The following is a 144,179-nucleotide window of genomic DNA, read 5'->3' on the forward strand; positions in this document are numbered from 1 at the left end:
TTTCCTGGGTTTCTCCCCTTTTCTGGGTTTGCCAGCCCAAAGTCCCTCCTCCCAGGGAGTGATTGTAGACTACTTACTTGCAGCTCACCTTGCTACTCACAGCTCCTGGGCTTTATACAGGCCTCTCCTGTTCCTGCCCATCTAAGCCCATTTTGAATTAGTGGCCTGCTCCCTGTCTCCTTCCTCAGGTGCAGCCTGGGCAGTTAATTGGCCCGCATAGCCACTTTAAGCCCTCTAGGCCTTGTGCGGGGTGGGCGCCCTATCCCATAGTATTATCTAGGTACTTAGAGCTCAGCAGGCATGCTTTGCCCGACAGGACTAGTGTTGGACTCTGCCTGGTTTTTATTCTCTTCCCCTCATGGGACATCATGCACCTTGTATTGCTGCATAAGGAAAAACAAATCAATAGATATAAGTAAGAGAAGGATGAGAAGTTGGCAAAGTCTCTAAAAACAAAACACTAATAATGCCACCTCGCTCCAGTGCAGCGTTTTTCTCCAGTTGATCCCAAAACGCTTTACAAAGGAGATCACTGTCATTGTCACCGTTATCTTGGTTTGGGATTCACAGGGAAAAAACGTAGCTGGCACAGACCACAGCCGTGGTGTAGGCATAGATCAGGAGTAGGCAACCTATGGCATGGGTGCCGAAGGCGGCATGTGAGCTGATTTTCAATGGCACTCACACTGCCCGGGTCCTGGCCACCAGTCCGGGGGGCTCTGCATTTTAATTTAATTTTAAATGAAGCTTCTTAAACATTTTAAAAACCTTATTTACTTTATATAACTAAACTATTGTATGTATTTTAGACTTATAGAGAGATACCTTCTAAAAACATTAAAATGTATTACCGGCACGCAAAACCTTAAATTAGAGTGACTAAATGAAGACTCGGCACAGCACTTCTGAAAGGTTGCCAACCCCTGGCATAGATAACGTGCAGAAAACTAGATTACGTACCATACACATACTTGTAACATGTGGTCACTGCACCATCTATCTGTAAGCATGTAGATCAGAGTCAGTGGAGCTTCATATGTATAGAGAGAAGGCTCCTGGTTAAAGACCAGGCTCAGGGTACTGGAGCAATTTTTATAGTGGGGGTGCTGAGAGCCCTTAAACCAAACTGTAAACCCTGTATATAATGGAAACCACTTCAAGCCAGCACCCCTAGTTCCAGCACTTATGACCAGGCTAGAAGATTTGCCCGCCTCTGCTGCTCCAGCCTGAGCTTATTATTGTCTTCTGCTTTCTATGTATAATCCTCACTTCTCTGACTCGCTGTGCAGTGTATGACTCATAACAACCAGTGGTGCTTTGAGTACACGCCAAGATTCTACTAGAGAAGATCCTGGCTTCTCAGAATCAGGGCATCACCTCCCATTTATACCAGTTAAGGATCTGACCCTATGTTTTTATTTCCACCTTTATGGTTTTTCTTTGCCTTTGTGTTGTCAGCCAGCCTGTTTAAAATCGGGCAGTGAAGCTGGCACAGTATGGAACCAAAAGAAATTAAATACAAATGTTTTTGTTTCCGTTCTTTCGTTCTCTGACATTCGCTCTTCTGTCTGCTTGTCTGTTCTGTCAATTTTTGCCTTCACCCCTTTCTTTCTCTTTTGTTTCTTTCTTGATTGGGGTGTGGGGCACGTACGGTCAGCAAAGTCGTGCTCGGCTTCAGCATTCTGCTGTCCCGTTAGCTCATTGCCTTCCCCTGGTATTGTGCTGTCGAGAGCTGGTTTCTCTCCCAGAGCTGCACAGTGGCATTGTCTCCCTGCCAATGCTTTCTCCATCAGGCCAGTCCTCATTATCAAGCCCAGCTGGGCTCAGCTGACCTTGTACTAGGTACCGTGGGGCTGCCAGTGGCTCCTGACTCAGGCATCCTGTTTAGGCATCAGCCTGGTTCACCCTCCTGGAGGGTGAAAGCGGTGGCCAAAGTCTGTAAAGCTCTGCACGTACAGGCTGCAGCGTGACAATATAACTGCATCTCCGTCTAAGAAAACTGTATGGCATAATACCCAGGATGTCACACTAATATCACGCGGCGTCCCAAAGCGTTTGAATGTGATCCAGATAAAATCATAGGCACCTGCAGCTGATGACTCAGCTTCAGTACAGGAAGCGAGTGAGGTTCCCAAGAAGTAAAAGGAAACTACACACTGGCTGTAGAAAAACAATTAAGCAAGCTGGGCATTAGTCAAAAAGAAAAATGACTTGGCACTTCTGGTCACCTCACAGTTCATTTCCAGGAAGCAACTCAAAGATTTTCACCTATTGCCTAAATTTTAAACTTTGAAACATGCCAAAGCACAGACAAAACAGCAGCTGCAATGGCACAAAGAGATGGGGGGATTGGGGGAGGGCGGGAGGGCTTATACCTTATTCTCATTATACTAACATTGAGCTTTGGCCTGCTTATTATTAAGAAGTGTGTCTACAAGGCCAGAACTTCAGCTGGTGCAAATCAGTGTCATTTTGTTGAAGGCAATGGGGCTACGCCAATTTACACAGGCTGACGAGCTGGGGCGATACAGTCTTTGATTGTGCTGCATGAGACTATGGAGCAGGTGGCTACCTTGTATAGACTGAAACACCCTCCCGCTGGCATGCAGGGGGAACCCCCCACAGTGAAATCTGTCTTCAAGTGTTAATACTTTTGTTAATAATGCTCTGGAGGTTCATGCAGGGGAAAGGAACATAAATGATGGAAAGTTCAGAAAGTTGAACAGCAGACCAATACCGCGAGCGTGTCTCAAGCTGCGTTGCTGGTTTAAAATTAGATGACTTAGAAAAAATGAGACACGGTAATGATCATGGATCTGGAATACAAATTACAACATGCAACCACCATTTATAGTGTTGACCTTGTATTACTTTAAAAAAAAAAAAACACACTGCAAAGGAGAGACATACCACCTACAACCTCATCCACCAGATGAACGACTGCAGCTATTTTTGGCATTCGTTATGGTCCAGGTGGCCCATCTGGCCTGATTCACTTCGCCAGTTTTCCTTTGCATCTGGGAATTTTGACCCTCCTGCTTTCCGACTAATTGTATCACATTATCTCCTTTTTGTTCGTGATTTCCCTCTCGGCAAAAGGTTGCAAAAATCTCATGCGCTGTGTTAGAAAGTCTCAATTAACCTCTAACCTTGCTTCAGTGCATGTGGCTTGGGTTACTTCTCACACCCAACCGTGGGCCCATTAACACGTTGTCGTAAAACAAAAACTGTTTTGACGGGCTGTAATTGCTGCTAAGTGACGCTGAACAATGGGGCTCTTGTATGACCCGCAGAGCCTGTTCTCAGCGCCCCAGTAGATGAGACTTTATTTGAGATAAATCTGAGCCCCCTGTTGTATCTCTTTAAGCACTTAAGCAACCCAGCTTCCTGGAGCTATGAGCTGATGAAGGGGGCGTCGTATTTTGAATTACATGCTGCAAATCTGACAACGCTGCACAAAGCCCGAGTGACAACTCCCAGGGAGAACCACAGAAAGTTTTTTTTTCTCCTCCACCGCAAATATAATTAGTTTATGTTAGCTGGAAAAGGCCAAAGGCTACCAAAGGGCAGGGCCCTTTTTGTTTTTAGGCAAGACAGTGGAATAATTGCTTGACGCTCAGATCTGCAGGTGCTTTATGAAGCTCATTTGGCCTTGGCAGCCTGCAGTGAAAGCTGATTTCCTCTGAAAACGCCGGATTCCATGTGACAGAATTGATTTGCTGCACCAGGAATGATTGTCCATTCATGCCATTCATAATTACAGTACCTGTTACAGTCAACACTTACCATAGGCACTTGTTCTTTTAACACGATTCGCTCACTTTTGGAAGGCGAATTTTTGGGTGGAGTGAATGTAGCAACTTGCTGCAAGTACTTCAAAAAGACCAGGGGTGCAATGGCCCTTTATATCTCCAGCATATCTCAGACATAGCAGACCCACACTCACAATCTTGTTTTACTTTCTTCCCAGAGCTTCCACCTAACGAAGTGAGGCTGCTTGGGAATGACATCACATTGATGGCCACTTCTTAACAGGAAACATTTCCACCAAGCACCACCATCTGGAGTCTCGGCTTCTGGGACCATTATAAAACAGTCACTAGCCAATCTGAACAGGGTTCTGGTACCATGTGCTGAGTATTCATGGGAGATCCATAGGTATTTCATTCACAGCTCAGCTCCTCAGTAATCTGTGGGTATTTCAAAATCAGCTATAACAGGTGCTATTATTCATACAGAGTCCTAGTATACACATAGCAGGGAAGGTCCCTGCACCAAAGGAGATGGTTCCATAGAATATTAGCTTAAGAGCTTTCTTTTTCCACCCCAAATGAAAGCTTTCTTGGGGATTTGAATCTTGGGGGCATCTGCATTTCCGGTTTCAAAGATATTGGCAAGACAAATGTCTAGATACTTTTTTATAACTCATGATTAGCCAAAGGCTGATCCTTTTACGTGGGATGCAGACCCCACCAGAGTCATCCATTCCTTCATCGCCTCCAAGTTTGAGCAAAGCAATGCTCCATGCAGGGGGCTAAACTTTCAAACTATTCAGGAACTACAGCTAGGGCAGAACAGTACAAGTGGTGCTCCCCTAGGGTGACCAGATGTCCCGATTTTTGAGTCTTTTTCTTATATAGGCTCCTATTACCCCCCACCTGCTGTCCTGATTTTTCACACTTGCTGTCTGGTCACTCTATGCTCCCCATGGGCAGCACATTATGTCTGTGCTCTGAACTACCTTCCAGTCCATTCTGCGTGTGATACAAGGTGTTAATTTTCATCTATAAACCAGTAAATGTTTTGGGTCTTGGCTAAGTGAGACATCACCTCTTTCCTCATGGGATGCCAGGGCAAATAGGATCATCTGGTAGTTTAGCGGAGAGCCAATCCCTGGGGTTATGCGGAAGGGGGCTTGCTGCTAGGGATTCTTAGTCCAGGACTATGGAATTCACTCCCTGCATTGGCTCGCCAGAACCTGGGTCTAAATGCATTTAATTGCCAGATGCACCAGTTTTCCCACGCATTTCCTGCAGAAGAGGACTGAATGGAGTTGGGTGATGGGGAGGCCATTAAGAAGTCTTTATGTAAACATTGTGGGTGAGATTCTCACAACTCAGGACATGGGAGGTGTGGTGGCTTTAAGCCGCTTTTCTTTCCTCCTGCTCCTGGGCTGCTCTGGAGACCCCAGCAGAGTTTAGTCAGCCCTGGGGGCTTATGTTACAGCAGCCTCCTGGGGCAACCCTATGGGTTGCAGTGCAGCCCAGATCCCCCACCGTGCTATTTGCTATGGCCTCGCCCCACTTGCCCCTTCCACCACTGGCACCATCCACCCTACACCACGGCTCTTCAAGGGTCCTTGGAAGGAAACCTTATGGCTGTCTTCCACAGTGCCTGCACTGGCGGAATCATCCCCCAGAGGACCCCTTTACACCACTCCAATTCTTTTAGGTATCATAAAGGGAGACAGCTGGGGGTGGGGGGAGGAGCTAAGGCTTTTGACTCCATAGGTCTGTGGTGGGATCAGGGAGATCTTCCAAGCTATGCAACGTGCACCCTCTGAGGATGCGGCACGCAACAGTACAAGATAAGCCCAATGAATACTTACTCCCATTGATGGACACTTCTTCACCAAGGCGTCCCATCAATATCAGTGGAACACCTCACACGGGTAGGTGGGCATCAGCCTGAGTAAATCAACGCATGAATAAATAAGACAATAACGGCGTGCAGAATATTATGGGGCTGTCATGGGGGTGAGATTTTCAAAAGTGCTCTGCCGTGGTTCAATTCTGCTCCTGTTGATGTCAAGAGGAACTTTACTACTGGCTTCTGTGGGAGCAGAGTTATGCCAATGCTGAAAGCTTTAGAAAATCCCTCCCATAATGTTTTGAAGCTAGAAATGCCAGTAATCACCATGTTCAGATATTACCATATAACACAATGAGCAAAATTCTTAACTTCTTTAAACAAGGCCAGAACACCACTGCCATTGTAGCTTCTGGCCACTTTGTGTACCTGCTCTATCACTCAACCACCCATTGTCATGCAGGGAAAGACCCACATTTTAGGATCCAAATATCCCTCAGATGCTTTTATAGTTTTCTTACTGTAAATTGATAAAGTTAAAAACAGTTTTGAGCATTAAACTTTCACAGCAGTCTTCGGACTTGCTTATCTATACTTGGAAACATCTACCAAGTGTAGCCAAGGCCTTAGAATGAACCATATGATGCCAAATGCCACGACCCTCTGACATTAAGTATCAATGCCAACATTCTCTGCTAGCGGGTGGCACCTGTTTTTAGGAATTTACACTTCACCAGAGGAAAATATTTAAGGGAAAGCCATCATTTCCATATCAGTAACACCTCCGGCCTACTGTATTTGTTATCACCTCCTTTGACCATTCATTTCTGAGGAATCTGAAATCTCTACATTGTACTGTCAGTGAGGGATAACGAGTTAATCACGTATATCTCCTACAGCCAGGTTCGTAACGGATATAAATTGGCATAGGTCCATTGACTTCAACAGAGCCATACCCTTCTATTCCAATTGAGGATCTGGCCCATCCAGCAGTGTGTCAATCGATAATGAAGTCCAAAAAATATATTGCCCTCAAAAAAAAATGTAAGATTGCACTTCATGGTGTATCTAGTTATACGTCTTGCATGAGATATAATCTCTATCTTGGATATTACTGAGCACAGTATCTACAAAGGTTTGGATGTTTTCAAACACTGTGGGTGTTCAGAGAGACTCTCAGTTGGTATTTCACTCCATGCTCTATTTTAACTACATGCTTTCCTTCCTAATCAACCTTATATAAGTAGTATAATAATCTAGGGTAACGGCCCCACTGCTATGATTTATAGGAGTTTTACTCTGAGATGCAGGGTGTCCTAGTGCAGGGGTTCTCAACTTTTTTCTCTCTGACCCCCCCCCACGCCCCCCTCCCCACACACACATGCGCTATAAAAACTCCACGGCCCAGCTGTGCCACAATAAGTGGTTTTCTGCATATAAAAGCCAGGGCCGGCGTTAGGGAGCAGCAAACAGGGCAGTTGCCTGGGGCCCCATGCCACAGAGCCCCTTGCGAAGCTACGTTGCTCAGTCTTCAGCTTCAGCCCCGGGTGGTGGGGCTCAGGGCCCCGGGCTTCAGCCCCAGGTGGTGGGGCTTCGGCTTTCTGCCCTGGGCCCCAGAGAGTCCAATGCTGACCCTGCTTGGCAGCCCCCCTGAAACCTGCTTGTGGCCTCCAGGGGGCCCCAGGTTGAAAACCATTGTCCTAGTGGATAAATCATTGGTCTGGGACCCAGGACGCCTTGGTTTTGTTCCCATCTCTGCCACTGACGTGCTGGGTGGTCTTGGGCAATTCACTACACCTCTCTATGCCTCCAATTCCCCTTCCATGCTTTGTCTGTCCATTCTATTTTGATTATAACAAGGGCTGACTCTTTCTGTGTGCATGTACAGTGCTTAGCACAATGGGGCCCTGATCTCAGTTGGGGCTGCCAGGTGCTACTGCAATATAAATAATAAAAGATAATACAGTGTTGTGGTCAGAAGGGTCACTCTTGTCATAAGATTCCAAAAAGAAATACCTTGTACTTCTAGGATTGCATCAGAACATTGGACTATGCTTTGCTAGCAGTTCTGTGAGTAGCACTGGACCAACAATCAATTATCACCGTATTCCCAATAACGTGTCAATGTTGATTTAGCAGCTTGAGGGGGGGGAAAAAAATCAGCATCTTGTGTCTGTTCCTGAACTGGGACACTCTACTCTTCCTCATGGTCAAAATTAATCCAATAGATTGAGAAGATATAGAACACTTACTGTTTAAGACTGCAGACACTGAGAGGTAGCTGTCATGGATTGTCCTTGTGTGTAGAAACTAAAACCTGTAGAAACTGCATAGGGAGGCTATAAGGATTTGAAAATATTAAATGCATTTTCCAATCTTTGTGGAACATTGTGCTACACCCATGGGATCGTGCTCCATGGGAACCGAGTGCATGGAAATCAATACAGTTCTACTGTCTTGGAGCAGGTGCGAGCTATAGGGAACATGCATCCAAGGTGCCGCATAGAGCTATCCTTCATGAAGACTGATGCACTGTACTGACACCAAACCACAGGTTGCCTGCAGGGTTTGAATCCCTCTACCCTCAGTACCATAGCACAGGCTTCGAACATTTGACCTAAAGGAGTAACTTCACTATCTATTAGCAGTATTAGGTTGTTATCTTCTATGTAGATTAGCTACTGGAAGGGGTGACAGACATTTTACAAGCATGTTATGCTGTCACACCAGGGTTTTGAGGGCACGGCAAGTAGGTGTATGAATTATACAGATCTACCAGTGATTGTCCCCACAAGAGGAGGACAGGATGCCTCAGCCATGGACATGAGACATAGGACCAGAAGTGACTTCCTGGGCCATTGAATTCAGTCTCCTGCTATCTCAGGCAATCCCAACATATAATCCCTTTCATAAATTTATTCAGTGCCATTTATTAGTTAGCTTGGTTGCAGGGCCAGCTCCAGGCACCAGCTTAGCAAGCAGATGCTTGGGGCGGCCATTCCAGAGAGGGGCAGCACATCCAGGTATTTGGTGGCAATTCAGCGGAGGTTCCCTCGCTCCCGCTTGGAGTGAAGAACCTCCTGCTGAATTGCTGCAGATCGCGATAGCGGCTTTTTTTTTTTTTTTTTTGGGCTGCTTGGGGCAGAAAAACCCCTGAAGCCGGTCCTGCATGGCCCACTTTTCCTATTGGAAGACTGTTTCAGAACCTCAGTAGCCTTCTGAAACTTCAATTGCCTTCAATGCTACCGAGACTTCAGTAGCATTCACCCAACAGCCCCCAACTGCCATGCCATGGCCTAGGAGGAAGGTTTCCAACTGACCTGTAGTCCTTAACAGATATCCCCATGCTCAGCCTGAGTTTGGGGCTTTAAGAACAAAGATCAGGGCCTTAGAAATAACCTGGCAACTGCATTTCTCCTGGTGATGATCAAATATTCAATGAAAGAAAATTTTAGTGTTAGCCAAATCTCTCTGTAAGTAGCACCTGACAGAGGCACAGCTTAAAAAAATAACACAAAGCATGACAATCCATGTGATCTACCTGTATGTCATAGTATATCAATGATCAGCATGGTACCTATCAGCAAATAAGCAAATGTGTTTTAACCCAGCACATCTTTAGCTGCAGGTATGTAGTGGAGGGCCTGAAAGCAATGCCACCTAATGTTCCTATGTTTCTCTCTGACTGGTGTGAATTGAAGATCTCAAATGATGACTAGGACTTGACTTTTCTTGTTGGCTGTTTGGTAAGAAATATCAGGTCTGATCTTCAGCTGATGTAAACAGGCATCGTTTAGTTGACTTCACCAGCTGAGGATCCAGCCAGCATTTCCTGTGCAGTCAGCATGGCTGTTTCATGATGTGAAATGGCCTCATTAAAACCCAAAACACACTACAAATCAATTGCCTCTATATTGTTGGGTCTCATATAACATTCATATAGTCATCAGTTACAAGCCAGAAGGGGCCCACTGCATAACATGGGCGATAGGACTTCTCTCAATATTTCAACGACGGTGGGATTCCAAGTAACAGAACTAGGATTCAGGCACTGCCCGTGTTATATGATGCTACAGTGATAAGAGTTATTAGAGGATGCTCCTCTAGGCATGCTGATGTGGCAGTTGTCTTGTGAGCCACCATTTTGAGGCATTCAGATGAGCCACAAAATGGTTGGCGTTCTTTTGGAGGAAGCCTGAAGAACTTCGGCTCCTGACAGCGGGCATTCAATGTTCGGGTTCAGCTTGTGTTTCCCAATGTTTGAACAACAAATGCAACCATATGACAGAGCTCCTGGTTCTTCTGAACAACCCATGATAACTGTTTTCTCCCCCTTTTTGTGTGCGAAGAACTCAGATGTCAGTCACAGATTGGCCTGGATCACAAACACGGACATAAAAAGACATCTGGAAGCAGATAGTATCACACTGTGAAAAGGAACAATAAATTAACCATGAGAGCCATATGATTTCCCTGGAGCAAAAAAACAACCCGCACACAAATGGACTTCCAGTCCAGAGGCACCACATATGGGAATCAGTACTGGAGGTAGGAGGACTTCTGTGATGCAAAGGATGTGGGGAGTTCAAGTTCATGAATTACTGTGGGAAGATGAAATAAAGATGCTTTAATTGAAAGGCAAATAATTTTCTCTTTCCCCCACAGCCATGGATTCTAAAGCTTGCTCGTGATAGTTCAGATAAATCTCTGCATGGCCTGTTGACCAGGTCAGCTCCACATCATTAGATAGGAATACCCACCCTTCAAGAATATTTACTAGTAACATACAGGAACATACAGGAAAAGATGCTGGAGGATTCACCAGCATGCTTCAACCTTCTAGGTGTTCCCAGACATTTGCCATACCTAATCAAATCATATGGAGTTAGGGGCCTGACTTTAGGCATCCATTTTTGAAGCTTTTGACTGATTTGTTCATCAAGTTTGTCCTGATGCTTAAAATAAGGTGAAAATTCCCTGAAGTACCTAGTCAATTTGGCAGTGCTGCTTTTGGGGTAGGAAAAATATATCTTCCTGACCACTGGAGGCAATTAATTCAGTGCCTGAAACATGAAATTCTCTACAATTTAGATTCAGAATTACAACTATATCATTGGTGAAATCATCCATCCCCTTTCTAAATCCAGTTTCAGCTTTTTGACTCCATGACCTCCTGCAGCAGTGAAACCAACAGGATAACTAATTCACTGTGTGAAGTAGTACAGTGGAGCCTCGTTAATATTCCCCTCGCTAATCCACACACCTCGTAATTCACACACCAAAACCAGTGGTCCTGTCCCACTTCTCAGCTAAGATTTAACAGATTGTTGCCGGGAGCTCTCATGTTACTAAGGCTTCATGGCTATTTCAAAACATGCTGCAGGACACTTACGAGCATAACACAAAGTCTGGACATCAAACACTAAAACTAAAAGTCCAGGAGCAAAAAAGTGTATTGTTAATGCATTAGTTTCTTGCTTGTTTTGCTGTTTGCTTGCTTATATGCTCATTCACTGAATTCACATTGGTTCTCCATTAATATGAATTAGCAAAATGTAACTTTTCAGGAGAGGGGAATATTTGATCTAAATGAGTTGGCTAATAATTTAATCAAGTGACACCTTGTTCTCATACTATGGGACAGGGTGGGAAAAGAAGAAGGGATCAGTTTCTAATGTATCCTTCAGGATTTGGAAACCCTTGGTGCATTTCCTGATAAGGGCTTGTCTTCATCATAAAGTTAACTTGAGTGTTGCCTCTAGTGTGAGTCCCATCCAATCCCTGTACTTGAGTGTAAAGGTGCTTTTAACTCACTTGGGCTGGCCCAAAAGGGGCTGGAACTCAACTGAATGCAACTCCAGAGCCGGTAGCCCTCCAATGCCCAGAAGGGACAAGTCAGTTCTCCCCCCGTTCACCTGCAAAGACGTCCTGGAGCAGGTAGCTCAGTTCACCACAGCACTAAGAACCAGGAGCTGCTCTGTGAATTCTTTCACAGCTAATTGTGGGGAAACTTAGCTGTCCTTCCGGGCCCTGGAGTGGCTGAGCCTGTGCCCTGACAGCAAAGTGACCAGCCCAAGTGACGGCAGCAGCAGCCACGCGCCAGCCTGTACCGCCAGCTGGGCCTGCTAGCCCGGCTTGGAAGCACCACCACGCTCGGGGGAGAAGGTTTTGTGTGGATGGGAGCATAGGTGCTGGAACTAGGGATGCTGCTGCACCCCCTGGCTTGAAGTGGATTCCATCATATACGGGCTTTACAGTTTGGTTCAATGACTCTCAGCACCTCCACTATACAAATTGTTCCAGCACCCCCGGATGGCAGAGGGTGGGGGGGTCTAGGCAACAGCTGAGTAACAGCCCAGGCTAGCTCTGCAAGACAGACAGACAGACACACACACACAGAGTAAGGCAGGCTGTGTCCCGGGAAAGTGGAGGTAGAGGGTCTCCTGCCGCAATCGCTTATGGTCTGTGGCATGCTCCATTGGCCAGTGCGAAAGAGGGGATGACCCTCCCTTTGCCATCACCTCTCCCTCTTCTGCCCTCTCTGCAGAGGCAGTAATAGCCTTTCACTGTCCTTTCAGTCAGTACCCACTGAAGCCAAGAGGAGCCTTTCCATTGACTTAAGTCAGGCCTCGTGCTCAGTGATTATGGTGAGCTGACCCTCGGTCAGAGGCACAGGAGAGTAAAGAACTCGCACCTTCTCTCCCTGTGTGGCTAAGCAGGGCTACACACAAATCTCTAGTAGCATCTTGGGGCTTCGTCCATAGCCCACTGATGTCAAGGGGAAGACGCCTGTTGAGCCCAATGGGCTTTGACTCAGGGTCTTTGCGCTGTATTTGTTGTCCCACACCACGCAGACATCCTCAAAGGATCCCACATTCTGGCTAGTTTTGCCAGCATCCTCATGCTGTGTTACCAACATCTGGTGAAACGAAAGCCTGGGCATTCCCAAGGGGTTTGCAACAAGGGCATCTGTAGTATTCGCTGCCCTAACTCGGCTTCAGGTTACAATTTCCTGGCCGCTTCATGTGTTTTTAAAGCAACACTTTTTAATGACATCACTGTATTGTACTCACTTCAGCAGTGGAATGTAGCCCTCATGCTGCCTGGTCCCCCCCCATGGATTCAAATCCATCTGGAGTATTTCACCACCAGTTTCTTCCATAACTTTCACTAACTGAAACAACTTAGTGCCAACAGAAAACTTCACCGACTTGTTCTCCACATCCTCTTTCAAATCATTAATAAAATATATTAAACTGCCACACCTGGGATTGACCCCAGAGCACATTCCGCTATTAGCCTTTCTCCACTGGGAGGAGCTGCCATGAACTGGGACTCTGTTTCCCAGTGCTCAACCAGTTTTCAATCCATGACAAGGCTTTCCACATGAACCAATTTTGTTTTCCTTAATGATCTTGTATGAGGGACCCTGTCGGAAGCAATTTGAGAACTGACGTGAGCTGTGTGCGTCTACTCATTCGCTAACTTTTCAGAGGACTCAAGGAGGTCAGTGAGTTACCTTTAGAGCAGCTATGTTGGTTTGACCCTGCAGGTTACACTACAGCTGGCTGGAAAATGATTGATTTTTTTTCCCTCCTGAATTCTTTTTTTTTTTTGGTGGTGGTGGTTCCTGGCAGCTGAAGTTTTTGGGGTTGTTTTTTGTTTTGTTTTTTGACAAAAACCCACATATTTTTGACAGAAACAGAAATTCATGCATGAACATTTCTTTGCCATTCCAAAGCCGTTTCCCTTTGGAAAAAAAAAAAGTCTAGATGGAAAACTTGAGACCAGCTCTGCTGATAGAGATCCTGGGGCTGTGCTATTCCAGTTTTATCTGGGCCCAAAGTCAGTTGCAAATGGAGTCGAGATGAAGGTCACCTGCCTGTGTTGCAATCGCCAAGATTTCACACAAACAGGTACCATCTTAGTCACTTCCCAGTCTTCTGGTAATTCACTGCTGCTCAGCTGGCCCAGAGGAGCCAGGAATTCCCCTGGTGCTGATGTAAAACCAGCACACCCAGCTCCTACACCAGCTGCTTTCCCAACCAGAGCTGAGGGCAAGAAGGAGGGAACGAGGAGGTGGAGCAGGAAGAAAGCACAGCTTCGCACTGGCAACTCTCAGCCGATGTCTTGTCCCATAGGGACTATCACCAGCTGCTGTAAGTTAAAACCAAACTGGGCTGGCACAGATCTCTTTGGGCCAGGGATTCTCTGTGATTATGTGTTTGTACAGGGCCTAGCATGAAGCCCTAATCCCAGTGAAGGTCTTTAGGTGCTACTGTCTTACATATTAAAATAATAGCCTGGGAGCTAACAAAGATCTTTGTTGTGTGGATTGCAAGGCAAGGACAAGGTTGGAGAGAATTAAGGCTACAGTGTGACACTCTGACACTCTTATTCATGTTGAGTAGCTCCTTCAATAGAACCAGTCATGGAGTAAGGTATTCATTGTGGGCAAAGGCATCGGAAATCTGGGTCTTAGCTTACTGGGTTAATCCTCCTCTCTAGAAAATTGCAAATTACTTTATCGGTTAGTTTAAATACTGCTTTTTTGGAAAATAATGGATACGCTGGAAAAGTTCAGAGACTCACAGTAGATTTATTATCAAACTAATACCAGCTTAATCATGACTATCACAAGCCTCCAATGTTTTCTGGATCTCTCCATCTGGTTTTCAATCCAGCTGAAAGCAAGAATGTTAATAGTTATACTCTGATTCCCTATTATAAAGGCTGAAGTTTACAAAAATATTGTTATTGGTGCAAAAAATAAATAAATAAAAATACACAACCCCCTTTTAACTAGGAATTTGGAAGTTCAAAAGCTTTTTTATTTTTTTAGCATTTATAAGGAAAGTCTCTCTCTCTTTATTCTAAGGAAATTAAGTTCGCACACCTACCTGGAACATTATTAGCTTGCATTTAATACAAGTTCATTTGGATTTGACACTTATTATATTTCTAAATTTGTCCTCCGGTAAATGTGTGTTTAATTATTTTTAAACAAATACAGTGGTTCAAGACTACTTGGACTGCCAGGGCAGAATGTTGAGCTTTATGTTCCCAAGAAATGTGCAGCCTTAACCTTGCCAAAAAATTTTTTTTTATGTTTAAATGGTCACAGCTTTAACAATGGGCGTCAAGAAGGATGTAGTTAAAGGAGAGTCTTTTACTTTACACGTAGTTAGCCAAACACACATGCCTTTGGTGGATGCTGGCGGAACTGTGTTGGTTATCTAGGATAATCTGTACGCATTAGCAAATGATGTCCCACTAGGTCAACGCAAAAATTAATTGTGGAATTCTTGTCAGATCCACATTGTTTCCTGGCACAGTTGAAATCCACTCAGACACCTTTCAAGGTCTTTCGCTGGTCTCACTGTCGTTAATTGCTCCAGTTCTGGATGTGATGATTCATTCCCAGATGTCTCAGACCTTTCAGCAGCTATGCTCTGCTAAAATCAATATGCACAGCCAGCGAACAGGACATTCTTGCAAACAGGATATTTTACTCATGGCCTCTCTTTTATGTGATTAATCCAAAGTAAGGAAGGGCTCCTGAATCACACTCTTGACACAGCAAACCCCCTGCACATGAGCCTGCTTCCCACACACACGAGACTGGTCATGAATGCAGCCTTTCTGTCGCCCCTTTCCAGGTGCAGTACTAGTCACACTTTGAGCTTGACAGCATAACATAACAGTTTGCATTTGCCAGCCTCCTTGGCGGAGTATTCTTTTCTCTTCTCATTTGCCTGTATCTCAGTGGCAGGGCCAGCCAAATTGAAAATGAGCGAAGCACAAAGAGAGACTGTAGTTTCCACAGTGACAGTCTCTGGGAAAATAGTGCACTCTGTGGGTTTTTTTTTTTTTAAATGGAGCCCTCAAAGGTCACTGGTACCACTTGCGACTGAATCCCCACCCTCAGATGAAAGGCCTAGCGCATCTGGTCCATTGGTTCCCAGCTTTCAGGAGAAATCACCATGAGCGGGGTGGCGTTTGTTTGCTTTACCTTGAAACCTCTTCGTCAACCTGCGCTCGGCATCTGCGTGCGATTGCATCCCATGGTATGGGAGCAACCCAAGTAACCAGCTTTAGAAGGCAGGTTTCATACACGTTGTTGTGAGGGCAGCAATGTTTTACATTAGAGGTTTGCAATTCCAACCTTGCTGGGCGGATGGGATTGTGAAACTGTAACTACATGTAGAGACTAGAACTTGGGCTCTATATACCACATCCACTGGGCTCCCAGCTAGGGGAACATTCACTCACTCACCTGCCATTAACCTAAGTAGCCACTGGATGTCTGCATTGCACCATTCCAATGCTCCTGAAAAAGCATTTCCCTGAGGGGGGTAGGGTGGGAAGGTCTCTTAAAGATGGCAATACAGAAAAGGGACCTGGGAGGAAATACTCCTGTGTTACATCTATGCTTAAGTAAGAAGCTACATCCAACGGTTGAGATGCTAGGCTGGGGGCCAGGAGCTCTTGGCCTTCTTCCCAGCTGCACCACTGACTTGCCGTGCAACCTTGGGAAAAATCATTTAATAGCTCCCCGCCTCAGTTTCCCCAACTGCAAATTAGAACTGATAACACTGCTTCCCCTGTAAGGAGAATTCATCAGTGTACGTGGAGCATTTTGAGAAGTTGAGATTGAAGGAGTTATGCAATGCGAACGCAAAGTATTATCCATTACTGCACGCCTTGTTTGAATGGGCCTTTCATTTCATATCCTCCGACACCAGGGGCTGCAATGCTACTCTAGTAGCCAATACAAATGAGCAACATTAGCAAGACTTGAGCTCCAGTTCTGTCCTCACTATGTTGGTTAAACTGGAAAGAACAGGGGGAAAAGGAGGAGGCAAGCCAAAGTGAGCATAATTGCAGTTATTTGTTAATTATTGTAGGATCATGGTAGCATCTAGAAGCCAGGACTCCATTGTGCTCAGCGCTGTACAAACACATAAGGAAAAGACAGTCTGTGTCCCCAAAGAGCTTAGGTATGTCTACACTGCAGTTAAAAACCCATGGCTCTACCATGCCAGCTTAATCGGCCTCACGGGGCTTGAGCTCAGGGGCTGTTTAATGGTGAGATAGACATCTGGGCTCAGGCTGGAGCGTGGGCTTCAGGACTCTGAAAAGTGGGAGGGTCCCAGAACTTGGGCTGCAGCCTGAGCCTGAACGTCCACCTCAATTAAACCGCCCGAGTCAGCTGGCACGGGCCAGCCGTGGGTTTTTAAACTGCAGCATAGAGAGTCCGAGCGTAAGGCTGTAGACAACCGACAGACACAACAACCGACTGGGAGGAGCACCCGGAGCAATGAAACGATAGTGGTCAGCATGAAGAACAGTGGTCACAGCCCTCCAGCTGCCTCACTGCAGTGTTGAGATTTTTGCAGCATCACAGCAGGAAGGAGTCCTGCCAGCAAGCGTGTGAACTCCAAAAAGGGACAGAGCTAGCAGCAACCTGAACTGTAGTTATCCTTTGGCTGGGGACCTGGGGAAAGTGACCTCAGTGGCTGGTGTTGGGAATATTCCCTAAGCCATCACGGAGGCTGGAGCAGGGACCAAGGGCCCGCTGTCCTAGGGGGAACATCCCCCCTCCCACTGCAGACTAGATTACTGGGGAACAGCCAAGGCATAGATACATGCCTCCTCCCGCACCTGTGCTGGAGGATACTGTGGCCATGCATAAGCTGGTGGCACTGGTTTGAAGCTTGTTGGTGAGAACCTCTGGGCCATTGTCTCAGTGGGAGCTTACAGCTGCTTTGAGGACCTATTATTAATTCTCCATGAGGTGAGGTTGCTCTCATCATGTGTCTATAGGTGGTGTGCAAGGACTCTCCCCAGTAAAATCCATCTATGTGCCCATCTCTACTCTGAAAGTCTCCTAGGCAAAAATATAATAAGCCAATGGACAAGGTCTAGGTTTCCTCCCCACTTCCCTTGAAGAACCAGAGGTTTGGGCTTTAATTTCCCTGGATTTTCTTCTACTCTCTCCCCTAGCATTTCTTTCCTTCACTCTTTCTCACTTCACCTACTTTTCCTGCTCTTCCTCCTGTGTTCCAACAACCCCTATGTCTGCCTTTAACAAGGCATGCATCCCTTTTGCTGCTCTCCCTCCCCTGTACATGCAGGCTGTAGAAGCAGCAAGCGCTTTCCTTTTGTGTGATATCTTCCCCAATCTTGGGTGTAGTGTTTGGAGACACAGGCGATAGGGAGAGAAGGAAAAGAGGCCAAGTAGAAGAGCAGATTATCAGCTGATAAAGTGGGGTCCCTCAGCATCCAGCTGGTGCAAGTAGGGAGAGAACAAGGGACACTGTGGGATAACGCGTATTGCACTAACATCCATTTTGGGAAACTCCACCAGGGTTTTGGCCGGGAAGTGATAGTTTTTTTTCTAGCTGGGTATTTTTCCTCTGCAGCATTTGCCTTATTTGTGGTGGTCTTCACCACCAGCCACGGGAAAGCTCATTTCCCCTCATGGCACTGTCCAACTTCTCCCAGCAGCAGCTTCTGGATTTAAAATTCCGCTGTGACCCAGAGCTCCAGAGACGAAGGGGTGAACAGAGGAAATGGCTATAAAGGCCCATACCTTTGGCTCCGCCCCATGAGCTCCTACCTGAATTTGTGCCTTTCTGAGTAAAAATATCTAGGTTAATCAGGTTGACGGAAACTATAGGACCTAATCTACAGCCCATGGAATCATAAGACTGGAAGGGACCTCGAGAAGCCCGTGGTAATCTTACCAATGACCTCTCTGGGCTTTGTCTCAGGCCCTTTGTCTGAATTCATCATGGAACAGCTGCTGTAGCCCTTTCTCCTCCTTTCTACACACGTAACCCAGCATCACACCCAGACAGGCCAAGACGGAGTCCTACTAAATAGAACGGATCTGGTCCTGTGACTGGCAAGATGTTTCAAGATGTAAGGCAGATCGGCTAAAGATTTCAGAAACTGCTTAAGGGCCTGAGTTAGGTGCTTAAATACCTTTACAAATCTGATCCTAAGTGACTGGGGTGGGGCTGGTTGAAAATAATTCCTTAGAAAATTAAGCCAAAATATGGTTTTCATCTAGAATATTTCAGCATTCAAATTCCAGCCTTCCTCCCAAAATCAAAATGTTCACAGACATCCCTCCCCCCACACGTACCATTTTTGACTAGTTCCACTTCAAAGCACCTAAGTGACTTCAGAACCTAAATACCATTGAAAGTCAAGAGGAATCATGTACCCAAATGACGGGCACTTTTAAAAATGGAACAGACTCCTAAGTCACTTAGGCACATTAGAAAATTTTACCCAAAGGCTTTTGGACAAATCTTTTTTCCTGAATCAATTCTCCAAAACAGAACTTGTCCTGCTACCGAGGAAAAAGTTTTCAGCTTTGTACAGTCATAATCCAGGATGATCTATTCCCCCTCCCCTTTGGCAATTTCAGATTCATGAAGCATTGTTCATTTCCAGTTAAGGAGGTAGTTTTCTGGGAAGGGGGTGGGGGGGGAATCAAATTTGGAAAAAAAAATGTTCAAACTTCTTCCTTCTTTTCTTGCAATTTGGACGTACGTGAAAATTATAACATAACTGGTGAGCTGTGATTGCTGTTTATTACACAACTCAATTATTTATGTTACCTTGTGCTCCCCATGCCTGTTTGTTGTGTCTCATCATCTCTGTAAAAGCTTTGCAGTCTTTTCTGTGTATCTGTGTACAGCTGGTAGCACAATGGGCCCCTGATCTCTGGGTCCTCTTGGCACGGCCACAATACAAATACATCATTGTTATGCTTACAGAATGCAAGGAAGCAAATTAAACGACTGTGGAAATGTGCAGTGCCAAAAAATGTAGCCACGTCTGGTACCTTGCTCCCTGGGACCGAAGCACTGAGGGAGGGAGTGTATTTAGCCCCTCAGGGGCAGGGAAGGCCTCATGTCACCCTAGTGACCAATACAGGATCAGTGTTGGTGAAATGGGCTCCAGTTTTCTTTGGTGTCAGCGGCTTCAGGAGGAAGCGTGCACAACCACGATCACTATCAAATGAATCCATGATCCTGGGGTGTATTCTTCTGACCTTCAAAGGCCCCAATTCAATACCTGACGTCAGTGGAAATACTCCTATGCTCAAAGCAGGGCCGGCTCTAGGTTTTTTGCCGCCTCAAGCAAAAACACCCTCCGAGAGCGCAAGTGCCACCCCTGGAATTGTGCCGCCCCAAGCAAGTGCTTGGTTTGCTGGTGCCTAGAGCCAATCCTGGCTCAAAGTTACATACATGCTTAAATACACCATAGTTCTTCTGATCCAAAGCCTACCAGAGTCAATGGAAAGACTCCCATTGATTTCGATGGGCTTTGGATCAAACCCTATTCAGAAGTTAACATCTATCTATTTTATCTAAAGGTTTTATATGGTCAGCCATCCCCATAATACCGGAGAGCTTTCCCCATTAAATCAATAGCAAAGTTCCTGGTGGCTTCTCACATTTTCCACACAACGATATCTGAGATTCCATAGTTATTTCCTTTTCCAAGTATAAGGAATGAATTCAGTGTCTGAGCCACCCCAGTGGCAAATGTTGACTTTTCCACAGTGAACATTCACATCTATTTTTTTAACCTTCTGTGAAATAACAGCAACTTTTGCTAGGAAAAATACCATCATGATGTCCTGCTCTTTGTATATGGAAAATCTGGTATCTCCAGATCCTACTATATGGGAACTGTTGGTTACTGAATGGTGAGTACTGTAATAGCATCATGGGATCATCTTATGATATAGCATATTAGAAATTATTAGGGATCAAATAACTGCAGCCAGCTAGAGTGGAAATGGTGTCTCTCTCTAACACTACCTACCATGATGTTTCACAGGAAATCTCATTATGGGTAAAGGGGGCAGTGCTGCCTAGCGGATAAAACACTGGACTGGGACCCAGACCACTTGGTTCTATTCCCAACTCTGCCATTAGCCCACTAGGTAACCTTGGGCAAGTCACTTCACCTCACTGTGCCTCAGTTTCCCCCATCTATAAAAGGGGGATAATAGTTCTGACCACCTTTCTAAAGCCATGTGTGGCTGTGCAAGATGAGGAATAGGGTATGAGGAGCCCTCCACACATTCTGCAGCTGTGTATGGACTGAGCACAGTTTCAGTTGCTGTGTTCCCATGAGTCCTAGGGATGCTTCAGGCCAGTGCCATTACGAATGCCAGGCTCCTCAGTGGGGCCATAATACTCACCAGCCAGCAGTGCTGGTGCTACGAGGTGGAATGTGTTGGTGGCACCCTGTGAAAGGTTAGCAGAGCACCTAGAGCAGGGGTGGGCAAACTTTTTGGCCCGATGGCCACAGCTGGGTATGGAAATTATATAGTGGGCCATGAATGTGCACAAAACTGGGGGTTGGTGTGGGGGGGGGAGGGCTCCGGCTGGGGGTGTGGGCTCTGGGGTGGGGCCAGAAATGAGGTGTTTGGGGTACAGGAGGGGGCTCTAGACTGGGGCAGGGGATGGGGCGCGGAGGGGCAGGGTTAGGGCTCTGGCTGGGGGTGTGGGCTCTGGGGTGGTCTGGGACTGAGAGGTTTGGAGGGAGGGAGGGGGATCAGGGCTGGGGCAGGGGCACAAGAGGGGGTCAGGGGTACAGGCTTTGGGCGGTGCTTACCTCAAGCAGTTCCCAGAAGCAGCGGCATGTCCCTTCTCCGGCTCCTACGTGGAGGTACAGCCAGGCAGCTCTGCACACTCCCCTGTCCGCAGGTGCCACCTTGCAGCTCCCACCTTGCAGCTCCCATTGGACACGGTTCCTGGCCAATGGGAACAGTGGGGGCAGCACTTGGGGCGGGGCACTGTGCGGAGCCCCCTGGCTGCCCCATGCATAGGAGCCAGAGGGGAACATGCCGCTGCTTCCAGGAGCTGCATACTTCCTGGCTGGAGTTTGAGGGCCAGATTAAAATGTCTGGAGGGCCATATGTGGCCCCTGGGCCGTAGTTTGCCCACCCCTGACCTAGAGGCACTGGGCCTGATTCATCACTGGGTTCATCCAGGGTTAACCCAGAGTAACTCATCAGTGGCATAAAACTGGAGTAAAGCGATGATGGATCGGGCCCATTTTGTACACCTGAAGCGCAACACCCCAGGAATTTCCATTCCAATGCACTTGTGCACGAGAGGCTGAGGACTTAAGCCACAACTAACCCTCTGGGCCAGGATGTGTTTAGTCAATGGGAAGGGGGGCGGGAGAGGAGATAAGAATTCCACTCACCCTTGCATCCTGGAGCAGTGGGCTGGGCAGAATCCTAGCTCTTGTGCTACAGTGAGTTTAGCACTGCTGCCACCTCTCTACTCTGATCCTCTTTGGCTCTAGCCAGTAGGTAAAGTACACTCTGCCCCTTGATCAAAGGTGGCCCAGCAGCATCAGGAGCTCTGTACGCTGCCACCCATCCATGGGCTTTGGCTTATGGCCACTCTCAAGCCCTTTAACGACAAGCACGGCGCAGTATATCACTGCACTGATAAAATTAGGCCCCAATCAGCAAATCATACGAGTACACGTGTAACTTTAAGCACGAGTAGGCCCATTTACTACACCAGGGGTAGGCAACCTATGACACGGGTGCCGAAGGCAGCACGCGAGCTGATTTTCAGTGGCACTCACGCTGCCCAGGTCCTGGCCACCAGTCCAGGGGGCTCGGCATTTTAATTTAATTTTAAATGAAGCTTCTTAAACATTTTAAAAAGCTTATTTACTTTACGTACAACAATAGTTTAGTTATATATTATAGACTTATAGAAAGAGACCTCCTAAAAACTTTAAAATGTATTACTGGCACGCGGAACCTTAAATTAGAGTGAATAAATGAAAACTTGGCACAGCACTTCTGAAAGGTTGCCGACCCCTGCACTACATTGACACTATTCGCATCCCTAAAGTTATACACATCCTTAAGGACTCTGTGGGGTCAGACCTTCCACAATGATTCTCTCAATGCCACAGGCTGAATTTTTAAAGTTTTTTCGCCTGGCTTCTATTGGAATTTCCATGCTACTATTCCTTTTTCCATTTGTAGCTCAGATCCATTGCTGGGACTACATTTGTGATGACTTGGTTTATAGCATGAACTTAGTCGTCTTTTTTTATTATTATTATTCATCGTAGCACCGGTTAGGCCTGGATTACTTGCCTTGTGCTGGGAAACTATGACCTTTTCCTTGAGTATTTTCCGTTTTGGAACACGGAATTTGGCAGACTGAGCTATATTTCTCAGTGCTGGCTCTGTGCCATTGACCTAAATTATTTCACGTTAAAATTGATGTCTGGTTGTTGAGGGACAATAATCATGCCATGAGCACAAATCTGAACCTGGTTCTAGATCCACGTATTGCAAATGGAACCCATCTTTACAATGGGCCAAATCAACCCGCCAAGTCTGAACACCAGCAAACTTTCTGGGTATTTGAAACCCAGAACTGGTTTTTGTGATGTGGATTCATCTCTAATTTTAGATTTAACATACTGAATACATACCCAAGTATCGATCCTCTTTTCTCTCTTCATCTGCGCCATACAAAGTGTTCTTCCCCATAGCCTATTGTTATATTACCAAGAGCCAGAAATAAAAATAATCCTAAAGGGAAGCATATTTGAGTGATTATCGATGCAGCACTAAAGTAGTGAAAAAATACCACCACCTAAAATATTTTTTACTAAATAAAAGCCAGCCTGTACCGTTGATCTTTGTACAAACCTCCCATTAACACTAAATGGAGGTTCTGCTCATGTATGGGGCAGATGAGGAATATGGAATCCTACATGTAGACCCTGGGCCATGGACTATCTGTAAATATGGAATTTGGCCCAGTCCACCAACTGTGTTTGACACCTCTGCATTAAACCATAAAGGGAATCGCTCTTCCCTACGCATGGTCTGCATAAAAGCTAAGCAGAACTGCAGCCTTCCTCATGGGATCATTTGGTGCCCCAAAGGGGCGGGGCTGTTGCTCCACATTCTCCCTACACACAAGCCAGCAAAGCAGGCTGGCCATGCAAGAGGAGAATGAGTTACACAAGAGCATAGCAGTAGACTTGCAGCCTCAATGTGCCAGGGACTTCAGCAGGTGTTCTGGAGCCTGCTGGTGTTCCCCATAACATAATGCCGTTCTGCACCTTGCCCCACTAAGAGGCTGCACTTAAGTAGCGCAATCAAGTCCCTTTTGATTAAGTCTATTACAGACTGATGCTAGGGGAACCATTTCAGAGCTAACTTCAGGCCCTGTCTCAGTCTGAACATTCTGTAAGGTTCACATTAAGGTTTGCATTTTATATATATGCACATTAGCCTGCTAAATCCAGGGTTGTGAGTTAAATCCTTGAGGGGGCCATTTAGGAATCTGGAGCAAAAAAAAAAAAATCTGTCTGGAGATTGGTCCTGCTTTGAGCAGGGGGTTGGACTAGATGACCTCCTGAAGTCCCTTCCAACCTTGATAGTCTATGATTGTCTTTCATGGATTGTCCATTTCAAGTTTCCATGAGTCTGCTGATGACTGACAAGGCTTATTCTCGAGAGCCACATACTCTGCCACATTGTAGACATGTATTTCTGAGCAGGGTGGGTGAACCTGTGATGTTGGTTTGAGCCATGGTGTGCTCTGTCACTCCCATTTTTCCATTACATGTAATCACATCTGGTTTTCAAAGTGCTCAGTTCCCCACCTCAAGCAGTTCTTCCATAGTTGTCGGTCCTGGACTACACAGTCTCGCAAGTTGACGTCAATGTTGCATTTCCTCAGATTAGCCTTAGGGACATCTCTGTAGCATTTTTTCAGCCCTCCTTTAGCACTTTTGCCTTGGCAGAGTTGAGAGTAGAAAACTTGTTTGGATGCCTGATTCCAGACTGACAAAACAACAAGACCTGCACAGCGAAGTTGCTGATAGATAATCAACGCATCAAATGCTTGTGATATTGACTTGCGAGAGGATACAGATGTTAGTGCATCTATCAGCCCATTTAATTAGAAGAATCTTATGCATACAGTGTTGATGATACTTCTCCAGAGTCTTAGGATATCTCCTATATGTTGTCCACCTTTCAGCCCCCAACAAATCACAACAGCTTTGTAAACCATAAGTTTGGTTTTAATTCTGATGTCGCTCGGCTAGCACAGTTGAGCTGGTACTGAATTTCTTCATCATTGTCAGCTGTCTGTGAGAGGTGGCTTCCAAGATATGGGAAAGTCAGCTCACCAACATGCAAAGGCAGAGGTTCAAAGAAGAACTCACAACAAGAAGAACAGGTGGTGGCTGGACAAGTCAAATGAGTTTCAACTCCTTGCTGAAACCCATGATATGCATGACTTTTTTAATGCTGTTAGAGCTATTTATGGCCCGTGCATGTGGGGGCCAACCTCCCTGAGATCAATGGATGGAGAGGAGTTGATCAAAGAAATGGAAGCTGTCATTGCACTCTGGAAGGACCGTTTTGAAGATCTCCTCCATCGGGACTCTGCTGTTGATGACAGGGTATTCAGCTTCATCCCACAACACCCGATCAGAGATGAACTTCAAATAGCTACAACCCTGGAAGAAGATGAAGAGCAACAAGGCATCTGGAGTTGATGGAATCCCTGCAGAAATCTCTAAGCAGTGGGGAGAAGAAATCACCTTACAGCTATACACTCTTATTTTGAAAATCTGAAACCATGAAAAAATTCCAGATTAATTTAGAGATGCTATGATTGTGATGATCTTTAAGAAGAGAGATAAATCCTACTGTGGAAATTATAGAGGAATCTCTCTGCTAGCCACTTCAAGCAAGGTCCTTCCAGATTTCTCCTGAACCATCGTCTTCTTCCTCTTTTCCAAAGACATTCCTCCTGAATCTCAGTGTGGATTTAGACAGTCTAGAGGCACAACTGACATGAGCTTAACTGCTTGCCAGGAAAAATGCAGCAAACACAGACCATTATATATGGCGTTCGTTGACCTGACAAAGCCTTTAACTCCATCAACAGGGAAGCACTGTGCAAAATCCTTCTGAAGTATGGATGTCCACTGAAATGTGATATATACAGATATAATCATAGGCTTCTACACTACTTGGTTTGAGATAGGACAGGAAGCAAAAGGGCAAGATCATGTAAGTGTGATTCTGATGGTGTTTCCAACCTGTTGACATTAGACAGAGGAGAAATGACGTGAGAATTCTCGCCCAACGCCCAGGCCAAAAAACGTTCATATAGTTTAGTAAGATTTCAATAAGGAGAGGTAGGAGATTTAAATGTCCCGTAAATTCATTTTGGGACTATATAACTCAAGGAATTGATAATGGCCTGCAAAGCTTTTTAGATCTAGGTCACTGGTTTGAATCAAACCCAACTGGTAGTGACAGAAAATCTTTGCTATCTGGCGGGTGTTCAGCAGCTCATGTGAAATGAGTTACTGGTGTCAGTCCAATTCTTAGTGGACAAGTGCAAGCATCACAAAAACAATTGTCATTTGCTCTCATTTGCACCATGATGGGCAGTCTGTAGAGAATATGAATGGGCTGGTAGGCTGAGAGTGAGGTGCTTTTTCCAGATCTAGGTTGATACACATTAACAAGGTGGTACGTGTAGGGAGTTTGCACTATCACTGCCTGTGCTAATCATTCTTGGTGCACAAAGGGTTTCTAATTTACCACCACTCACATGCATGGAATTCACCCCCATACAAATAAAGAACAATCTCAATCTCTGTTAAAAAACAAGGGTCATAACACCACAATTTTCATAAACTGCTAAGATTCTTACATATTGAATGCCGCAACAGAAACTAATGTGTAATTAATAATTACTTGGTTACTCACCCTCAGCTTACTCCAGCTGGTCTTATTTGATGGTTTCCTTATTTTTTTATTGTGGTTTGTTTTGTATTTTTGCTGGCCTTACTACTATAAAATTCATGTTTATTAATTTAATTACATTTCCACAAATGTCATGTCTGCAGAGGGCGCATGCCAGAAAACTATGAGAATATTATTTGTCCTGTTGTTGCCCCACATGCAGCATACAGTCGTTTTCTGAAGATCATTTAACCCAATCTCCCCGACGCCCCATCTTAAATGAAGACACATGCATGCACACACACTGGCAGTGCCAGCTTACTAAGAGATCATTTGGGAAAGAACACCTGAGTTAGGGAGATTTCTTTAAAAGCCAGATGTAATTCACCTATTTTAGCGAGATACTCCAAAATAAATAAATCTCTACCTCCATATAATGCTGTCCTTGGGAGCCAAAAAAATCTTACCGCGTTATAGGTGAAACCATGTTATACTGAACTTGCTTTGATCCACCGGAGTGCACAGCCCCCCGCCCCCCGGAGCACTGCTTTACCGCGTTATATCCAAATTCATGTTATATCAGGTGGCGTTATATCGAGGTAGCGGTGTAGTATCAAGAGTTTTAGAATGACTGTTTCCAAAGCAGATTACTCCTACATACTGTAGTAATCTGAAAGTCAGGGCTGTACAAATAAAATAGTAGGTAGTAAATGTATTCCCATTCCTGGATTTCTGTGGAACAAATCTGGAATTTTGCCTTGCTTTTTCAGTGCAATGTTTTTGCTATCTTCTATCACCTGTCACAGTAGCAAGCTACCAGAAATGAAAGCCTAAGTCGGTCATGTAGGGTAAATGTCATTATTCTTCATTAATTCGCTACAAATCAGTCTTGTTGTAAATCAGGGAATGTTCATTAATCAATCCATTTTAAAAAAATATTTTATTTGGCCAAGAGTGTCAGTTCATGCAAGCAACAAAAAAAATATTAAAACCATGTGCTACAAAGGGGTTCATGGCTACATGCTTACATCAACAAAGACTCATAACTGCACAAACAATTACCATAGATCATGTTAACTTTCATTAAATAAAACCATGATGAAAGCCAGTAGTAGTGTTCTTATAAAAACACACATGTTGCCTAATCTGTTTATGTATTCAGGAAAAAAAAATTGCCCTCAGACAGCGCAAACTTAGGTTTCAAAAGTGTACATCAGGGCAGAATTTCTCTCACCAGTTCCCACACTCAACTATATTAGAGGGCGTACTGTGTAAAGACACCTATTAGGAAGCATGAGATGGTTAGAGCCCTGCAAATCTGCAGATATCTGCTTTATACAGGTGTGTTGTGAGCAAGACACGAGAAGTCATTCTTCCGCTCTACTCTGCGCTGGTCAGGCCTCAGCTGGACTATTGTGTTCAATTCTGGGCACCGCATTTCAAGAAAGATGTGAACAAATTGGAGAGGGTCCGGAGAAGAGCAACAAGAATGATTAAAGGTCTAGAGAACATGACCTATGAAGGAAGGCTGAAAGAATTGGGTTTGTTTAGTTTGGAAAAGGGAAGACTGAGAGGGGACATGATACCAGTTTTCAGGTATCTAAAAGGGTGTCATAAGGAGGTGGGAGAAAACTTGTTCACCTTAGCCTCTAAAGATAGAGCAAGAAGCAATGGGCTTAAACTGCCGCAAGGGAGATTTAGATTGGACATTAGGAAAAAGTTCCTAACTGTCAGGGTGGTTAAACACTGGAATAAATTGCCTAGGGAGGTTGTGGAATCTCCATCTCTGGAGATATTTAAGAGTAGGTTAGATAAATATCTACCAGGGATGGTCTAGACAGTATTTGGTCCTGCCATGAGGACAGGGGACTGGACTCGATGACCTCTCGAGGTCCCTTCCAGTCCTAGAATCTATGACTCTTTGCTGCTTTTAGTTCTACAGAGCTGTTCACAGTAGCATCGAGGTGCTTGTCCTGAGGCACTACAGTTAATATTTTGCCTGTTAATGAGTTTGATGAGTTCAAACTCTTCTCTCTAATATACACTAACTCACACTTGTCTACAATCAATTTCATTTGCTGTCGCGTGGCCTGCTGCTTAGTTTTATTAGGTCCACCTGAAGTTGCTCAGAATTCTGTTGGCTAATTGTGATGGATGAGATAATGATATCCCATGTACTAACATACGTCTTCTTAAACCATACACTCCCACACACTCCCAACCGATTACCTAGTCATAAAATAATCCTCTTAAAGGACTGAAGTGTGAGCAAACCAGGGTGACCAAGTGCCTTGTTAAAACATGGTTCCCACTTGCCTGCCCCGTGCTTATGCTACTACAGTCCAATGGAAATGGATTGCTCAACTTCCAGAGCTTGAGATCTCTGAGCTAAAGGAAATTCATCATCATCATCATCATCATCTTCCCATTATGGCTTTGGCGTTTAGGGCAGCGACAAAGCTCTTCCACTCCTATCTGTTTCTGGCAAGTCTTTCAGTGGTTCCCCACCTGTGCCCCAGGTTTTTCAAATCGGCTTCCACAGCTTTTTGCCATGTTGTTTTCGGGCGGCCTCGTTTTCGCTTGCCTTCAGGTGTCCATCTTATTGCTACACTGGTGATGGAATCAGTTTCCATCTGAAGCCCATGGGCAACCCATTGCCAATGCCTCCTGGCAATGAGGGTGCTCAGAAGCTAATTTCATTGTGCAAAGGAAATGAGTTCTAGCACAAAAGATCCCTCATGGAGAACGATCCTTCTGATGTTTTGAAGGGCGACCCTGCTAGAGTGAACATAGCTGAAGACTCAGATTCTGTCACTGCATTGGGCTGCTACAGCAGCAGGGCCGGCTCCAGGGTTTTTGCCGCCCCAATCAGCAAAAAGAAGGAAAAAACAAACAAACAAAAAAGCCGCGATCATGATCTGCAGCTCTATCTCCGCCGCCTCAGTCTTCGGCAGCTGGTTCTTCACTCCGAGAGGGAGCGAGGGATCCACCGCCGAATTGCCGCCGAAGACCCGGACTTGCCGCCCCTCTCCGTTGGCCACCCCAAGCAGCTGCTTGCTGGGCTGGTGCCTGGAGCCAGCCCCGTACAGCAGAGTGCAAGAATTCAGAACAAAAATCTCTAGGCTAAAATGTCAGCCAAAGTTTAAGGGTCCGTGTTAAAGAAGTGGAGCAAGCACTTCCCTAGATTACAGCAAGCCACGCGAGAGCTGCCCAAAGCAGAATCTGGGACAGTCTTTTGTAGGCTGCTACACATTGATAATTACTTATATTACAGTAGTACCCACAGGTCCCAATTCACAGCAGGCTCCTTTTGCACAAACACATAGTAAAAAAAGATAGTCCTGAGCCTGAAGAGACGGCAATTGAAATAGGTAAGACTGACAAATGGGGGAAGAAAATTTCTTGCATGGAAAATGGAGACAAAGATTTAGTCCCTGACCCAGAGAAGCAGTTAAGCATATGCTTGACTTTGAGCATGTGAGTTCTTCCACTGAAGTAAATGGAGCTATGCACATGTTTGAAATAAGGCACATGCTTAAATGCTTTGCTGGATCCAGGCCTAAGTGACTTGTTCAAGGTCACCTGGGAACGCTGTGGCGGAGCTGAGAAGTGAAGCTACAATTCCTGAGAAGAGCTGAGCGAATCACTGATTTTTCAGTTCGGTGGCCAAAACAAACAAACAAAGATTTATGTTGGATTAAACAAAATGTTTCATTCATTCAATCTGAAGTTGTTTCCTCCCCGCCTCTCTATTTCATTTCTCTTTGCAAGAAAAAGTGTCAAAATAGTTTGAGATTTTGCAAATTATTTTTCATTTCTTTTAGCCAAAACTATTCAGCCCAAATTTGTGAATGGTTACAGTCAACCCCAAACTGACTTTTCTTGCAAATTCTTCACCCAGCTCTACTCCTGAGTCATAGTCCAAAGCCTTTAACACATAGCTATGCTCTCACAATTCCCATCATTACTGTGAAATGTTTCACAATTTTTTTACTTGAAAATTAATGTATAAAACAATGCCTCTTCATTTTGGGGAACCCAGATCTCCCCCCTAAACTCATATTCCACCCCAAAGATATCTACATGTAGAGTTTTCAAAAGCACTTAAATGATTTAGGAGTACAAGTCCCTTTGATTTTTCCAGTTGTCAACTTTTGAGATATTTATTGTTTTTCCTTAAAACTCCAGCTCCTGGAGTCATGTGATGGATATTTATTGTTTTTATTTAAAACCCCAGCTCCTGGAGCCACATGATGATGCGAGAATCTCAGCTTTAATTTAAAAAAAAATCTAGCCCTTATGGTTGTGGATTAAAGCTTGCAAATGGCTCACAAACCAGAAGGCAAATAAATGAGATTTTTTTTTTTTTAAAAGTGAGGGTTTTTTTAAGTCAATCTTATAATTTTGGAGGGGAGGGGAGGGGGGGAGGGCTGACTCATGCTCTGACCACGTGAGGTTGGCAATACTGTGAGATATCAGATCTCTCCTAATACTGGAATGCAGACAAAAATCCTTACTAAAGTACAAAGGATGTGTGTGTGTGTGCACTTGCAAACCTGTTTTATGTGAGTCTCTTGTCCTGAATGTTCCATACGCTAATGGTTATCAAATGGGTGGCTGTTTATTTTAACAGGGAAAGCCTACCCCGTGGAGCTGGTAGTTTTAAGTACTTTAAATAAACATTATCTATAAACCCTAAAATGGTGCATTTATTAGCGCTTTTATAAAGGGCTCGTTTACAGTCAGATTTGTGGAAAAAAATAAACAGAACGGATAATTTAAAACCTTGTCATCAGCGGAGTCAATCTTTGAGCTCAAGCATCTAATGCTTTTTTCCCCCCAAGTGCAACTCTTGGGGGCTGCTGCTTATAAATTTATTCTAGTCTGTCATGTGGTCAAATAAGCCAATAAATATTTCTGCAAGAGTTTCATCATTTATAAGAATCTATTCTTTAAAAAAATAAAATATTTAATTTGTGACATGCTCTGTAGTTTGTACAAAAATCCCTCCTGCTGTGCAGAAAGATGATCAGTTTAATGGTTGTTCAGGATTAAAAGCCCCTGATGTGTAGTGAAAACAAATGCCTGTCCTCTTACAGGCCTGTTGCACTTAGCACCCGTTTGCTGATGAGTTACATTGATTCTGTTAACGGTTCCATGAAATATGCCTTTGGAGCAGTGAAAAACACCCTGAAAGAGGACAACCACTGTGACCGCTACAGAACCTTGTATGTGTGAAAACAGCAAAGCTCCTCATCATTCTCCCTCGTTAGGCCTGGTCTAAACTGTGGGAAGGGGGCGAGGGAAATCAATCTAAGTTATGCAACTTCGGCTACATGAATAATGTAGCTGACGTCGACATACTTAGATGTACTTACCATGGTGTCTTCATTGTGATAAGTCGACGGCCGACGCTCTCCTGTCAACTCCGCCTGTGCCTCTCACCCTGGTGGAGTAACAGAGTCCACGGGAGAGCGCTCAGCGGTCAATTTATCGCATCTAGATTATATGCAATAAATCGACCCCCGCTGGATCAATCGCAGCCCATCAATCCAGTGGGTAATGTAAACAAGCTCTTAATGGAGGTTTCAGCTATGAACAAAGCAAGATGGAAGGATGAGAGTGTGAGTGCTGGATCTTGCAATGACTTCCCGTACTGATTTCTTTCTATTGCTCTGTTTTTCAATCTGCTTCTCTTCTCCTCTCTTTTTCCAAACTTTCAGATAGCTTCACTGCTTGCCATGGGACCCCCACACTTTATCACACACCAAGCACAGCAATATGGCAGTGAGTTGCTAGGTTCGAATATTTAGAGATGGTCAATATTTTTCAAACATTTTCCTTTTTCCAAAAATTTGCCAAAAAACCTTTCAAAATTTTCCATTTTTTTAAGAAACCCCCCAAATGATATCTGTATTTTTTGCTATTCCTCTTTTTAGAGGGGGAAATGGGGCAAGTTGATAGAGAAAACTAAAAATCAAAAAGTCAAAAATTTTCAAAATATCCTGAGCATATGCAGTGCCAAAATACCCTCTTTAGCGGCCTATGCTTCCTTGGCCACAGTGTTGCCTAGTATGTGATGTAATGTAGGTTTAAAAGTATGCATATACTATCACTCAGGCTTGTTTAAAATGGTCAACATTTATTTTGGATGGAAAAATGGATTTTCAACTCAACACATATTTGCAGAAAATAGCTGCTTTTCTTGAAAATGTTAGATTTTTGTGTGTCATGAAACCATTTTTTTTTGCTAGTTTTCAGTTGAAAAAATATTCAGTTGCTGAAAAACCAAAAAGTTTTGAGGATCCTGGGGATGTGTGTGTGTGTGTGTATGTGTGTGTTTGGTTTTGCAATGAAAATTTGAAATTTTCTACTGAAATTTTTGATGAAAAAACTTACTCTCATTTTTGCTGATTTGGGGGGGGGGGTGGGAGGGGATTTTTCCAACCATCTCTATCTGTCACCTTTACAATGTATGAGATGCACTATCTAAATTACAACAACTAACTATAAAACAAAGGTGTATTGCACATTATGGCTGCTAAATTTTAAGTAAAGGAGTGGGGGAGGAAACAATTTTTTCCATACATCTGTTGATAATTTGGGTAGCAGCAATATCCCAGTAGCGTCCCTTAGCCCCCAGTCTGTGGGATTAGTTATCCAGGAAACATTTTAAGGCATTCACACTTGCCTTAAAATGTTTCCTGGATAACTACACTAACTTAATGTTGAACATCTACAGGGGTATAGTGGAAAATTAAAGAGTTTCTCTATGCCTTTTTTATTAAAAACGTGGAATGTAAACATGTCTAATATACAAAATATTCAGCTCCGATGGTGATTACTCAAACCCTCTCTGGTAATTAGAGATGCTTTTTATTTGTGAAGAAAGTATATTTCTCATTTCTCACTTACTAAAATCCAATATTGGGAACTTCCATTTGAGCACATTGGGCCCACTCCTACACCCACCAAATACATGGCAAAACTCTAGTCAACCTAAATGGGACCTCGATCTGGTCCTCTATTTGTACAATACTAGAGTAGATCTTAGGAAGAAACTCAATGACATTTTTATTAATGCAATGCCTCGGAGATCTAGTCATAGACCAGGATCCCATTGTGCTGGGTGCTATACAAACATACAACAGAAAGACCGTCCCTGCCAACAAAGAGTTTACAGTCTAAGATCTGATTAAGGGCTTAACCCAATTCTCCTTTAAGTGAATGGCAAGGCTCCCATTGACTTCAATAAATGAGAATTTGACCAGACCCTCACAGATATATTTATATTATACACAAATATTTGACTGGTGTAGTTGTTTGACAAATATTATTCAGCCCTACAGAGCTAGCCTGAAATCTAGGTGGCACTTCTGGTTACAATAGATGACTTAATAAATGAACTTTGGCTTTCCTTGAAAATCTGAAAGTGATCAGGTGTTTTATAAATATCTAGGCTAGAGGTCAAAAAAAGTTTTTATTAATTAAGATATTTTAGTATATTTTAATGGCCAAAATTGTTCTGAGTTAAATCAATGTATATCTAGGTTAAATTATTTCAGTGGAGTTTATCAAGATAGATATCTGTCTAACTGAGCATTTGGCTCAAATCACCTATAGACTAATGGTTATTACTAATAATAATGCAATTAATTCGTTTATTATTTTACTTATACCACTCCCAAAAGCATGATAAGTACTTAACGGAACAAAGAGCGGACCTGGTCCCTGCCTTGGGGAGAAAGGAAGCAGGTTGGGGCTGGGGGAAGCGAAGAGAAGGGGGAACAAAGATTACACAGTTGAGGCCTGATCCAAAGACTCTTGTTGACTCCAGTTGGCCTTAGGACAGGCCCTTACTCGGGTTAGAGACTTACATCTTGATAATCAGAAAAGGGAAGTGGGTTTCTTGCTCCCTTTCTTATATGGGGCAGGAAGGGGCGGGGAATAGGGAATGCAGAAAGCAAGTAGGTGCATGAGAGCACGGATGGAAGGAGGGTATGAGAGATGAGATGATATTAATGATGGGAAGTGGATGGTTGGCAGAAGATGAGGAGAAGGCAGAAGCTAGGGGAGCAGTGCAGATTGTCTGGTCAGATTGTCTCAGCAGTAGGGATCTAGTGAGATGAAGCAAATGGCAGCAGAGCCTTTGGTAGCTAAGATCTGTGCTGACACTGGAATGGGACTCCTTCAAGGGAGAAGGGGACTTTGAAGATGCACTCTGCTGCTACTCCAGGTGATAGGAAGAACGATGGGAAGACACCAGGCCTAGTAGCCTGTAGAAACTCCCTGTTGGCCTTGAGAGAAGAAGGAGCACTAGCAAATCCCTGTCTCCTTCCCTGCCCTTGACTAGTTGTGCAGCCCCAGAATTGGAGCAGGGACTCTTCAAAAGGTCATCCCTTAGCCAGACACCGAGACTACAATTCAGCAGGTCATGTAAACTAGTCAATTGTGCTGCCGCTGGAGGTTCAGGAGTTAACATCTGAATTGAATGCACTCCGTCCAAATTTAAAGTAATCAGCCCTCAATCTGGGCGGCTGGCCTTTCTTCTGCCCTTAAAGTCACCTTCGGATAGACCTTCTCAGTATCCATCCTATAGAACTTTTATTTAAATATATCATCGAGGTTCGTTCACAAAAAGGAAAAAAAAATCTATTTAGAGCAAGTTTGGAAACAGGCTTACAAAGATCGGGGATGGAGTTGGTTGGAAAATAATTTTTTCCCTCCAGTATAAAATGTTGACAAGTGTTTCATCTTTGTCAATTTTTCTCTTTGCGAGTTTATGGTATAAGAATGAGAACCCACCATTTTAACAGTTCCCCCCCCCCCCCCCAAAAAAAATCCTCAGGTTTTCTGTCAGTCCAAAGAAACACCACTGCAATGAACAGAGTTATTCCAGATCCCCCCGCACGGGTAACTGAGATCAGAATCTTACCCCGTCTCACTTCAAGCTCACTTTGGGATAGTTCACTTCCCTCCTCCACCTTTCAGATACAGAATGAACACAGGAGAAATGAGACATGTAGCTTCTTCTGAATTGTCAAAATCTATTCTTTGGCAGGAACAACAAGAAAGGTCACACTAGAACACAGCTGCAGGTGTGCAGGCAGAATCCTCTACGGTGCTTTGTTTGAAGATGAATGAAAAAGTAGGCCCTTTTAACTCTGTCTAATGATCCAGGGGTTGCTTTCTCTCTCCTTGAGGGACTTTGGAAGGAGGGTGTTCAGCAGGACCAAATGTTTCCTATATGGCAGCAGCTGATTTCATGGCTCAGAAGCTTACATTACAGCCGATTAGACAATCTGTTCTTTCCTCATTTCGCTTTCATGTATCTTTGCATATCACAGTGTGTGGCAAAGGAAAGTAAAGAAGAATGAAACAATCAAAGCAAAAGTCCATCAGAGTTAGTATTAGTCCAAAATAGGGGTGAGATCTAATAAAATTGTAAAAATTATATGCAAGTTTTAACATATGCAAAGAGACTAATTAAAACAAAGCTGGTACTTTGTGTGTACTTGCTTTGTTTTAATTAGATACCATTTAAAAAAAAAGAATTGCACTTATATGTTTAATTTGATGTTTTACAGAAGCGTGTTTCTGACCAGAGCTGAATTCACACTGAATATTCAGATAGTTGGTTGATTTTTAGGAGAGACCGGAACCACTATGGGGCAACTGGAAAGAATACTGCCATGCTTGGTACAACAGAGTCCAATTCTCATCTCAGTAACAGCCATGCAAATATGGACTTACTCCATGTTGCTGTAATGCCATATACATTTGCTTTCCCCAGCTGCCCCTCAGCCTCCCCACTAAGGGCCAGATTTTTAAAACCACTCAGATCCCAACAGCTGGCCAGATTTTTAAAACGCACTCACCTCTCAGTTAGGCAGGAAGAAGTAGCAGCCAGATTTTCAAAAGCACTTAACACCCTGCAGCAAGCAGAATTCCCCTCCCCCGCTTCCTCACAATGAGTGAGGCCGAGCCCTTTGAAAATCAGGACCCAGCTGTGGGTGTTGAGTACTTGAAAATCTGCCCCAGGTGTAAAATTTTCAAAAGGACCATACCTGCCCAACTCTCATTGGGTGCCCATAAGTCACCTGGGCATCTTGAATGTTTTACCCTAGGAGCCTAACTTCAGGCTGCAACTTTTGAAAAGCTTGACCATAAGCCAAATCTGATACACGTAGTTCTCCAAACAGCACCACCTCAAACTTTTCAGTAAGCATGAATGGGCCAGATTCACCTGTGCTCTTATTCCGCTGGCTTCAGTGAGTTACTAGAGAAATGACTATGGTCAAATATACTTAGAAGTGGTTTTATAGATAATATGCACTATATTGCATATCTCCATAATATCCCTATGCTGGAATGCATCGTGGGTCTGGTAAAAGGCCTGAGAAACGAACAGCCCAGGAACCAGATTGTGATTTTGAGACTCAGGATCTAGCTCCCAGTTCTCCAAGGGGGCAGTAATCTGCATCAGTGCTATGCCGGCCACATATTCTGTGTATTTTAGGTCTTTATATGGACCCTGCTACCATAGTATCTGAGCACCACATCACCTTTAATGCACTTTACTCTCCTACCACCCTGTGAAGTAGGGATTATCATTCCCTTTTACAGAAGGGGAACTAAGACACAGAGAGACTGAGTGACATGCCCAAGGTCACACAGGAAATCTGTGGCAGAGCAGAGAATTGAAACCAGGTCTCAAGTCTCAGGCTAGTGCCCCACTCACTGGATTGTCCTGCCTCTTGTTTCCACCGGGCACACAAGCTAAATGTACCGGGTAACTCACTGGCCAGGGGATGCCAAGGACAATACCTGCTCCCGTGTGCGGGCAGAGTAGCAGCCGCCTCAGGAAACCTGCTCTCCACACTGCAATTGGAGCAGCCTTCTCAAGAGGGCACTTTACTGCCTTGCACAGGTGCATTAGGTGGCTCAGAGCTAAGCCCCTATCAGTGTCTCTACGCCGCATTGTAAACCCAGGTCTGTGGAAATCGAGCTTGTTGACTCCGTGTTTCCAAGCCTGTGCTTGAGCGTCCACATTATATTGTAAATCTGGCTTTACCATTGCTGCACTGATGTCCCACAGCTACCATGTCTGTATTGTACTATTCAGATGTTCTCACTCGGGTATGCAACTTGAGCTGCATCCACAAAGCCAGGGCTCGGATCAGAGTTACAGCGGGACTTGGGCTCTGACCCAGCCTGCCAGCTGGATCCTAGCACCCAGAGCTTGAGTGCAGACTGAGGTGTGGACAGAAAGGGAGCTTGAGCCTCAACCTGAGTCAGAGCCTGGGCTTAATTTACAGTGTAGACACACTCTAACAAACACATTTTGTTGATTTCTTGGAAAGATGCAGGTTCAGGTACTACTTGTGAACACCTGATTTGAACCTTTGCCCTCCCCCAAATCTGGCGCAAATTGCTGAGAAGTAATGGGAATTTCACAATATTTTTAATAAAGGATTGTTTACAAAGTTCCTGGATAACATTCCAATATTTTATTAGAGGCACTTTGAGCCATGATTCTAAACGGCTGCATTAAACGCAGAACAGATTAATACTGGCAGTGGATGAAGTTCCAGGCTTCGTTTTGATGAGCATTCAGAAGTTAGGTTTAGCCAAACTTATACAAACTTCTTCAGTGGTTTAAGCATTGGCCTGCTAAGCCCAGGGTTGTGAGTTCAATTCTTTGAGGGGGCCATTTAGGGATATGGAACAAAAAAAAAAATCTATTGGATGATTTAGTTGAGGATTGGTCCTGCTTTAAGCAGGGGGTTGGACTAGATGATCTCCTGAGATCCCTTCCAACCCTAATATTCTATGATTCTTTGGTCAGAAGAAAATGTATATTTAGGCACTTCCTCCCCAATTTCTATGGGAAGTTAGAATAGGTTTCATCCTTAATGGAGCCTGACATGCCCAATAGTTGCCACCAGGTGTCCTAACTGAGCTATTCAGTTCCCCTTGCCCCCGTCAGTGCCAGTGAGAGGTGTATACTCCCCTTCAGGAATCTTCAGCTCTGCCACTACGCTACCTTCCCTAGGAAGCTACAGGGGAGATTCAGTAATTTTCACAATAGCAACTCTGTGTAAGGAAGCTCCATGGTACTTCTCCTGAAGACACAAATTGTCACAGGAAGGCCCAGCTGCCCTTGGTAGTGTCAAAAGGTGTAAAGGATCGAGGTTCCTTAGCCTTGCCACTAGCAGCAAGAGCTGGCCTTGCAGATCCTTGGCAGCATTATCCTGGATAGCACTGTGTCCCAAGGGAACTCCAGATTAGAGATTCCCCAGAATACTACGTACCGTGCAATGTCACCATCAGGGGACACCCTGGTGGCAACAGCCATGAGCTGACATCTTGCCGCCAGCTGCCAAAGGAGAGGAGAAATTCCCAATCAGCTTGACCATGAGACTCAGGGAAGGTTGAAGGTTTGCTTCCTTTTGAGGAATGGACCCAATGGCCTGGGTCAGTTATTATTTAACAGAAGTAGTTTGCCTAGCCCTCAATTCACATCTGGCAATGACATCTCGTAGGGGCTGTAATGATGCTGGGTGATCTGGGTTTTCCCAAGACCCCGGAAGTGAGCTGCCATTCCATGGCTCGAGAGGGTTATATAATGATATGGCAAAAACGCTGAATCCTAAATTAAACTAAAACGGAGCCTAAGTAAAGAGAAGTGGTTAGTGGCTGGCTGTGAGACTCTGGTTTGCTGGCTCAGCTTAGCATAAGGGATATTAAAATGAGAAGCCAAATGTTTCCTTTCCTCCTGTGTTGGAGAGGGTGGCAGCCTTCTCACACACCGTCTCAGTCAGCTACTGGGCTCATTCAACAATGACCGTGATTAAGACTAAACATACACAGCTACTTGCACCAGAACTGCACAATAAATACCAGACAGGTCAGATGAGGGGTTTGGATAACGGTTTGTCCTTCTTTACGTCGGTGTTATTTTCCCAGCAAGATACGTTAAAGATGAGCTGAAAAGATATTCAGCTATCAAAAACCGATTTCAGGGATACCTAGGTCTGTGTTCTCTTTGGAGTAGTTGATATGCCTCAAATCTAAAATAGTACCAGAGCAATTCACTGCTAAAGCTAATTGTATAAAGAGGATCTTTTCTGCAGACATGCTTTAAATTAAAACTCCATGATGAAGAAGGTGGTCAGCACAACAGGTAATGAACCGAACTCCAGCAACACACGGCTTCCACCAGCTTCTTGGACTCTTGGCAATCCTGCTCTGAACCAGGGTATGACGAAGCGAAGCCTTCATAGCACTAGAGGGGAATCACCTCATGATTGAATGAACCTAAGTTCTAGAACTTGGTTTTCTGCAAGAACGTTGGCAGAAAACCATTATACAAGTCTCTGGAATTTGCTGAAGTGTGGGTAAAATATAAACCTAGACCCCTGTATTTTCTCAAGGAGAATCGACCTACTTGTGTCTGCACATCTGCAAATAGATGCAGGTTCGCCTTGGAATCACAGCTCCATCTTCATAATCCTGGTACCAATATTGTTAATGAAACAGCTTTCTATCATTTTAGGACTATAGCTAGCATTTAATCCTGCCAGGCTTGGAAACCGGTTGGAAATGCTTGTGTCACATTAAGGCTGGATTACTGAAATTCTGTGTCTTCGGCTTTATTAACTTTACAGAAGTGGCAGTTCACCCAGAATAACGCAGAAGCACTTGCAAAGCAGACTGTCTGGCTCATGTAAGAACAAGACAGACTTACCTATCCTGAAACCTACACATGGATTCCAGATATCAGCCAAAGCCAGTTTTGAAGCTGTCCTATCAAATGGAGAATAAAACCACATTATTTTTTCCTCTGGTGTGTATCCATCTGGAGCTTTAAATGAGATGGGCCGCAGACCTATATATCACACCCAAAGTACAAGTCATTGGGGTTTTCCTATACATGGACTATCCTGTCTCTCCCAAAGTGATATTTTTTCCCCACCTGACAACCAGTCCTTCCGCCACCACTGCTTTGGTTGAGGATGCTGCTCAGGGTTTGGCCTGACCTCTGCATCCTGCTGCTTTTCAGACAATGGGTCCAATTTCACTGGGGCCTTTGAAGCTGAGCCTGCCTCGTCTTTGCTTGATATCTCCCCAATGGGACCTCTCACCCATTTTCCCCTACCACCACCAGCTGCAGCTACAGAACCACAATAGGAGATGCCCTACATTTAGTGGCAAAGCATCCTATCACCATGGTTGCCCCAACTCCCAGGCTTCCTTACATAGTATGAGAGCCTCCTCTCTTATAGGCCCTGTGCTTGTAGCTTGGATAAGTTGTATCTTTCCAGTGGCCTATTCATGGCTCATCTTTCTGTTTTCCCTCCAGGCTTGGGCAGTAAGATGGCTACTACTCCAGAGGCTCCTGATGGTGTCCCCATCGCTGCTGTAGAAGAAGAGATAATGAAAACCTCTTGGGTACCAAAAATATAAGATATCAGAGCCAACCTGTCTGTACAGTGTTGGGAATTAGCACGTGGGTTAGGCTTCAGCACAAAGGACGGACTTTGGCCTGGTATTTCTAAAAAAGATATCAACTCCGATTGGCAAGGAAATCAAAGGCAGTTTTGCCATCGACTGAGGTGGCACCAGAGTTTTGCCCTATCATGTTTCACAATCCCACCTCAGAGCATAACGAACAAAGCTCAGAGGGGTTGTGGGGACACCTAACCTAGACTGTCCCAGCACCTTCAGTTTGTGAAGCTCCTAACCAACCAAACAAGAAGGAAATTGGCGCAGCACATGGGGCCATATTCAGTTACATTGGTATAAATCTGGAGTAGCTCTGTTGAAGTCCATGGGACAATTCATGTGAGAAAGCTACTACCTAGTAAGGGCTGTGCTACCTGGCCCTTGGGGGAACAGGACAGAGTTCTATGGACAGTCCATTGGAAATTGCTGATTATATTGAGCCCTGCCATAAAGTGTCCATCACACGGCAGCCCTGCTGGTTACTGCAAGTGCTAAGAGGGTCAAGTACTTCAGCTGACAGCAATAGACAAACATTGTCAAAGCCTTCAGAGCTCCCAAATACAGAGAGCTCGGACCTCTTTAGTCAGACTCATGTCAAGGAAGTTAATAAAGGAAGGAGACTATTTAAATCCATTGCAAGGATGGTTAACCCCAAGCCAGGCATAAAGGATATCAAGAGGCCTGAGTCCATAGCTTCTACAAGACTTTTCACAGTGACAAGCTTTGGTTCAGCTTATGAGAAGGCCTGCTCCAGGGGCCTGGCCGAAATAACTATCTTTCCACTTCTGTATCTCTCCTTGGAAAGATTTGAATCCACTTAGCCATTTCTTGGCAGTCCCTCTGCAGCTACTAAATACTAAAAGAGATTTTCAACCTGCCTCTGTCAAGCCACTCCTGGGCAGGCTCAGACGCAGTATCCAGGTCTAGGAAAAAACAGCCCCTGCTCTCTGTCACAGGTCCTATCCCACTAACCCTCCCTCCATTTTTGTCCTGTGACTACAGAGCTGTGAAGTGGCCACTTCACCTTGAATGGTTTCTTACAATATGTGTTAACTACTTACGCTAAATTATCTGGACCACTTTATATTTAGCAGTGACACTCAAAGTCCCTTTCCCAGACCTGAAGAAGAACTCTGTAGAAGCTCAAAAGCTTGTCTCCTTCCCCAAGAGAAGTTGGTCCAATAAAAGATATTACCTCATTCACCTTGTTTCTCCCATGTTCTAAAGTGGCTTCTGAATCTATATTTCAATTCAGACCTGGGATAGCTCAGTGGTTTCAGCATTGGCCTACTAAACCCAGGGTTGTGAGTTCAATCCTTGAGGGGGCTATTTAGGGAACTGGGGTAAAAATCTGTCTGGGAATTGGTATTGCTTTGAGCAGGGGGGTAGACTAGATGACCTCCTGAGGTCCCTTCCAAGGCTGATATTCTATGAATAGGATTCCTGTGACTTCAGTGGAGTTGCTCCTCATTTACATCAATGTCTTTTAGAGCAGGCCATTTATCCATAGTGCAATGTTATTTTTCATTGGTAGAAATGACAACATATCATCCCAGACCAAATGAGTGTGCAAAAAAACATTAGAAAATGGGTGGGGGGATAGCGGATGCTCAACATCCACCAGCCACTCACCAGTCAGCTGCAGTGGGTGGGAGAAGCTGGGGGGGAGGGCAGAGTGAGGCAGAAAGAGGCAGAGGAAGGGTGGGGCCTTGGGGGAAGGGTAGAGTGGGATGGGGCCTTGGGGCAGAGCAGGGGTGGAGCACCCACCCAAAAAGAAGAAAGTCAGCACCTGTGATATATTCCCCGCTTTTAGCCTTATTCTCCCACTGAGGCTTGTTCCTGCCAGACTTGAAGCTAAGTCCTTTCGCAATTTCCAAGTGTCAGGGGAAAAAAACCATTTCAAGTTGGGCCAAAAATAAGAACTTCCTAATCTTCAGCCAACTGAAAAAATTTTAAATTTAGAGTCAAGGAGGGTAGGGATAGAGTCGAGAGGGACCTAGACAAATTGGAGGATTGGGATAAAAGAAATCTGGTGAGGTTCAACAAGGACAAGTGCAGAATCTTGCACTTCCAATGGAAGAATCCCAGGCACTGTTACAGGCTGGGGACCGCTGGCAGTTCTGCAGAAAAGGACCCGGGGATTACAGTGGATGACAATCTGGATATGAGTCAGAAATGTGCCCCTGTTGCCAAGAAAGCTAATGGCATATTGGGCTGCATTAGTAGGAGTATTGCCAGCAGACGGAAGGAAGTGATTATTCCCTTCTATTAGGCACTGGTGAGGCCACATCTGGAGTATTGTATCCAGTTTTGGGCCCGCCCATACAGAAAGTATGGACACATTGGAGAGAGTGCAGCGGAGGGCAACGAAAATGATTAGGGGGCTGGAGCACATGACTTATGAGGAGAGGCTGAGGGAACTGGGCTTATTTAGTCTGCAGAAGAGAAGAGTGAGGGGGGATTTGATAGCAGCGTTCAACTACCTGAAGGGCGGTTCCAAGGAGGATGGAGCTAAGCTATTCTCAGTGGTGGCAGATGACAGAACAAGGAGCAATGGTCTCAAGTTGCAATGGGGGATGTCTCGGTTGGATATTAGGAAAAACGTTTTCACTAGGAGGGTGGTGAAGCACTGGGCTACCTAGGGAGGTGGTGGAATCTCCTTCCTTAGAGGTTTTTACGGCCTGGCTTGACAAAGCCCTGGCTGGGATAATTTAGTTGGTGTTGGTCCTGCTTTGAGCAGGAGGTTGGACTAGGTGACCTCCTGAGGTCTCTTCCAATCCTAACCATCTATGATTCTATGAAATCAAATGTTTTGTTTTGCCAAAAATCAAAAGGTTTCATTTTGATTTTGGCCATTTTCTAATGTTTTTGCATTTAAAAAAAAATAAAGGAAATTTTGAAAAGTTGTTTCAAACCAAAAAAATCAAACTGTTTCATTTTTAAAATGTCAGCAGGAATAGGTTTGATTTTTTTCCCTCTCTCTTTTTTTCAAGGGGGGGGGGAGGAGAGGGAGTTCAAAACAGCTCAGCAAAAATTACATGTTTGCTGTCACCAAATCTACATTTTTCACCCCAAAATATGTCCAAAAAAATTTAGCCCAGTTCTTCCACACGCACAAAAAAAGATCAAAATTTACAGGTCAACATCTTTATAGCTAGTTCCTTGTGCTACAGATGAAAGAAGATGGAGTAATTATCATGTAGTGGGCACACCTGTTATCTGATCATCTGGCATACCCTGTTATGGAGTGTCTGAAATGGGCATGAACGGAAATACATCTGTTCTTACACTTGTCCCTTGGATTTCTAGAATAGACACACATCTGTGAAGGGAAGTCTTTAACCCAAGTCAATAGTAGACATCAGTAAGGCATAGTTCTATGTGGAAGTTTGCATAAATCCCATGTCAACAGAATTTGATCATGAACCTGCCACACACAGCCTAGAATTTTTAACCTTGCCATCTGAAGGTTGGTAGAAACAAGCACTGAAACATATAATGTTTAGTAGGTCATAAATTTAAAAGTTTTAGATTGAGGCTTTCATAGCCAGCCACACAACTCCCATTGAAACAAATGGGCTCCCTTTGTGGAGCTGGACCAATTTCAGCCAGCTCAGGATCTGGCCCTTTGTAATTAAAGCAAATGTTAAAATAAAGCTTGGTCAGTTCATGTCCTAGCCTGCACTAACACCCTATAAATTCGAATATTTCAAAGGAACTGGGCAAAATGGCCCTAACAGGTTGCTTACTGTCTCTGATCACCGTGCGCTAATCCACAGCTGTTCCTTATAAAAAAACTACTAATATGAACCTGAAAGTCTGACAAGAATTTATACCGGTCTTTCTACATGTTTTAGTGTTGATTTGCTTCTCTTCTAACTAATGCTAATAGCTTCTGAGCTATTACCCTTTCTGTGAACTTCATTAAAATAGGAACCTGTTACTTCTAGCTGCTCAGTTGTATAAACAAGGGGAGTAAAGTAGGAAAGGGAGAAAATGTCTAACCAGCATTGGTGAGACGCTGCTGGGATCCAGCATCCAGTTCCCGTGTCCACACTTCTAAAGGAATGTTGAAAAATTGTAGATTGTTCAGAGACAAGCTACAAGGAGCATGTGTCTGGAAAAAATATCCATACAATGAGAGCCTTAAGGACCTCAGTGGATAGGTCATTATACAAAGTAAAAACTGTTCCCCCATGCTACTTTTCCCCCCTACTGTTACTCACACCTTCTTGTCAGCTGTTGGAAATGGGCCATCCTGATTATCACTACAAAAATTTTTTTTCTCCTGCTTATAATAGCTCACCTTAATTAAATACTCTCGTTACAGTTGGTATGGCAACACCCATTTTTTCATGTTCTGTGTATCTTCCTACTGTATTTTCCACTGCATGCATCTGATGAAGTGGGTTTTAGCCCACAAAAGTTTATGCTCAAATAAATGTGTTAGTCTCTAAGGTGCCACAAGTACTCCTCATTCTTTTTGCTGATACAGACTAACACGGCTACCACTCTGAAATCAGTCTATTTAGTTTATCAAAGAGAAGGTTAAGCGGTGAGTGAATTGATCATGTCTATAAGCACTAAAAACTTGCTCACACATTATGGAAAAAATTTTTCAGTTTGACTGTGTCTAGTAGCACCATCCCTGCCATAATAGCACTTACACTGGGAGAAGATATGAATCTAGGGGGCTATTTAATCTAGCAGACAAAGGTATAGCAAAAGATTGGAGTGAAAAAAAATGAAAATCGAAATTAAAATATATTTTTAGCAGTGGAATCGTACCAAGGGAAGCAATTGATTTAACAACTCTTATGTCCTTAAATCAACACTGAATATCTTTCGAAGAGTGAAACTCTAGTTCAACCACAAGTTATTTGGCTCCATCGTGTTACCGATGAAGTAGGAAACAGTTGCTTTAACTGCAGGAAGTAGGGGAGGTTCTATGGCTTGTGTTATGCAGAAGGTCAGACCAAACATCAGAATGGTCGCTTCTGGCCTTAAAAATCCATTAATCTATCAGTCATTGTCCTCTGCTCCTAACTGTCATCAAGCAATTGCTCGACCAGTTTTCGGTTATTTTGGGAGTGTACAAGTAAATAAGCTCAACATATTTAGCCAACATTTCACCTTTTTCATTACAGCACTTTAGAAGGAAAACCTTAAGTACATTCTCTGTACAAATACTGCCTGGAGAATACCAAAGGTTGAATGAAATAAAACATGGCAAATGATCCTCTCTCTTGGAGGTAAGCACAGCTGAAAAGGGAGATTTCTCAAAGATGAAAATATTCTCTCTTCAGATAAGGGGACCACTGATCCCGGCACACTTCCTTTGCTTAGATTTTTTTGACTGGCAAGGAAAGTGAAAGGATGTTTCGTTGTCTTTTAGTAAGAGTCAATTTCTACACTCTTGGCCAATCCAAGGAGGTTAGAGGTCAAATGGGAGTTTTTCCACTGACTTCAATGATAGGATGAGGTCCTATCTTTGGCAACCATAATCACATTTGCACTTTAATCCAGAAAGGAAAATAGATGACTAACAGAGTTTCGGGCACTTTTCATTTATATGGAACCAGGATACCCCTGTGCAAACATCACCTTTCAATGAACAGATGGGTTGCTGGCTAGTGTCCTTGCACTCTCCCCTCTGAGTCAGTATTGGTGCCAGTAGATCTTGTTAAAGGAGGTGCCGTATTTTGAAAGACATAAAACAGAGGTCGTGTCCACCTCTGCTCATTAAGAGCCAAAGTTTTAGGGAAGCATCTATTTAATGTACCTGGAAAAATTACAGTTGTATTCATTTCCTCACACAAAAATCCAAGTGGAAGACCTTCATAGGGTAGTTAAGCATGCAGTCATCCAAGTTTTGAATGCATGTGTCTACGTGTTGGTGCTAATGTGTGCTTTGCTGAATCAGGGTTACAAGCACACACTTAACTTTAAGTAAACAAATAATGACAATTAGACTAGTAATTAAGCATGTGCTATATTTGAAAGTTTTGAAGGAGTACCAGACTCCTAAACCGTGTTAGGTGATCCAGCCACTGGAGCGAATGAGGTCACTTGGTCAGTGTGTTACATACGTGTGTGTTTAAAAGGAGAAGGGACAGGACTGATCCCAAAGGATTGTCCCACGGGAGATCTCCTGAGCACAAAGGGCAGTTGCCCCATCTCCAGTGCTTTCTGGAATCTGTTTAAGAGGACCACCATCATCTCCTTCTATCCCTAAACACTCTACCAACAGCAAACAGAGCAGAAATTAATGAACATAAAAAAAAAACCCACCACCACCAAACCAGAACCCTATCTAGAGCAAAGTTTTGACCCTGAAGAGGAAGAAGAGCCAGAGACTCCATGTTGCCTACTAGAGACTTGGCTCTTGCAATTGGTTTTAAGTGGAAGGTGCCCAGATACTGTGGTGATGGGTAGCAGCATAAAACCCTAAGGTTTGGTTTACCCTTTAAAAGTTTTGCTGATGTAACTACATTGGTCAAGGATGTGACTTCTTGTTGTCCCCCCTGCCTCCCTCTTTATGCCAGTAAAAGCCCTAGCATGAGCAGTGCGTGAACTGATGGCTGGGGGAAGCTAGCCCCCAGCTCCACCTCTTCCACCCAAGGCCACACTGCTTCTGCTCCCTGTAGACGGGTGGACTCACCCCCACCGGCGCCTCCTGCTGGTGACTTCTGGGAATTAGCTCGGTTCCAGCTCCGGAGCACCCTCTGCAGGCTGGTGATCCGCCTGTCCTCTGGCTCCCATGTCCCTCCCTGGACCCGGTGCCCTTTTACATGGGGTGCTGCCCCCCCGGCAGTAACCCCTTTCTGTCAGGGTCTCCCCTTCCCGGGGAACCCCCACCCTCTAGCCCCACCTTGCCTCAGTATATGGCTACTGCCAGTCATTGTCTAGCCCCACGCCCTGGGGCAGACTGCAGTATCAGCCTACTTATCACTGGCAAGGTTGGGTTTGGACCTGCTGCCTTGGCCTACCCCTGGGCTACCCTCTGCAACCCCCAGTACCTGTTAGCCCAATGCTAGGCCGCAGCCTGGGGCTTTCCAGGCTAGAGCTCCTCAGCTCCTCTGCCTTTCCCCAGCCCTGCTCCACTCAGGTACCTTGTGTCTAGCTCCCTGCATCCAGGCACATCTCCCTCTATAGCTAGAGAGGGACACTCTTTTGGGCTTCTGGCTCACTGCCTCTTATAGGAGCCAGCTGGGCCTGATTGGAGCATGGCCACAGCTGAGCCTACTTTCCCCAATCAGCCCAGGCTTCTGGCCCCAGCCTAAAGGCTGCTTTCTCCAGCCACAGCCCCTTCCCAAGGCTGTTTAAACCCCTTCAGGGCAGGGGTCCATCCTGCTACACTCCCCCACACCGGAGCTCAGAGACCGCACCCACTGCTGCCGCAGGCCTCCACCCCAACCTCCCCCAGGCCATCCCCACCCCAGAGTGCTGGGAGGGTGGGCAGTATGGCCACCCCTGCCCACCACCCCTGGAGTGTCAGGACGGGTGGTGGTGCATCCCAAGCTGAGGCCACCACACAGGGAGACTGGACTCCAGGCAGAGCGGGAAGCAGGAGAGAGGGGGAGTCTGGGGGCAGAGTGAGCAGGGCCACACCTGGCTGTTTAGAAAGGCACATCCTCCTCCAGCCTATGGGCTTGTTTAGTCTGCAGAAAAGAAGAGTGAGAGGGGATTTGATAGCAGCCTTCAACTACCTGAAGAGGGGTTCCAAAGAGGATGGAGCTGGGCTGTTCTCAGTAGTGGCAGATGACAGAACAAGGAGTAATGGTTTCAAGTTACAGTGGGGGAGGTCTAGGTTTGATATTAGGAAAAACTATTTCACTAGGAGGGTGGTGAAGCACTGGAATGGGTTACCTAGGGAGGTGGTGGAATCTCCATCCTTAGAAGTTTTTAAGGCCCAGCTTGACAAAGCCCTGGCTGGGATGATTTAGTTGGACTAGACACCTCCTGAGGTCTCTTCCAGCCCTAATCCTCTATGATTCTATGATCCCCGCCACCCATGAGCCCTAGCCTACACACAGCTATACCAGTATAAGGCACCTTATACTGGTATAGCTTATTTCATATAATAAACGATACCAGCATAAGCATTTTGATAGCAGTATAACTGTGTCCAAACTGTGGGTGGGGAGTTGCTGTTTTAAGTATATCAGTATAATTAAAGTGGCAAAACTTTTACGTGTAGATTAAATTAGGTGGATATTGGCCTGTGGCCTGGATTCTAGGTCCTATGTGCACTTTGGGATTAACTATGTCAAAATTTCCAGAGAACTGAAGTAGAATGAGCACAGAAATGAATGGAATAATACATTTACGAGGAAACTCATCTAATATTTTAACAGCTTGACCGAGAGGGAGAACAGCGACAGTTTGCCTCAATAAAACTGGACTAAGGATTTGGCCCTATGAATGCATACCTAACTAGACATGGTCAGATGTCTACCAAGGACAGGGCAAAAGCATTTGGACCCAGCTGCTTATAATGTCTAGTCCTCCAAATTTTATGCATCCACTAAATTCTTGTAGTAATTTTTTTAGTAAAACAAAAATACTACTCTTAAAAAACACTCCACCACAAACGGAATGGGATTTACAACTAATGTGTTAGTATTACTGTGTGCAGCTACTGGGTATTACAGGCAAAGGTACTAGATGACATCACTGTCAACCAAATCAGAAAGCACTGATGGGGTCCCAAATTCCAACACCATTTCGTAATCAGACTACACTAGACAACTTCCCATGCCCCCTGCTTTCCAAAAAAACCCATTAATCATAGGTAGAATTGCTTCAGAGCATGTTAGGTAAACTTTTAGATTCAGGATGATTGTCCACCAGGAAGTGAACCCAGAATTTTAGCCAAAAATTGTGTTCTCAAAAGCTTGACTTATAGAAACATAGCGATATCCTCAGATATATAAAAATGACCCCAATTCAGTTTCAGCCATTCATTTCAGCTGTTATAATAATGCATGCTCCTCTGTTTTCGTTGCAAAGGAAAAAAGTCACCATAAAATAATGAAGCACTGTTGGTTCTTGTTAGAAGGAATGAAAATGCAACATTTCCTGTTTACTTTTGTAAATGAATGAACAGAAAAGTTTCACTGGCAAACCTATGACATGCTGACCTTTTGCAAACCTTTGTAAGGAACACTGACAATTTGTATTTCAAACTTTTTTTTTTTTGGTAGAGTTAATGATTTCTCCAAATCTCTTGCAAAATGGTTCCTTTGTGTGTTTTTTCCTTCATTCTAAAATGTTTCTTTTCATTTTTCCCCATTTGCTTCTACAGGTTTGTGCCAACAAAAAAAAAAAAAATCGAGATTTATCAAGAGCTGCTGATTGGTTGATGAACTTGGCAGATTAGCAGGGCCATTCTGCAGTGAATTCAGATATTAAGCATGCGCGCACACACACTAGTTCAAAAGTTAGTATATACCTAGGAGAGGGGAAATAATCTACAATTTTAATCTGATAATGAAATTGTTGTTCCTATAAAACACTAGAAAATATACATAAACAGGACTGCATTAATCAGAAGAGTGATGGAAGCCACAAGATGTTGTAGATACAGGGCCTGATTCAAAGCCAACTGAAGTCAAAGAAAAGACTCATCCAACTTGTATTCAAATGACTTATCATATACTGAGTCTTGCAAGTTTGTTTATGCGGTTGACGTATGCCTTGGCACTGGGTCACACTCCTTTGACATACCTGAGGGTGTTCTGAATGCAGATATGGTGGCTATGGCCGATTATTGTCATTGGTGGCACCTGATACCAAGTGAAAGTAAGACTGTTGAGTGTCTTCCACTTACATCAAGCATAAGTAGGCAGAGAGCTGAACATAATTCTCAATGGTCAGCGAATAAAGCATGATTCACACCAGTTTATCTAGGTCACATTAGATGGTCACAATGTGTGAGAGTTCTATCTTATAAAGACAGAAACAAAGGTCAAAAACAACCAACCACCTTCTCAGAAAACTGGCTGGAACATGGGGCACCAACATCCAAATTTTACGCACTTCAGCCTTGGCACTCTGTTACTCGGCAGTGGAGTACTGTGCTCCAATATGGGCTCGTTCGTCTCACACAATGATGATGGACGTACTACTGAATTCCACCATGCATATTATTTCAAGCACACATAAATCTACTCCTCTACTATGGTTACTGGTTCTCTGCAATATTGCTCACTCAGTGTTCACAGAGGGGAAAGCGTAGCAAAGGTCGTGACACAATTGCATGATATTCCACATCTACATTTAATTAAAGACTTGTTGAATCCACCACATGATCATCTGCCCTCATGTCGCCCATTGTGGATAAGTTTACCAAGTGAGAGATTTATGGTAAAGGAGGCATGGTGAGCTTCCTGGTCTGCAGGGAAAGTGACAAATAAATTATCTGGTCTTAGATCCCACTCAATATCAAGCTGATTTTGATTTACCACAAAGGCAATGGAGCCTTCTGAACAATTGGCACTGGAAATGGATTTTGTGCTGCAGCGGAATTTCGGTGGTGTTTCAGAGACAGTCCACTACGTCAACGTGGGCAGCCACAAACCATGACACACACATTGTTGAGGACTGCAAAATGACTCAGTTTCCTAGAGGTCTTGAACATTGTTGATAAGAACGCTGTGGCTTGGCTTGACTGGATTCATAAGCCAAATAAAAATGGGCATTGGATCAGGTCCAGCGTTTCCATCCTAAACCAACCTCTATCCATTTGTCAAATTTGCCAGTCTGCTGAAGGTTCTTAAATAGCTCTGTATCAGGCTAGAACCCAGAGTGGGGGTTGATTTAGACATGATAAATCAATTGCTGATCGCTCTAGCATCAATTCCAGTACTCCACCTCAATGAGAAGCGCGAGGGGAATTAACAGGAGAGCATCTGAAGACACTGTGGTAAGTAGATCTAAGTACATGGACTTCAGCTATGTAATTCATGTAGCCAGGGGCGGCTCTAGCCATTTTGCTACCCCAAGCACGGCAGCACGCTGCAGGGGGTGCTCTGCCGGTCACTGGTCTTGCGGCTCCGGTGGACCTCCCGCAGACGTGCCTGCGGATGCTCCACCGGAGCCGCGGGACCAGCGGACCTGCGGGAGGTCCACCGGAGCCGCCTGCCGTCCTCCGAGCTACCAGCAGAGCGCCCCCCATGGCATGCCGCCCCAAGCACGCGCTTGGCGTGCTGGGGCCTGGAGCCGCCCCTGCATGTAGCTGAAGTTGTGTAACTTAGATCGATCTCCCCCCGTTGTGTAGACCAGCCCCTACAGACAGACAACTTCTTCATGGCTACATGTTGCACCCTTGATTGTGAGCATGTTCCACTTGGTACACTGGACTAGAGGAGAAAACCAATTTGTAAGAATTTGGAATGCATAGCTAATTGAGATATTGCAGCAGCCTCACAGGTATCACCTGCTATCGATGGCAATAATGCACTTAAGTGGTATAGAAAATTGTTTTATTCCTCTTGCAGCTGAACTGCTGGGTCACCTAGTTTGCAGAAGAGCCATAACTCTGGCTTTTTTGTGCACAGATAACCCTGAACAGCTTCTAATTCAATTCAATTCAGTCAGCACTGTTATTCAGATCTCAGTTGTTCACACTCTTCTGGACTGGAAGATGGGAAGGTATTTCACTTTGTAAAAATTTCCTACACAAAAAGAGTAGAAAAGGCCAGATCCTCAGCTGGTGTCAGTCTGCATAGCTCCACTGAAGTCAACATTGCCAGTGTACACCAGCCAAGGATCAGGTTCATTGTTGTAAGAAAACGTTAGTGTAACAGCGCACGGGCCCCTGCTCTGGTGGCACGAAGCAGCCATAAAGCCAGTAGATCCCACCCCCTCAGGATTTACCCTTCCCATAAACCATAAGGAGAGAAGCCAATAGATAAAGCGGCTCTGGAACCAACACCATGACTCAGTCAAGCAGCTTGGATAGATAAGTCCTCTCCCAGTAAATTGTGCAACCACTGGGCGAGGTAAACACAAGAGGTAAAGCTGAAAGACCCAAGAGGAGACAAGAGTTGTTGGCGATGTTGATCACAGCTTGATTTTCAGCTTGGCATTACTTGGCCTAGTTTTTACACCCAGAGTTTTGCAGGTGCAAATAATTGTGAGCACCCGTTAGCTCAATTAGACGTCTAATTACTTAACTGTACCTACACACTAGGTGTTTGGATGTCTAAATAGACTAAATTGAACAGAGTTATATATACACACACCTACAAAAAACTCAGGAGGGCAATATTAAAAACGGAGGGCCTGATTTCCAGAGATGACGAGGACTCATGGCCTTTACTGAAATCACTAGGGGCTGGGGGCTGCTCAGCATATCTGAAAATCAGATGCAGGAGCTTGAAATATACAGGCCCCGATCCTCAGCTCATGTAAATCAGCATAGGCAGATTCACACTAGGCCCCGATCCAGAAAAGAAGTTAAGCACATGCTTTAGTATGTCTCTATTCAAGACAGTATTTAAGCACATCCTTAACTGCTTTCCTGAATTGGGGCCTTGCTGAGGATCTGGCCCACCGAGTGTTGGTCTGGTTGTGTTGGGAGTACAAGTTGAAAATGCAGTTGGACGGAATCAAGCTAATTTTTTTCCACTTAGTTCTAAATACCAAAGCAGAGTATATAATTTAAGCAGTGGCTTCTCGTTCCTAGTGGATTTATACCAAGAATCTGCCGTGTCCATGGAAACGCCAGGAAAAGGATCTCAAGTGAGATTTCCACTGTCTACCATTCATTTTACCAAGTCTCCCTCATACATTAGTGGCCATTGTGTTCTCCCGAAAACAAGGCCCTGACCTTAATCCCACCTGTCAGCCATGCTCTGTGAACAATCTCTCTTCATTACCATGCTTCAACCACATTTGGACTCACATACACAGGTAATAAATATTGTCAGATTAACATCTAGAGGGGGGAATGGAAGTGTGAACACCTCGACCAGGGATTGGAATGACATATTCCATGCCTGAGGTGGCTTTGTTATAATATTCTAATGGGGACATCCAAGGAAGAATAATTGAAAAAACAGCTTCTTTAAGTAGTCCGCAGGCATCATGTGGTGTAACTCCCTCCCCCGCCTCACCCCCAAGAATGTTTCATATCATGCTAGTTTGGTGTTAAGTGTGCGTATCTACAGGCATTTTTCTCCAAAATTTGGATCCAAAAACACATCAAAAACAACAGTTCATCTGTCACGGTTGGGAAGCATGTATGACAAGAAAATATTTGCTTTGCTCTGGTTTTGTGTTTGGGTTGCTGACCGCTTCTATCAAAAAGCTAAAACTGCTTTTTTCATCTTGGTGCAGTTTAGAAACATTTATAGGACAGATGGTCTAAATTTGTGGGTTTTATAAACTTAATGAGACTGAAGGGGGGGGGTGGGAAGGCCCATATGGGTGCAATATTTTCTGGGGCTTCTTTGAGCTGACCAAAGGGTAGCCCTTTGCAAAACAAAGTAACGGTTCACACTGGGAACTCAAAGGCTGACAAATGACTGTGGAAGGGTAGTGGGCTTGAAACCAAAAAATGGACTGTCACGGGCTGTCTTTTTTCACCTCGGTGGCAGTTTTGCTTGCAGTACGTGGCATGGAGAAAACATACATCATTCTTTCCAGCAAGCAACTGTTTCTTTAAACTTTGCCATCATGGTCTGGGTGTCAAAGCTCCACAAAACTGATTAATGTCTTATATTGTAGAATCATATCTGGGAACTTCTAGGCCCAAACATCTCTCCTGTTAATGGGGGTGCGATGTCCCTTATTCTACAACCTAATTAACATTTTATTCCGACATGCAGCTACGGGTTTGTTTGTTTTCTTTTTAGCTGGAAAACATCGCACAGAGACTTGGCAATACAGGTGATTAAGGGGCTGTGCTGGGCCTCAGGAGATACGGAATCAGTTCCTGGTTCCGTCAGACTGCCTGCATGAACTTGGGAAACTCACACACTCCACACCTCAGCTCCCCATCTGACAGATGATAATCCTTCTTTTCCCTCCACCAATTGTCTCTCTTGTCTACATTTAGACTTCTAGCTCTTCAGCGCAGAGCCTGTGCCTAACGATGTGACTTCACAGCAGCTATTACAATCCAGTCTTCATCTCAATGAGTCTGTCACAGAAATATTAAACTTTCCACGTAAGAGCTATGTAAGGAACAGTGCATGAAATGTATATCCCTGTATGAGATCCACAAGGGCAAAGTCCTTTTCCCTCCACCAATTGTCTCTCTTGTCTACATTTAGACTTCTAGCTCTTCAGCGCAGAGCCTGTGCCTAACGATGTGACTTCACAGCAGCTATTACAATCCAGTCTTCATCTCAATGAGTCTGTCACAGAAATATTAAACTTGTCATCAAAGAAGTATCGTCTAGTGAGAACCGTTGCACCAGTCAGAGTGACCATGGTTGATGGTATCACACCAGGCATTGTGGAGTTCTGAGATCTGGCTCAGTCCCCTCAAAAAATCCCTGAATCTCCGGAGCGTTCACATGGGTGATACCAGGTAGGGTCAGGGCATGCACCCCTTCCTGTGCTGATGGAGAGTTTGAGAGCAGAATGTGCAGAGATGTTTTTGCCCATCCTGGCAGACATGGCTGAAGAGCATTCAGTGCCACTTTTTAAGGTAGTGGGCAACCATCGGAAGGTCAAATCTCCATACAATTATGATATTTTGCACCAATTTGAACCACTTTATGCTTAGGATTTGGCCCTGACCAAACATATATGGAATGCCTCAATCTGCTTCATGTCTGCTTGTAAGAAGTTTCCAGGTTTCTAACCCGAATATCAATCAAAGTAGTATACAAGCTTGATTGTGCTGAGACAAAGTTCAGGATCTGAGACATTTTTGCATCCATAAGTGAGGCATGAACTTCATGCAGGAAGGGGAGACACTTATATGTTGGAGGACATCCGATTTGCTGTGACTTTTTGAACTCTGCTTGCAACCTAGGTAGATGAACTTGTCAGCCCTCTCCACGGTGTTCATATAGGCAGCAGGCAGTAGTGGCAGAAGCTGTTCTACTTCAGGATGTGGTTGTTCCCACCCACACAAGCCTCGGGTCCAACTGGCCCTGGTCAGTAGCACCCAATAAAAGCCTCTGCTCAGGATAATGAGCGAAAGCCAACAGCAGACCCAGAGGACAAGGGCCAAGTGCCCCAGTGGTGAACACAGTGGACTTTGTAGGGCTTTGTGGTTACATGGACTGCACAGGGTAGAAGAAGAGCTACATCTTCTAAACAGTCACCCATGCACAAAGAAACCAATGGCATCTGGAGGAAGACGTCCTGGGAAGGGAGATGGTGTCTCTCTTCACACCAGGGCTATGTGGTGGGGGCAAGTGGGGAAATTTGCCCCAGACCCAGACAGGCCTTGCGAGCCCTGGCCCGGCGGTGGTGCACGTGTTTGGCGGCATTTCAGTGGTGGGGGGCCCTTCGGTTGCTCCAGGTCTTTGGTGGCATTTCGGCGGCGGGGCCTTCAGTGCAGCTGAAGATGCGGAACGACTGAAGGGCCCCCCGCCACCGAAATGCCGCTGAAGACCCGGACCGCCGCCGGGTGAGTACTAGCGCCGCAGCTCCCCCGTTTTGCCCCAGGCCCCCTGAATCCTCTGCGTGGCCCTGCTTCACACTGCCCCTCCCCCAAGCCCTCTACATCTCCCCTCTCTGAGGCCTGGTCTACACTAGGACTTTAATTCGAATTTATCAGCGTTAATTCGAACTAACCGCTCAACCGTCCACACCAGGAAGCCATTTAATTCGAACTAGAGGGCTCTTTAGTTCGAATTTGGTACTCCACCCCGGCAGGTGGAGTAATGCTAAATTCGACATGGCTAGCTCGAATTAGGCTTGGTGTGGATGCTAATCGAACTTAGCAGCTCCGGGAGCTATCCCACAGTGCACCACTCTGTTGACGCTCTGGACAGCAGTCCGAGCTTGGATTCTCTGGCCAGCCAAACAGGAAATGACCCGCGAAAATTTGAATTCATTTTCCTGTCTGGGCGGTTTGAATCTGACGTTCTGGTTGCACATCGGGGCGAGCTCCGCAGCACCTGCAACGATGCAGAGCTCTCCAGCAGAGGAGTCCGGGCAATCCCAGAATAGAAAGAGGTCCCCAGCATGGACTGACCGGGAAGTCCAGGATCTGATCGCTGTGTGGGGCGAGGAGTCTGTGCTCTCGGAGCTGCGCTCCAACAAGCGGAACACGAAGACCTTCGAGAAGGTCTCTAAAGCCATGAAAGAGAAAGGATACAGCCGGGATGCGATGCAGTGCCGCGTGAAAGTGAAGGACCTAAGACAAGGGTATCAAAAAGTCAGAGCGGCAAACGGACGCTCCGGAGCCCAGCCCCAGACATGCCGCTTCTACGAGGCACTGCATGCCATTCTAGGTGGGTCTGCCACCAGTGCCCCACCAGTGACGGTGGACTCCGAGGACGGAATAGTGTACCGGGACAGTTCCTCCTCCCTGTTCGCCGATGGGGAAGATGAGGAAGGGTCTTTTGAGGACGGCGCAGGCGACATCGAACCCACTCCCGCTTTCCCTGACAGCCAAGATCTCTTCATCACCCTCACCGAGATCCCCTACCAACTGTCCCCGCCCGTTAACCCGGACTCGGAATCAGGGGAAGGATCAGGCGGTAAGTGCTACAAACAGGGAAACATTTATTTTTTTAAGAAACAGGGATATATATAAAAAATAGAAATACTATATAAAAATTTTTAAATATGAAACTATACAAACAGCAGGTCTACACATATAGGAATGGAGCAATAGTCCTCTGGGGACAGTTCAAAAAAGCTCTCAGAGAGCAGCTGGAAAAGACTCAGCAGGAGGTTCCTTGGTAGAGGTGCCTTGTTGGGTGCTCCGTTGAAGCACACTCTTCCGCGCCAGGCCATCCTCAGGTAAAGGGGGACCATCGCCTCGACGAGCATGGCAGCGTATGGTCCTGGTCTGTGCAGGGCTTCTCTTAGCATCCGCTCTCTCTGAGTCCGCCTGACACGCCTCAGGGTGATGTCGTTCTGGAAGTGCTGCATCTAATTAGTGGAATTAGTGTACTGTTACTATTGTGAATGGTAGACTTTTACTTTGCATAAGAATGACCCTCGCTTAACAGAGTTTTACTTTGCATAAGAATGACCCTCGCTTAACAGCCACGTGTTGGAGGCCACAGAGGAAAAGCATACAGTGATCTTTCCCGTGCACTGGTGGGAGGGGCCGCAAAACGGTCATCTTTTCTGCTTTGCACATTGCCTCCAGCAGGAGAGCACAGCTAAGCACTAACTGATAAGCACTCTGTACTGTAAGGCTTACCAGGACTTTGTGCAAGAGGGATAAAGCTGTCTCTCCTCGCTTGTGCGCTATCCAGTGCAATGGCGCCGCCAATGAGAGCGTATTCTGAAATCTCGGACTAGTTCTGAGATCTCCTGAGACTTGGTTCCCTCTTTGGTCTTCTTAACTCAAACTGACTAGACTGTGTTTACTGTTGGCAAACATGTATTTGTTCAAGGAAATCACCTACTTTTTCGCATCACACAGCTTTGGCTCCTTCCCGGACTGCCCCGGCATCCCCCTCACAGAGGCTGGCTCAGATTAGACGCCGAAAGAAAAAGACTAGGGACGACATGTTCCAGGAACTGATGGCCAGCTCCAGAGCGGAGGCGGCAGAGCAGAGACAGTCGAGGGAGAGCCTGTGTCAGCAGCATCACACACACCTGGAACGGGAGGATAGGTGGCGGCAGGAAGACCAGCAGGCGACTCAAACGCTGCTTGGTCTAATGAGGGAGCAAACGGACACGCTCCGGCGCCTTGTAGATGTTCTGCAAGACCGCAGGCAGGAGGAGAGAGCCCCCCTGCAGTGCATCTGCAACCGCCCTCCAACGCCAGGAAGTCCTGTCCCCCCCTCACCCAAAGTTACAAGAAGGAGGGGCGGTAGGGGCCGTGAGAACTGTCCCTGCACCGCAGCACACCGATAATGTTCGAGACAACTCTCGCGCTGTAAATTTGTACAAGCTCTTTCCTTACAGCATCAACCAGTCCCAACTCCAAGTTCAAACCCCCCACTGTGTACTACATTATTAAAAGCGGTTTGGTGTTACTGACTGTTTCCGTCACGTTTCTGGTGTCAGAAGACTTTCTGTTGTTGTGTGTGTGTGTGGGGGGGGAATTGTAATTTCAGTGCATAGCCCACAGTGCCATGCTACAGACTTGGCTGCAGGGTCAACTGCAGGGCACACACAGACTGCAGTCACTAGGCACCAGGGACAGTCTGTGTGGTGTATGCTGCCCCGGGTCTTTCCTTGATGTGTATGCTTGTGCAGGGTCCTGGTGCCTGCCATCCCCGAATGTAAAGGCAGGCTTCCCTTCACATGCACTTGGACCGTAGTCACGATCCTCCCCGGTGCCCTGAGCCCCAAAAAGAGACCTCATCCAGGGGCAGATACTCACCCTTCCCCCACACCCCTCACCCCTTCCAACGCCCAAACCCACAGCCGTCATGTTAACCCCTATCCAAAGACGGCACCCTCGCCTTCCTGCAAACCCACCCATCAGTGTACACCTTACCCAGCACAGAATGCTTCCATGTTTCAACCAAGAAACAGAAATGCAAAGTCAACGAAAGATTTATTATTAATTACTAAAACATGTCCTTAGTTTTAAAACGTCCTTCGGAAGTGGGGGAAACTTGGTTTATGATCAGGCTCTCTTAAAATCAAGTGGACAGTCACAGGTTACCCTGCTCTGCGAGGAAACTCGCTTTCAAAGCCTCCCTGATGCATATCGCTTCCCGCTGGGATATTCTCTCAGCACGGGTGTCTGGCTGATCGTAAACAGCAGCCAGGCGATTTGCCTCAACCTCCCAAGCGGCCAAAAAGGTCTCGCCCTTGCTCTCACAGAGATTGTGGAGCACACAGCAAGCAGTAATAACTACGGGATATTCTTTCGCTGATGTCCGAGCGAGTCAGTAAGGTCCGCCATCTCCCTTGAGACGTCCAAAGCACACTCCACCACCATTCTGCACTTGCTCAGCCAGTAGTTGAAGAGTTCCTTTTCACTGTCCAAGGCGCCTGTATAGGGCTTCATGAGCCAGGGCATTAGCGGGTAGGCCGGGTCCCCGAGGATCACTGTAGGCATCTGCACATCCCCAACCGTTATTTTGTGGTCCGGGAAGAAAGTACCTGCCTGGAGGCGTCTAAACAGACCAGAGTTCCTGAACACACGCGTCATGAACCTTGCCTGCCCACCCGACGTTGATGTTGGTAAAACGTCCCCTATGGTCCACCACAGCTTGCAGCACCATTGAAAAGTAGCCCTTCGGTTAATGTACTCGCTGGCCTGGTGGGCTGGTGCCAGGATAGGGATGTGAGTCCCATCTATAGCCCCACCGCAGTTTGGGAATCCCATCGCGCGAAGCCATCTATGATGACCTGGACATTTCCGAGAGTCACTACCTTTGAGAGCAGTTGCTCAACGATTGCGTGGGCTACTTGAATGACAGCAATCCCCACGGTAGATTTGCCCACGCCAAAGTGGTTCGCTACTGACCGGTAGCTGTCTGGCGTGGCAAGTTTCCAGAGGGCTATGGCCACTCGCTTCTGCACACTCAGGGCTGCTCGCATCCTTGTGTCCTGGCGCTTCAGGGCAGGGGCCAGCAAGTCACAGAGTTCAAGGAAAGTGCCCTTACGCATCCTGAAGTTTCGCAGCCACTCTGTGTCATCCCAGACCTGCAGCACTATGCGGTCCCACCAGTCCGTGCTTGTTTCCCGGGCCCAGAATCGCCGTTCCACACCATGAACGTGACCCATTGCCACCATGATCTCCACTGCCCGGCGTACCCTGGTTTCTGAGAGGTCTGTGCCACTCTCCTCACCGCGCTGCCGGAGCCTCCTCGCCCGGTTTCTCAGCAGCTGACTGTGGAAGAGGTGGACGATAAGGTGCGAGGAGTTGACAACGGCCATAAGTGCAGCGATGATCGCAGCGGGCTCCATGCTCGCAGTGCTGTGGCATCCGCACTGTAACCGGCCAGACAAGGGCGCGAACAGATTTCCCGCCGGCGCTTTCAAGGAAGAGAGGGAGGGCGTGATTGACGGTTCAATGACGACAGTTACCCAAAACCACCCTCGACACATTTTTCCCCCCAGCATGCATTGGGGGAAAATCCCACAATTCCAATGGGCAGCGGGGAGTGCGGGAACTGTGGGATAGCTTCCCACAGTGCACCGCTTCCAAAGTCGAAGCTGGCCCCGTGAATGTGGACTCAGAAGTTCGAATTTGTGTATTTAGTATGGATACACAAATTCGACTTATTAAGGTCGAATCCACAAATTCGACTTAAGTAGATTCGAAATAGTCCTGTAGTGTAGACAAGGCCTTAAGGTGGCAGAATTAAATGAATAGAGCACCAGGAGAAGGAGCATGTTCCACATGCATATGGACAGGCACGACTCAAACTCTGCTCAGTAAAGGGGCAGACCCAATCACCCCAACTTCCTGGAAGTCCAAACCAGACCTCCGAGACGCATTCCATGTTAATGCCAAACAGCAGCAAGTACAAGACGGCACTTGGCAAAGACCTCACTCATTACAAGATTGTAATTACCGGCATCAAAGAGGTGCTCCTGCCACTTCAGAGCCTAAGTCCCATTTTCTAAAGTGCCTAAGATGCATTGGCTTCAGGGGAGCGACTTACGTGTTTGAAGTTAGGCACAGTAAGGCTGCGATTTTCAAAATACATCAACCTGCCAAAAGTAAAGCAGATTCATGTTTGAAAGAAGCACCAAATGAACTGGGTTCCATGTGCTCAACACAAGTTGGACCTAAATTCTATGGCAAAGTCCCTGGATTCCACTACAGCCGGATGAAAAAACTGGAAATACTGTAGCAGCAGCAGATACATTTTAAAAGCAAAGGCCTTAATTCAATAAATGCGAACATACAATCAGGGCAGCAGCCCCCGTGTTGTTTAGAAAGTAAATTCAATGAATTTCACGCTGTTCCCACATGTTCCGCTTTCCATGTGCCACAGAATTGTGTACTGATGGAACCGTATTTTGTCTGAACAGAAATAAAATGCTTCATGAAACTGTCAATTTGAGCAGAATTTCATTTTGGAAGAAAACCAGGAAAAAGATTCCAACAATATCAATATGCTTCTTTTGATATTTTTGGCACAAATATGCAAAAAATGCTGAAATGTTATTATAACACAAAACCTTTAAGAGGTCAAAACAAAGCATTTTGTTCAAGTCAAAATTTTAAGAAGAATTGTTTCTGAATGAAACCAAAAATCTCAAAAGCCATTGTGACTGGAACTTGCATCCTCCACATGGCTCTGTTGACAATGGCTAACCACATCACAGAAGTTGTCAGGGTGGAAGCTGGTGGAGTGGGATGGGGGATAGTTAGAGCTTTTTACCAGATGTGGAAGCAATTTGCAATAAAGCGCATTAGAAGGATTTTTTTAAATACCATTAAGATCAACAGTGGATTAGTTAGCCATGTTGACCTTTACATAGTCATCTTTAGGTTTCAGGGTAAACACCCCAATAAGATGAATGGGCAGTTCATATTTTGAAATTGTTGTGTTAGTTTCTCTGAAAACTCAGGCAAACAACGGAGCTTCATTTTACAGTAGGTTGTGTTCCCAAAGTTTACTTTGGATCCATGTGGACTAGAAGTATAATTTTCTAACGACAATGACAGCTCAGAGCCTGCAGCACAATTCAGTGGCCAGGTGTGAATTGCTTGGTGGTGGCACTGTGGAACACACAGGGCCCAGATTACAAATCCAGCTGTCCATTGATCTCAGCATGGGGGTTGACTGAATAAGTGTGTCGATTATGCAAGTCTTGCTTTTACTCAGGCACTCTTACCTGCTTTTCTTACCAAGGCGCGCGCGCGCACACACACACACACACACACACGGAAAGTGCTGAAATCTCCCCTAATACAAACAAGTGCAAAGCAGCAGAGGGCCAAACTCTGCCCAGATTCAAACCTCACTGCAATCCCTGTGGGTTCTATGAGTGTGAATAGAGACAGAATTTCACCCTATATGAAGGCAGATACTTCCACTGAATAAGTCCTTTCTACCTATCAAAACCATGAAGGACTATAGTTATTCAGTGTTCCTGGCCAGGGTTTTTGTTGCTTCCCCTTCCCCCCCACCCTTCACAAACCACCTTTTTCTGTAGGGTAGAGGGGAGGTTGTTTGAGTTTTTTATTTTGTTTTTTTTAAAAAGCATTCATCTAATGTCTAGCAAGTACTTATACAAATAGCTGAAGACCTCTTAGTCAGAATGTCAAATGGTAATTGAATCTTAACGTGTGCTTTCCAAAAAATATTTTTTTGGTTGTTGTTTATTTGAAAGGAAGGTAGTAAAATCCACAGATGTGGACAGTCATAAACCTTCAGATGAGACTAGATTTCCTTGATGTCAGCTGATAAAATCCACTAATAAATGTGTACAGATGCAAAGGCCTATTTGTTGTCCTTCAAGTCAGGCCATGTGGAACAAAAAACCTAAAAGCAACCAGGAAAGGAACTAATGATGGGGGGTTGCCTCTGCCAAGATGCACTTACTGAAGTTCCTCTGACATTTAAGGAACATAATGATGCGACATTCCTTTTTAACTTTATTGTTTTGTCAAAAGCGGGCTTTTACAGCCAAAGATCACGTTCCCAAGATAGTCAATTAGGTTATGCAGATTTACAGACATGCTGCGATCTCTTCTGTGCAGCATGACTAGTTTCTTTGCTAACAATCATTCATATTTGATGACAAAGAGGAGGCTGGAGTCAATATCTCCCATATGGGGCCAAATTCCCCACCCCGCCTCTACAAACAGTTCTTTAGATCTCAGTGCATCAAGAAGCTGTATATTATATATGCATATATGCACACACACACACCCCTAAATATATATCTCCTGATAATTAGTTCTGAATGCGCAAATATAGTTTAGAAAAAAAAATCCCTTTCCAAAGTAACTGAACACCAGATTTCCGCAGAATGCAAGCCATTTCAAGGCATTGTGGTGTGCTCCGTGGTTAGCTCTGCTCCTACTTAATTAGGGACCTAAGTTATAAGTCCACAGCTGCAGGAGAGTAATAAATAGCTATGGCTGACTTCCTTATTGCCAATACATAGGTCATAATTGTAGGGTGAAAAGCAGAGATCTTTTCATAAACTAAGCTTGATGCAGCAATAGGACTTTGATGTCATAAGAAGGCTGTTACATATTTTGAAGTCCTAATTGTGGGCTGTTGTGGTGCTGTCAGCTTCCTGGTGAAACATTAAACCTTTCCATGATTTCTTTGGTATATAGTGCTTGACTTATATTTGCAGACATCTGCCAGATCCTCAGCTGGTGTGAATCAGTGTAGCTCCACTGACTTCAGTGAAACTATACCAAGTTACCCCAACTCTGTCTCTAGTTATAGATCTCCCACACACGCTGTTTTTTAAAAAGATCCAATATTAAGGATGCTTCCTAGATCCACTGTTCTAATTAATAGCTCCTGTTTGCTTATTGCTCAGAACACTCCCACCCTAGCAGCACTGGTCCCCTCCAGAAACCCTCCTTTCAGCTCCTCCGCCACCCCAGCCCAGTTTTCCTAGCTAATCTAAGGCCTCTGAGTGATGCGGCCTTGCATCCACATTTAAATAAGCTCTTCACACCCCTGTAATTTTAATAACTTCACAACCTCTTGCTGCCAGTGACTCCAGGTTCTGTGACCTTCAGCAATTTGAACATCTAAGTAAGCCTCCCCTGTAATTCCTTAAGCTTGGATTTTGTTGGCATCTCACTGCATTTATTGGAAAGTTAAGATTTGAGACTCTTTAACTTGAGTCTGGATGGCTCTGTAAAAATGCATGCTGTAGTTCAACCACAAGTTAGAAAGAGGCTTGACAATGTGGACATGTCATATTGAATAGTAATTCCATCTGCTGAAGGAATTACAAGGTAAAATCCGGCCTGTGTCATGTTGGAGGTGAGACTAGATGATCATAGTGGTCTCTTCTGGCCTTCAAATCTATGACCATTGAGTAACATAACAGTACTCCAGTAGCTAATACACAATTTCAAGAGAAATATGAAATGTGGATTAGGGTACCAGCCTAAGAATCAGGAGACCCAAGAATCTATTCCCGGCTTTGCCACTGACCTGCTGTTGAGTGGCACCATGCACAAGACACTTCCCACTCCTTGTCACCCTCTAGTAGTGGCTGGGAATTATAAGAGTTGATTAACCAGTCTTGACTAACTGAACTGGGTTTCTTAGCTCAGAAAGTTAACACTGATACTTTTAGATCCAGAGTTCCCAGGTTCAATCCCGGAGCACAATCCACTCCGGACCCAGTGTTGTATTTGCACAATGCCTAACACAATGGGCTCCTGTCCTCAGTTGGGATATCTAGGCAACACTGTCATATAAATAAGTAACAATGACAGGGAAGAGGGAATAATTGCGTTCGTTTGCATTGGGCACTAGTGTTCAATCCATGCCACTTGCCAGTTACAGCACTTTGGGATCTGCCTGAGAAAGGAATGGTCTGAAAACACAATGGGATTTAGGATGAAGTGGGGACAAGTGGATTTCCTCCCCTGCTGCTGGAGGCTCCTATTGTTTACCATCTGCACAGAATACCACCTCTTGCAACAAGAACACTGAGTTCTGGACAACAACAACAAAAAGCCCCAGGTGACAATTTCCATGCAAGGAGCAACTGGGTTAAAGGTAGAGAAGACTCTCCTAGTGGTTACAAGACAACAGCGGTTACCAGAAAGAAGGACTAACTCAAGGACAATTGATGTGGGAAGGAAAACATGGGTACTGGATTGTCTCTGTATATTGGTAGATGGGTTGGGAGGGGCTGGCTGGGCAAAAGGGAGAAAAGGAAGGTCACAGGATATAACCGAGTACAGGATGTGCTGTTAGGGTCGGGAAAGGCAGGTCAGTGGCAGAAAGGGAACTGGGATATGACCGAAAGGGAGGCTGTTTTAATGAGGTGGGGGGTCGTCAAAGTCAAATTAATCCAGTGAAAAAGGAGAGAGGCTGCCATGGGACTAGGTGTGGGGGAGGGACAGGGAGAAGGGGGGCGCTACACAAAATCAACTCAGTTTTGTTTGAATTTCAAACCTGAAGCTCAGGCTAGACTTGAAGTTCATGGCTCTTTTGAGCGAGCCTGGGTCCGCCTCCCCACCTACCCCTTCCAGGTTTGGATGAATCAGGGCAGGCTCGTGGTTCTGTGCCAGAACTGTATCCAGTCTCATTAGTTTAGAATGAGGTAATGTGAGATCTGATGAGGTCCTCTTGTCCAGAAACAAACTCTGCTCATGAAATCACTGCAGCATGTCCAGGTAAATGCACTAACTGGTCTGGACCTGGGATAACTCGCCCTGAGACCTTAATTGCCCTTAACAGTTCCCTACCTCAGGCTCAGTGGAACAGTCTACTGCAAGATTGACACTTGTATGTACAGAGACAGAGCTATCTGGGATTGGTTGCAGACCACAGACCTTACTCTGCAGGAATGGAGAACTACCATTTTCCCGTCCAAAAACAAAGTACATTTTGAACTTGCTTCCCCATGCCACAACAGATAGCACATCAGATAACAAAAGCCACCCACATGCAACCTTGGCTCCAGCGAATGGGGAGAAATCCCCGTGGGAAATGCTAGTCACTACGAGGAGAATTGGTAACGGCAGACACGGGAGTTAGGCACACAATTCCCACTGAAAGTCAACAGGAGATGGGTGGCTAACTGCCTTTGGTGGCAAATCTAAACAAACAGTGCTCAGATACCATAGTGATGAGAGTAATACAAGAACCTGAACAGAACAAGAGTGCCAAGTAGCATTAAGTGTTTTGTAAACTGCATTAAAATAACTTTATTTTACATAAGCCACCAAACAGCTGACAAAATGGAAACAACCACACTACCGGCCTAAGTTGGATTTGAACTTGTGTGGGTTGCACACACACAGAAAAATCCACCTTCCCCACCATCACCAGAAAAATGCTTTTCACTGTTGACTTGAATTGAATGAGAGACTGCATGTGTATGTACAAATTATTTATCTGAGTAAGAAAGAGCACTATAAATAGAGTACTACTGGCAAACACATATGGAGTAAAAAAATAACCAATACACATGGGGACCAGATCTTCAGCTGAAGGCAATAAATGGGTACAGTTCTATACCAGATGAGGAGCTGTCCTAGGATGAATATAAATTGCAACATTTAGAAAACAGGCAAAATATGCCTGAGAATTAGATTTCATTTTGTAGGTATTTTTAAAAAAAAAATCTGTTTCAGTATTTGGAAGACCAGAAATAAAACACTGCTAAAGAATCGATGGACAATAAACGTCATGGCCCAACACTGTTACTGGTGTCACCACATTGGATTGTGTCAGTACTGCAGTCACACAAACAGGAAGTGAGGTGGCACACAATCGTTTGGCTAACCTAGGACTTTGCCCGGAGTTGGTCTTCATTGCGTTCTTCATCATCGCCTCATGTGGTGGCCCCAATTTGGCAAAGCAGCGAGTCTGCCATTTTCAAAAGGGCTGAAGGGACTTAGATGCCGGACTCTCACTGAAAGTCAATGCGAGTTGGGCACCCTACACTTTGGGCCCACCGGAAATTCCCAGTCTAATGTATATGCTCAACTTTAAGCACCGGTGTAGTCTCACTGAAGTCAATCATAGAGAGTTAAGCATATGCAAAAGCAGCTTGCTGGATCAGGTCCTGTGCTAATGTAACTGCTGACAAATTTCACACATGTAGCTGGAATTTGTTTAGGAGTAAAACATTTAGAAGCTGGACTTCCCTTGCTGTTGGTTAATTTGCAGTGACAGGCAGACCCTCCCCCTCCCCCCAGCCTTTGTGTGGTGAGTAGCTATATCATGCTGCATGGGTAGTGAAGATTTATTATACTGTATTAAAAAAAACCATTATCTGAAGAGTCTAGCCTGGGCCAAAGGAGATCCATGCATTCAGAACACCCACACAGATTCAGAAGATTTAGGGTTTTAGTAAACATTGTCTTTGGATTTTATTGCACGCAGAATTTAAAACAATCATTTTAAATTAATGAAGTTCCGAGCCCTCTGGGTTCTCCAGCTACACATGAGAACATAAACCCAATCAACAGCCGGCAAGACCCAAACAATAGCACTGAGGGCCTGGGTTCTGATCCAAATGAGCAGTGGAGTCTGTGCAAAGACTTCAGAAAGCTTTTGGATCAGGCCCCAAGTCCTGAGGTCCTCACTGAGCACCAGAATACAAACTTAACACAGTGGCCGCTGCTAGGGGGTGGTGTGGAACTGAACTACTCCCCCAGGAGGGATTGTGCCTGACTCTGTATTCCCAGCATGCAACAGAGTGCGCACAGAGAATGATCCCTTCACATGATACAGGCTGCTCTTCCCGTGAGGCTGGCCAGTGCTGCAGGTTGGTGTGGAGGCAGGTGGAGGGAAGGGCGGGGGGGGAAACCATCTCTGCTCTCCACCTCTCCTTGCTTTCCTCGGGGTGGTCTGCACCCCAGCAGCATTAGGCAGGAGCAGGGACTACACTCCAAATGTAGAGATAACATTTTAACTTGGCTGCAGTGCAAAAGGAGCAGAGAGGAAGCTCCTGGGTGCCCACCCCTGCCCTGTTCATCCATGCCAGCGACAGGCTCAATTTTTCCCTCCCTCAGGTAAACCACATTGAATTGAACAGGAGCTTGCATAAGAAAAGACCTCAGGAGTTGGCCCAAATCTCAACCCTGGCTCACGCGGCATAGGATTTCGTTACTCCCACATCTGGGGTCAGCAATGCCTTTAACTCATCTCCAAGACAGTCAGGTTGGTGCAGGCGGATTTTGCTACAGCTGTCCTTTGGGTCCAGCTGAAGAGGGCAGAAGACTTTTGCAGAGGCATAACATGCAACCACACTGGAGAGGGATGTACTTGTCATGTGACACACTGACCTACTATTCATTAGACCCACTATCACACAGGAATAGGGCTGTGACTATGAATATGTGAGTGGTTGAATAGTCTATTGTGCATTCTTGGATATTCCAATAACGGAGAAGCTTGCTACTCATGCGTCTGACGAAGTGGGTATTCACCCACGAAAGCTCATGTTCCAATACGTCTGTTAGTCTATAAGGTGCCACAGGACTCTGTTGCTTTTTACAGATCCAGACTAACACTGCTACCCCTCTGATGCTTGCTACTGTCCTTCAAAATTGAAGTTATTTACAGCATCACTGTCATTTTCCCAAATGCCCCAGGGATTACAATGCGGGCACAAAACCCAATTAACAGGAGACCTCAGTCACATTTGATTAGAGAGCGACTAAAAATTTCATTGAAACTATTTTTAAAGGGAAAATTGGGTTTTCAGTAACAGGAAAATTTCCATGGAAATTAAATTGTCTGCTCTCCTAAAAAAAAAAAAAATGTTTTTTCACTGGAAAACCAACACTCAAAAAGTCTGTCTGTTTTCAGCTTTTTGTGTTTTTAAATTTAAAAAACAAAAAAGAGCAAGAACAAGAAGTGTTTCATTTTCATCAAATATTTCAATGGGGGGAAGAAGGAGAGAGAACATTTTCCATTTAGCTGCACATTTGATCCTATACATTATCTGCTTGCAGAACACCACAGCATCTGCCCATTACGAAGACTCATTCCTTCCTTTCCTTCCCTGACATATCTAAACATATTGTACACATCGTCAGCATCTAGGCCTGTTGAAATTTTCCAAATTTCAATAGAAAAAAAAAACAGGTGGGGGAGGGGGGAAGGAAATCTGGTTTTTAGTCAGGAACATTTTCACATAATCATTTTCATGTTTCTTGAGCCAGCTGTAGTAAACATCCTTTGGGGGAAATACATCGATATCATGTTAGCAGCAAAACAAAAGGCTGGTGTTGGCACAGAGACTCGGGAGATCTGGATTCAATTCCAGACTCTGCCTCTCTGTGTGATGCTGGGCATTTTCTCTCTCTGTACCACAGTTCTCCGTCTGTCAGATGAGGATAATAGTATTATTTCTTCCTTCATTTGTTGGTCCATCTTGTCTAGTTGGTTTATAACAGTGGTTCTCAAACTTCTGTGCTGGTGACCCCTTTCACATAGGAAGCCTCTGAGTGCAACCCCCTTATAAAATAATAATAATAAAAAAATATATTTAATACTAATAAATGCTGGAGGCAATGTGAGGTTTGGGATGGAGATGAAAGCTCACGACCCCCTGAGGGTTCCCAACCCCCAGTTTGAGAACCCCTGGTTTACGAGCTCTTCAGGACTTGAACTCTCTCTTGCTGTGTATGTACCGCAGCCACAATCTCAGCTGGAGACTCTAGGCTCCATTCTGCATACTGTATGTTTAATGTTTTAAAACGTGCAAATGAGACTAAAGTCTAGTAGCCATAGGGAGTCAAAGGCCTGTCACACCTTCTTCAGTCATCAAGCTACTGCTAAAATTATGCCCTTCCTATCTCATTTCTCTTAGGAGCAAGCCTCAGTTGAAATAATTACCAAACCATTATGATGAGTCACATTAAACAACGGTAACTTCCCCAAGCTGTCTCTGTATGTGGAAGAGGACAGTTGGGGGACAGTTTTGAAATGTAATGAAAGGTCCATTGATGCAACACTAGCTCCCCAGCTTCTAAAGGATTACTGTACAGTAGTTCAAACAAAGGTTATCCCTGCCAGTGGTATTTACACTAGATATGAGTGGGTATTTATATACCCATCTACTGGCATTGATTTGTGGATACCCCCAAATTACTAACTGACTCCGGAGGTAGCATTTCTGGAAAGAATGATTCAGTTTGGTGGGGTGACGAGATAAGTCTTTTCCCTCCCACCCATAACCTCAGGTCTGTGGCACTGCTGTGTTTGGAAGCATGCAACAATATGGGGCCTGTACCAATATCTGTCAACTGTGTCCCAGATATTATCTTGGGTGTTGTTTACAGCTCTCAACTCTGGCAGTCTTCCTGCAAATACCATTCGCTTGATTTAATACCTACATCAACAGAGAAATAAATTAATAAAATAAATAATGATCAAATCTGTAAGCCAGCTTTCTAGATTTTTCTTCATTATTGCAGATTTCACAGTGTTCTGGCAAATAATTCTTAATGCATGAATTTCACCTCTTTGTGATGAGACAAACAACATATTTTTTGTTCAAAATGGTTCACCCAAATGGATTTCTTCAAACAACACTTGCCTTTATTATTTGTATTGCAATAGAATCTAGAGGTCTGGGCTGAGATTGTCACCTTGATCTACTGGGCAATAGATCTGAGTAAAAAGTTTCAACCAATATTTTTTTCCAGTGAAAAACGGCAGATTTGGTAACACCAAAAGTTCCTGCAAAATTCTTGTTGAACTCAAATTATTTCAGTAAAAATGAAATAAAAGAAATTGTTTAGAAAACATCGAAAAAGGTTGGGTTACTTTGAAATTGCAATGGTGGTTTTTTGGTTTTTTTTTAGTTTAAAATGATGTTTCATTTCAACATTTTCCTTGATTTTATTTAAAAACCCCAAAGCATTTCAAAACGTAGATTTAGATTCTAATTAACCTAAATGTTTTGTTTGGCCCAGAACAAAAACAAAAGTTTTGTTTTTATTTTTTGATTCGCCAACATTATCAACGATTTTTTTTTAGTTTGACCTGAAACTATGTTTTCCTTCAATTTTTCATAATTGCCAGCAAACCAAAAAAATCATCCACTAGGCACTGCACATATACATAGTAAGGAACTGTACCAAAAAGAGTTGAAAATTGAAGATTTCAATGCTACAAAAGAAAAAAAAATCCACTCATGCCTACGCTTAACTTTAAGCAACACAAATTGTCCGATAGAAGCCTTTTTGTGCATAGATCTTTGCAAAATAAAGATAACTGTAACTTGTTTGTTTCAAGTAATCAATATGCATTATTTGACATTAAGGTAGGGTGACCAGATGTCCCAATTTTATAGGGACAGTCCCGATATTCAGGGCTTTTTCTTATGTAGGCACCAACTACCCCCCACCCCCGTCCCAATTTTTCACATTTGCTATCTGGTCACCCTACATTAAGGGTGTTTCGAGTCAATGCATAGGTCACATGATATTTTGTGATTTCCCAACTGGACCAGACTTCTAACATGAACATGAAATCAAAATTTGCTTTCCAAATATGAATCTGAAATATTTGGTGGGATCTGCTTAACATTCACTGTTTTAGCAAATTGCTGCCAAAGCTCATTTGCTAGAATGTTAATGGAAAGCGAATGCAAAACAAAGTAAATTCACTTCAAAACTCGGTCAAATATTGGCAGAATGTTGGGCGGGGGGGTAATATTTGCCCAACTCTAACAGTTATCTCTAAAAACAAAGCTATGTAGCTAAAAGGTCCAAATTAACACATGGATTTACACCTGGGATTGATTTGGCTCAGACCTTTATAACTGAGCAGCTCCATTCTGCTGTATATATACGGTAAGTGAAGTCATTCCCCTTAAAGAGCAGGCTATCAAGCAGAAATCAGCAACACCTGTGATGATGGTAAAAACAACAACAACAACAACAAGGCGGCAAGATGTTGCTCATTGACAGTAACTGGGATCCAACTTTGCCAAGGTTTGTTTTGGCCTCGGGTAAATCTGTGTCTAATAAGAAAGTAATGCATTTCATGGAAAATAAACTGCACCTGGATTTGAGTCATACCTAGTCCCCTTGAAAACCTATCACATCCTTCCCCTAAACGTCTCTGATACAACAAACACATGAGCATAAACAACACAGTGACTCTCATCTGCCCTGACTCTTTCCTCATTCCAGACAGAAAACTTAAAAACAGCTAGCAGATCAAGAGGCAGGAAACCATTTCTAAAGCTACTTTGGGTTGGCGTTTAACATAATCCAGGATCTCTTTTGTTCAGCAGACAATTTTCCTACCATGTGTTCACTTACTGTGTTACCTGCTGATGGATTTCCCGGCAGAAATATCCATCAAATACAACTGTAGACAGCATACTTCTTTGCTAGGGGCCCCGATTTCTGCACCACTGAAGTCAAGGGAAGCTTTCAAAGCCCAGCAAAGCTAGAAAAGGCAGAGATGTTGCAGGTGGATTCATTTACAATTATGAGGAGGAGTTTAGATGTTATAGCATAGGAGCCATATAAATAAAACCCCATGAAGTAAGTCTCACGCAGAGTGGAGAATACTCCTGGAACATATTGGAACCCTGTAGGAAGGATGGCGGTTTGGAACACTCCAATTTACCTGGCTGGAACACCTGCTGCAGGATAGTGCCTTGTGTCCTGTCAAAGATGCTCCTCTATCTTATATCAATTTTCCCCCTTAGTGTAGACCAGCCCTTTGTTTCTTAACTCCGAGACTTTCAGGGCTGGTCTACACTAAGGGGGAAAATCGATATAAGATATGCAACTTCAGCTACGTGAATAACGTAGCTGAAGTCGAAGTATCTTATATCGATCACTTACCCGTCCTCACGCGGGCGATCGCGTCGCGGGTCGGCTTCCGCGCGCCGCGCCCATGAGTCGCGTGGAGGAGTGTGGAGCGACGAAGATGCGATCAGATATATAGCGCGCTGCTCATATCGAATCTAATCGCATCCGAGAATCCCTCTTCGCCACTCAGATTCAATGTCAATTAACTCTTCTTGAGTATTAATTGCAGGAACTCCTGGCCTGCCATCTTCTTGGAAGCCCTTTGCACAATTAAATAGGTATCCAAAGGATCATATTATTTCAGCAGCAGATAGAGGCTCTAAATGAGATTGGATGCTGTACAAACATTTAGTGAGAGACAATCCCTCCCCCAAAGAGCTTACAGCGAATGTCTTGCTTAAGTATCATGTTGAATCAAGGCCTCAGTATGTGAGATATAGACAAACAGTAGGAAGGAGAAAAGGCCCAAAGAGATGAAGTGACTTGTCTAAAAACCACAGTGCAGTCAAACAGAAAACTGGAGAGAATAAATGGTCCAGTGGGGTTAAGGTTCTACCTAGGGGATTTCAGAGACATGCGTTCAATTCCTTGCTGCACCATGAGACTCCGGCATGACCTTGGGCATAATACCCCATCTGTAAAATGGGGATAATCACACTGCTCTGCCTCATAGGGGTGTTGTGAGGCTAAATATATTCCAGACTGTAAAGTCCTTAGATACTACAGTAATGGGGGAGGGGTGATAAAAGTACTATAGAATCCCAGATCTCGGTCCAGACCCCGCCCTACCCACTAGACCAAGCTACCTCTTGTGGTCAGCTAGAAGTTGAATAGCTGGCATTTGTAGTTGCCGAAATATACGTTTGGTTTGCTTGATCGTGCCCCTGCTGTGCTGACCCATGATGGGTGGAGTATTTTTTCTCTTTCCCCCTCTCCACCACACGGTCAGGCGGACACAAAGCAGAGTGCTTGAGGAGTTGCCAATGTTCAGAATTAATGTATTTTTTCTGTTCCTTTATAAGTCAGTTGTTCCATACACGAGTCACGCATGTCACCGCACCTGAAAACAAGCCACAAATCAGATCCTTTCCCACATGTAATAATTTCCTTTATTACGTGCCTCCCCATTGGGCCACACAGGTAGACATTAAGTGAAAATTAAAATGACAGAGTCACTCCAACAAACCCAGGACCATCCATGCCCTAATCACTAGAGAGCTAGTAAGTGTTTGAAGTATTTGTAGTAGTAGTAGTAGTAGTAGTAGTAGTAGTAGTACCACCACCAGTATTTGAAGGAGTTCTATGCTAGTTGCAGTAATTTAGATGCCAGACAGACTATGAAGCCTTCTAGACCAGATATGCTTGACCGTGGTAATGGTACACTCCAACAACTCACGCTAAATACAGCATCTACGCTACCAAATCGCATATGAAGGATGCCATTGAACGTCACTTGCAGGTTTTTTCCTTGATGATGTCTATCACCTTTTGGCTACTTGTTCAGTTCCATTCCCCTTCCCAAGCTCCCTCCTTGCCCAAATAGTATGAACATAAAGATTCAATATACCAGACAAACAGTGCATGAAGTAGTTCAAAAATAGAAAAAAAAAGATTTTCTGAGTAGTGAGTCATGTGCACAATTGCCCAAATCTGTGGAAGGAATGTCACCACAAGCATGGAGAACAAATATTCTCTATTAAAAGGCACAACATCGGTAACCTTTAAAGTACCGTGCTTGGCACCGGATGAAAAAGAAGAGAAAAGAACGTAATCATCTTAGGCCAGATTTTCAAACCCGAGGAATGGAAATGGCAGGCTTACAACGGAGCATGTTACTTTCACACCCACAGTGGGTATTTCCCCAGGCACGTAGCCTTAGTGTAAGTGAGAATGATGCCCAAGGTTGCGACTCTCGGGGTGAGAAAGACAGGAGGGTTGTGTTGAGAAGAGGCCATGGCAGGTAGCTCTAGAGAAACACAGGAGCAGCCCTGGGTGGTTTATACTTTTTGGTTTCGTATTTTTGAGTTTACTACTTAATAATCTTCATGGAAGGAATAAAAGCCAAACTGGGTTAGCCCAACATGACACTTGAACCCATGAAATACAGTTACAGGTGGAGAGGATGTTTTTATTCACACCTGAGCTGACAATTAATGATGTCATTGCGGATCGGGCACTGGACCAGGAATCAGGAGACCTGGGTCCTCTTCCCAGCTTGAGCATTGACCTGCTACGTGACCTTGGTGAAATCACTTAAATTCTGTTTCCGTTTTTGTCTCTTCTAATTTATATTGTTAGATTGTCCAGGGCAGGGATGTTTTCTTATTATGAATTTGTGCAGCACCTAGCACAATGGGGCCCAAAGCATACTACAGGTCCCCTAGACACTATCATAATAAAAAATAACCTTCTTTTCCAAGGCCGCTACCTGCTGCTTTGCATTAACAATTATTTGGCAAATAGCTTAGGTGAATACATTCCAGCCCATCGTTTGTACTCAAAACAATTTGCTTCAACCGTCCAGCACTCGTTATGTGTGAGGGGTGAGCTGGAACACAAATAGCTTGCTCGAATGCCCGGGTAAATCTTTTCACTAATCCATTTGTGCCAGGATAGGAAGGAGCTGATGTGACATGCTGGATACTATTTCTTTTAACAAACAATTGAAACTCTTCAGATGTGAGCCGAGTTCCATTGTAACAATCTGTTCCTGAAAACAAGAGTCTTAACATTTCCACCATCTGTGCTGAACTAGTTGAATTCATACAAAAATACTTCAGGCCATTTAGAATGGGCACATATGGCAATCAAAAACATATGCCCCATAAATGGTCCAACATAGTTTGGGTAGATTCATGCCACAGGGAAGTTGGCCACTCGCAAGAATACATAGTAGCATGGTTAGAGATGTGTTGAATTTGCTGACTACTTTGACATTGTCTATTTCCTATATTTATGTATCACCGCACAACTCCTGGCAAGGACTTTCCATTTTTAAAATTCCCAAATGGCCGTCATATAATTCTTGGAATATGAGTGTCCAAAACCTCCCCCATTACCCCAGTTACATGGTGGGAGTGTGATGTGCATACAGGGGGTGGAGGGTTGGTTAATTTACTCCATTCCAGCCAGAGTGGAGATTTACATTGTTGTAGTAGTCGTATATCAGCTTTCAAATCACAACTGAATTATTAATTTGCTGCTTACTAGAAAATCAAAATGTTCCACAATTTGTAAAATGTAACACATTGTGGACGGGCGAGGTGCTGTTATAACCATCTATGAACACCTAAAAGGACATAAGCACCAAGAAGGGAGAGGAGAGGAACTGCTTAGAATAATCATCCAAGGATAGAATTTGGAGTAATGGGATGACTTTAAAGAACAGGAAAATATTAAGCTACATATCAAGCCAAATTTCCTATCTGTGAGATCTATTAGACTGTGAACTAGTCTCTGAAGGGTAGTAGAAGAAACATTGCTCAAGTCATTTAAAACTAGTCTGGACAAAGACTCAGAAGTTGGCCACATCCCTGATTTCTCACTGAGTCGATGCATGCTGCTGCACTACCCTATACCATCTTAGCGTAACTTCAGAAAAGTGACACACAAAGCCTCCCCTTTGATCACTTTCGGTCTGCTTTTGGGAGTCCAGTCAGTGCGGCATCCTTCCTAGATGCCTGATAAAACCTGTATACCCGAAATACTGTACAGAAGGTAGATAAAAATTCGGGGGGGGGGGGGGCTCTTCCATTTGTCTTTTGTAAATTGTATTCCGTTCTTTAATGGTGCAACCAGAGTGGATGGTCTTGTCAGCTGTGATTCAGGGAAGTCCTTAAGCACGTGTGTCTCTTTAAGCAGGTGAGTGGTCCCATTGACTGAAGTAGTCCCATTCTTAAGATTGCATGTGTGCTGAAGTATCTTGCTGAATCAGGGCCATCATGAAAACATTTTTACAGACACACTTCTCAATGGGATCCAAAGCCCTCAATGGGAGTCTTTAACTTCAGTGGGCCTTATAGGCAGCTTTGGAATTTGTGCGTGTCTTTAATTCTAATTCACTAGAATCCCTAGACTCCGGTACCCTGGATTCTGGGAAAGATGAGCTCTGAAGCTAGATTTGAACCTCAACCTATTCTCCACTTCTACAATGGTCCGACTCAAAAAATAAGGAGACAAAAGGAGCATCAGACTTTGAGAGAGAGTTCATATCTGGATCAGGATCCAAACTTAAAAACAGATGGAGTCTATCCCTACGGCAGATAGTTTCATTACAGCTTTGTTATACCACGAAGTATAAAGAGCCACTGAAAGGACATCTGCTGAGGTTCACATTTCCAGGGTCTTTATACAAAGATCAGAGCTCCGCTTCTTCATAACGATATAACTCTATAAAGAATTATCTATGATTTCACTGATAGATCACCAATGGAAAAAGAAGAGCATAAAAGCATTCCACCTGTATTGCTGGCAGATGGCTTATAAATGTCGCACAGACTTAAACCTACTACTGGCTCTTACAAAAAGAGGTATTAAATAAACGGCTGAACATCTGCTGGTAAATACACAGCAAACAAGAATGCAACTTCAAGCCAAACATCTGGTGAGTGTGGGCCACATCTCTGCTCATAAACTAAGCAATGTTTTCTGCTAATCATTAGCAGAGTTATTGATTTTAGATGTGTATCGCACAACTATAATTTTGTCAGAGAGTAGACCACATAAGTTGTTCTTTTTCTGGTTGTTTCATTTTGTCTTATTCCAAAAGTCCGTAAATTGACGAGCGGGACAAAAATTATAATTGACATCATCTGTGGGAAATATTTCATAAAACAACAGGCCCAGATGTAGGATTAAAGCCATGTGGTAGTAAAATACCACACTGAAAAAAGTCCAGGTTCCATGATTTCTTACGAAAACAGATGTGCTATTACTCCACTTTACTTGTTTTTCCAATGCTTTTTACTCCAAATAATTCCTCCCCACCCTCCCTCCAGCAACTGCACTAGGGAGAGAGCAGAAATTGATCACAGATGGTGACTTGTACTTAAAAATCCTAACTGTCACACTCTTTGAAATAAAAATAAATGAAACATTTTGCAAAATTATATTGAACTGTGTTAAAGGTTATGAAGATTATACAAACACATGTCTGCTTGTCATTTATATAGCACCTTGAGGCATGACAACCAAATCTATTAAACAGCACTCTCCTCCCTGGGAAGTAGTAGTTCTCTGTGCATCCAGGATGTATTGAAATGTCGTAAATAACCCCGTTCTGAGAGCCCCTCAGTTCAAACCACAACATGGCTTAAACCTTTGAATATTCTAACGCAGTGTTTCTCAACCTTTTGGATAGCAGGGACCTGCTTGCTGCCTTCCAAAACTTAACCAGGGAGATCTCAGGGACTGGCTCCAGTCATTGAAAAATACTGTTCTAATGCACTTAATGAGAGATGCTGCTACCTGTGTTTTCTAAGACCATCCTCAACACAGGAGTCAACATAAAAATAAGACATCAGATCTGTGTGTCTTGCTTTTCATGTAATCTCAAGGTACTGTTATGTTCTTCACATGTGTGGCCAGCCAGATGAGAGACAGAGGATTGTTTTGAATACTAATTTATCCTACTGTAGTGCAGAACAATTCTATTTTTACTAAATAGCTTACTGTCATGTGGAATCCATTATGACGGCACTAATTACAAGTCATTAATTTAGCATTTATGAGATTTCACAATAGGTTTGCATGGATTTTCCATAGGAATTTATCATAGCTTTAGTCAATCCTAATCAAATGCAATGTAAACTTTGCTCCCATTATGGACTCCTTGAAAGGCTCTTGACCCGATCCTAGTCCAACAGAGCCAATTGGTGTTTTGTCAGTTACTCTCATGGGAGCAGGATCAAGAACTCTGTTGTGATACAAAAAGCCCAGAAGAAAATATGATCACAGAGGTTCACTTGCAAGAAGTAGTTCAACTCCTGGTATGTGTTTTGGGATATTTCAGTTCTATTCTGTGTTTCCATTGTGGGTGCACTAGTGCAAAGGGCAAAGAAGTGGCAGCTAATGAGAACCAAGGGGGGGGGAGAGTATTAGTACCAAAGAAATAAACCAGAGAACTAGAGCAGAGGTTCTCAAACTGTGGAGCAGGCTCCCCTGGGGAGGAGGCACAGAACATATTCTGTGGGGAGTGTGAGGAGCTTTAGGAGGGAAAAAAACATACTGCACACATTTTACCCACAGCAATGAACAACTAGCAACGCTGCTTCCTCCAGACATATTGGGTCCTCAGAGGGCGCTGTGCTAGGGTGACCAGATGAGAGATATGAAATATCGGGACAAGGGGGGGGGGTCACCGGCAGTGGAGGGGGGGAAAAATAAATTAAATTAAAAAAAAAAAAAAAAAAGAGCCTCCGGAGCATAGGAAAAATTGGTGGGGGCTGAGCACCCACCGGCAGCTCCCTGCCCCCCACCGCACCAGGTCACCTCCGCCTCCCCTGAGTGGGCTGCCGCGTCCTGCTTCTCCCCCCTCCCTCCCAGCACTTGCGCCGCCATACAGCTGATTAGCACAAGCCTGGGAGGGAGGGAGAGAGGGAGGGAGGAGGAATGCAGCGTGCTTGGGGAAGAGGCGGGGACAGGGCAGGGATTTGGGGAGGCATCCAATGGGACAGGGAGGGGGCAGAGTCAGGGTGGGGCCAGGGTTGAGTTGGGGGTAGGCGGGCACGAGCCCCCTCCGCCTGTGCCCGGAGTGCAAATTATCGGGACAATTCGCGTCCCAACCGATGTTCGTTCGGGACGTGGGACAAACAAGTAAATAATAATAATAATAATAATAAAAAGACATTCAAATCCTCTGCTGATGTACATTGTTGTAGTACCATAGAAAACCAGATTTACACCAGCTATGAGCTGGTCCATAGACTGAAACCCTGCATTGCTCACAGGTCACAAGGATGGTGGCCCACATAATGAAGCCAACACACAATGTGGCAGAATTAGCAGCTCCTGAAAGAGCAAGCCTGGACTAGTATAGATGGGGCATTGCCAGTCAGGAGTTAAGGAGCAGCAAGAGCTATATAGGGGAGTTTATACAGACACAAGCTCGCCACTTGTTTTCTGAGTCTAGCCAGGGATGTTTTTCCCTGAGCAATGAATGAAGAAATCAAGATGCAGAAAATCTACAATAGATTCATAGCGGGAGAAGCAGGAGAGGCCATTTTGGACAGCAAGGGTGGGATTTTCAGAAGTATTCAGCATAGAGCTAACTCAATGGCAAAACTCCCATGGACTCAAATGAGAGGAGAGGTAGGCCAATGCTGAATGCTTTTGAGTGCCTCTTCCTAAAAGAGGATCTTAGCCCTTCAGTGTTTTGGTGACCCTAGGCATCCTTTCATCTATTTCAAATATTGGATATTGTCTTCTAGCACCACCTGCCCCTTCTGTTAGCATGGAGGAAGAGGAGAGGATGCGTTTCATAAAGATGGAATAGGCATCAGGTCAGAGAGAAGAGAGGATAGTAGAAACAGGTGAAAATGGCAAAGTTTAGCTCCAAATCCATATCTGACATTAAACTAAAAAGACAGCACTTGACACTCATTTCCAGGGTTCACACTGGAACAATAAAAGCTAAAAACTTAGGATCAGGTGCACATATGGCATGGCGTGGGGGTCGCTCCATTGAAGTCAATGGAACTATTTCCACCTACACCAGCTGAAGATCAAGACCTTAGATTCTGGAACACAATTCTGCTGCTACAGATGAAGGAAAGACAAAGATTCCATGGCAAATCTGCCAGCATGGAACTGGGGAATACAGAAGCCCCCGTCTACGGATACAAAGCACTAAGTTATTTAGGATTGTATTTTGTTCTCATTGGATGAAAAGTAGTCTACGGTCACTAGTCCTCCTGGAGACAATGATTAGTATCCTCAGGGATATGGGCATCTCTGTCTTTGATACAGGTACTATGGAAATGGAGAGCATCAGCAGCAACTGTACAATGGGTGGAATGGGGAGGGACAACAGCACAGAAGCAGAAGTCCCAGGATTCTGCCAGGGTAGCTAAGAGGATGACTTTGAGTAGGGTATTGTTCAGTTAGCAGCTACATTTGCACGTAGGCAGTTGAAGCCACACACATCAAGGGCAAGAGCAACTCTGCTCTTCAAGTTCTATTTCTGCCCTAAATTATACCCATCTGGAATCCACAGTTGCCAACAACAGTTATCAGGAGAAAGTGACAGTAGCAAAGTCAGCAGCAAGACAAGGAACCAGCCCTGCAAAAATTCAGAATGTTGCAGCCAGAACAGCTCCTGCCACTAACCAATGGAGCAAAGCAGAGATGCATTTCACACCGAAGTCAGAGGATGCACAAAGGAGTATGCAAATACTGTGATTCAACTTTTGAACCTGGGGAAAGATCTTTCAGAATCTGGCAACCACGTTGCTGTTGATTCACTTAAAAAAGTGCCTATCTGCACCAAATAGAAGAACCGGCATTGGTGGTGAAGAACGCTAGCATTAAATACATTGCCTCCTAACAGGATAATTATGGTTGGTTCCCTCTTTTCCAGGCTGATGTTGGCCCCAGTGACAGCCACAAAAGAAATGGCGTTGCCTGGCACAAAGATATTGAACTTTCCACAAGTGAAATTTTGAGCCAGAACAAAATATTAAGCCCTTACTACTGTGGAAAAGAATATGACCTGACTGCTGGGTCAATGAATAGCACTGTAACTGTGTGCTGAACCTTTATAGAGGGGGCCTGTTACCAGGTTTCACCCAGAACAGTGAAAGTCTGGGGCACTATAGTTCCTAGGACCAATGGGAATGACAGGCTGTCACAGCAAGGGATGCTGGGAAGGAGCATCAGGAGCCCCTTTTGCTCAGAAGGGGAAGAGACTGAGGCAGGAACAAGACCAGCTTGGGACATCTGTGAAGACAGAGCAACAGACGTTAATTGGGAAAGGGTCGTATGGTGAGAACTATCTGGCAGCACCTGCTTTGCACACAAGCTCAACCTCGTGACAACTGATATCCAATGGTGGCCCAACAAATAGACTACGAGGCGCTGGTGGCAATTTTCAGTCAAGGAACCTGAACCACCGTACAAGTGCCAGGCACACTTGGGCCTTCCTGAACATAGCTTACCTAGGACATGCTCACTTGCTCCAGTTCAATATTTTACTTGTTCAGAAGGCTACTGGAACAGACCATGTCTTTGTACCAGCTCCCTCTGCGGACGATGAATGGCAATCATGAAGCCAGAGAGTCAGGACACGGGCACTTTCTGAGTGTATGGCATAGGAGTTGAATACTAACCTGCCTTCCACTGAGCCAAGTCATCCCAGCAGAGAAGGTAGTGGTGGAGTCTTCAAAGAATCAGGCCTCACTGGATCCTGATCACTTCCTTCTATAAAGATTTGGAATTGTAGAAAAAGACATCATTCCCATATGGCTAGAGTGTTATTTCTTATGTGTAGCCCTGCATGACCTCTTCACACCTGCCACTGAGCTACACTATGAAGATACAAAGAACAGCACTGGATGACCTACAGGCCAGGGAAGAATACAGGAGGAGCAGAAGGAGAATGACAGCATCAGCTTAGCTCTTGCTAGAGGATCAGTACCTCTTGGTGATGGCTGCTGATGGGAAGTGTTATTTCTCCATGATTGTTGAGGAAAGGAAGGAGAATCCTGTGTGATAGCCAATGGTGGCAAATTACATGGCCAAAAGGTAACTGGGCCATTTGGCTCCAATCATCTATTCTACTAGACTAAAAATCATTATCCTGGCTACAGCTGTGCCCACACTGAAGCAGAAAAATTCACGTAACCGACTCAGCCCAGACTCACTGCTTCATTTGCTCTCTTGGAGACTAGGGCCCCATGAAGCTTTGTATTGCATGGCCTACCACAAGGCCCCTTCTGGCCTTAAACAAAGGCTACCATTGAGTCTAGCACCACCACCACCACTTGAAATCCCACAGGTTAAGACCAACCAAGGCCAGTCTGAATTTTCCCCATGCAGAAAGCTAAGCCAGAGAGCCCTGAAAGCTGCACGGAAACCATTTTTCACACTATCTGGTCTGATGCATAGCCAAACTTTGGGCAGGGTCCAATAATTCAGCTGGTTAAATGTTTAGGAAGGTTTTTAAAGTTCACTCATTTCCATTACCCACCAGTAAGCAGCACTGGGCGTATTGGCAGAAGTTACATTTAAGCTGCTGACCTATTATATTTTCATTTTAAGCAACAGCTCACATTTCACCACTAATGGTACCGAAGGCAATAGGAAATGCTTGACTGTTGTTGACACTCTAAATCCCATCCAAGTTTTATCAGTTCCACTCGTTTTCCTTCCAGACCGTGCTACAATTTAACAGAATTTGTGCGGTTAAAGTTAACCAAGCCTAAAAAAAGATCAGCAAGACGGAGTTAAATGAGCCTCAGCCAGTTCTTTAGCATTATTCTCCCACTCCTCCCATGCTATAAGGAAATGCCCTTCCAGTCCTCATGACAGAATCCGACTCAATAACCAAATACCAGGTGCCAAACAACAATAAGCTGTTGCGTTACATAGCAAGAGGGAAAAGTTGTAGGACTGGAACCAAAGAGTATGAACAACTTACGATCCTACATCATCTTATTCTCAAATCAGAAAGCCCAGGCTATGCTCAAATAATTGACCCTTAAATAAATCCACTCTCTTGGGGAGACAAACATGGAGAAGAAAGGAAGTCCCATGGACAAGAGGTGTCACAGTTTGGTTGCAAGCTTTTTATGGTGGGGATGCTGGGCCAAATTCTGCTCTCAGTTCTACTATCTTCATTGGGGTTATATTTAGCCAAAGCTTGATCCTGCAAGGCGCCGAGTGCTCTCCATTCCCACTGAAGTCAACATATCACAAGATTTGGCCATACATGAGAGCAGAATTTTCTTCCTTGGTGCCCCCCTAAACACACACGTGTTTCTGGAGTAGGATAGTCATTGACTGCAAACTGTACATAATAATAAATGTGGGGTGAACTAATTATCTTCAAACGTAACCAATTCAGACCATTTACCATCCATATTCCTGACAGCAACGACTGGCTCATCTGTCGTCCTCGCGCCTAGCAGCACTCTGCACAGGTCTGATTTCAAGCACAGTTTGTAGTAAGGCTCTTCTAAATTCTGTCAGCTGATAACAGCCATGTTTTTCTTTGCCAGCACCCACTACACCAGAGTCCAGGAGACAGGGTTGCTACAGCAGCTCTATACCATCTAGAAAAATAGAGAGCGGCACAAAGTGGCTAAAGAGTAGGTCAAAACCTGGCCCTAGGAGTTCATAAGAAGGGAAGTGTAAAAGTTCTGCTCTCCTGCAAGTAACTACTTAGTACTGATCAATGCTTGGAATTTCTATTCCACAGGAAATGTCAACATTTCTGAATGTGGTTTTGATGTTTCCCGAAAATCTGGAAAAGTTCCTTCTGAAAATTTCATTTAAAAAAAGAATGAAATTTATTCATTTTAATACTTTTATTATTTTATATTACTTCATGACCTGTTGGTTGTAGTGCATACATCATGACATGCTGACATGTCATATTAACAGTCACAATATTGTATTTTATTTTTTGAATACACATTACAGGCAGCTGCTCTTCAGTACAGCTTGAAACATCCTATTTTCTAGATCAAAGTGGCACCTGTTTTGGTGCTGCAGTGAAACTGTTTGAAACTGATACACAAAGAAGTGTTTCTAGGAAAAAACAAATCTAAATCTATACTATTTGTTTCCACACAAAAAACGTTTTGTTTCATTGAAATGGCATTTTCCGACAGAAAACTTTTCAAGAAAAACTTTCTGATCAGCTCTAGTTAGAAATCTCTAACTTTTGGGAGACCTCACGTATCAAAGATAAATGCTAAACATCCTTTGCAGCTCTGTACATGTGGACAGATGGATGCTGAAAGCAGAACAAACAATTGGACAGAAATCACTAAAGAGGTTTTTACACCACTGAATTATGAATTCTTTATGCTCTTTCACCACATATATTGTGTACTTATATCGGAGATCTAGTAGGTGGGAAATATTAATCAATACACTAGGACTACGTTTACAGCAATTTGATGTCTGTAGCACAAAAGCTATCATTTTGATCATGAACAGTATTGTCCCATTTCAAAGCGTCAGAAAACAGTAGAAGAGACATGCACCAATCATATGAAAGAGCTAGTGACACCAGGTGATTAGCCAGCTACATATGGGAGCAAATATATTATATTAAAAATGACAGCACACTCATCAGCATTGTGTGTGTCAGTGAGTTTACAAGAGTAGCTTACTATAAACAGCAACATACATTTGTCAATTACACAAACAAACAACTGAGGGATCTTGTTTTGGGTAGGGCTCAAACTTCCCTCACCTCTCCACCCTCGAAACCTGCAGCTAATTTTCAGTCTCCCTTTGCCGAAGCGTGGATGGCTACACAAGCATTCCAGCAAGTTGTTCGGATCCAGCAAGCCCGTGAGGTAATCATACTTCCTATTTCTTCTCTGTTTCGGCCCTAATCATGCAATTTGTTGCACATGCACTCATGTGAAGCCCCCCTTAAATCAACTGCAGGATCGGGGGCTTTACACTGTAAGGCTTTTAGGGCAGGGACTGTCTTTAAATATGCATCTATATAATGCCTACAATCTCAATTGGTGCCTCTAGACTCTGCCATAATATGAAGAGTAATAAACCAATATGTTAGTTGCCAGTATAAACCCTAATTACAGTGAAGGCCTCCTGAAGCCTCATCCTAATGAGTGCATTGTGCTGGATTGACTAGTTCTCTCAGGCCACTTTATGCTGCACAAGAGGCACAAAGTGGCCCTAAAGCAGCCGGAATTAGCCAGGGAAGAATATCCCTTGGCAGAGGAACTTCAAACCAGTGGAAATACTTACACCAGGGCTGGTTACCCAAGGATCATGGAGATGCAACCATCTTTCTGCAACTTCCATCTCTCCCCCAGTGCCTGAGCAGAACTGTGCTACGGCAGGTTTCCACTATCTGCACTCAGATACCATCCACCTTGTAAAGAGCCCACATGCGTGCCGCAGCCCACCAAGAAATCATGCCTTTGGTGAGAGGGGCTCTAGGATGGGGCACTCACTCCCTCTTTCTTAAATCAGAGAGCTTAGGAGCTCTGCTGTAGTCATGAACCAGGACCCATTGTGCTAGGTGCTGTACAAACAGAACAACAACAAAAAAAAGACAGTCCCTGCCCAAAGATCTCTCAGTCTAAGACAAAGACAGAGGGATACACACAGACAAATGGGTAAGTACAAGGGAAAACAAAGACAAAGTGATCAGTATGGCAGGCCACAGTCTCAGCACATGAGCAGTTGAATGTTTGTGAAGGGAAAAGAGAATTTTAAAGGTGGGTTTTGAAGGAGGAGAATGAGTTAGTTTGGCAGATGTTTACAGGCAGCTCATCCCAAGCCTTAGTGGCAGCACTGTAGAAAGCACAAAGGTGCTCATTTGACAATGTAACAGGTGAGCAATAGAGGTTGATACCATGGGTTGTATACAGGCAGGAGTCAACCTTCTGATAGTAAGAGATGATAGAAGAGGGGAGGATTAGGTCATGAAGGGGCTTGGAAGTGAAGACAAAAAGCTTACGGCTGATGCAATAGAGAAAGGGGAGCTGGTGAAGGGATTTAAAGACCAGAGTAACATGGTCCAGGTGACAGGCTTGGGACATGATCTTTGCAGCAGCATCCTGAATGGATACAAGTGAAGCAAAAATCACATAGATCAAGGCCAGAAAGAAGGATGTTGAAGTAATCAAGACGTGAGATGAGACCTGGATGAGATGGGCCTGGATGAAAGCTTCAGCTGTGTGGCTAGATAAGAAAGGCCACATTTTAGAGACGTTACACAGAAAGAATCTGCAAGATTTAGACATAACCTGGATGTGAGGATCTAGAGGGAGGGCCAAGTCGAAGATGACACCGAGGCTACAGACCCGAGTGTCAGGTACAATGGTGGTGTCCACCATGATTTAGAAAGGATGTAGTGGGGAGGACTGGTGGTGGGGGCATATTCAGCTCTGTTTTACCCACAGTGAATTTAAGCTATCAGCTAGACATGCAGAAGGAAACGTCAGAGATTTCATTTTGGACAGATGGAGACAGGTGTGGAGTAGAGGTAGATCTGTCAATCAAGATAAAGATGGTAGCTGGAATTTGTGTTGGTGGAGGAGATGACCTAGAGACAAGGTGCAGAGGAAGAAGTGAAGTGGATTAAGGACTGAACCCTGTGGAATGCCCACAGAAAGTTGGATGGGGGATAAAGAGGTTCTTCCAAGGGACAAGTTGAAGGAGTGATTGAAGAGGTGGGAGGAGAACCAGGAGAGGACAGTCACAGAAGCCACAGGATAGCTCCTGCTATCTCTCACAGGCCACAGCTCTCTACTTTTGAAATAAGAAGAGAGTTTCATGGTGGTTTTTAAAGAGGTTTTCTTGTAGGATTACCTTCTTCCTCATATGCCCCATTCCTCTTTCTGAGCCCCCCATGACAGACAATCTAGATTAATAAGTAGCTATGTCACCCCTCCCCTATAACCTGGGGTGCCCATTACAATGCCTTGCCACTGTAGCCCCCAACCTGGATTGCTCACAAACAGCCTCCGGCATGCAAGTCACTCCCAGTTGTCTGTGCTGCAGCCAGCCACATCTTGGCTCTTACCAACCTGGGTTATGCTGCAGGGTGACCCCAGCACAGCCCCAATCCCAGATTCCTGTACTTAGGGTTGCCAACTGTTCCTTATTACAAGGGACAGTGCTTATTTTTCATCTCTGTACAACAAGATCAGGAGCTCCTGAGTGCTACAAAAAGCAGCAAGGAACACCGCTGACGAACGTAGTTGAGTACTGCTTATTAATAATAATAACTAAATAATAATATCATTAATATTGGAAGAAGAGGTGAGGTGGGGTGTTAAGAAAACCTTCCCTTGTTTTTGAAATACAATGTTGGAAAATCCTACCTGTATGGCCCAGCCCTCTCCTGGACAGTACAAATATATTTGAGTCCTTTAAGGGAGTAATATGCACACAATGTATTACTCCAAATGGAGTTACCCAGACACTTCAACTTGAACACACTGGATTAGATAAAACAAGTGTATTAACTATAAAGAGAGATTTTAAGTGAGTACAAGTCAAGAGGCTTAAGAGTCAGAAATGGTTATAAGAAAAAGAAAGATACAATGGTACTAACATCTACTTAGGAAACTCTCTTTGCTTTAAAGCAAAGTTCTCTTACCACATGCTTCCGGCAGTCTTATTGACCAAACTCTTTAGGCCAGGACCCCTCTCTCAGAGTCCAATGCCTGCTTCCTTTGCCTCTTCAGGTGCAGTGAATGCAACAGGCAAATGGAGGGATTCCTTGGGGGTGTTTGTCCCTCCTTTTAATGTTTTCAGGCCCTCACTTGAAAAACATTTCCAGCTGAGACCCAGGAGGCAAAGAACCTATGAGGAAAACTATTCCCTGCTGGGTTTTTCACCTGTTTGAACTTCCTTTGTCTTCCCTTCCTGCTTGATGATTCTGTTTACTGCTTAAATGCAAATTAAGGCAAGCACACCTTCCTTTGTTTGGACAGACCTGTTTGCCAACTTCTTCTTGGGCAGGGCGGTAGGGTTTGGAACGTGTGTTAATGCCATCATGCAGGAGAATCTTAGTACTCCACATACAAAGGTTTCCCTACATATTTCACCAGGGCAATACTGACCAGCAAATTATGAGTTTTCAAAGGATATCTTACAAGGTATATGTTGTACAAAGATTATTACAGTGGTGCGTAGGGTGTGAACACAAGGGTATATTCTGTCACAGCCCCTTTCATTGGAATTTTAAAATGATCACTATCATAATCATGCTTTGCTTTATACAGCACTGAAAGCACGTTGGCCACAGACATCAATCAATATTTAACGAATCACTGTAATTCTCCTCCTGCATTCTTGTTTCAGTATCTCTCTTTTTATAAAGCCTACTGCTTGCAACAGCCTTTGAAAATGAAAGGCACTGTGGGCATCATTAAACAGTGAGCATGGGTCAAGACGCAGCACAAATACTTCACGGTGGGATCCAGTCTAAATATGGGGATGGCCAGAGTCAAGCCAACAGTAGGGCACAGTATTTGTTTCCTTGTTAATGGGGCCCAGGTTATTAATAACAAAAAGGTTTTAATAAAATAAAATAAAATAAAATAAAATAAAATAAAATAAAATAAAATAAAAGAGGCAGAATATGATACAGTGCTTTTCATTTACCATAATAGTGTATTATCTTTTGAGAAGCATTTGAGGTGGGTTCAAGCGTGCTTTTAGGCCCAGGTGTGGTGGTACATAAAGTGCACCACCGTAGGACAAGTTGAGAGAGACGTAGCCCTCTGAGTCACAGTTCTCCCTATGCTGAAGAGGGGATGGCAATAGTCATGTGATCTGGCCTACCCCATCGATAAACTGTAACACAACCTGCACAGGCTCATCTGCAGAAGCAAGCAAGTAGATGGATCCAAAGTTCTGCTTATTCCTTAACTCTTCTGCCCACCTGCTCCTGGGGAAGGGAAGTAGGGAGTTGTGCAGTGCCTACTTACTCCCGCATACCCCAAAGTAACCCTTTCAGAAATGCAAGGGGCAGGGATTCTTATTCTGAGGCGTATCCAGTGGTAGGATTTTCAAAAATGCTTAAGTGGCTTTAGAAGACATTGATGGTCATTGACCAAGCCCCATTGATAGTCATTAACACACTAAAACTAGCCCTATGTCAGTATCTACAACTTTATAATGCATTGTAACCTTCATATTTTTGGAGGCCTGAATTTATTTTTCAAAACCATGCTGAGGATTGGGACACTCCATTCCCAGGAATTTTAATGAGAACTGGGCACCCCAATTCCTCATGCTGCTTTAAAAATCAGCCTACAAGTTTAATAACTAATAGAGATGGGCATAAAATAGTTTTCTTGTCCTGCAAAATTTGAGATATCACAAAGTTTTCCCATCCGAAATCAGGATCCAAAGTTGGAATCTCAAAGTTCCACAGATCAGAAAACTGGGGAAAAAATTCCATTCAGGTCAATTGAAACATTTTAATAATTTCAAAATGTTTCAAAATATTTTTAACAATTAGCTTAAATTTCAAAAATAAAAAGTCATTTTGAAGTCAAAACTGTACTTTTTCATTGTGAAAATGTCAAAATGAAGTTGACACGTTCAGATTTTTATTTTTATTTTTTAAATTCAATAGAAAAAAAGGTATCAAAATTGACCATTTTTTGCAAATGGTTTTGGCAAATCTGCATTCTCCAATGAAAGGTCATTTTGTTGGAAAATACCCAATGGGCTCTGACGACGACACATAGCAAAGAGCAGAAATCTAAGAGTAAATGAGCTGAGAGCAAAAAGGAAAGCCAAGGCACCACTAGTACAATGATCATGAATATCCCTTTCTTTGTGATAGGCTTTCCACAGGGAAGACAAGTCTTCTACTTTCACATGTAAAGCCAGTCTTCGAAATGTAAACATTTCCTTTAATTTGTTACTGCCAAGATAGAAAGCCAGCCTTCTTTCATAGAATCATAAAACTGGAAGAGACCTCGAGAGGTCTTCTAGTCAGGTCCCCTGCATGCAAGGCAGGATTAAGTACTGACGCGTGTTTGTTTAACATACTCTTAAAAATCTCCAATGATGGAGATTCCACAACCTCCCTAGGCAATTTATTCCAGTGCTTAACTATCTTGACAGGAAGTTTTTCCTAATGTCCAACCTAAACCTCCCTTGCTGCAATTTAAACCTATTGCTTCTTGTCCTAGCCTCAGAGGTTAACAACCACCATTTTTCTCCCTCCTCCTTGCAACAGCCTTTTATGTACTTGAAAACTATGATTCCTCCCACCCCGCCTTCGGTGTTCTCTTCTCCAGAATAAACAAATCCAATTTTCTTCATTTTCCCTCATAGGTCTTGTTTTCTAGACCTTTAATTCTTTTTGTTGCCTTTCTCTGAACTTTCTCCAAATTTGTCTACATGTTTCTGGAAATGTGGCACCGAGAACTGGACACAATACTCCAGTTGAGTCCTAATCAGCATGACATAGAGCAGAAGAATTACTTTTTGTGTCTTGCTTATAACACTCCTGCTAATACATCCCAGAAGGATGTTTGCTTTTTTTGCAACAGTGTTACACTGTTGACACATATTTAGCTTGTGATCCACCATGACCCCCAGATCCCTTTCCATAGTGCTCCATCCTAGGCAGTCATTTCCCATTTTGTATGTGTGCAACTGATTGTTCCTTCCTAAGTGGAGTACTTTGCATTTGTCCTTATTGAATTTCATCCTGTTTACCTCATACCATTTCTCCAGTTTGTTCAGATCATTTTGAATTTTAATCCTGTCCTCCAAAGCACTTGCAGGTTGGTATCATCCACAAACTTTACAAGTGTACTCTCTGTGCTATTATTTGAATCATGGATGAAGATATTGAACAGAACTGGACCCATGATACTGTCATGGGAGACAGTATCAAAAGCCTTACTAAAGTCAAGATATACCACGTCTACTGCTTCCCTCCTATTCATAAGGCTTGTTACTCTGTCACAGAAAGCCACCAGGTTGGTTTGACATGATTTGTTCTTGACAAATACATGTTGACTTGTCACGTTATCTTCTAGGTGTTTGCAAATTGATTGCTTAATTATTTGCTGTGTTATCTTTCTGGGTACTGAATGACTAGTCTGTAATTCCCCCATTTATCCTTATTCCCCTTTTTATATTTGGGCACTATATTTGCCCTTTTCCAGTCCTCTGGAATCTCTCCCATCTTCCATGACTTTTCAAAGATAACCACTAATGGCTCAGATATCTCCTCAGTCAGCTCCTTGAATATTTTAGGATGTATTTCATCCTTTGTTTTAGGTACATAGCTAACTATCAGTTTGACTTCTGGCTCCGTGTAAAATTTTACTGCTTTATTGACCTACATCGATGCAAAATAAAAGGGTAAAAGAGAAGTTTCTGTTCATGGCAAAACTGGAGTTGCCACCTAAGACTTTCTGACAAACTAAACAGCCAGCCCATTATTTTCCTCTTCATAGCTATTCCTTGCACATTTCAGCTGGTTTTCAAGATGACTCTTCTGGGATTAAGTAGTAACATTTCATTTTTCACTGATCCTTAACAAAATATAGCAAAGGTTTCTACAATACAACAGAAGGGGTGCTGTCATTGTTCCGAGTATATTACATTTTGGACTAGTTGAATAATCTTTTCAGAACCAGAATGCTGGTTACTATGCTTTCTTGTCCATTAAACCACATTTCTACAGAAAAGCATTCCCTGTTTTGGACTGTGGGATTTGCTCATCTGTGGAGCACGGGACTTCACGCTAGACATAAGGATAAGATCAGCTACAGTCTCAATATTTTTCTTCATGTTAGTCCCCTTGCAAATGAGGTGCTCAATTGCTTGGCCAGAATTGTGCTTAGCCTGCGGCCGTATTTAATCCCATTTTTTAATCTCACTGGTCACATACAGAACTTAAAATGTTGTTAAATTCCCGACCTCTATTTCCTTGGGGGTTAAATTGTCTGACCTGATTTCTGCAGTGAGACTGGCTAATCAAATGTCATCTTGGCTGAGGGTGAAAAAAAAATCTGGTCTGAACTATAACTGGTGCTAATGCTTTTTAAAATTAAAATTTAAAAGATCAGGTTTCCTCTACAGCTGAGAACTGCTTGGGTGCATGGGAGTGGAAGGTTACAACTCCTTGATTCTCCACCCCATTGCAGGTTCAATGTACACTGGAGCAGCCTAGGGACTGCTCTAATTCATGCCAGCCATCAACAGCACCTAAAGAGTATGCACCAGCTCTAACTGCAGAACCAATATTCCCTACTCCCCCATACATCCCTGTCCACTCTGACATTTCCCAGATGTTGTGGCCAGGTAAAGATTCACACAGGAACCACTTGTACACACTGAGAGCTCCCACACTGGGGAGGGGAGGAATTAATCTGTCTCTTTGCACTATGTAAACAGCACAAAAGGGGAGAGGTCAGAGGAGAGAATGAGATTCTATCACATGATTTTACAATTATCTCTGTTTCACACACAGATATTAATACCCCCCTCCCCCCATTCATAATAAAGAGTCTGAGCCTTCAAGTCACTCTTATGCGAGTGGTGCCATCAACTTCAGAGGGATGTTTATGGAAGGTTACCCATGTGAGTCAGCTCTTACATCATTTGTAAACTAGGAGTAGACCCTGCAAGCATTTTATTTCTATAAAAAAAAGTTCTCCAAATCTAGCCTATTTATCCTCCCACTCTACTGACTAAAAGCCATTACGACACTTCAGTTGTCTGGCTAAGAAAAAGCTATGAGGCAATTCAACTCTTGCAGTCTCCTGGGGGTTAGAGAGAAATCATAAAATCATAGGACTGGAAGGGACCTCAAGAGGTCATCTAGTCCAGTCCCCTGCACTCATGGCAGGACTAAGGCCTGGTCTACACTGGGAGGGGGCGGGGGGATTGATCTAAGTTACGCAACTTCAGCTACGTGAATAACATAGCTGAAGTCGATGTACTTAGATCGACTTACCGTGGTGTCTTCACTGTGGTGAGTCGACTGCTGCTGCTCCCCCGTCAACTCTGCCTGCGCCTCTCGCAGCGGTGGAGTACAGGAGTCTACGGGAGAGCGCTCAGGGTTCAATTTATTGCGTCTAGTTTAGATGCAATAAATTGATCCCCGCTGGATCGATCGCTGCCCGCCAATCCGGCGGGTAGGGTAGACATACCCTAAAGTATTATCTAGACCATCCCTGATAGCAGGTTAGACAAACACCTTTTAAAAATCTCCAGTGATGGAGATTCCACAGCCTTCCTAGGCAATTTAGTCCAGTGCTTACCTACCCTGGCAGTTAGGAAGTTTTTCCCTAATGTCCAACCTACACCTCCCTTGCTGCAATGACAGCTCAGTTGTTAAGGTGCTTGAACGTAGGCTTTCAGAGTCACAGACAAGTCTGTGCTGCCAGTGTGACTTACAACAGGTTTTTCCAAGGCATTTAGACACCTGAAGATGTCAATCAGCACTTAGCTAAGGACCTTTTGACAATCCCACCAGGCATCTATCTGTTATCAGGTGCCTAAATATCTTAAAGTTTGGCCCTTAATCTCTGTGGTTAGATCCAATCCCTTTCCAACCTCACAAGGTTTTATGGGGATAAATATAGTAATAATTGTCAAGGGTATAGATACTATGACCGGGGAGACATGCAAGTACTTAAGACAGCTCGCTGTCCAGTTGCTCATAAATATCCAGTTAAAAAAAAAAACCACACCCACTGAAGTACATGAGTAAATCGCCTTGGAATGAATGTATATTTTAAAATAGTTTTGCTGCCCTCACAAGCATTTTATTAGCTGCTATAGGCTCTGATCCTGCCTCACTGAAGCCAAGATAGGAGCTTGGCCCATGACTTCACTGGGTCCTGACTTCAATGGAACTACTGATGTGCTTGAAGTTATGAATGTACTTAAGTGCTTTGTTGGATCAGCGCCACCAGGCCCAATTCTGCCGCCCCCAATTACACTGATTATTTCCATTGAACGGGTCTAATTTGCGCCTGAGCAGAAGGGCCAGTTGGATGCCTGTACATCACTTATATCTCAATTAAGTCCTTTTAAGTGGTGCATAGGCAGGGTTGCCCACCCTCTGCATAAGAGTGAATTTCACCCTCCCATTGGTGCCAGGGCAAGCTTGCAATGAGGCCTCTGCTCGCTCCAAGACCTTTATGTGGTGGAGAGAACCACTACATAAATTATCTTGTCTGTGGCAGGCTTGGCTGTCTCCCCATCAGATCCCCATATGTGGGATCTTTTCCACCCTTTCAATTTTAACATGAGCGATAAAACAAACAGAGCAGCCCACATGTAGGAATGGTCTCCTAAAACCCTAGGAATGTGGGTTTCATGCTGGATAAACGGCTCTGAAATTCCACGGTTATTGTTGTATCACCTCAAAAATGTTCCCAAGTGAAACATCAGTTTGACCCCACTCCGGATCTTCAGGCCCTTTTTACTCCAAGGTCAACTTCACCACAGGCACATGGAGATTTTGACTTTGCTGATTATTAAAGATGAGGCACAAAATTTACCTTACTTTCACTGGAATGGGCACTTGTCCTGTGTGTTCCTCAGAGAAGTTCTCAGTGTAACTTAGGGAGGAGGTCCCGCTTAAACCCAGCGTTGTGAGTTCAATCCTTGAGGGGGCCACCTAGGGATCTGGGGCAAAAATCAGTACTTGGTCCTGCTAGTGAAGGCAGGGGGCTGGACTCAATGACCTTTTGAGGTCCCTTCCAGTTCTAGGAGATTGGTATATCTCCAATTATAAGATATCAGAACTAGAGCTCTGAGTATAATGGATATTTTTGGTTGGCTGACAATTCTGAGGGGAGGAGGAAGTCACAAAATGTTTTGTTAGAGATCTAACAAAACATTTGGGTATTAATTTCAAGCATATAAAGGGGATTTTTTTAAAATTAATAAGACAGAAGGAAATTGAAAAAGTCATTTGAAATCAATTTTTTTTAAAAAATCAAAACATTTAAACTTTTTCATTTTGTTTTAGGGGTTCCCTCCTGCCCCCACCCCCCAACATGAACAGTTTTGTGAAACCAAACACAAATTCGTAACATGCTTTGGTGTCACTGCATCTGGAAAGTTTTATACAAAAAAAAATCTCAACCAATTCTACTCAGAGCATTCCCAGGGCCTGACCCAAAACCTACTGATGTTAATGAGACTTTTTTCATTGGCTTCACAACGGGCTTTGGATAAGGCCTAGAGGAGCCCAGTACAGGACACATCTGACTTCTTTTAGGAATGGGAAAGTATGTAGGTCCTCCTTCCTACAAGACTATGGGTAGTTGGTCAAAATTAAACCTGAGTAAGTCCCTCTGCAAACCAGAGAAAGGGAAAAATGTGTAACAGGCAAAAATTGGCTCTTCCTGCTTTCTGGGTCTGAGATGCAGAGGTCTGATCCAGATCCAAAGCCAAGCTGCCCTCAGATTCAGGGAGGGGGTTTGGATCCATTACAAAGATGAGGACCCACAGCGAATGCCAAAACCGGATTCAGATGTGAATCTCCTCAAAAAAAATCTCTGTGCTTCTGTAAGAGGAGGATAACATTTCCTTTCTTCCACCCTTTGTCATGTCTATTTGGATGGTAAACTGTGTGGGGGCAGGGACTCTTAGGCACAGATCCTCAAAGGTATTTAGGCTCCTCATTTCCACTGAAATCAATGAAAGGTAGGTGCCTAAATACCTCTGTGGATCAGGGCCTTATTACCTACTACTGTGGGATCTTGATCTCAGCTGGGGCCTGTGATAAGCAGGGCATGTTGGAGGCAGGCCCTATGTCCCAATGGGGTACTACTCCCTCTGCGACAGGCTCGCCAATGCTTCAGCCCTCCAGCTAAGGCACACTTGAGCCCCACCCCTTCCTCCGTATTGAAGTCCAAATACAACGGAAGAATATGAACTCAAGAACAGGGTCATCTGAGGAGTCTTTGGAAGGATCCCAGCCATTCTACTTCTACCTGTCTCCATGCAACTGTGCCTTTGATTGGTCTCCGCGGGGCCCAATCATCCCATCCACTGAGAAGCTTATTGAGGCAGCAAGCTGTCTCAGCCTGTCTTCCCTCAGCAAGAGAGTGAAGCCGAGCCCTGCTCTCGATCCTAGTCAGCCCGGAATTGAACTGGGCCTTCTCCTTTTAAACGCCTCTCTCCACACCGGACATCTGCTACAGGTGTCATGGAGCAGGGCAAGTTAGGTACCCAGGCCCCCTTTAATCCCTTCACAGGGCCCGGCACAACAACAGCAGCTTTCTGCTGCAGGATTTTGCTTTTAATCCATCTCTAACAAAAACCGTTCCGCTTTAAACAAATCGATGAGAACTGCACCACTCGGAATAATTAAGGAGAAGAATGGAATTCTGTTATCCTTGAGGAGGGATGAGGAACTAGGAGTTTTGTTCGTTGTGGTTGCTTTTAACAATTGTTTAAAGAAACCTCTCTTTAAATAACTGCTGCACAGGTCCAGGCTGCTGGCCTAGCCCCGCTGCAAAAGCCCTTTGTCTTGCTTTTACAGAACGTAACATGTGTCCAATCAACTTCAATTTCTGGGTAGCTCTAGATGGAAAACAATCAGGTGTTATCAATAGTATCATTTGGAGCAACATCAAAGCTCTGCTTTAGGGCATGAGGCTTGATACGTCCCAGCTGCAGTGTACAGTACAGTGAGAAACTCCAGGATCTGACAAGAGGCTACGAGACACCTTGTAAAGATGGAGGAAATTAACCAAGCAGGTGTCTGATGTGGAGCGTTTCTAGAAACCCCCTCTCTACATTAGACTTTGTGAAAGGGAGAGCAAGACAATGAGTGTGATCTGTATAACAAATGATTTTCATAGTACCAAAGCTAGAGTTTGGGAAAGGGTAGAATCCCTTGTGCTTCAGGGAAGGGTTTATGCCAGCTTCCAAGTCACGGTCATTAGAAGAAAACCTGATTGCAGGACGAGTTATCCCATGCTGTCTACCACAGAGTTCCTTGCACCTTCCTCTGAAGCTGCTGGTACTAATCACTGCCAGAGGCAGGGATTTTGGACCAGGTAGATCGTGCATCTGACCCAGTATGGAATTCTTATAGTTTCTACACGTTTCTCTATAGGATTTTTATTTTAGCCAAGGCTGTATTTCATTTCTAATGTTAGGGTGAAGTGGAAAGGAGAAGGAACGATTCAGAAAGGCAGGAAAGAGTGGAATAATAAAACACAATTTTACAGCGTCCTGACTGATATTATGAAAGGCACCAACAGATGGGGTGGGTGTCACATTTTTACTTCAAGAGTACAGGGGGGCAGCATAAGATGGGGGAGGGGCTCCCTGGGACACCACATTTCAATAAGGCCGATCAGAGCAAAGCAATTTTGGATTTAATATACCCAACATCTCAAAAAAATAAAATAAAATAAAATGAAGCCAGTTTCAAATGTCAGCGCTCAAACCATTACCACCAGGACTCACTCTCACGTAGTTTAGTGAATAAACCAAGCGTAAAAGTAGGACGTGTCATACAATAAATGGCAAACAAAGACAGCCAAGCAGACGCTATGCAAAACAGATGTGCTCCGAGTTTCGCTAAACTCAGGCTCTGATGGAATGAAATCCAAGGTGCTGACATAACACAGTTATAAGCACACCATGGCTTGTTACAGACAACACGTGATGGATCTTTGTGACTGACTCAAAAGATGGTTGAATGTTGCAACCATTGCAGTCTCATACCTGGGTCATGTGTTCCATGGAACCTAGTTGTGATTATAATTAATTATCATTCCCTTGCAGCAGCAATTAATTCATGGACTGAACTTGGCAATATATTGCTCTCCTGACTAGGCCTCAACCTCCCAGTGCCCTCCATGTGCTCTGGCCTATTCATGTCACAAACCTCAAGATGGAGAAAAGCAGCCAGTGATAGAAGCCTGAGGTGGCTTTTGGACTTGCATTTCATTTAAGAGTGTTGACTACAGGGGCTGAAAGAGAGAGACCTATTTAATTGTAAGAATTCCCTCCTCTGATCGGCAAAATATTAAATGTGCTTTGACAGATAACATACAGACCAACAGATCAACTCCTGGGTGGGGCGAGGGGAGAGTTCTAACCAGCCAAAGGCTCATTTGTAGGGTGACTATTTCTCAAAATGAAAATTATGCTGGCCCGACCCACTCACCTGAGGCCCCCCCCCACAATGGGGCTGGTCCAAGCCTCCTGAGGCGCACTACACAGGGGCTGGCATCCCCAATCCACACACCCCTCCCCTCCAAACAGTCTTCAGTTGCCTGTTAGGGGATCGTGCCCCACCTTTTTGGCAAAACTTCTCCACCCCCTCCCCCCCAGCATGCTCAGCCCTTGTCCCCAGCGGCTGAATCATAGAATATCAGGGTTGAAGGGACTTCAGGAGGTCATCTAGTCCAACCCCCTGCTCAAAGCAGGACCAATCCCCAACTGAATCATCCCAGCCAGGACTTTGTCAAGCCTGACCTTAGAAACCTCTAGGGAAGGAGATTCCACCACCTCCCTAGGTAACCCATTCCAGTGCTTCACCACCCTCCTAGTGAAAAAGCTTTTCCTAATATCCAACCTAAACCTCCCCCACTGCAACTTGAGACCATTACTCCTTGTTCTGTCATCTGCTACCACTGAGAACAGTCTAGATCCATCCTCTTTGGAACCCCCTTTCAGGTAGTTGAAAGCAGCTATCAAATCCCCCCTCATTCTTCAATTCTGCAGACAAAATAATCCCAGTTCCCTCAGCCTCTCCTCATAAAACATGTGCTCCAGCCCCCTAATCATTTTAGTTGCCCTCCCCTGGACTCTTTCCAATTTTTCCACATCCTTCTTGTAGTGTGGGTCCAAAACTGGACACAGTACTCCAGATGAGGCCTCACCAATGCCAAATAGAGAGGAATGATCACGTCCCTCGATCTGCTGGCAATGCCCCTACTTATACAGCACCAAACGCCATTAGCCCTCTTGGCAACTAGGACACACTGTCGACTCATATCCAGCTTCTCATCCACTATAACCCCTAGGTCCTTTTCTGCAAAACTGCTGCTTAGCCATTCAGTCCCTAGTCTGTAGCAGTGAATGGGATTCTTCCATCCTAAGTGCACGACTCTGCACTTGTCCTTGTTGAACTTCATCAGGTTTCTTGTAGCCCAATCCTCTAATTTGTCTAGGTCCATCTGTATCATATCCCTACCCTCCAGCGTATCTACCACTCCTCCTAGTTTAGTGTCATCTGCAAACTTGCTGAGGGTGCAGTCCACACCATCCTCCAGATCATTAATGAAGATATTGAACAAAACCGGCCCCAGAACCGACCCTTGGGGCATTCCGCTGGATACTGGCTGCCAACTAGACATGGAGCCGTTGATCACTAGCCGTTGAGCCTGACGATCTAGCCAGCTTTTTATCCACCTTATAGTCCATTCATCCAGCCCATACTTTAACTTGCTTGCAAGAATACTGTGGGACACTGTATCAAAAGCTTTGCTAAAGTCAGTGGATGTGTTATTCCTTGTTTTCCCCTCATCCACAGACCCAGTTATCTCCTCATAGAAGGCAATTAGGTTAGTCAGGCATGACTTGCCCTTAGTGAATCCATGATGACTGTTCCTGATCACTTTCCTCTCCTCTAAATGCTTCAGAATTGATTACTTGAGGACCTTCTCCATGATTTTTCCAGAGACTGAGGTGAGGCTGACTGGCCTGTAGTTCCCTGGATCCTCCTCCTTCCCTTTTTTAAAAGATGGGAACTACATTAGCCTTTTTCCAGTCATCCGGGACCTCAACCAATCACCATGAGTTTTCAAAGATAATGGCCAATGGCTCTTCAAATCACATCCGCCAACTCCTTTAGCATCCTTGGATGCAGCGCATCTGGCCCCATGGATTTGTGCTCATCCAGCCCATCTAAATAGGCCCAAACCACTACTTTCTCCACAGAGGGCTGGTCACCTCCTCCCCATGCTTTGCTGCCCAGTGCAGCAGTCTGGGAGCTGACCTTGTTTGTGACGACAGAGGCAAAAAAAGCATTGAGTACATTAGCTTTTTCCACATCCTCTGTCGCTAGGTTGCCTCCCCCATTCAGTAAGGGGCCCACACTTTCCTTGACTTTCTTTTTGTTGCTAACATACCTGAAGAAACCCTTCTTGTTACTCTTAACATCTCTTGCTAGCTGCAACTCCAAGTGTGATTTGGCCTTCCTGATTTCTCTCCTGCATGCCTGAGCAATATTTTTATACTCCTTCCTGGTCATTTGTCCAATCTTCCACTTCTTGTAAGCTTCTTTTTTGTGTTTAAGATGAGCAAAGATTTCACTGTTAAGCCAAGCTGGTCGCCTGCCATATTTACTATTCTTTCTACACATCGGGATGGTTTGTTCCTGCAACCTCAATAAGGATTCTTTAAAATACAGCCAGTTCTCCAGGACTCCTTTCCCCCTCATGTTATTCTCCCAGGGTATCCTGCCCATCAGTTCCCTGAGGGAGTCAAAGTCTGCTTTTCTGAAGTCCAAGGTCCGTATTCTGCTGCTCTCCTTTCCTCCTTGCTCACACTTCTAAACTTAATCCAGATACAGATTAGAAAAAAAGTCATCTGTAAGAGGTCAGCAGTCAAGACTGTACTGTTGGCAATGAGAGAGATCTGGCAATTGATTGTTCCTAATTGATCAGGAGTCACTGCAAACCTCTTTCCAATTACTATACAGGAAGTGATTAGCCCTAAGTGGTCACCATTCACCCCTGAACTGTTCTCAATGAGAGATAGCCAGGCAGCAATCATCCTTGCACGGTCAGCAGTCACGCCCAACCTCTTCGTAATGAGCAAACTTGTTATCTCTGAGTGGAGAGCAACCACAACTAACTATGCAATGAACCATATCCACAGGCTGGCCATCCCCGAGTGGTCAGCTGTCACCCCAACCTTTTGCAACGAGAGAACTCAGAGATGATCAGTTCGCAGCTATCTTCGGTGCAACGAATAAATTCCTGATATTGATCATCCCTGAGTGGCCAGGTGTCGCCTCTAACCTATTTTCAATATCCATGAACTGATCATCTGAGACATCAGCTGATATAATAGTAACATTGCAAATACAGAACGCCTTCCATCCACTGGTCTCAAAGCATTTTACAAGTGTGAATGAATTTAGCTTCACAAGCACCCCTGTGAGATGGGTAAAAGGAGGACAACAATATTTACCTATGGAAAAACGGAGATGCACAGAAATTAAGGGTCCAGTTCAGGAGCATGCATTGGAAGAAGTGTTTACATGACCAGGGAGAGATTGCAGGGCAGTCCCTGGAACAATCTAACCTTGGTACTGTGTGCAAGGGCCCGAGTAGAGAGGCAGTGCGGTCTAGTGCATAGAGCACCAGACGGGGACCTGGGATCTATTCCTGGCTCTGCTGTTGGCTTACTAGCTGACCTCAGACAAGTCACTTCATCTCTCTGGGCCTCAGTTTTCCCCTCTGTAAAATGGGGAGAATTGTGTCTACATAAACACTGCACAGCAAACTGGGCTGCAACTCTGTGGTGCAGTAGCCTACTGCATGCTGTCCGTGTGGACTCTGCTGCTGCATGCTAGAAGTTCCCTAGTGCACTTTGATGTACATCTGGAGCACAGTAGCTTTACACCACAACTTGCCATACAGGGAGGGGAGACTTCCCACTTTTCATCAGCGCTTTACAAACTGCTGTCTAAGAGGTAGGTATTGGTATTACTCCTCAAAACACAAGACAGAGGCAGCACCCAGGGGACCCCAGTGTGTGAATTCTGTTCCTGGGGGCTCTCCTGAAGTGCAAAACGAGAAACCAACCACTAGAGGTTGGGGAAGGCGTTAATCCAGCAATAGTGTGGAAGGTGTGTCCAGTGAGGCAATGAGACATAGAAATGAGTTATTTTGCCCAGGGATGGGCTGATAGATAAACTCAGTAGATTGTTAGCCCTGAGATGGAGGATGTACCTCCCATTCAGGACAGAGAACACCTCAGAAAGGACCATTAATCTCCTTCCATTCAGGGAACGTGCATCAGAACCACATGCTAGTCACAGAACAGACATAGCCTGCACCATGTCCAAGATTGGCCTCCCTAACAAATGGAGAGGAATTATAGTGTGTAGGACTCTGTCACCCAGCATGTGTCAGAACAGCCTGAGGTGACGGGATCTTTTCTGCTGCCAAGACAGAGAGAGAGAGAGACACAGACAGACACACAGACAGACAGACACACACACCCACATCCGGAGAAAACCCATAAATGAAGGGCTTTGGGTGCACACAACACATTATTTTCTCAGGGCAGAAGTTGTAGCTCAGCAATGGGAGCCAGTGAAGAGATGCATGTGGCTGGCTAGTCAGCCCCAACGGCTGGACCCTGAGCCAGATTCTTCAGGCTGCTGAGGTCACTTGAGGCTACTTAGACAGTCTGGCAATTCACAGCAGAAAATTCCCCAGGCACAGAATTTCCACTAGCACAGAACCGTCAGAGCCTCACCTTTCCCTGGAGTAGAGGGGGAGCAGGAGATGAGTTAGGGACAGGAGGGGGCATGGTCATGAGGTGCAAAGGACCTTACGGAAGCAGCATAAATCAGGACAAAGCACTTAAATCTCACACTCCTCTAATACAGAGTTGCACTGATGGAAAATAGGCACTCGGGCTGAAATTTTGAAAGGAATTTAGGCAAAAGCAGTGCAAGGCCTAAGGTCCATATGCCAAAGATATTTAGGTGCCTATTTCCATTCAAATCAAAAGTGGCTGAGGCTCTTTGAGTCTAACAATCTCACAGGACTCCTAAGTCCCTTTGGAAAATGGGACTTAGACAGCTGAAGAAAGAAACTTCTCAATACCTTTACAAATCTGGGCCTTAGACTAACACTAACTCTGCTAAACTGCTCTAACCTACACTGGGGCGGTCCTGAATCAGGGAGCCATAACCAGCTCCCTGCCTCCACCACTCAGCTCAGACGTAATTGGGAAGCAGGCCCCACACACCCAGCTGCTGGATTTATTTATTTTTTACCACCATTGTTCCCTTCCAGTTCCAAGCTAGGAGCTGCCCTAAGAAGGGGAGGGTCTCCAATATCCCCACAGTCCAAGGCACAATTACAAATATTCTTTCCTCTTCTTTACATGGGTCCAGAATTCCCTTCTCCCTCCTACTCTGGCCATGGTGCTGAATGCTATGGGGCAGGCAGAGGACATCTGGAGTAGCCCCAAAGAGGCATTTACAGTTAATTGGCTCAGATGCCAATCTCTCCCCAAAAGTCATAGCAGGTCACCTGCTTACGTGTTGCTTTTGGAAAGGTTACTTGCCTCTCTGCGGCTATTTAAAAGGTTTACTTTCCTCCCTGTGGCTATTTGGAAGCTGGCTTTATCCCCATGGCTATTTTAGGGACTGCTTTCTCCTTGTGGCTGTTTTCCGAGCACCCTGCTGCCGTGTGGCTATTTCAAGTTGACAACTCACCTATTAGCGATGAGTAATACGATCGCAGTCCCTGCTGGATTGTAATAATGAGAGTTTCTCACCGAGATAGGAATTGCCAGACTGGCTCAGACCCCTGGTTCATTTCTGGACCCATCTCCAATAGTGGGCCAGTACCAAACATTTACAGCAAAAGGCAAGCTTCTTCCTACCCTCCTACCCCATCAGTTAGAGATTGGCATCTGCCACAGAGCATCAGGGTTTCTACCCCTTCCAGAACTCTTTGGAAGGTTTTATTTTCACTCCTGACAACGCTGAAAGTTCTTGTTATCTATATAAAGGTCTGGTCTGGTCCTTTTTCTAATCCTGCTAAGCATTTTACCTCAAAGTCCTCTTCCAGCAGCAAGTACCAAAGGCAAATTGTGCCTTGTGTGCAGTAGTATTTACTTATTCATCAATCAAATACAAAACAAGGCGACAAAGAGATTGTGCTTTTGTGACTCACCAGGCATTCTGCTGTTTGGATTTCAGGTTAAGGTAGCCCCGTCATACTAAGAAAATTGCTATGTTTAGTCACATGGCCATTAGCAAAAAACACAGTTAAACAACAGATCTGTCAGTGCCCCATTCAGAGATGCAAGGGGCTGGCGTCACTTCTAGTCCTTGCAAAGGGTGTTCCTAAAGAGCACAGATTGTAAGATCCTGGAGACAGGGACCATATTTTTGTTCTGTGTTTAGTACAGCACCTAGCACAGTCGGCTCCTGGTCCATAACTAGAGCTGCTAGGTGTTACAGTAATACAAATAGTAAATATTACCACAACTGTATGCACCTCTCTAACTTCTCAGTAGGAATAAGGTAGTGAGAATCCTGTACCTTTCCCCAGCATTTTTTTTAAGGCATGAAGCAATCATTTTCTGCTGATGTAATGAGGACCCATGCAGGTAGGTTCACCTTTTCTGAGTTCTGACAGACAAACTTGGATGCCATCAAACATCTGGAATGAGGCATTATGTTGGTCTGGCCCATGGAGTATGGTATTACCTGAGACGATTGAAGGGGAAGAATCCGGACTTAAGCGTTTTGTATAAATTGAGTAACAGTTGTTATTCACATGGATCTTGACTCAGTATCCTACAAACCTTCTAGCTAAGCTGTAGTATTGAGTGATTCCAAATGTGGATTTGTTCCATTGCCAGTCCAAACACCACTATAATCCATTACCGGAATGGTGAATTTTGGTGTTACAGAAACTTTTTGGCTACATCAACTTGAAGACGTCAGCTTTCCTGGCTCTTCCTGTGGGCCACGAGAGGTTATTCAGGCTTCAGCACTTCCACCTTTGATTTTTAACTGCAATACTTAATTTGCTATTCAGTTCTCTTGACCTTCAGGGCCTGAGCCAATGCCCATTGAGGTCAATGGAAAGATTCCCATTAATTTCAGCGCTAGTTGGACTGGGTCAGGAAACGTGGATCGGAACTGTTTATGTACAATTTACATTGTTAAGATCTCTTCATTTTGCCTTGGGGATGTTTTTTTAAAGTTTAATGATCTGAAAGTCTTTGTGCTCTAATGAATTTTCCCATGGACTTCCGTTGTTTTGTTTTTCCCTTTTAAATATTAGAATTCACATTGCAAGTACTAGTTTGGCCAAATGTCATCACTTAACTACACATTGTTGTGGCCTCAACTGGCAATGGAATGAAACCTTTTAAGATATATGCTCCATGAAAGCAGATGAAATTCAGTTGACTCTGCAGATGTTCAGAAAAACTATACTGAATACATGCGTCTGACAAAGTGGGTATTCATCCTCGAAAGCTCATGCTCCAATACATCTGTTAGTCTATAAGGTGCCACAGGACTCTCTGTCACTTTTTACAGATCCAGACTAACACGGCTACCCCTCTGATATTATATTGAATATGTAAATCACTGGTACCCATGTTAACTTACTGTCTTCATATCTTGCTGACTATAGTTACATTATTTTTAAATTTGTGGTGAAAAATGATATTGTCTTGGTTGGTAGCTAATCTGGATAGTGTGTTTATAAAATTGGTGTCATCTTGCTTGTCTTTTGCTATTACCCTAAATGTTACAAGAGTATCCAGGGTATGTCTCATGATTTTTAGGAGCGTATAGTAGATATTTCCATACCAGATCATCTTTTCCAGTGTCCTGTGGCCAGGACCATAGGCTTCAAAGGAATGTGCAGGAAATCCCATGGCAGACCACTATGGAATAAAGTTCCCATGTGCAAGAGTGACAAAATTAGGAAGAAATTATGTCCTGACGCTTAAGGGTGTATTTCCCCCCCCCCCTTCTAATGAGAACATTATCCATACAAATGTCCTACTAAGCTCTTGATCTCAAGTGATAGCTTGTGGCAATGAGTTGCCTATTAATAATGCAACGCGTGTAGAAAGGAACTTCCTATTCTATCACCATTTTTAAAATGCCCAATCTTTCACAGTCATGAAATATCTCCTTGATTTTTGAGAAAGCTACCTGGTGAGGGAGGAAGAGCTATCCTCTCTGCACCATTCATTATTTTATAGCTCAATCCCATACCCTTTTGAGTTGTCTCCTCTCTAAAGTGGCCCAATCTCTTCAACAAGGGCTTGAAATGTTTTGTAGAACATCATACTTCTCCACATTCGCCTGCTTCCCAGCCCCATTAAGGTATTCCCAGGTTTTAATGCCCTGCACATCGAAATGCAAAGGTCTGCACCCCTTAACTGCCCTCCTATGGGCTGCTTGCAACTGCAAATGATGTGCAGTGGAGGCAAAAGTCTTCTATATTGTGGCTATTCCCTCTCCCGCAGAGGGGGCAGACAGTGGATAGGCAAGGGTGGGGCATAGGCAGAGCCTAAGCTTACCCCCACCGCCCCCACACACAGTCACCAGCAGAGCTGAGAGGCGAAAGTAGCTTAAGGCCTGGTCTATGTACAGTTCTTATAGTGGTTTATTTTTTCATGTAGGGAAGCAATTTTTATACCAAAATAGTAAAAGCTATTGTTTTGTTGGGGTGCCATTAAAAACAAGGTCTGAAAACTGAGACACCCCTCAAAATGCATTCACAGGAAAATGTCTAATGAAGTTTCTTTGTAGGATTCACAAACAGTTGGATTTTAATATCAACATTTCTCTCTCTATTTTTTTTTAAACTCAAAGAATCATCCTGTTTTCCATAACTCTCCCTCCCCTTTCTTCCTAATAGATTAGTGGTAGCACTGAATAATATACTCCTAACAGTGAAATATAAAGTGAGGAATTGTTAATGGCCAGATTCAGAGCTTTGATTGCCGTATTTTTAATGATTTGTAATTATGTATAGTGAATTAGTGAAGTTGCTGCCATAAGTGTGGTTTTGCCAATTTTTTTTTAAACCCAGAATAGCTAATCTGCTGAAAATGTTATTGCTGAAAGAACAAAGGTAACATGCTGTGTTGGAAGATAAAAGTAAAAGATATACTAATATGTAACAATAAAAAAAAACAAAAAACCCTCTCTCTGGGAAGATCCCGGGCAGGGTGACACAAAAACCATGACCCTGGAACTGCAAACCCACAGGAAAAATACAGAAGTTGGGTAACCAAAGCGTGTGTGCGTGACGAATGGGTTAGCACACCAACTCTTTGGATTTTAGGTTACAGCCGATTGGGTAGAGATTAAGTCATCTGCAATGTAGAAATGTATAAAGGATTTAACTGAACATGGGCCCAAACTAGAGAAACACTGGACCAGAAACTGAAGAATGGGCCTGACGGACCAGACCAAAAGGATCAGAGAAGGCAACGACTAGCATGAAGGTGGAAGAACTTCCAGATGCCCCTGAATGTGGTAACTTGGGCCCATTTACCAATTGTCTTGTCTTATTATTTGTCTGGCATAAAATTTATGTCCAGACAATGTAAGTGACAATAGTTATGTCTGAAGTTGTCTAAATAAAGGCAACAATTGATTAAACCTAAATTCGGTGGATTTGGGACTCAGTTTCCCTACTTTTACCCCCAACACTATAACTAATTATATTGGTATAAAGCTGCCATATATTTATACAGCTCATTCCCCTTCCCTAGCTATAGCAGTATAAGGCACCTTTCTACCAATAAAACTGTGTCCACACTTGGCATGTTGAAGCACTTTAACTATACCAGTACAATTTGTTTGTAGACAAGGTTTAATCTGATCATAGACCAGTAGTAGGTTATACAGCCATCCTGTAGAAAGGGGATTGCCAAGGAATGAATTGTGACTCAACATTACTTCACTTGACCCCTGGTTTGCTCCTGGGGCAGTGTAGCTATGTACTGCCCCTTACTTAGGACAAATTGTTAGCTCCCAGTCTAGCTCCTAAGCAGTTTCCCCAGATTGCAGACCTTCAATATGGTTGGCCACACAGGGCAAGTCAACATTTCAAGTAGAGATAGGCTTTAACTGCAATGTTCAGATGTGAAGCTGGACTCTTCTCAAAAGTTCAGGGGGTGCCTGACCCCAGAGTTTCAGTTTGAGTCATTCCAAAGAAGTTTGGTTCCAGATCCAACTTCTCCAGGTTTTTGAGAACACTTGGTATCTGGACCCATCTCTGATGTTGGGAGCGAAGAAGAGGCTAGTAGCTATTCCTGGCTCATTCTTGCAAAACTATGCGTGTTCTTAGAGAGAAAGGAAAAGGCCAGGGCAGAGGCCGAGTCTGCTTCACTGCAACTCTGAAATGCCTTTGGCCATTTATATGGTTTTTATGCAAATATTTACTGTGCTTTCAATCAAAAACAAATATTTACTATTCTAATTGCAGCAGTATTTGGCACACACACACACTCCTCTTCAAATACGGAGCATCTTCCTAAGGAAATACACATTCATAGACCAATTGGTAATGAGCTTGCAAGGGAAAACTGTTCTTTGCACTATTAAAGACACATTTCTTTTAGCTTTCCTAAACCTGTGCCAGCTGAGTAAAAATAAAGTTTCTGCTGCTGATTTATCCCATCCTACCCACAAGCGATTTACTGAGTTGCTATATCCACTCGGCTAGCTATATTGCCTTGCGTTTCTAATGACTGTGGTGACCCTGATCCATATCTGTTCTACCGCTCGCTCACTCCAGTTACTCAGTTTTTTTAATAAAGTGTCAAATAAATCAGCTTTTGCTTCCAATAAATTAACTCTTATTTTAAGTATTTAAGTTTGCTGGAGGTCACAGCGATCTCCAAGGATACCTCTGAGTAGAGAGTAGCATGCTTGAAATGCAATCACAGACTCTGTTCCCCCAATAGTGCATGCCAGTGTTACTTTAAATAAAGCACTCTCCACTAGGGTGACCAGATGTCCCATTTTTATAGGGACAGTCCCATTTTTTGAGACTTTTTCTTATGTAGGCGCCTATTACCCTGAACCCACTGTCCCAGTTGCTATCTGGTCACCCTACTCTCTACAGAGTAGGGGGGAAACAGATCAGAGTCCTGCATGAGTAATGGGTTGTCTACACGTTTACAAGTCCAGGAAAGGAAAACTCAACAGGCTTGAAACGAACAACAAGAAACAAAACACGTAAATACTGTATCAACATACTATCAAACTAAAAATTACTGTAAATGGTGAGCAATAAGTTTGGCTCTACTGAAATCATAAACTAGGTTTCTCTTGCCCCCCATGAACTGCTGTCTTGAGAACTGGAGATATAAAAGGTCAGATCTTCAGCTGGAGTAAATCCGCATAGCTCCATTAATTACAATGGAGCTATGCTGATTTACACCAATGAAGGGTCTGGCCCACTCTTTGGAACCTCAGCAGCTAAGCCTAGAACCGGACCTGCTAATTCACTTTATGAGGGACATGGTTTCAACCAGAAGTTCACTGAAGAGATGAGCTATGGACTTCACTTTCACTCCTAACAAAGCCTTTACCCAGACTGCTCAGCTAACCCTTCCTTTTCCCTTTGAGAAACTAAGGCCTGGTCCACACTAGGGGGCAGTGTCGAGGTAAGATACGCAACTTCAGCTACGGGAATACCGTAGCTGAAGTTGAAGTATCTTATCCCGACTTACCTCCCGTCCTCACCGCTCGGGATCGACATCCGCGGCTTCCCCGTCGACTCCGCTACCGCCACTCGCTCCGGTGGAGTTCCGGAGTCGACGGGAGCACATTCGGGGATCGAGATATCGCGTCTAGATGAGACGCGATATCTCAATCCCCGCAAAATCGATCGCTTATAGACTACATTGGGAGTCTCCTTGACAATCAGGAGTATGACATGACATCCTATGACACATGCCCATTCAGGTTCTCAACGACTATCCTGCAATCCAACGTTCTATATCACTTCTGGTAACTTGTGCCAACCTAGTATCACACACAAGCCGTGCGTTACATATCACCACATGGACACCTTGGCTAAAACTACTCTGAGCACAGCCCTAGAGACCACAAATTTACTTGTCTTGTTTCATTTTGTGTGTTACCCATAGGAGCTGCTTTTTATTGCTTGTGAAGTGATGACTTGCAAGTCATCTTCTTGAGCACAATTAGTTGCAATATCTGGTGCTGCACTGTATTGCTTGTTGCCATCACTCTGGTTCATGTAGCCCAGGCTGGGACATCCCTCCATATTTCCATTTTGAAATCCTTATGGTATAGTTTCTCTCTCATACTCGGTTTCATTTATTCCCTCCCAGAGAAGCAGGGTGGTCTGCCTTGAACCAGAGTTGTGGAGTTGTATTCTTAGCTGTTATGTATCATTTGTATTACTGTAGTCCCTAGCTCCAGGCTTCCTCATGCTAGCCACAGAACAATAAGTGGATCTATGCCCCAAATAATTTACCGTTAAAGTAAGCTCTTCCATGGACTTGCTGCATGACCTTAGCCAGGTCACTTAACATCTGTGTCTTAGTGTCCCAATAGAAAATAGGGGTAACAATTACTCACCTACCTGACAACGATTGATGCCTGTGAAGTGCTCTCCCACTCTAGACGTGCTAGTATGAATGATCAACCTTTTAAAACACTGACCCTTAGGAGATTAGAGGAGGGAGCATTCCAAAGAGGTATGGAACAGCCAAACCAAATGTGATGCAATTTAATGAATACGCATGGCAAACTTCTTGCAGTCAAGTCCCGAGCTGCTAGAGAAGTAGTTTCCAAACATTGGGGCATGCCCGCCCCCGGGAAGACAGAGGAACACTGGGGAGTCGTGTGATGGGGCACGGGCCAGCCCCCATGGGGGGGCAGGGAGGGAGCACCATGCTGTCAGCCCTGTTCCACCCCCAGACCAGCTCCACCCCCAACCCTGTTCAGCCCCCACAGGAAGGGAGGGGCCAGAGAGGGAGTGCCACACTTCAAGCCCTGCTGGGCGCCCAGGCCCTGCTCCACTGCCGAGGAAGCGTTGGCTTATGGAGTAATGGAGGGGGAGGCGCTGACAGATTTCATTAATGGTGTGGGGGAGAGAAAGCGACTGGAAAAGTCTGCACACCACTGTCCTAGAGCGACACTCACCCCTGGGCAGACAGCTACCATAAGGCCTATGCACACTTAAATCTCACTTAAGTTGTCAAAAACAGGCTTCAAGTGATAAATGGTGCATCTTTCACACAGGCCCCCTACACAGGGGTGAATTTCACTCCTAGTGCACAGGGACATTGGGAGCTATGCTGCCTCTCCATAGTAGTGTCTCCCTGCGAGGCATCCAATTTCCTTTTAGCTCTGAAATTGCAATACCCCCATCCCATAAGAGAAAACAGGCTGGAATGACAGCATTCACCACCGTGACCTGGCGACCTTCAAGGAAATATGCTTCCTGCTTTTAGACTCGAGAGTGAGTGAAATACATTTTTCCCTCAAGTGTACAGGTGAAATGCTAACCCCATTAGAGTCAATGGGAGTTTGGCCATTGACTTCAGTGGAGCCAGGATTTCATCCTGTAACAAAGTGAACTTCAGCAACAAAAATGCCATTGAGCGCCACAGCTGGACCACCGAAACACCGCAGTTTTGATGGAGTTTTTCCACGCTTGACATATTGGGATGGACCCTCAACAGAGCTAAATTGGCTTCGCTCCGGTGATTTCAATGGTGCTTTACATAATTTGGCCAATTATGACACTGTCAGGTGTAGGAACATCACAATGTTCACAAGAAGGCAAGGTCATTGCTCAGTCGGGGTTTAATTTTGGCCTTATTTTTTCCTTTATTTTCTCAAAGCTGAAGAGCAATGTCTTAATATTCTCCCGGCATTACTCACTTTGAACCCCGCTACTCACCACAATTGCCTATGCCCCACTTCCCCACCATCATCACATGTCTGCCTCTGCCTGTGCGTATCGCTGTTAATACTAGACTTCATAAAGGCACACTTTACAGACAGCCAAGCCAGAGCCCAGCCATGGGTTTGGCTTGATGCTAGGAGGCCAAATGCTAGCCAAGTCTTGGGAGCTGCCAGTGCTGGTAACTGCTGAGACATTCAATTATTGGTTTTGCTTTAAAAAGATGTTAAATTATTCTCTAATTTCAATTTCCATGACCGCCTTGAAACGGTTGTCTTTGCGGTAACTTTTGGTGTACAGTGTAAGTTCACAGTGGCCAAAGGACTGCATCTGTAAGACCAGCAGCCATCCTGCGCGTTGCCAACAAAGAGGTAGGTATATTCTCTTTTCCAGACAGTGGCTTGAGCCAGAGTCAGACTTGGACACTAGGTCTACACCTGGCTTGAGTGTGGACCATTGGCCAGCCTACCTCAGACAAGCACACACACGCGCGCGCGCGCACGGAAAAAGGTTCCTGACTGCCGTCCCGTAACTGTTACTACCCTGCTCTCCCAGGCTGCCCACTGCTGCTAAAATTCAAGTGTTTTGTAATTGGTAAAGGTCTTTGAAATAGTGAAACTCCAGGAAAGGGGATAGTCTGAAAGAATGTTTGGGAAAGGAGAGGTATGTGTCTGCCCAGTGTCGAATGCACTAACCCAGCGCAAGAAGTTCTTCAGAGGCCTACAAAGAAATGTGGCTCAGTGATTTGGGTGCTAACTTAGGCCTTGGTAGCCCTAGGGTCAAATTCCTGCTCTCCTTGTATCTTCTGCATCACTCTGAGTCTCTTGGTCTCGCCATGCCTTATTCTTCCATCCACAAAATGGGGATAACAGCACTTACCCTCACAACACCCGTATGCAGAAGGGAAGTGTAGTAAAGATTGTGAAGTGCCCAGATGCGACGGCAATGGGCAGCTGTCCTCCACCATTCAGACTGCAGCCAGGTCTCTAAACCAGGCAAAAGCTTGCTGTATCAGCAGTGGGAGGCTGAAAGACTCATGAGGAACAGAGCAAGAGCATCGTGATTTTTGAGAAACAGCAGCCACTTTATGAAACTGGGCAAAACTTGTGCATGCTTGGCAAAGCTGATTATTTTGGCAGAGGTTGCTTCTCACAGCGTGATGGGCTGCTCTACACTAGCAGAAAAGAGGTTAAAAGCAGTCCTAGGGAGGCAGCCAATTAGAAAGAGGCTGAGAGGAGCTGCCAGTCATGGCCCGGCAGGCTCATAAAAGAATGGCTGCAGGGCAGAGGAGAGTTCATTAGCTGGCTGGAGCTTGAGGGCAGAAGACCAGATTCCTAGCAGGAGGAAGAAGCATTGCAAGGAGGGACCAGGGGAGCTAGAGAGCGCTCCTGCAGGCTGAGGCAAGGGCAGAAGAGGGTGCTGGAGCCGCATGGGAAGTGGCCCCGGGACAATGGACCACAGTTGCCACTGAGGGAGTTACTGGCCAGAGATTGCAGGTCCCCTGGAAGGGGAGGGGGAAAACACAAAGCATGGCAGTCAAAGAACAGTGTCATTGAAGAGGATGCTGCAGTCCTAGGAGTGGTGCAAGTCCTGGAACAAAACTGAGGTGGGCACCTGGTGAGCAGAGCTAATCCCCAGGACAGCCAGCAGGAGGTGCTGCAGTGGCGAGTGGCACCCCCGTCACACGCAGATACAAGAGAAGTTGTGCCTATTTGTAAAAGACATGCAGAAAAGTTACCCAAGTGTCTTGCTTACATATAACTCAGTTTTCATAAAATAAGTCTATGGGGAGAAGGATTTTGGCTGGAGTGATGTTAAAAATATACTGTATCAAACCCAAAGGTTAACGTTCCTTCTGAAGCTATACATATACATGAGAGAAATAGAGCTCTTACATTATATGGAAATGACAACTTGGATCCCCTCCAAAGAGAAGGAAGATCATTCATGATTATGTTTCTATACCCGAATGTCAACCAACATAGACAAATCAGTCTATTTGGTGCAAGCTGACATGTGACTTTGACCATACATAATAAACAGACAGAAAATTTTGTTTTACCAGTCAGTTATGTATGACCAAAAGTGGAGAGAGAATACAGTAGCAATGCCAAGTCACCAATATGAGCGGAAAAAAAACCCTACACCTTCTAATAGACCATCATCTCCAGAATTCCACACAAACTGAGCGAGTGTGGAGAGGCTTAATTGATTGTGGCTGATCTAAAAAGCAGGAGGAGTCACAACAAGCAGCAGCAGACTGAATTCAAAACAAGATTAGACAAAAAGATACTCGCTTTTGGTTCCTTTGGCTAACTACTCATTTTAATTTAGTTTGTTGATGATCTTAGTTGTTTTCAAAAACAACTATCTAGTGCCACTTAGTGCTATGCAATATTCCTTTGCAAGCGTACCAACTGAAACCTACATCCACACGCACATAGTCTTCTAAGTACCGTTACAACAGCCCGGTAATGGCATTGCAGAGTTCTGAGATCTGGCTCAATCCTACAAATCCATGAATCTCTGGGGTGGCCCCAGCGGTGGCACCAAGCAGGGTCAAGATGGGCAGATGGTAAGTTTGAGAAAACACTATGCTGACTTGTTTTTGCCCATCCTAGTGAGATGGCCAAAGAGCACACAATGCTGCTTTTGCAGATGAGGACTGACTGGCGGGAAGCCAGCTCTTTGCAAGACTGTGACATTTCACACAAAGTCAAGCCACTTCACGCTCCGGCTTTGGCACATATGGAATGCCTCTAGCCACTTCAAGTTCTGCATGTAGGAGGGTCCAGGTTTCTGACACGTACAGTGATATGGGCAGCATCCAGTTTCCATAAATTGTCACATTTTATATTAAGGGTACATTTACAGATAGGTCATGTAGGAATAATGAACTAATAGAGGTTTTAATAAATAATTAATCAGCAGAGTCCAACAGGTTAATGGGTTGCTTATGATGACTTACTCAGGAGCGGCGCCAGGGTTTTTGGTGCCCTAGGCGGGGGTCCTTCCACGCTCCCGGTCGTTGGCGGCAATTCTGCTGCAGGAGGGGGTCCTTCCGCGCTCCTGGTCTTCGGGGCTCTTCAGCGGCGGGTCCCGGAGCGAGTGAAGGACCCGCTGCAGAATTGCCGCTGAAGACCCGGAGCACGGAAGGACCCCCCGCCACCGAATTGCCACCCCCCCAAATCCTGGCACCCTAGGCGACTGCCTAGGTCACCTAAATGGAAGCGCCGGCCCTGGACTTACTGATTACATCTACTGAATGTGTACTTATAACAATCTATGCCACTTGCTACTCATGGCTCAGACAATGCTTGTAACATCTATCTATCATTTAGGATACAATTTTCAAAAGTGCCTAAGTGACTTAGAAGCCTGTCACTTTTGACTATGGGACTGAGATTCTTAAGCACTTTTGAAAATTGTATCCTTAATAACCTGTTAAAAACCATTTATGAATTTCCTCCATATAAAAGGTTACCCGAAATACGATGACATTGATATAGATTTCTAAATATTGTTGACTGCTGATGCTATTAAAACAGAGTAAGAATACTTTACATCACAAGGTGACCCACTGATTTAGATGAGATCACTTGTGGAGTAAGGTACTATTCTGTTATCTACCCAGGGCGTTATTTTTGAATGACTAGTCCATTTTGGATTAAAAGGAACAAGGCACACTTATTCCAGACTAAGAGCATCTACATGTGGCTTTATTCAGGAATAGCTATAGTACTGTACATTCACACCCTACCTTAATCTGAATCAACTTTCCAGTGTAGACAAGCCCTCTGAGAGTAAGGAATCAGAATCTGGCCACAAAAATATTTAGTGGATTTGCAATAGTGGATACTGTCAAACATGCACCAACAAGCACTCTCAGATTAGCAATCTGTTGTTCGAGATCATTTGATGGTATCCCAAATTTCCAGTACAATTTTGTTTAATTCAGGGTCAAAGTCCCTCTGCTAGACAACTAACTTTTGCTGACTTAAGTTAAGAAAAAGTGGCCAGGTTTTATTGTATTTATTGGAACATCTGCTTTTAAGACTTAAACACTACAGAAATATGGTATTTTTCTATGATGTTCTCAGCAATTTTGGTTGGTTGGTGTGATGTTTTGCTACTGTAAAAATGATGAACTGGGCCAATATTTTCAAACTCGGATGCCTAAAATTAGGTACCTAAACCCATGCTTAGGATGTGGTTCCCAGAATTTGTCAGCGGACTGGAGGTTTGCCACGGAGTTCAGTGGCAGCAGTAACAGCTCTCCAATGTTACTGATATTTGCCATCGAAGTTTATTTGACCCTTCTAAAGATTGTTTTTTGCTGCATCAGGCACTAGGAGAAGGGATTTTCAGAAGTAATTAATGCCTTTGGAAATAGTTTATTTTTTTAAAACCTTGGACCAAATTCTGTCCTGGATTTACACACATGTAAATCCATAATTTCCTTGTTAAATCCAGAGTATCTTCAGTGGCATTACTCTGGATATACCCTAGCATATGAGAGCAGGATCAGGCCTGTCATAATTATGGAGAACAACTGCTTTGTTACCATAAAGCATTTAACAACTTGCCCCATGCACAACCTCAAGTTTAAACCCTCATGTTATGAGGGTTTCCTGATATTATTCAGGTATACGCTTGTTTGTAAAAGGAGGCATCCGTTATTTCCTGAAATATTCTTACTGTATCTCCGATATTCTCTTAACTAAGCACCAGAGCCAATACGGCCACCAAAACCCCTCTTATTGTTATATGCTACATTCAGTGCTGGAGATTTGCGGGACCAGATGCTATGGAGATGGCATTAGATATGAAGGGATATTTCTAAACTAGTAGTAGGCATACATTCCATCGCTCAGTATTCTATTTACTTCAGACATCTGAAATGCATGCTGTTACAAAGTACACTGTCTTTTTGTCCCAGAGCAGATTTACTTCTATTGGGTAAAATTTGCTTGGTGAAAGCAGGCCCTCGAAAACCAACAGCAGCACATTCGATAATGCAAAACTTTGTTCTCACATGATCTGATCCAAAGCCAGTTTGAAGTCCATGGGACAATTTCCACTAGCTTCACGGGGCTTCGGATCAGGCCCCTAAATAGTTAGGCTTAGGACACTGTTGCATGGTGTGACTGTTAGACTAATTAGAATTGAGCAAGCATTTTGGCACCCAAAGCAAGCCTGATCATGAATTTTTTGGCTTCTCACTTTTACCTGTGTGGATGTCAGGTATTTACAATTTCATCTTGTTGGTATCCAGGAAGTGGGCAGGCCCAAGGGGAGGAGCCACAGGTCTGGGATACCAAATAATTGTGGGAGACAACTAATGAAACAACAGGAACGGGAGTGAGGTCACAGGGCTAAACGAAGGGAACCTGACGGGGACACCAAGCAGAGAGGTTCATGCTAGGTTCTCATTACTGTGCAGAGTTGATTTCACCTTTTAAAAAGGGACTTTCCCACCCATAGAGTCTAAATAAAACTGATTGTTGAAGCCTGCCATATAGATGCTTGAAAATCATTACAAAATAAAACCCTTCTAGTCTGCTGGTGGGTTTTAACCTGGATGCTGCAGGCCTAGATAGAGCAATGTAGTCTGCATCCCATTCCATGGGTTCTTAATATAGACCTATTGAAGTCAATGGAACCACCCACCACTTGAGCATGTGCTCAAGTATTTTGCCAACTAGAGTCTCTGAACACTTGAAAGAACCAGGACTGCCGGGAAGCCTTGTATGTCACCGATATAGCTTCTGCCTTGCATGGAGGTGGAGTAATTATGCTGACAACAGAGCACTCTCCCATTAGCATAAAGCACCTTCATCAGAGGGATAGCTCAGTGGTTTGAGCATTGGCCTGCTAAACCTAGGGTTCTGAGTTCAATCCTGGAGGGGGCTATTTAGGGAACTGGGGAAAAATCTGTCTGGGGGATTGGTCCTGCTTTCAGCAGAGGGTTGGACTAGATGACCTCCTGAGGTCCCTTCCAACCCTGATATTCTATGGTGAGCTGATGCAGTGCTTCTAGCATAGACCACAATATGAGCAGAAATTTTGATATTTTATTTTGAATTGATGGGAAATTTTGAAATCCTCCTGTAATGACAAGAAACTTGAAAATGGTACCAGAAAGTGAAACTAGCTATAAGAGGAAAGGGAAATAACCTCCCTCCCCTCATAAAAATAGATTTCTAAAAACCTTCAGGCTAGATGGGATCAGGCCATAACAGCACAGTGACCATTAAAATCAAACGGAATTTTTCACTGTCTTCAGTGGGTTGAGCTACCCACCTAAGCACACTAGTCACAGGATGAATCCTGCAAGATGCACGAAGCACCCTGGCATCATCCAGCAAAATATTTAAGCATCTATTTATCTTTAAGCACATGAGCAATCCCATTGACTTCAAATTTAAACTCAGAGGTTCTGATCAGTTTTACCTAGATTAGAACTGGTTTGTTTTTAAAAGAAAAATATTTTTTGTAAAATGGCCTGTTTTCAAAAATTTGGTCTTAGGATTTTATATTGCCACCCATCACCACAGTATCCAAGCACCTACCATGTAACAAAATCAATAGCAATAGACCCAAGTCCTGCAAATGTATTTAGGGGACTAACTCCCATTGAAATTAATGGCAGTTGGGTGCCTAAATACCTTTGAGAATCTGGGACAAAGCCTGTATATGCATGCGCAGATATTGCTTTTTATACACACAGCTCTTGTAATAAAACCCAAAGCCACCAAATACAAATTCTTTGTGCTCTACGGCTATATACTCCAAGTGTCTGGCATACAGGGCCGGCTCCAGACCCCAGCGCGCCAAGCAGGCGCGTGGGGCAGCTTTGTCCCGGCAGGGCAGCATTTGGCTCCGGCGGACCTTCCGCAGTCGTGCCTCTCTTCCCACGGCTCCGCTTGAGCTCCCGCAGGCATGACTGCGGCGGGTGTGCTGGTCCCGCGGCTCGGACGGAGGTCCCGCAGGCATGCTCCACCGGAGCCGCAGAACCAGCGCACCCGCCACCGGAGCAGCAGCGGTCCAGGTCTCCAGCAGCATTTTGGCAGCAGGGGGCCCTTCGGTGCTGCCGAAGATGCGGAGGGACTGAAGGGCCCCCCACTGCCGAAATGCCGCCGAAGACCCGGACCGCCGCCGGGTGAGTACAAGAGCCGCAGCTCCCCCGCTTTGCCCCAGGCCCCCGAATCCTCTGGGCAGCCCTGTCTATACCCGTGCAATGGTTGTACTCATTACCCTTCCAATTTTTTAATAGTTTATACCTTTGCAATGACATAGCTGACTGCACAGGACACAGAGCAATGGAGAAAACAGACCGCTTGAGTGTAAGAGAAAGAGGTTCTCTTTCCCCTAGTATTAACCAGCATTTGCAAAGCTGAACTGTGGGGAATGCACTTGTATTAATTGCTGCTATTAAAAATACCTCCTCCCCCGCACCATTCAAAAGACATTGTACCCACTCCTGCTTCAGTAGGAATCATTCCTGTAGCCACCTCCCTAACATGCTGCCCCTCCCCCCCATCCCCAGCATGGCTCTGTTTCACAGCGCTGAGCCTCTCATACTGAAATATGGTACATAATATACAGTATAACATCAACCTTGGCTCCATGGGCTAGGCACAGTTTATTTACAAAACTTAAAAACTTCGTAAAAGACGCAAGTTGGAAAGGGAGTTTCAGTGGAGTCCCATGCCACCTCCTTTATACATTTGCTCTAACAAACCTCTAGCTAGCCTCACTCAACCTCGGTATGAAATAGAAACACCCCGTCAAACGCTCTTCGTACTGTCTCCCTTTGCCATTTCCCCCTGCCCCACCCAAAAACACTAAATTTGGGGATTTCAAAGGGAAGTGGGCATGCAGCTTCCTTTAAATGTCAAGGACTTTCAATGGGAGCTGGGCTCCCAACTCTCTTGGGGCCCCTCTTAAAATCCCAGGCAAAAAGATGTTTTACCCCATCAAGACCAAACACTTTCAAGTGTACAGCCATTCTAGAGCTAGGACTAGCCAAAGTAGCGTTAGGAAGATTTTCAAAAAGCACCAGCCAGGAATCTGGTTCGAAGAGCACTGGCCTGACAGCCCCCTGCTTTATAACCACCTCTGAATAATGAGTGGAGAATCAAGCCCTGTAGCTTTAAAACCCCTCTTCTGTCTCATCTCCCCCCGCCCCAAACATTCTACCCAGAATGAGATCTGGCATGTGACATTTCAGGAGAGGTTAGTTTTTTATACAGTGGGGTGACTGCAAACAGCACATAGATTGGAAAGCATGTGTGGTGGGAGCACCCTGCTCTGCTGAGTGGAGCTCAAATCCTAAGCCACATGCCTGAGAGAACCATGCGTACCTCCCACCATTCCCTTCTGCAATCCCTGAGAGTCAGGCATTAAACCCACACACAAGTTCTATAGCGACCTACAGATTACACCTATGTCTGGGCAGAGACAAACCCTCAGGTAATACCAGGGACTCTTACAGTGAATTGCATAGACCTTCACCCCAGCAACAGCACCCTGTATCAAGTCCCCAACACCTAAATATACAGGCGGATGCTCTCTAAGCCAATGCAGAACCCCCAACAGCCCCAAGTCTCATAATGCCAAACAAGGTACCTTCTGTTCCTTGTGCTGGTCACCAGTGCTTGGGTGAGCTGCAAGCTCAAAGGTGAATCCCAATTTCTGCTGTGCTGCCTGGCTTCCATCACCGAGCCTGTCAGAAACTCCCACTCTAGAGCCAGGCTGCTCCTTCACCCTGGCTGCTCCCTGGGCCAATCTCCTAGCCCCACATTCCAGCTGTGTTGAGACTTTCCAGCGGCACCAGCAAACACCTGGGCAGGCTTCAGCAGGTGTCCCTCTTCAGTTCTAGCCACACCAGCCCATTGGCTCAGAGCCAATCAGCTGACAGGCAACCCAGCACTGCCTGACTTGGGCAGGGCTGGGTGACATTCTTCTCCTCTAGTGGGGACTCGGGAGAGGGATTTCCTTCCAGTTCACTAGCCAAAAGTACCTGGGGCCCACAGCCCTCTCTGTCCAGCCCTTCATCAATTCGGGCTCATGGGAGTGGGACACTGCTGCTGATTTGTGGAGTAGGAGTGCTGCATAAGCCCTAACTGTGGAGTGGCTACCAGTGCTCCATAAAATATATGGACCTCCTAGAACTGGAAAGGACCCTGAAAGGTCATTGAGTCCAGCCCCCTGCCTTCACTGGCAGGACCAAGTAATGATTTTGCCCCAGATCCTTAAGTGGCCCCCTCAAGGATTGAACTTACAACCTGGGGTTTAGCAGGCCAATGCTCAAACCACTGAGCTATCCCTCCCTCTGAGTGATAATACTGCACATGCTAATACGCTCTTCCTGGCTGATATTTAAAGAGTTATGAGAGATGGATTGTAGCCAGACGTTGTACTATGATGTATGTTTCATTACAATTTTATTACAAAGGATTTAAAAGTCCATTTTCCCCTCTAGCCTATATAAAAGCCCGTACTAGTGTCTGCCTTAATTCTTTAAAGGGCAAATACTTCAGGTCAGACATCAGTTACTTGGTAAGCACATCTGGGCCAATAAATGTCTGTGGATTACATACAAACTGCTTAAAGAGCATGTCTGTAAATGACGTCACTTATTCCTGAACCCATAAGACCCAGATTTTTATCAGCTTCCTGGTTCTTAAATCAAAACATTGCCGTCTGTTCTGATAAGAGTTTTATTTTTGCAGCTGTCGGCCAAACAATATGCCATCAGTTTAACAAAAGGATCAAGTTTCAAACAGAATTATAAACCAGCCTAGTTTATTTGTTTTGTTTTAATGGAGACAGCTTCTACCAGTGGATTCTAGAGTGATTCTAGAGTCTATTCGCCAGTAGAAATCAAGTTGACTGGCTTATCCGAGCAAGTTTGGACTAGGGAGGGGCTTTCAGGGAAAGTAGAAAAGAGGAGTGGGGTCCTGAGGCAGAGGAAACTGCCCCAGACAGATGGGCAGGAACCCAGGATTCACCTTCTCTGGGGGTGTCAGAGGGCATGGTTGGTTCAAAGTGAAGATATGCTTGGTGGAGTTCTCCACGGGACGAAGGTACCCGAGAGCCGTCAGGGCTCCAGCCAAAGAACCAGGTGTGCAATCTGGAGCTGCTAAGAGCATTTCCTGGGGGGAGGAAAAATAACCTGGCACTCACCATGATGTATATGAAATCCTGCAGCAGGCCTCTGGCCAGTATGAAAAAAATCACCCCCTTGATAAAGCTGCTTCCACTCCCCCTGGCTCTCCAGCCCCAAGGGTTTCTCCCCAGATGACGCTTTCCTCCTTTTCCTCCCCTTCCACAGGGCTGACCTGATTTCATGGGAAGAGCCTAACCACTCCAGGCAGCTTGGTGTCCCAGGCTGCCCAGCTCCCTGCTAGCTCTCTCAACAGCAGCAGCAGCTGGCTCCTGCTTCTCTTCTGGGCAACCACCGCACAGTGGCTCCCAGTGAAAGGCAAACGCTAGGGGCTGGCCTCAGGGAGCTAGGGCGGGACTCACTGAGCTGTCCAGGGTAGTGGGGGAGAGCAGGTCATTTTTAAAAGCACTGTCTCCTGCTGGCTACAGCCTGGGGCATCAACCAAGGCCCTGGCTTCCTGGGATGTGCGTGTCCAACTCTGGACTGTCCTGGCGGTTCCTTTCCAGCCAGGGCAGGGTGGGATGGGCCTGGTGCTTGTGCTGCTGTCCTGCATCCACAGCGCTGGTCAGCAACGCGAGCCCCGGACTCTTTTTTGCTTCTGGCTCAGGCAAATGTTGCAAGAGGGCAGCCGCCACTGCGCAGGGCGGGAGGAGAACTGCTATGCCAGGGGGTGAGAGGAATATAGGGAAGCCACGGTTCCTATGGACCCCAGACGGGAGAGTTACTTGCTGGAGCTGCCTACGCTGTCCAGGTTCTGGCAGCCCGTCTCGGGCTACTCCTGCCCTGCCGGGACGTGGCCATGTGGAGCTGGTAAGGAGTATGTTGCTGGTGATGGGTGGACACCAAAGGCCTCCCCCCAAGCAGACAGGCCGACTGCCTCCCTTACTGCACTGCTGTTCCAGTGCCTTACGGGGCTATCCAGAGCTACAGGCAGATCAGAAGCAAACCACTGCCTGGCTGTGCTGCAGGTGCGAGGAGGAGCGAGAAATGAAATTAATAGGCAGCAGGTTTAAAACAAATAAAAGGAAGTTCTTCTTCACGCAGCGCAGTCAACAACTTGTGGACTCTGGAGGAGGAGGGCCAGAAGGCCAGGGGACTATAAAAATGTTAAAAAGGGGACTGATAAATTCATGGTGGCTAAATAAATGGCTAATAGCCAGGATGGGGAAGAATGGTGTCCTTGTCCTCTGCCTGGGAGGAGATGGATGATGGATGGCAGAGAGATCACATGATCATTGCCTGTTAGGGTTCACTTCACCACAGGGGCATTGGCCACCAGACAGTATCAGAGGTATCAGAGGGTAGCCATTAGTCTGCTGGTCTCAGCAGAAGCAGCAAAGGCACCTGGCACCTATATAGACTAACAGATTTTTGCATGAGCTGAAGCTGTGACTTCTTTCGATGCAGCAAGTATGCAGTAGGTAGAGAGAGACTGGGCTAGATGGACTTTGGTCTGGACCACCACTTCTTTCTTTCTTATGTTCTTATGAGAAGTGCAGCGAGGCCCCTCAGTCCCAACCTTAAAGAGAAAGAGGTTTTGTTGTTTGGGGTGACTTGATTCGGTTCTCTCTTTCCAATCCACTTTTGGGCAGGTTGGCTGGGGACCACCTAAAACACCCCTGGTACCTCCGCGGGCCATTCTGGTTCTGCAGCCTCCTCTTCAATTGCCTAGGCGGGTGTGCACGAGGCCACACAATCCAGCTTGTTTGTGGTCTCCGCCCCAGGGAATGATACAACCACGGCGTTGCAGATCCCACTGCATTGACAGCGCTGTATGGAGACAATGGGATAGTGTCCCCTATTAGACCTAATTCTGTTCTCATCAGTTTCCTTGATTTCACTGGCATCATTCTTGATTTATATCAGTATAGCTGAGCTCAGAATCAAGCCCAGTATCAGGCTCTGGAAGATGCTAGATGACCCTCTCATTCATGCCTATGAAAATCACTCGCAGGTGGCATATTTTTTTTTTCAGATTGAAGGATTTCAGTTATTTAACATCTGTAAAGGATTAACTACGAATGCGCTGAACAGTTCAGGGGGAAATTAGATAGCAACAAACACTGTGTATTTGCCCGCGCGTGGGATTGAACTCAACTTGTCTAGTTTTAGCACCGACAGGCGTATTTTCCTTTAATTACAGCGTGAATCATTAATGCAGTGCACACACAGCATATGTCATTTCTGTCAGCTTATGCTTCAGCACTAAGCTCCTGTAGTTTGCAATAAGTGACCACTTAGCAGGCTGATGCAGTCAGATGCCATCACACATTTTCCATCCCATCAGTGAGTATAGAATAACATTAGGGAATAAAGAGAACATTTATAGAGCTGCAATCTTCTGAGTGCATTTCCAGCTGAAAGGGAAAACATGGAGGGAGAGTCAACTGTAATGTACAATAAACCTCACTTAATTGTGCCACTGAAACAAGCTCCAGCCCCGCTCCAGTGAGAGTCTATCAGTTGACTTTATGGGCATTAGATCAGGCTTGGTCTGTAATAACTTGTTCTTTAAGAAACAGCCATTTTCCCCAGGAATTTTTTTTTTAAATGAAAGTCTGTGGTGATACTATCCTAACACCAGAGGGGTAGCTTATGCTCCAATACATCTGTTAGTCTTAAAGATTCACCCACGAAAGCTTATGCTCCAACATCTGTTAGTCTTAAAGGTGCCACAGGACTCTCTGTTGCTATCCTAACACCATCCCGCCATATTTCCTATAGAAAATGAAAGATGAAAGAAGACATTAGCCTTCCCGTGTCTTCAATATCTCAATCCCTTTCTCTAGCATTAAAAAAGATAAATGAGGTGAGAACAGGTTCTCTCTTATTCAGTTTTCTGCTGCCCTTGCCCCCTGCCAGCATTTCTCCAGGGGACAGCTGAATCCAGGTGACCACAAGAAGAATCTGTGCCTAGCACAGGATGACACTGTTGATTGCCTGCAGGACTTTTGATGCTCCAACAGCAGCTTACGAACCTAAGAACCACCATGCCTTGTCAAACAGAATATAAGAGGCTTTGCATGTTATATACATTCTTCTGTTTTCCCAGCAGCTGGCTGTCATTTGGGACAATCCTCACACTTTTGCAAGAATGGAATCAGGCAGGACAGAACATACCAAACCATCAAGAGTTCAAGAACTAATTTTGAAAGTCTTTGGTTCAAAATGGAAGGGAGTTTCAGCTCCACTATTTTTCTTTTTTACCTCCCCCCACAGGCTAGGATTTTTTCCTCCACTTGTCTGCATGTAACTAAGGCAGGAAAACATTCCTGCAGGTGTGAGGGAAATAATCTAGTGCCGCGGGTCAATGTACAGGAGATTGTTTTACCATGTGGATAGCTACATGTCCAAAAAGAAGTCTATATGCATTATCATTGTAGTACTCGGTGGATATGTCAAAAATCCCAGGTGTGACAGTCAAATTGGTTGCAAAGCATTCACCTTCAGAAGAGTAATAAAATACGGGTTCAAAACGAATATTGAGGCTAATGTTTTCAGCAGGCTTTGACCTGCCTGTATCCCTCCTCCCTCACCCCCTCACCCTTCTGCATCTATATAGGGTAGGACAGAAAGGCACATAGGCCCCAAGGTATAGAGGTGCCTAAATCCCATAGATTTCAATGGGAGTTAGGCACTTAAATTCCTATGGGGATTGGGGGCATAGTCTCCTGGTTTGCAACTGCAAATGGAGAGGGGGGAGTTGTGACAACAGCTACCTCCACACATTTTCTAAGCCCATAATAGGAGACAAATTGAAGTGTGGGCCTAAAAGATTCTATATAAATCAAATTAGTTCCTTTTGTTACATTTTAATGATATTCTGATTACCCTTGAAACTGGACACTACTGAAATTGAGGCTAGTCTGATACTTTATTATAGCTAATAGGTTTACATTCCAGCTTTGCCACATAGTTCCTGGGTGGGCTTGGGCAAGTCACTGCATTCTCTGTACTTCTGGATTCCAGCGGTAAATGGTGGAAACTGATCCTTCCTTTCTCCCAGCCTGTCGGCCTTTTCTGGTTTGATTGTAAAAGCTTCAGAGGTGAGACTGTCTCTTCTGATCCTACCTGGGTTTTCTAGGTGCTGCTGTACTTGAAACAAATACCATTAAACAACTCTTAGAATGATACCCAAATACAGACCTCCCAAAGATATGACAGCATTTCATGCTATCTTTTTATTTGCTGCCTGCCACTGAAAAAACAAACAAAAAATGACTTTTGACATCTTTTGGAAGTGGCCACATTAAAGAAAAATGAGAACACGCAAACCTTCCCAGAGCAAAGTGAACCCACGATTCAAAAAAATGCACTTTAAAAATCCTCTGCTATTTACACTGGCTTTGTTTCTGCAGCACTATTTCACGAACCGTCTACCTAAGGCCTTTGTCTCATTTCCAGACCACACGGTACTCTGCTAGGGCTGGGTACACCACGCTTTAGTTTCTGCCCCGGGCTCCTTGCCGAAGCTTCCACCTGTATATTTCAAGCCAGAGCAGCTCATTTGTTCTGTGGGAGCTGATATCTGAAAGTGAAAGACACATGCAGTGACGATACATTGGTAGCATTGCACTCTGCCTCAGTTATGGAGCTGAGGCCAGCATTTCAGTTTTTCTCCTTCACAGACATGAGGGCCAGACTGTTGGCTCTTGGGCAGACCTCAGAAATGGCAAAAGAGCTAATGTAACTGGCCACAGGAGAATCACCCCGGCACAGAGGGACCCTGACTTGCACAACAACATAAGAGCGGCCATAATGGGTCAGACCAATGGTCCATCTAGCCTAGTGTCCTGCCTTCTGACAATGGCCAGTGCCAGATGCTTCAGGGGGAATAAACAGAACAGGGCAATTATTGAGTGATCCATTTCCTTGTCATCCAGTCCCAGCATGGGGCAGACAGAGGCTTAGGGGCACCCAGAGCATGGGCTTGAGTCCCTGACCACCTTAGCTAATGGCCATTGATGGACCTATCTTCCAGGAACTTATCTAATTCTTTTTTGAACCCAGTTACACTTTTGTCCTTCTCAACATCCCCTGGCAATGAGTTCCACAGGTTGACTTCCTCATGTTTGTTTGAAACCTGCTACCTATTAGTTCACTGGGTGACTCCAGTACTTGTGTTACGTTAAGGGGTAAATAGCACTTCCCTATTCACTTTTTTCATGATTTTCTACATCTCTATCACCTCTCCCCTTCATCGTCTCTTTTCTCAGCTGAACAGTCCCAGTCTTTTTAATCTCTCCTTGTAGAGAAGCTGTTTGACACCCCTGATCATTTTTGTTCCCCTTTGTACCTCTTCCAATTCTAATACAACTTTTCTGAGGGGGAATGACCAGATCTGCACACACTATTCAAGATGTGGGTGTACAATGGATTTATATAATGGCATGATCTTTTCTGTCTTATTAGCTATCCATTTCCTAATGGTTCCTAACACTGTTAGATTTTTTGGCTGCTCACTGTGCAGGAGCAGACGTTTTCAGAGAACTATCCATGATAATTCCAGTTCACAACCTGTCCATCTCCTACTGCCATTTTGGCTCCTTAGGGCCACTAGTAGCCAGTGTGACATAGAAAAGCGACTGGATAGATACCAAAACTCCCTTGAGGGCAGTGCAAAGGTGAGCTGATTGCCACACTTGCGCCTGCTTCCTAATCTCCACTGTGTGGTTCTCAGCCACACCTAAGGACCTAGCCCACAGTCAGCAGGACTTTAAGGCACCCAATAGAATCAGGTTTCAATGAGGGCCTGACCCAAGGCCCATTGAAGACAAAGGGAGTCTTTCTATCAAAGTCTGTAACCTTTGGATCAGGCCCTCCATGCAAAACTATAACCGTTACCTGAGCTTTTCTGTTTGCACTCCTCAAAATCACCTAAAGATTGAAACAGGCTACAGTAATAAAATACTGGAAATTAAGATGTTCTGAGGTTTTGGGTTTTTGTTTTTTTGGGGGGGGCAGAAGGGTGAGGAGGTGTCCTCCTTACCAAGGGCCTAACCAAGGGCTCACTGAAGTCAGTGGCAAGGTTCCCACTGACCGTGGTGCAGAAGCAGATACTAAGGGTATGTCTACACTACCCACCAGATCGGCGGGTAGCGATCGGTTTATCGGGGATCAATAGATCGCGTCTCATTTAGACGCGATCTATCGATCCCCAAACACACTCCCGTCGACTCCGGAACTCCACCTGAGCGAGCGGCAGTAGCGGAGTCGACGGGGGGGAGCTGCGCCGTCGATCCCGCGCAGTGAGGATGGGAGGTAAGGCGAATAAGATACTTGGACTTCAGCTACGCTATTCCCATAGCTGAAGTTGCGTATCTTACATTGACCCCGCCCCCTAGTGTAGACCAGGCCTAAGCTTCGTATTAGCAGAGTTCTTTCAAATTCACATTGCAGGATAGGAAACCTTTGTGTATTTTAATAAGAGTTCAATATTTCACTTTATTAGGCTTACATTAATGGCACATTGCCTAGTGCTTTCAGTTAATTTAATCCCCAAATTAGCAACCCTTAAGTGCATAATTAAGCAGTTTCATGATAGATGGAATTATTCAAATGCTTGACGTTAATCATGTGCTTAAATACTTCACTGAATCACGGGTTTAGCTACAAAAGTAACTTAATGCTGATTGAGAAACAGAAAAAGAGTCTGTCAAATATAATATTCAACAAATTTCACTAACATTCATCAAGCAATTGATTTAATCAGGGCTTAAGCACATGCTTAAACTTAATCACACTTCCTGAATAAGGATGTGTTCCTGTATTGAAGCTAGTCACCCAGGAGAATCCAAATAGAATTCTAGAAATGTTATAAAGCTGGTCCAACACCAGAAAAAAAAGCGAGTAATTATTCAAGCAAATAAAAAGAAAAAGGGAAATTTACTAGTCATATTTAAATAGTCAAATACTACTTGAGCAGCCCTTATTAGTCTATATGCCAAAAATAGCCCCAGATAAACAAACCAACAAACCCCAAGCTTAAAGTAAGGGGGCCAAGTTCTCATTTCATGTGTTCTTGTGTAATGGTGTGGAGATTCAAGTACGCCTGAAAGAAGAATTCAATCCCAGAAGTTTAGGGCCTGATCCTGCTCCATTTGACTTCAATAGCACAGTCTTCTCCTTCTTGTTATAAGCCAATATGATCATTATTTTCTCATTTACCCGGGTGTTTTGATTTCCTAGATGACACTGCTTCTCTGGCCTTTACTTGTAAACAGTCAGGTAAGCGCTAATGGTCTAAAAAGGAGGTGCAAATCACTCCAGCTTTTTTAGATGCAATGATATGGTGCTGCATCTAAATTTGCTGTAGGTATGGAATTTTTCCCATAGTTACATCAACAGTTCCATTTAGCCAAGGATTGAGTGGTTTCCATTCGATTGCCTCTCCTGAATCCTTAAAGATGGAGGCCTCCTGGAAGTTTAAGGCCTGGTCTACACTGAGGGAGGATCAATATAAGCTATGGGAATACCGTAGCTGAAGTTGACGTATCTTATTTCGACTTAATTCCCATCCTCATGGCGCAGGATCGATGGCCGTGCCTCCCCCGTCAACTCCGCTACTGCTGCTCGCTCTGGTGCAGTTCTGGAGTCGCATCTAGATGAGACGCAATATATCGATCCCTGATAAATCGATCCCCGATAAATCCGGCGGGTAGTCTGGATGTACCCTAAGATTCAACATTATTTTGAGAGGAAAAAAAAGTCAATTTAGCATCTGAATAATGTTATCCGAATATTCACTGATGTATAAAAGACCAGTGCTTAGAACTAGTGATGGCAGCGAGTGGTTGGGGATGGACAGCCACAGCATGAGTCTCATTTTCACTAAGGTACCTCTACACCACTCTGGCAGAGGTATGGGGCCATAAAGTGGACAAAGTCAGAGACACTCTAGTACATTGAGAATAGCCTTCCTCAGTAATAAGAATGTGCTGCCACAGCTGAAGCATGAGGCATAGCTATATAGATAGCGCCTGACTCATAACAACATTTTCCAGATGGAAGAGAAAAATGGATCACAGGACTTCAGTAGGAATCCTTGAATAACACTGTCATTTTGAGTAACTCACTGCACTGAGCCAGCCAGATGCATCACCTTGTCCTGATGATGGGTCAGTCTCCAGAAATCAGCAACAGAGGTAGCTGGCTACCAGAATTATATTTTCTTTCTTTCCCCACATGGGAAGGCAGAGATATGGAACAGAAATATCTTAAATTTGACATTTGCTAGTACTGTCATTCTCTACAGACAAGCAAGGCGCATTTTTGTGGCTATCGTGAACAGAAGTTAAGAAACAGTGGGAAGTAGTAAGAATTTTTCTAGAAATAATTACAATATCAAATACCAACCCAAAAGCCTGACCCAAAGGCCACTGAAGTCAGTGGAAAGAGACTCCCAATGACTTTAATGGGCTTTTGTTACATCTCCACAGTGGTTTCTAATTTGATTTGCCCAACAGCTTCTTCCCAGATGGTGTGGATACTTTGGCATCCCATACGACAGCGTCTCTATTTTTGATTTTCTGTCTTGGAAATCTCTTTTGTGGTTCAACCACTTTTAAAAAAAAAAAAACTTCCTATGATTGACACATGATCTTAGCTTGGCCAGGGTAAAGGGACATGCTGCCTACCATGTCATCAGGAGGAAACCTGCATGACCAAGAAGTTTGAATAGAAGTGGTTTGACTGAAAAAGAGGAAAATTTTTGGATAGCATCTTCCTGTGCAGAAAAACAATCAAGCCAGACAGAGGGAAAAGTCAGCCATCTAAAGAGATGGGCCCACATCCTCAGCTGATGGAAGCTACAGCTCCATTGGAGATACCAGCTCCCCAGCTGCATAAATTAATGTCACCTGATGTATGAAACTAGCCATGCTTGAAAAGAGGTTGCCGTTCAACTGGTGACATGCCCCTCTCTTGACTACAAGAAGTGACAGGTTCTATTACATGCCATTGCTGAGGTTCTAGACTCCAATGAGAAAATGCTAAACTTGAATTAATATGCAAACTAGATACCATCAATTTAGGCTTGACTAGAGACTGGGAATGGCTGAGCCATTACACACACTGAATCTATTTCCCCATGTTAAGTATCCTCACATCTTCTTGTCAAACTGTCTGAAATGGGCCACCTTGATTATCACTACAAAAGTTTTCTTTTTGTCCTGCTGATAATTGCGCATCTTAATTAATTAGCCTCTTAGAGTTGCTAGGGCAACTACCACCTTTTCATGTTCTCTGTATGTGTATATATATCTCCTCACTATACGTTCCATTCTATGCATCCGATGAAGCGGGCTGTAGCCCATGAAAGCTTATGCTCAAATAAATTTGTTAGTCTCCAAGGTGGCAAAAGTCCTCCTGTTCTTTTTGGGGATACAGACTAACATGGCTGCTGCTCTGAAACCTAAGAAATGGTTGGCGCTCTACTAGCCCGCTTTCATATGTGAGCTGAATTAATCCTAGGATGGAAGACAATTCTGTTTGTTGGCCATTTAAATAGCTCACACTTTTGGGGTGCAGCTTGTTTTTCCAGCTATCACATGTGAGTTGCTATATGCTTATTTCCTAAAAGCTCCCAGGAATAGTAAAGCATGACACATTGTTGCGGGGGATGTTAGTTTACACCAAAATAACCAGGCCTTGTGAATTAAGATCATTTCCCCAAAATCGAGGGGGCAGGACCTGATTTGGAGCTTTTCTTATACCAGGGCAAAATCTGTGTCACTCTAATGGAGTTATTCCAGATTTACACCAGTGCCAGCAAGAACTGGACCTATGATTCCTAACTCTGGGTCTGACTTACCATAAAGTTTACAGTGGCAGTTGCTTTTGCTGAAAGCCTGTAGCTCCAAGTCACCCCCTTGGGAGCCATTAAAAATACACCAGAACAGAATTCTGTTTACATTTATAACGTGTCATTCATGCATAGATCTCACACTGCACCACAGTTACAGCACTGGGCATTGCTGTAAAACGTTACAATCAGAAGCAAAAGAATGTGAGTAGTAAATTGTGAGAGGCATAAAGGTTCGTTAATAATACTGCAAGGGCCACCACAGGCAACTGGTTGACGTCTTATGGAAAGGAGGCAGTGCAGAGAGTTAGGTTTTGCTTGGTTCAAAAGGGATGGTGAATAGACTCCTCAGATGGCTTCAACAGCAGATTATTTTTTTTTAAGAAATCCTCTGTCATGAAGAATTTCCAGGCATTTTGTCTTGTGGAGAACTTTTGTATTTGCCTCATTGGGAAAACAAAAAGTCTGCTTCTAAGCAGGTACCTGACCTGTTAGAGAAGGCAACACCCGGGCCTTGCCCAGAGACAAGTGAGTGTAAATTCTTTGCGAGTGTCAGGGCTGGACAGCGGCCGGCCGGCGTGCACTGCCCAGTTACCAAGTTGTCATCAGAAGTGGTGTAGCAGAGTCAGGATCGAGCCAAGTCAGGATACCAGGAACAGGCTGAAGGCAGGAGGCAAGTCGCTGGGGTCAGGTTGAGCCAGGTCAAAATACCAGGGTCAGGAACCAGGTTACAATCAGGAGGCCATTAGTGGGGACAAACTGGGATCAGAAGCAGGAATCTAAGGTTCAGAGTAAGCCAAGGCCTGGAGCAGAAGCACGCAGACAGCCTGCGTCATTGCCCAGACAGCTCCCTGTAATGACTTCCTCGTTTATGTACCGGCATGGTCCAATCAAGGAACTGCGGAGGTCCACCACTCCGGCCCTGCTGGGCAGTACGTCCCGCAGTGTCTAGCTTCACAGGATCTCCCAGACAAAACCCAGCCTGAGCTTCCAAGGCAACACAGAAGCACCTGCACCCCAGAACCTCCATGGTCCCAGGTTCTACTCCAGCCAGTGCTTACAAGGAGGGAGCACTTGCAGTGTGTTCTTGTGGACTGGAACTTGGGAGACGTGAGTATTTTTGCCACTGGTGGGTGACCTTGGGCAAGTTGCTTTCATCTCTGTATCTCAGTTTCCCCATTTTACAGATGGGGAATAAGATACTGACCTTCTTTGGAAAGCACTTTGAGAGCTACTGAGGAAAAGTGCTATAGAAGAACCAGCGCTATCAAGAGTTGGGTAGTAATATATAATCATGGTGCTACCAAGCGCTTAGAGCGAAATAATGTATTCCCGGAACAGTTGCAAATGGCACAAGTTACAACACAGGACGTAACGAGACAAGGAAAAAAAACTGACCAGCTCATTTCACAATTGCTAAACATAGCTCAAGTGCTTCCCTGAGATCTCCACTAAGCTGTCCCTCATCGTGGGATGGATCCAAGCCCACTGGAGTGGCTGGAAAGACTCCTGTTGACTCCAATAAGCTTTGGAGTGGGCTCAGTCTGAATAATCAGAAGTGTCTCTGTGCCCTTCCATTACATCTACTTGCTTAGGATAAATCAAAGCAGTAACTGCTGCCAGATGGGGAAAAAATGGAGCCCAACTCCATTCGCAGCCTTGTGGGATTTAATAGCAATGCACGACTCACTCCCTTCTCTTGGAGATGAGCTTTCGCTACCCCAGAATTGTAGCTTCCTCTTTTGTAGAGATGCAGTGGAGCCTGCAAATAGTTAAAGTGCCTCTCTCACCTGGGAGTCTGATCCAAAGCCCATTAAAGCCAGTGTCCCAGCTGCTTTTCAATCAAGTTCTCCTCGTTTAAGGTCTCAAAAAAAAATAGCCAATACCACCTCTGTGTAGATACAGAGATAATTCTGTTCCAGAATTACACAGGCTGGTGTAATTCTGGAACAGCTCCCCTGATTTCAGTACAGCCACTGTGATATTTCAGCGGTGTAACAGATTAGGCTCTTGGCCAATGGCTTGGTTGCTCCAGGCAAAAAAAGCAAGGTAATCTCATTGTTAGTGCTTCAAGATGCAGTAGATTAGCTAATTATTTTCTTAGGGAAATAAATAGTTTAACTATCACCCAGTTCAGTTTTTATGGGTACATCACCAAGTTCTTCAAAAGGCTAGTTCTTGAGATGGTAAGAAAAGCCTGACTGCAGAAGGGTATTTATGCACTCCAACACGTGCATTAGTGAACGCCAGGTCACCCAGATCAACAGCTGGTAGCTGTTGCTGGCATAAAAGGAGTAATGGATGCAACCCACTGTTCCTTACATGTGAGAGAACGGTTATGTGGAGTCTCACTGTCCACCAGCTAACTGGCCCCAGACCCCATATACACCTACTGTCTCTCCTTCCAAAACCGCAAAGTCAGTCTCTCCTAAACTTGGAAATCTCAATTTAGATCCACATTTTGCATCTCATGCCCATCTCCACTGCCACTTGCAAAAACATGAATTTTTTTTTCATTCCAATGTGAAACCAAAAAAAAAAATCAAAACCTCAAAAGTTGTCACAAAACAGACTCGTCGTCCTCCAGCCAGCTCTAGAAATGACCATTTAGTGGTTAAAAAAAAAAACACACGTCTTCTGAGGGCTAGATTACGCCAGTCAGGCACTTATCATAGTGTTAGGATCAGCAGCCATGTGCCAGAACCCCATTGTGTTAGATGCTGTACAAATAGAGCAAAGAACTTACAATCTAAGTAATGGGAAAACTACAAAGTTTCAGGCAAACAGGATGCCTCCTAGATCACCTGTTGCCACAGTGCACCACAGCAGTGCACAGTAAACACACCAGAGAGGTACTACATTAGAATGTAATAACATCATTTATGCACCAGCTTCCGCACCCTTTCTGGAGTGCCTCTTACATCCAACCCATGAAGCTGGACAATTCCACTAGCCGGCTTGTAAGGATGGAACCAGAGTCCCACTTTCTCCCTCCTCTCTTTGGGGCCGTATGCACCCCGATTCCTTATGCTCTTTTGTATGGCATTTATATTTCTTCATTATCCCCCAATAAACAGGTCTGGGCAAAGTCTTTGGAGTGGAGTATTCAAAGCAATTCTATTGCACACGTTTTTGGAAGAGCAGTTATGTCCAAGACCTGCTCTAGGAATTATTATGGCCCACCGAAGCCGCGGGACCAGCGGACCCTCCACAGGCATGCCGCCGAAGGCTGCCTGCCTGCTGCCCTCCCGCCAACCGGCAGAGCGCCCACCGCAGCTTGCCGCCCCAAGCACACGCTTGGCGTGCTGGGGCCTGGAGCCGCCCCTGCTTTCCCCAGCCCTGCTCCACTTCAGGCACCCTTTTCTCCCAGGCAGCTAGGTCCTTCTCCCTCCAAGGCTGGAGACACTCTTCCCACTCCTGGTCCTCCAGCCCTTTTATCAGAGCCAGCTGGGCCCTGATTGAGCTGGCCACACCTGTGGTCAGCTACTCCCTCAGCTGCTCTCCCTCCTTATCCCAGCCACAGCTCTCTCCAGGGCCGCTTTTAACCCCTGGTCTACTGGAGTGGGGCAGGCATCCCGCTATACCCAGCTTAAATGGTTAGTTAAGCAGCGTTTGACAACTTTGTATCCTTGGAAGCGCACAAAGCAGCCAGAGCCTACTGGTGATTCTGTATGCACAAAAGGGATAGCTAATAAGACAGAAAATATCATACTGTCTCTATATAAATCCATGGTGTATCCACATCTTGAATACTGCTTGCAGATGTGGTCTCCTCATCTCAAAAAAGGTATATTGCAATTAGAAAGGGTTCAGAAAAGGGCAACAAAAATGATTGAACATTGAATCTATCTCCCCTTGTAAGTATTCTCACACTTCTTATCAAACTGTCTGTACTGGGCTATCTTGATTATTGCTGCAAAAGTTTTTTTTCCTTACTTAATTGGCCTCTCAGAGTTGGTAAGACAACTCCCACCTTTTCATGCTCTCTGTATGTGTATATACACCTCCTCAATATATGTTCCATTCCATGCATCCAAAGAAGTGGGCTGTAGAACACGAAAGCTTGTGCTCAAATAAATTTTTAGTCTCTAAGGTGCCACAAGTACTCCTGTTCTTTTTTTGAAAAATGATTAGGGGTATGGAACATTTTCCGTATGAGGAGAGATTAATAAGGTTGGGACTTTTCAGTTTGGAAAAGAGACGACTAAGGGGTGATATCACTTAGGTCTATAAAATCATGACTGGTGTGGAGAAAGTAAATAAGGAAGTGTTATTTATTCCTCGTAACACAAAAACTAGGGGACACCAAATGAAATTAATAGGCAGCAGGTTTAAAACAAACAAAAGGAATTATTTCTTCACACAACACACAGTCAACCTGCGGAACTCCTTGCCAGAGGATGTTGTGAAGGCCAAAACGGGGTTCAAAAAAGAACTAGATAAATTCATGGAGGATAGGTCCATCAATGGCTCTTAGCCAAGATGGCAGGGATGGTGTCCCTAGCCTCTGTTTGCTAGAAGCTGGGAATGGGCAACAGGGAATGGATCACTTGATGATTCCCTGTTCTGTTCATTCCCTCTGGGGCACCTGGCACTGGCCACTGTCGGAAGACAGGATACTGGGCTAGATGGACCTTTGATCTGACCGAGTATGGCTTTTCCTATGTTCTTAAATAGTTAGGAGATTTTTGACATCTAGGTAAAGAAGCTGTGACTTCTCAAAATCTGGTGATCATCAGTAGCACACAAGTATACATTCTGCACACAACTTCTCATTTGTAATCAAAGAAAATACTGAAAAAGCAACTGTTGTATTGCAAGACAGAAACAACTTAGATGACACCACGCCATGAGCATGATTTAACCCTAAACACATAATACTTCTGAGGGTGAAAAATAGTTTCTTCTCAATGCTTGTTCAGTCCTCAGTTTCTCCGGGGATACTGCCACCATGTAACTAACTGTAGAAACTATTGAGACTGGGCTTTTTTGTGAACAGCAGACTGCCACGAACTGGACTGAGGCCTCCACCTCAATTCATATAGGCTGCTGGCCTGCAGTAAGATGGCAAAATTGTCATTGATTTCTATAGGACCCAGTGATTTTCAAGCACAATCAACCTTCCCTGGCTTGAAGCCAGTTACCTATATAGAAAGGATCTGTATCACTTTACCAGTCCTCTTGTCCCATAATATTTTTGGGGTTCATAGGTTCATAGGTTAACCCTGTGTTAAGGTTTACCAAGCATTAAGTTTAAGCACACAACAGGAGCATATATAACTAGGATTAATGTGAACCCCATTCCTTCTAAGCATTTACTTGCTTAGATTTTGGAATAGCTTGCAGCTGTTGCTTGAGTAAGGCTAACAAACTCCCATTTCCTTCTCTATTCTTTTTTACTTTGGTTGGTAGCTAGATGTAGTGATGGAAGAAACACGGAACAACAATTCATGTAGTGTATTCCATGCAAGAAGAAAACAAAGGATGAACCAACAATGGGCAAGAAAGCGTTTCTAATTTGTTGGATACATGCTACCGAAAAGACCACCCTCTGTGTGTGGTATATATCTGTGTTAAGTCTCACATCTCTTCTGCAATATATATATTTACAAGGTTCTAAGCTTTTTTATGAGGTGAATAAAACACACAAGAGCAGCCTCTCAACAGTTAAAGGGCAGTGGTAGATGTCTCCGCTATGCACTTGCTTCTAATAGAATTCCCAGTTGTTGCCTTCAGCAAATCAAAAGGCTTTGTTGGAAAAGTTCTGTGGAGATGAGTGATGCACGTTACCCCTTTCCAAAGGAAAGAAAGAGGCATTAAATGTTTGCAAGGCTTCCCCCAAAACATACATCCATGGATACGCTGTTGAGTAAATGAAATACACAATAGTTCCCAATGAAATCAAACATGGTTACAGGATCTGAGAATTCCAGGACTCCACACTTCACTGGAGACGCCAAGGGACCTACAGGATACTGCAAAAATCATTCTTGATGTCTGTGGCACGGCGCCTCCTGCTGATCATCCAGGGAATTAGCTCTTTCCAGCCCCGAGCGCCCTCTGCAGGCCGGTTTCTCGCCTGCTTCTGGCTCCATGTCCTTCCCAGACCCCGGTGCCATTTGCCCAGGGGTTCTGCCCACCACAGGACCCCCTCACTCTGGGTGTCTCCTCCCAGGTGAACCCTCAACCCACCTTGCCTCAGTAGCTACTGCCAGGCTCCATTTAGCTCCGCTCACTGGGGCAGATGGCCGTCTGTAAACCACTCATCATCAGCAAGGGGGGGTAGGACCAGCTGCCTCTGCCTATCTCTGGGCTGCCCCTCTGCAGCCCTAGTACCCTTTTGTGGGCCCTTAACTCGGCCTGCAGCCTGGGGCTTTGCTAGACTGGAGCTCCCCAGCTCCCTCTGCCCTTCCCCAGCACTGCTCTACCCTAGATACCCTCCTCAGTTCCCCAGGCAGCCAGATCCTTCTCTCTCAGAAAGCTAGAGAGAGTGTCTGTCTCAGCCTCTGGCCCTCAGCCCTCTTATAGAGCTAGCTGTGGCCTGATTGGGGTGTGGCCTCACCTGTGGCTGCTTCCCCAATCAGCCTCTCTTTTCCCAGCTGTAGCCTTCTTCAGGGCTGTTTTAAGCCCTCCGGGCAGGACAGGGTGGCCACCCTGCTACAATGTCCCACAGCACATTGTACCTTCCCCATGTGGGTTTGATCAATTTTCTTGGGTGGCAGCAATATGCTCCACAGTGTTTTCTTTCATTTGAAGGCAGCGAATTGTTCTTGTGCCTCATCAGCACTTTTGGAACTAAATGGTCTTTTACGCCAATGGAAGTGGAAGCATCTAGCTTTCTTCTCTGCTGCTTTTCGGGCCCTTTTCTTCAGCCGCCAAACCATGTTCTCTAATCCAAGACCTTTCTTCTTTTTTTTTTCCTTGTTCTCCTCCATTTCCAGGGTCAGTGCTTGGTTATAAGCAATGGGTATGTTCTTTTCAGGATGTGGCACGCCCAGCAAGATTCACTGAGGCCTCTGGATCTATTGGAGATAAAGGAAAAGGATGCTGACTCCAATGTATGGGAGAAAACTAAAATGAAGCACGTGACAAAAATTAGCAAAGGAAGAAGCTTGAAAAGATGGAAAGAATTTTGGTGGAGTGAATCAGTTTTCTCATATGATTCAACGATTCTGTTCTTACACTGAACATTGCAGTAATGGAAAACAGAGCAAGGACTGGGGGGATGGGAGGTGGAAGTGAACTGAAAATAAAATGATGTGCCACCTTTTAATGCAGGAGAGGTGAGGGTTACATATGTTTAGGATGCATTTATCACTTGGTGAAATAAAATAACTTGTCCTATTTGCCTTTCCATTTGAATTTTGTTCTTAAACCCTTATGTGAATTATTACTGGCTCTGTGTTTTACAAGAAGACCTAAGGTCTTCTGAAGGCTTGTTGGTCTCAGTTTGGCCTGTAAACTTCAGCATCATGGCATCTGAGCAGCAGTTTGTCACAGGGAAATGTCTCTGACCAACCTCCAGCTAAACTGTCATAACCTCATACATCTAGTGGAGCCAAGTACATCACCACATGGTGTTCACACGGAATCTCAGCTGTGAATAGAGTTCTTTTCGGTTTCTAGAGCTGACGGCTCATTAGCTTTCACCACCAATTTTTACGCAGCTGACAAAGGAAAAGTATTCAGTCATCACACTAAAAAGGAGGAAATTTTCTGCAGTGTTACCAATTCTCAGAATTTCATCGAGTCTTCCAATATGTATTGTTTTTGTGGCACCCCGCTTCAACGAATCAAGAGATGATAACATGAGAATCTCAGTTTCATTTTATAAAAAAGGAAGTTTCTAGTCCTCATGGTTGTGGAGAATAAGCTTGAAAACCTGAAGTGATGGCTCAAACCAGAAAACAAATTTAAAAAGTACCCCAAAGCTTTTCTTTAAAAAAAAATTCTTATGATTATTTAGGCTTATATCATGATTTTGAGGGGCTTGCCGTGATTTCTGAATGTTTGCAGTTGGCAATGCTGTGTGCCTTAACACATAGGGGAGTTTGCTCTTACTGTGTGCTGGGAACAGAATAAGAACACAAGAGAAAAGAAGAGAGGAGTGACAGATCGAGCAGAACAGGAACTGTGCTTGGAGGTGCTGAAGAGGGCCACCTGTGGTATTGTGGGCTGGAGTTCACTTTATTTCCCTTCTCCAGTGCCCCCAAAAACCCAACTCCCCTAGAAAAGCAGTTGGAGGCCCAGAATTCAGTCTCTAAGGATTTTCAGCAAGGATTGCCCAGGGTCAACCTCCCCACATTCAAGTCCCAAAAAGAACAAAAAGGAATGAACTTAACTAAGTATCAACTTAATAAAATCTTATGATAAAGAAACACAATAATAATTTTTTTTACAACAGAACATGGCTACGTTATGATTCACATACATTATCTTCACAGTTCTACATCGACATAAATAAATTACATCTAAACAGGTCAGTCCCCACAGAAACACAGTGAGAGGAAACTCAGCGTTCCCAAAAGCTTAGGTTGAGTTCACCTGAGTCTCAGAGGCTTTGATCACCAGATCTATGCAGTCTGCGGAGTCAAAACCAACATCTTCCCTCCACTTCCTCGTAGGAATCTTCAGCTGGAAGCCATGAAGACTCTTCCTTCTCCTCTGCCAAAATCACCATTAGCCGGTGAGCTCACTGATTAACCAACCACTCAGTGAAGTATATAGATTTAATAAAAAAAAAAACCTGCAGCAAAATGCTTCGGAGTTATGGAAAAAACAGCCTGCTTTCTGCTCCTGGGCTCAGCTTCTCCCAGCCCACACAGGGCACGTGGCCTTTGTAAAGCAGCTGCCCTGACTGCCTGTTCTCATGGAGCCTGAGTCCAGCTACAGGGAACCTATTGAGCATACCCAAAACTGCCGCACCCAATTCCAGAAACTTCTGGGTGTAGAGTTAATGTTGCAAGGCCGCCCAGACCCCAGCGCGCCAGCGCGCGGCGGCGCGCGCCAGCCGGAGGCGGGGCGGCAGGCGCCGACTCGGTCACCCAGGCGCAGCAGGGCTGGGCGGAAGGTCTCCGCGGCGGTAGAGCTCCTCTCCCAGAGACAGCGGAGCGCGAGGGAGGCCACTCCCTGCGGCTGGAGGGGAGCATCCGCAGGCACCGGAGGCGAGGTCCACTGGCGCCGCGGGACCGACCGCCAGCGCCCTGGCCGCCCTGCTGCCGCCCTGCTGGGGCAGCGGCAGCTCTGCTTGCAACAACAACCCTGACACATCTCACTCCTACCCACCCCCATAATAGATCCCTTAAAGGCACTTGGGTTACAAGATGACAGTCTAAGGGTATGTCTATACTACCCGCCGGATCGGCGGGTAGTGTTCGATGTATTGGAGATTGATTTATCACGTCTCGCCTGGACATGATAAATCGATCCCCAAAGCGATGCCCGTACTCCACCTCGGCAGGAGACATAAGCGTAGTCAACAGGTGAGCCACGGCAGTCGACTCACCGTTGTGAGGATGGCCAGGTAAGTCGAACTAAGATACTTTGACTTCAGCTACTCCAATAGCGTAGTTGAAGTTGCGTATCTTAGTTCGAACCCCCACACTAGTCTAGCCCAGGCCTAACTTACATCTGCAGTGAGACGACTCGTGCTATAGCAAGAACACTGTGATAGGATGTGGAGAGGCAAGGCCAGTAAAGGATAAAACAAATGAAAACCGTTGTGGGAGACAGAGGGTAGGATAGTAATGCTGGGGGCAAGCATGGATAGCAGGAGACAGGCTGCCATCTGAGGGAAGGGGTGGGAACCTGAAAGAAAGAAAACTTGTCATGTCCCTTTCCAGTATTTTGGGTCAAAATTACTTCACTTCCCAGAGACAGAAGACCTGGGGTGGTGGGAGTTAGTTCATAGCAGACCAGATACTCAGCCTGATCCCATTGAAGTAAATGCAAATTTTCCCATTGACCGTAAAAGGAACGAGATTGGCTCCTTGGGCAAGACACGACTGTAATAAGTATACTCTCTTGCAATGATTACACTCGGCTTGCCAGACAGATTCATTCCAGACACGGTGGATGAGAGATGAAGTTTGAATTTCCACCACACCCACTCAAAATGAACTAGAAGAGCCCGACTCTCTTTTCCTCAACGTTCCCACCACTGCCACCTAGAAGAGGGCAAAACTCTAACTCGTACGGACCAAATTATATAAACTGACATTCCAGTTAACAGTCGCTTTGGAAATTCCCAAGCCGTGAGCTGTCCTGCAATCTAGAAACTGTGGTTAGCAAACATGAGCTAAATCAGAAACTGCTGCACAAAGAGTCGTTGCAAACATTCCTGGGGTCATTGCTTCCAAATAAAGCTTGTAATATTTGCATCCCATGACCACAAGAGCTTATCCATTGGAGCGAGTAAGGAATATCCAGTGAGTTAGGAAAGCAGCCCCTTCCCCCCCCCACCCCCTTTCCACTCTGACAAAATTGAATTGGATCAGGACTGGTAGCAAGGGGTGAGGGGGCTACTGGACAAGGATATTGAATTACCTGCAGCACTAATGATAACTTCAGGATAACTCTCGGTACATCTTAAATCAAGGTAGTTTCCGTATCCCTTTTACTGGTCACTGTACATCCTGGAAGGCATTTTGAAAGACTTTCCTTAGCATTCATGACAGAGGACAACACTGAAAAGTGACGTCTTATCCACAGAACCAGTACCATGTGGGATGCAACACTGCAATATTTTCCCTATAGAATACGACTCTTCCCCCTTGTTAGCAGCAGTATTACCAGGATAACTATAGCACAAGAGAAGCGAGCACTCCATAAAGCCAGAGCTGTAAATGTTGTAACATCATTACCATAGCATGTAGAGCCTCAGATCACTCTACAAAAACCATAATGAGAGATGGTCTCTGGCCCCTCAGGCGCTTGCAGTCTAAACAGACAAGTTTTACCATCCTGATTTTAAACAAACACGGGGGAAGCAAATCACAGTGAGATGAAGTGACTTGCCCGGGATCACATAGGACGTCTGTGGCAGTTCTGGGAACAGAGCCCAGATCTCCTGACTCTTAGGCCAGTGTCTGACAAGACCATCCTTGCTCTTGGATGCCCGGCTACCCCTCTGGGAGATAGGAAGTGAGTTCACTTTCAATGCTCATTAAGGGCTGAATCTAATGCCTACTGAAATCAACTGCACTGATTTCAGTGGCTGTTAGATAAGGCTCTAAATTCTCCAGGACAGGGGCCTTCTCTTACTCTGTGTTTGTACAGCACCTTGCACGCTGGGGGCCTCAATCTCAGATGGGGCCTCTAGGCACTTCTGTAATACAAACAATGAACAATACTAATACGTTCTCAGCCTTTCTACTGAGATGGCCTGTCTGTGCCAGTTGTCATGGTGGACTTCCTGATGTAGACAC

General features: G+C 44.7%; 1 long non-coding RNA gene across 1 annotated transcript; it reads right to left on the minus strand.

Annotated features, from left to right (window-relative positions):
- Positions 1 to 1,521: 1,521 nt before the first annotated feature.
- On the minus strand, positions 1,522 to 121,601 carry LOC120401623. Its single transcript, XR_005596600.1, has 3 exons — positions 121,412 to 121,601; positions 5,609 to 5,687; positions 1,522 to 4,190 (listed from the first exon to the last, which is right to left on the minus strand). It is a non-coding gene; the product is annotated as an uncharacterized LOC120401623 (long non-coding RNA).
- Between the last annotated feature and the right edge of the window lie 22,578 nt (positions 121,602 to 144,179).

Source organism: Mauremys reevesii, linkage group 3 (assembly GCF_016161935.1).
Source record: "Mauremys reevesii isolate NIE-2019 linkage group 3, ASM1616193v1, whole genome shotgun sequence".
Classification (NCBI taxonomy): Eukaryota; Metazoa; Chordata; order Testudines; family Geoemydidae; genus Mauremys; species Mauremys reevesii.